We start from the raw sequence: 144,179 nt of genomic DNA on the forward strand, positions 1-144,179 counted from the left end.
TCAGAGGCAGACACTCCCCCGTTGTCAGGTAGGCTATTAGAGAAAAAGAAGCAATCTCTGCTGGAAGAAAGGGAAGGTAGCTCAATCAAGCTCCAAATGTGGTTTTATTGTACAGATTTGTACTGTTGAATACAGACTCTTAGCACAGATAAACCCAGAGAAAGTAGGAAAGTAACCCTGAGATCTTGTCTAGCAGAGAGGAGATGGAACTGACTAAGAAAGGAAAAAGGAAGCTTTGGGAATGAGCTAAGTTCGGAATGCTGGAGAAGGGCTTTGCACCCAAGAAAAGGGGCACATAGAAGCAGATACCAACTCTGGCTCTTGACTGACAAAAGTTGGAGGCTGGGGACTGACTCTGAAAAGGGATTCTTTTTTCCTTTTTTTTTTTTTTTTTTTTTTTGTAAAATTCTATCTAGCTCACTTGAGAAAGCCTCAGGAATTTTCAAATGTCAGGACTGATCCAGGGAAGGGTGGAGTTAAGACAAGTCTGACAGACAAAGTAACATGTCGAGTGAAGAAATAATTCCCTAAAGAGTGTACCTTCCCCAAGGAAAAGGGTGTGGGGTGGAGCCCAACTCAATTGGTGGCCTTCCTTCAGAGAATTCAGACCTAATGGCTGGGGATCAGAACAGCTTAAGCTTGCCTTCCACATCAGCCTCTGTCTAAAGCATACCCTTGGCAGGCTGAAAATTAAAGGCTTCATATCATTTTTTGCCAGTGGGGAGCTGAGGGCTGAAAAGTGCCACGTGCTGGGCAGGATAGGAAAAACACAGAGTTTAGAGGCTCCACAGGAAAGTCAGACAACCTACTTGGTCTCATTCTTAGGGTAAATTGCTACCTAATTATACCCTCTTCCTGAGACCTGGTCCTGCCTTGTCTGGAAAAAATCTGATTGGGGTCAAATAGATATGGTGAGGCCCTCCTCAAAAATGTTCAATATAAACAGGGCAAGAACAAGAAAAACAAGAGCTAAAAAATTCTGACCATTTAAGCAGAAGCAATGTTAGAGGTCTAGAATAAGTTGAATTGAATACCAAAAATCAGAAAGAGAATAAAGACAACCAATAAGAAAATCCTTGGTAAAAGAGTGAAAATGAATGCCAGAATAAACTAATCAAAGAAATCAGATGCCTAGACACCAGCAAAAATATTTCAATCATACTTGGAAAAGCAGATATATGGCCCAGAGAAGGCAACAAACTAACACTGATATATGAGTTGAAACAACTAATTATAGTTGTTCACACAACCTTGCTAACATAATTAAAAAGATCAAATCAACAAGTTAGGGAAGATATGAAATGAAATCAAAAGAAATGAAAGATATTAAGAAGACATTGGGTAAATACCAACAAGAACTTGAAAGCTTGAAAAATCAAATGACAAAACTTTTGGGAATGAAAGGCAGAATAGGAGAGTTGAAAAACACTTGTCTAAGGAGACTTAGAACAGCAGATTTGAAGAGGCAGAAGAAAAGATCAGCGAACTAGAGGACAGGATATTTGTTGTCTTATATAAAAAAGAACAGGTAGGGAAAATACGAACAGGGTCTCAAGGAAATGAATGATAACAATAGGCATGCAAATATGTGTTATGTGTGTCCAGGAGGAGAAGAAAATGGAAATGGGGTAGAAAGAATAATGGAGGAAATAAGCATTGAAAATTTCCCATCTTTTATGAAAGACATTAAATTACAGATCAAAGAAGTGCAGCATACCCCAAACAGAATAGATTTGAGTAGATCTACTCCAAGACAGTTATTAATCAAATTGTCAAATGTCAAAGACAATGATGGAATTCTGGAAGCAGCAAGAAAAAAGTAATTCATTACATGCAAGGGAACCTTAATAAGACTATTGCAGATTTCTCAGAAGAATTCATGTAGGCAAGAAAGCAGTGTTATAATATATTTAAGAAATTGAAAGAGAAAAACTGAAAACAAAGAATTCTGTATCCAGTGAAACTCTGTTTCAAAAATGAGAACAAGTTTATAATATTTTCAGACAAATAGACACTGAGAAAATGTGTGAACAAGAAACCTGCTCTATAAGAAGTACTAAAGGGAGCACTACAGGCAGATAGGGAGGAGCAGTCTGGAGAAGAGTGAAGAAATGGAGTTTATCAGTAAGGGTTAAAAGAGAAAAAATAAGATATGATATATCAGAATAAAGTCATGATGTATGTAACAGCATGAATGAAACTTGAGGACATTGTTGTGTGAAATTAGCCAGAAGCAAAAGGACAAATACTGTCTGGTCTCACAGAATATGAACTAACATTAATGAGTGTACTTGGAGAATTAAACTTGAGAACACAGGTTATCAGAAGAAAAAAAGAGTAGAGATTGGATATTTGATGCTGGAGAAATACAGAATGTTCAACAGAATTATTGTAAAAATCCAGAAATGGAAATCATAGTACTATCTGATGGTATCACAATATTGTAAGTACACTGAACAAAGCCGAGTGTGAGTATGATTGAAAGAGGAAGGCTAAGGGCATGTATGAAACCAGAAAGAAAGGTAGAAGAAAAAGACTAGGACGGTAAAACTTAGTGAAGCCTAGTGTGGACAGTGGTAATGATGAAATGTGCAAATATAAGAATGTTTTTACATGAGAGGAACAAATGAATGTCAACATTCAAGGTGTTGAAAATGCAGTGATATATGGGAAAAGAATGATCAATACTAACTAGGGTCTATAGTTAACAGTAACATTATAATACGTTTCCATTAATTGTAACAAGACAATATGCCAAAGTTAAACATTAATAAAAAAAGATATAAGGAAGGTGTATGAGACTCTTGGTATTGTTGTTGCTTCTTCTTTTCTTTGTTATTCTTCTTTTTTTTTTTTCTTCATCTTCTTTCTTTGCAGAAGAAGTGGAAATATCCTCATATAGATGGTGGTGAAGGTATCATTATAATTATACTGGGAACCATTGAATATTTACTTAGAATGGATTGTACAGTGTGTGAATAAAATTGCATAAAATAAACAGAAAGTTATAAATGATGGGGAAAATGTGGAGAGAGAGATGTACTACTCATTGTTGGTAGGGAAGTAGAATGGTGCAGCCCTTCTGGAGGGCAGTGTGGGGGTTTCATAGGAGGCTAAGTATAAGGTTGCCATATGATCCTGCAACTCCACTATTAGTTACATACTTGGAAGAAGTGAAAGCAGGAACACAAATGGACATTTGCACACTGGTGTTTATGGTGGCAATATTCACAATTTGCAATGGATGGAGGTGGCCTGAAGGCGAACTGTGGTGTATGCATATAATGAAATATTGAGTGGCTGCAAGAAGGAAGGAAGTTTTGAGGCATGCAAATGTGTGAATGAAACTTGATGACTGTATGTTGAGTGAAATAAACCAGAAACAGTTATTATAATACCTCACTAATATGGACTAACTATAATATGCAAACTCTGGGAATAGGATCCAAGAGCATAGGTTTTCAGTGGAAGTCTTACTGTAAAGATTCCAAGATTGTAAGCTCTTACAGCAGTTGCATCTATTCCTGAGTTGCAATTGTTATTTCTAAATTCTTAAATGCTGAGCTCTTTGTGTATAACCTGGCCATTCCTTGGAATTTCAGTATCTGTGTGACACCTAAAACTCAGAGCTAGAGTTCTGAATCTATGAAAGTCAGCATTAATCCATACAGCAAATGTTTTAAAAAGCTAAAATAGATATCAGACTTCAATTAGAGATATGAATGAAGCCAGTCTGGTTAGGACTTAGGTAAATTAGATTAAAGGGTAAAAGATGATATTGACTGTATTCTAAAACTTCAACTTCTGGGTGAGACCAAAGAAAGAGATGTTTATTTGGTGCGAAATCTGTATTTTCTTTAGTGCATTATGTAATTTAACATCTATGATCAGTTTATGCGAACACTATAAATACGTGGAAGCTTGAATAGGGAGTGAGCTCTTGCTTGTTTGTACAGGTTAGTGTGTAACCCAGAAATATCCCCTAGTGATCTGGGCAGAAGATAAAAAAGTTTTTATAAAGTCCTGTTGAGAGACTGAGGAAAAATGCAAAAAATATTGAACTTCTCCACCTGGGGAAGACATGATATTCTCGCAAACATTGGGCACTGCCAAATTAATGGGTAGGCCTTCAATTTGGGGGCTCGTCCTTATAAAACTTATTCCTGCAAATGAGAAGCTAAGACAACTTATAATTATGCCTAAGACTCCCCCTCAGAGGACCTCTTTTATTGCTCCAATGTGGCTTCTCTGGCAAGCCACTCACTCTCATTCCCCTCCCTCCTATGTGGGATATGATTCTGAGGGGTGTAAATCTCCCTGGCAATGTGGACCTGATTCCCAGCAGTGAGCCTGGCTCTGACATCATGAGATTGAGACTTCTTGACCAAAAGGGGAAGAGAAATGAGGCAAAATAAAGTTTCAGTGGCTAAGAGATTTCAAATAGAGTCAAGAGATCATTTTGGAGGTTATACTTATGCAATATGTAGATATCCCTTTTCAGTTTTGGTGTATTGGAGTAACTAGAGGGAAATGCCTGAAACTGAGCTGTCATCTAGTAGCCTTGATGCTTGAAGATGATTGTATGTTTGCTAAAGCTGCAAGAATGCAATATACCAGAAATGAATTGAGTTTTATAAACGGGATATATTAAATTATGAGCTACAGTTCTAAGGCTGTGAAAATGTTCAAATTAAGGCACCATCAAAGGGATAACCTATCTCAAGAAAAGCTGATCATGTCCTAGGTTTCTTTGTTATATGGGAAAGCATATGGTGACATCTGCTTTCCTTCTTTCCCAGCTTCTGGGTTCAAATGGCTCTCTAAGCTCCTTTTGTATATCCAGATGTTTGTATATAGTTTCATGTCTTTGCTCTCTGTCATTTCTGAGTTCTCTGCTTTCTGCCTTTGATTCTCTTCATAGAGGACTCCAGTTAAAGGATTAAGACTCACCTTGAATTCGGTAAGTCATATCTCTATGGAAACAATCTAATTAGAAGATCCCACCCACAATAAATCTATAGTCACAAGATTGGATTAGAAGATTGTGGCTTTTGTGAGGCATAAAATAGTTTCAAACCAGCACAACTATGTAGCTTTTATAGTGCGACCACATGATTGTGAAAACCTTGTGACTGATATTCCCTTTTACAGTATATGGATAGATGAGTAAGAAAATAAAGATAATAAATTTATTAATAATGGCAGGATGGGGTATAGGATATTTTGGTTGTTCTTTTTTCACTTTTATTTTTATTTTTATTCTTACTTTTATTGTTTTTAAGTACTGAAAATATTCAAAATCATTGATAATGGTGAATGTACAACTATGATGAAACTGAACCATTGATTGTATACTTTGAGATATGTGAATATATCTCAATAAAATTGCATTAAGAAAGAATGTAAATGCTTTTAAAGGGTTGATATAAAATAAACAACAATCTGCATCTTAAAAAAATTAAAAAGGACTTGGGAATACATTGATCCCATATGCATAATCTAGAATAAAGTAAGCTAATTAGTAAATTTAATTCCATCTCTAACCTTAATTACCATTTGCCATGTAAGATGACATCGAGCTTCTAGGTATTAGGATACGAACATCTTTGAGAGGACATCATTCTGCCTACCACAGTCCGTTCACACACGGGGCAATTCATTATTTTTAAAATCACAAAATCCTTCATTAAGAACCCTAGTAAGAAACCCCCAAAATTTCTGCAGTACACATCAGTTTAATTTTCTGATTTCCATTCTCTCTTGCCTAGTGTTCTAGTTTGCTGGCTCCCAGAATGCAATATACCAGAATTGGAAAGGCTTTTAAAAAGGGGAATTTAATAAGTGGCTAATTTACATTTCTAAGGCCAAGAAAATGTCCCAATTAAAACAAGTCTATAGAAATGTCCAATCAAAGGCATCCAGATAAAGATACCAAGGTTCAAGAAGGCCGATGAAGTTCAGGGTTTCTCTCTCAACTGAAAAGGTGCATGGTAAACACAGTCAGGGTTTCTCTCTCAGCTGAAATGGCACATGGCAAACACTGTGTCATCTGCTAGTTTTCTCTCCTGGCTTCCTGTTTCATGAAGCTCCCCGGGAGGTATTTTCCTTCTTCATCTCCAAAGGTTGCTGGCTGATGGACTCTCTGTTTCATGATGCTGCAGCATTCTCTGCTCTTTCTGAATTTCCTTCTTTCTCCAAAATGTTTCCTCTTTTATAGGATTCCAGTAAACTAATCAAGACCCAACTAGAGTGGGTGGAGACTTGATTGAGTCACGTCACCAGGGAGATGATCTAATTAAAATTTCAAACATACAGTGCTGAATAGGGATTAGAAGAAATGGCTACCTTTACAATATGGGATTAGGATTAAAACATGGCTTTTCTAGGGGACATACATCCTTTCAAACCAGCACACCTAGCTCAACAGAACAGTAAAACAGAGGTATTGACAAATGTAAAGAGGCAAAGAACTGAAGCTGCTTCGCATCCATTTTGAACACATTTGCAGTCACCTTGTATTATGCAGGAGGAGAGTAGTTAATGAATTTTCCATCTGTTCTTGTTTATCTTACCGATATATCTCCCATATATCCATGTCCTTAAAACAAAAATAGTCTCTTGCCAGAGGCAATAGTGTGTCTTTATAAAGCAGAGAATGATTTTGGTATGTTTTTGGTTCCGTTTGTAATGGTCCAGAAGTGTCTGGAGTGGCATCAGATTTCACATTCATCCTTCCTCGTTCACTCAGAAATGCATTTAGCTTGAAACAAAAGGGACATATTCTCTTTCACATTCCCGACACTCTCTATGAGCCAAATGATGAAGGATTCTACAATTGTCTGCCTTCAATTCCCCAAATCCCACATTTACACTGTGACTTTTTCATTGGAGAAGCATTGCTGTATTATAACAAAGCTACCTCAGTTTTATACTGACTTCCTGAGACCGGTTATTTAAGCTCACAAACAGGGCTCTATCACATTTTCTTTTCATCATTTTCAGCATTTGTCACAATTCCTCTTCTAAAAGAAAAAAAATGTAAATCTCCTAATATTTGATTGTTTCCTTATTAAAGCTTTCAACAACAGAAAAAGGTATAGGTGTTTCTAGGAACTCTTGTTTTGTCTCTTCTGTGCACTCTTCATTTGTTCTAGTCCCTGCTGCCTAATGCTTTATGTAGTTTTTGGTAATGGCCAAAGACATCTGTCACTTCAAATGCACTTACTAGAACCAGTATGAATCTAGATTTAAGGAAATATTAATATTTTGTCTGAGGAGTGAGCTTTCATCTTACCATCGTGAGACATTCAGATTTAACATGATGATTGACACCCAGGTACTAAAAGCAGCAATGGAGGAGTAGGTCAGTTAGAGGGGGACAAGGGCTGAATACTAGCTAGGCACATCTTCCAGAGAGGTGAGAAAGAAATTCCTAAAGCAGCAGAGGAATTACAGATGAGTGAGCTCCAAAATTCAGGAATGGAAAAGTGTAGCCTGACTTCCAGTTGAAATCCTGTACTTCAAATAAAGCGGATCCCTAAGGTTGGGTCTGGAGCAAAATGATATTAGAGTTCACTTGCCAGATTCTGTATTGGAAAACAGAAAAGTACCAAGCCTACTGCTGCCAGGAAAACAGAGCAGTGTAAAGGACTCAATGCCAAGTACCAAGGAAAAAATAGAAAATAAGCATATTACCCTCATCAAGGAATAGATACCAAAGGAGAGCCTGTGAGAATTCTAGGAATTTCTGTGAGAATTCTAGTGGTTTTGAGCATTTCCATGTTTTGCATTACCAAGCTGGATTTTTTGTATTTCCTCAAATTAACAGTCTCAAACCATGTGTATGTCCTCTTGGCTTCTTCATATTATCCTGTGTATAAAACTGAACTTGGTCTTAATGCAATGGTTTATAAAGCATAAGATTCAGAATATAGCACTCAGGTTCACTAAAATTTAGTTGGTTGATTATTTGGGGCTCATTTGCTTTTTATTAAAAAAAAAATTGGATATCCGACACTGTTGATTTCACATCGTTTTATTTAGTTTTTAGAAATATCTTATGAGAAGTACTACTCTGAGAGATGATATCAGGAAGAAAAAGTATATATATATACATATATATATAATTTCCTCTCAAATATTTTCTTACATCACCATGTCGAGATATGCTGATGTAGGTGTTTACTTGCCTAAAACTTAACTTCTTGCCGGCAAAGTGTTCATCAAAAAGCAGGTCCTCAGACCTAAATGATACAGATAGAAAATTTATTTTCAGATCCCTACGAAATGCTTTGCTCTTTTTCGCAGAGACCACCAGTCTCTAGAGCATCTTACTTCAGAGTCTCCCTGAAAACTTCTATATGAATATGTCTCTTCTCACCAGGTATGCTTCCAAACAAACGTGGAAATACCATTCTTTACTTTGGTTGTTGTGGTTGTTACAGATTAGAAATGAAGTAGATGTAAATAACATGAATAATTGATTTTCATAAAACTTTAAATTTTGAAATACAATTTTTGGAGTGTTCTAAAGTTAGACACATTATTTCTTAAACATGTTGAAAGTCTGGAAATGAACTTTTAGGTCATTGTAACAAATGGGAGGGGGCTGTGGGAAGAAGAGTCAGTTGAATCATAGTAAAGATTTTTTTCCTGATTTTTCAGAGGAAGTTAATGCTGTTTATCAATTATTAGGCAAAATAGTATAAGCATGAACTCCCATGTTTATATATAAGGATAAAATGATACAGAAACTATTCTTTCACCTAGAGAAAAACATATTTAAAATACAATATTAATAAATTAAGAAAACTAATGTAATTTATGAAGAAGACTAGATTAATGAATGAGGAAACTATAATATAAAGCTTATAGAATGAAAGAAAAGAAGATACAAAATACAGTATTTTATAGGATATATTATATTACATATCACAACCTTAAATCATCACAATAAGTATATTTTATAAATATACGTTAATAGAGCAAACTCTATTAAATTATCACAATAGTAAGGATGACAGATATTTAATTTTCATAATAAATTTTTGTTCAATTAATCTTACTATTTAAAAAGGAGATGCTCAAATTGGACAATAAGTGGAACCCATTTTCTGGAAAGCTATACATTAGTAATCAATTTGGACAATAAGTGGAACCCATTTTCTGGAAAGCTATACATTAGTAATCAATTATGAAGAATATAGAATAATACATATTGACCTGAAAAGTTATTCCAACCAATAGAAAAGGCAGCATGTCACAAAATAATAAGTGCAATAGGAACCTAATTGTAGAATAAATGTGTACATTGGTGTATGTTTGAACACAACATATAAAATATACCAAAATTTTCTCAAATAAATCATACTGCATTGCCATAATTATTGGGGGAACAGACTTTTTCTAAGCTCTAATAATGAACACCAGGTTTTATGTTACATACTTCTCTACTACTTGTACCTTTTAAAAATAGATAGCATTTCATGTGTAATATATGAAATTTAATTTAAAAAGCAAAACTTTTCCTGTTCCACCTGTAGTTAAAATAATTACATTTTAAAGAGAGAAATAAGAATTCTTTAGATTGGCAAAACTAACACTGTTTCCATACTGTCGTTACATTATCCAAAAAGTTTGCGTTACTTTTTTCCTTTCTGGAATTATCCATTATTTTAAGTTTTGATTGTTTATCACATTTATTTTTACTTTATACCTGTGTTCAACAGAATATCACACATACAGTTCTTGGGCCGTCTCTATCAGGATTTCTGAAACTTCTTAAGAGGCAGATTATTGTACCCCCGCCCCCCCGGCATCTACTGTATTGAAATCTCTGGAACCTGGCCCAGGCATATTAGTTTCTAACAATATCCTAAGTGGTCCTAATGCATATTAAATTTTGTGAAGTTTTTACAACCCTCAGCACAACCCACAGTACACTTCAGATTCTCTTGCTCACCACTACTAAATTCTACTACTATACTACTAATATATCTATGAATTTACCTTAGAAGCATGTTACAGGAACTGAGTATGTATATTTGTAAAGAGTTTCCCAAATTACTCTGTTTTTTACAATTTAGTGTATAGAACAGGGTGTGGAATCATTCGAAGCTGTCCAATTCTGAAACATATCTTTTAACAACTTGACAACTTTTTTTTAGTTTCCCACATTCTAAATTTCCCACATTTTAAACACCAGTATTTAAAACATCAATGACAAATAAACCCATATTTCCTGGGTACTCCTGTAATAGTGTTAAAACCTGTAGACTAAGTCCCCCCAATCAGACTTAATCATATAAAATGGAATAAGGAACTGAACATCATGTGTTGACGTCCTAGCTTGGAGAGGTGGTAAAGGGAGAGGCAGTCAATTTCTAGGAAAGTCAATAGTAGAAGTATTGTGTTTTCCAACTCAAAAAAATGGCAGAAACCCTAGATTCCAGTCCCAAGAGTTAGCCTGTCAAGCTACCAGAAGTTGTATCAGTGATGTCTTCAGTAAAAGAGAACCATGATCAAAATTCATGCTCTTGTCTGTGTTTTTGTATAGCTTACAAAGTATTTTTCTCTAGAACCTCCTGAAGATTCCAGGGACAGCTTATTCACTTTTAATTATTATCTTTTTTTTTTAACTAAAACTAGTTGGAATGGATTCAAAAATTTGTATTTGAGAAACAACTGAGAATAGAAAACACGTAATTTCATACTCTAACATGGGATTCTAATATTTTGTAGGATTTAGTTTAAGTAAACTTTACGCATTCAAAAGAGAGTTAAGGTGAGTGCAAGGGAAGTTCAGTGGTAGAATTCTTGCCTGCCATGTGGGAGGCCCAGACTCCATTCCTGGCCCATGCATTTCCCAAACAAACAAGCAAACAAACAACAAACAAACAAATATGCAAGAAAAAAATTCAACAAATGGTGCTACAATAAGGAGATACTCACATGGAAAAAATATGAGATGTGACCCTTATCATACAGCATACAAAAAAATAAAAATAACAGAGAGTTAGGGTGTGAAATCTTGGGTGAAAATTTCCATTTACACTTGCCCAGGATAGATAAGTAAGAACAGGATGTAAATATCACAATTACATACCAAATATTTTATTTAGAAAATATCTTAACAAGTAAGATATTCCAAATACAACTGCTATTACTTACAGTTGTCACATCCTATTACTGTGAGATATCATCCATGGGAGATGTAGGAAAGATATATTAAAAATGTAGGAATGTAGGAAAGACAGAAGTGGTTATTGAAGTCTGAGTTGCTTCTAGCTCCACTCCATGCCACAGCATATTTAATCTTCAGAATAATGAGTTATATGGGCACAGTTTATTGATATTCCCCATGTGTCACGCATGCCAGAGGCTAATAACCCTGGAGATATTATTGATTTAGACAGGGAAAAATATAAAATCTCCTGACTTCTGAGGTTTAATAGTAGTGTGCATCAGATGCTCCATGAACCTCAATACTAATATCCATTTCTCAAAAATGCTGGAATTCCCTACTCTAAAAGTAAAACTAAAATTTCCTTTAGGCTGTTTCTTTCAGGTTGATTATGAAACTACATTGCAAATATCTTCCTATTAAAGATAATTTCCATCAGAGTTAAATGCATGCATGTACCATTGATGAAATTAGAGGAAATATAAAAATTTATCTCTATGCTCCATTTTTACAGACATATAAAAGACAATTGGCAGGGCAGGCAACGGTGGCTCAGTGGCAGAGTTCTTGCCTGCCATGACGGAGACCCAAGTTCAATTCCCGGTGCATATTCATGAAAAAAAATAAATAAATAGCAATTGGTGGATGATTGTTGAAGATTGAATCATGTACGCCACAAAAGACATGCTCTTCTTGTGCTGCAATCCTGTGATTATGAACCCATTTGTAAAGAAGACCTTTGAAGATGTTATTTTTAGTTAAGGTGTAGCCAAATTGAACAATGATGGGCCTCAATCAAATATGACTCAAGTCTTTATGAGCAAAGGAAGCTGGATATGGCAGTAGAAGACAGAATCTAATAGAAGTCAGCAGAGACCTGCAGAAGAAAGAGAGGATTATCGGAATGCTACAGATTCTGGAAGAAAGCAAGGATACTTTGATATTGAACTTCCAGCCTCCAAAAGCATAAGCCAACAAAGTCTTGTTGCTTTACCCAACCCATTGTGTAGTTTTGCTCACATCAGCTCTAACAAACTAAGACAGTGATTTTCTTAGTTTTACTTTCTAATTATTTGAGACTAAGTTTGTAAATCATAAATATGTAAGTCATAAACATAATAAAATGTCATACAATATTAAATATTGTAATGAAGATAGTGAACTACACTGTAATGCTTTTCCTATATTTAATTAAAATCACAAAATTATTTTGGAAGAAACTGTTGAAGGAATGGTGAGCATGGAAATTGTATAAAAGCATATAAAAGCAAACTGAATATATAAAACAACTGACAATATTTGTACAAATATTTTAAATTATATTTTGAGTCATAAAAATACATTCTATATTAAATAAACTAAGTTAAGAAATAGTGGAGATTGTGGCAGGTATAATGTGCAATGGACATAGAATATCCATCTAGATACTGAAAAATGTGCTCTGTACCACTGCTCTGCCTTGACTTAGCCAGAACTGGAAATCAGCTCATCTAATTGAGAAAAAGGACTCTGTAAGTAAGATTTTTTTTCCACAAACCTACAGCTTCTCTAACAAAAAAATAAATTCAAAGAGTATATAAAGAAGACAAGTTCACCATAGTGTACAATCTCAATGATTTTTTTGGGTAGAATCTATTTTGTCTATTAGACTACTAAGAATTAGAAATCAACAAAATTTTAATTGGATTGAATTAACCTCTTAAATTATTTCATTTGATATACTCTGGTTTTCTTTCTATCTTTTCAGTTCCTGACAAGCTGAAAACATTTTTAATTTACTAGGCACTTACCTTTCATCTAGCCAAATCTGGCTGATCCTGCCAACACCCAAACTTCAAGGAGTTGTAAGGCCTACCCTTAGGCAAGATAGGTGATTATACATTGAGAAAATGATATAGAGTTTACAAATTTTATGGGTGATGAGATGGTTGACACTTCTGTTTCCAAAATTCTTGCAAAAATCATGAACATAAATGCACTCTTTCCTGCCGAATTTGGACTCAGCTACAGTTTACACAATGCATATCCTACACATTTGTACTAGGATTTCTCTTTTTTACCTGTATCTGTTGTGAACATTGTATACCATCTTTAGCTATTGGCAGTCTGTTCACTATATCTTCTGGAGACATTGAAATGTGTATAAAAAGTGTCAAAAATATACTATACATTTTAGAACATAGAGTCAGAGTAGAAGTTAAAATGGAGGGGTTTTGTGAAAATTAACGAATGGAGTATTAGGGTGAGTTGTTACAGTTCAGAAAGGAGATGTACAACTACGTGGTACTTGCATGAATGCTTAAAGAAATGTGTAATAAAACTGAGGAAAAGGAAAAAAAAACTATAAATATTATTGCTTGATAAACATAGGATCTGCTCTATGTGATGAATTTTATTAGGCACATACATGATCATAAGTTGTATCATTAATACTCTTATTAGTTATTATAATGTAATGCATTATATAATATTAATGTATTATATAATATTATACCTGATTAATATTATTCTGATATGGGGGTCAAAATGTTATGATGGAAATAAGATGGGCCTTAGATTTACACATTCATTCAACAAATATTTTTATGGCCATATTTTGATAGATATCATTTAAGTTCTTGGGTCACAGGTACAAAACGAACAAAAAGGCCAATAGGGAAAAATGAACTTTAAAAAATAAATATAACATACAATGTATGAGCCTTTTTTTTTGTTTTTACATAGCCAGTCACTGGGAAATAAACCCAGGTCACCAGTATGGCAGGCGAGAATTCTGCCACTGGGCCACTATCGCACCAGTATGAGATTTTGACAAGTGCTTTGGAAAAAACAGAAGAAAGGGGGAATTGGTAGTGGTGTTAATGTGGCATATTATTATTATTATTATTATTATTATTATTATTATTTTTATTAATTAACGGGAAAAAAGAAATTAACCCAACATTTAGAAATCATACCATTCTACATATGCAATCAGTAATTCTTAACATCATCACATAGATGCATGATCATCATTTCTTAGTACATTTGCATCGGTTTAGAAGAACTAGCAACACAACAGAAAAAGATATAGAATGTTATTATAGAGAAAAGAAATAAAAGTAATAATAATAGTAAAAAAAAAAACCTATAGCTCAGATGCAGCTTCATTCAGTGTTTTAACATAATTACTTTACAATTAGGTATTATTGTGCTGTCCACTTTTGAGTTTTTGTATCTAGTCCTGTTGCACAGTCTGTATCCCTTCAGCTCCAATTACCCATTGGTCCCACTGATGTGAACGGACATTCGAGAATAAACTTGGAATATGTCATTGGTAACAGAGTCCAGCAGGAGTTAGAAACAGGGTAAGATAATGCGTATTATTTTTTAAGCATAGTGTACTACATGATCTATTTGTCTGAAGTAACCATTTTCATATCCTCTTGTGCCTCTGTTCAACAGCATCTGGAAAGTTAAAATATACATTTCCCAAACACACTTGAATCTAAGGATTCAGAGGACAAAAATTCCAGTAATTTATTGCATTTGGGTAGGCTTCGAAAAGTAGACATGAGGTGGAGGCCATTTTCTCCTACTTCTACTCTTTTCTGCTGACAGCTATGATTTTGAAGCAGTTTTTTTCTATGCCTTGCAGTGGCACTGCAATCTAGGATCATTCCTGGAAGGACAAGCTAGAGCTTACTTCCCCAGTTGTTCTAATTCCTTCTTTCCTAAACTTAATTCTGTGTATTAAATCCTTTTTTGGCTTAAAATCTTTAGATCAGTTTGTTTTCTCCATGGAACCATGAATGGTACAGGACATCAAGAAAAACCCCACTGACAAGGTAAATTGTTGTCTTACTTTGCCAGGTTGCTATAACAAATACCTATCAATTCTTAGCTCAAATAAGTAGGATTTGTTGTCTAGTGATTTGGGAAACTAGAAGTCTGACATCAGGAATAATTGCTTTCTCCCAGATTCTGTAGCATTCTGGCAATCCCTCATCACCTGGTGAGCTCTCTCTTCTTGGGGTCCTTTCTCATATTTCTGCTAAATTCTGGGTATGCTTCTGATTTCTGGCTTCTACTGCCTTATTACAATTAAATTTCCTTATAAGGACTCCATTCATACAGATAAGGCCCACCCGGTTCAATTTGGCCTCATTTAAATAGGATCTTCGAAGATCCTATCCACAAATGAGTTCATACCTTAATCCATGACATCTTCAATGGTCCTATTTGCAAATGGCTACATACTCTCACGAATGAAGATTGACTTGAACATGTTTTATTGTGGGGGATATGATTCAATCTCCAACAGGCGGAAATCGATTGCTCCCTGTTGCCACCACCTTGGGCAATTTACTTAATTTCTATATACCCTAGTTTCATCATTTATAATAGCAACTACCTCATAGGGTTGTCATGAAGGGTAAGTACATAAAATATGTCAAACTCCTAGAGCATTTTTCTGGCACATAGTAAGGACTATATAGGTGATAGAGATTATGATTAGGAACTTGACTTTGAACACTAAAATCTTGAAATGTTTATCATACATACAAATGTGGATGTTTTACTATCAATTGGACATACAAGTCTAAAGTTTATGAGAGATAGAAATGATAACAATATAAAGTTGAGAATCAGTAATCTGAGATTATAAAGTTGGGATTTTCCTCCTATTTCCTTCTTTAGATACCATCTAATAAATGGTATTTTATCTACACAATCTAACCATGCTGCTTTGGTGCATGCTGATGTATCTTGATACCATTCATGATAATGTTAAAAACCTGGAAGAAATCATCAAGGGAATAATGGTAAATGGAAAGAAGTGTCCCAAGTACTGATTCCTATAGCACTACAATGTCAATAATACAAGGAGATGACAGGAAATAGAAAAATAAACCATGTAAAGATTGTTTGCCAATGACGGAGAAAAATCAAGAATGAATTGCACTGGAACTTAAGAAAGTATTTCAGTGAGATTTGAGCAATTAACTGCATCGTGTCTACAAACAAAATGTAGAGATCATTAGTGGCATTAACCATAACAATTTTAGTTGAATAATTCAGGTGCAGACAAAATCAAACTGATGGTGTGCAAGAGAGAATGGGAGGAAAAAAATTGGGGACAAATACTTTAAGGAATTTGGCCATAAAAGCAAGAAGAGACATGCATTGCTAGCCCAAGGAGGAGGTGGGGAATGCATTGTTGTTTTTAAGAAGGGAGAAATTACAGGATGTTTTCTTATGTGCAGAAAATACATAGTAGAAGAGATAAAGATCATTTCTGGAGCCTATCCTAAAGTAGGTGATTGAGGGTGAGCTTTTGTTCATTGAAGGCAGGATTAACACTAGTTAGGAAAACAGTGCAATGCTTATCATAGAAAGGGCAGAAATGAATATAAGTTGGTAGATGAATACTAGAGTTTTGAAAAGTTATTTTCTGTATGTCTCAGTAAGTTATGAGGCCAGTTCATCACATGTGAATAAAGATGAGGACATATGGGAAATTTAAGTAGAGATAGAAAGACATATTATAGTCTATTGGGAAAGTAGGAGAAAGAAAGTACAGGGAAAGCCTATAGTTGCTAGTCATGAAATATTTAATGTGAGCACTACCAACATATTCTTCTACATGAGTGCAAGTGCTGAGCAGGAAAAGCACTTGATTTGATCAGTGTTGTGACTTTATTAATGATAATGCTAAAGGAAGTTAGGGACAAGGAATGGAGTAAGTACAGGTGGGGATTATTGAATAAGAACCCATGCAAGATAATGAAGGATGTATAGACATGGAAGGAATGAAAGACACAGTAAACATATAATAATATTAATAGAGAAAGTGTTTTTGAACAGTCTAAACTATTTTTTTTTTTTTTGGATGTTGAAGTCCTGAGGGAGTGAAGAGGAAATATAAGAAGGTATCGGAGAATTGAATGCACAATTTTAACTGAGAGTTTGCTCAATATGGTGGGTGAAGTAGGGTGGAAGACAAATAATTGAAGAAGAGGAAATTATGGATCAGATATTGCTATTGATTCATGGAAACTGAAGGCTCCTAATTGCATTATAGGGATGGTATCAGAGGGAAGGAGTGAGAGATCAGAACATAGTCTTAAAGAAATAGAGAGGAGTGCCCAAGGATATGGAAGATGGCAGAAGAAGAGGTAGTGAAGTGAACGATCTAATTTGTGACATGAGATTTTAAATTCAGAAGATATAAGGAGAATGAAAGATTCGTTTACTAGTGACAAAGAAGTTTAAGGAACTTACCTACTCCTACTCTGAGCCTGGTATCATAGGAGAAAGCAGGCGTCACATGACACAGCTACTGTTATCACAGTATCTGTAGGAGAAAACTAGATTCCAGTCAAGCTAGAAGATAAAAAGAATGCTCAGAGAAGAGATTGGAGCTACAGGGGATGTGGGTGATGATGGAACTTGAGATCCAGGAGGCAGAGATAGTTTGTATAAATTGTGATACAAACCAACATATCTTTACTCTTACTCTAGTGCTATACGAGTTTTGGTTTATTCCTTATTATCCTAAATTAATCTGAGGTGTTTTGTTTTTATTTGTTTGTTTTATAAGTAATCCTTAAACAAACTTTTTCATTCATCCTTTTCATTATGTTCTAGTCATATAATTATAGTACTGAATACTTGGCTTAATCATCATAAAATAGTTCAAATGACATCAGTCTGTCAAATCTATTTAAAGCGTTGAAATTCTGAAAACTCATAAGGAAATGAAAAATGGAGAATAAAATATGAAAGCTTCATGCCAGGTGGCATGAAAGCTTACCCTTTTATGTTTACTTCAAGCTCTGGCAGTGTGAAAACACCTTGCCTCAGTAAAGTAAGGAGTCTGGTACCAGTGCCACCCTTTTTTGCTATAACTGACACATCCTGCTTACTTACAGTAATTGAGATATCAGGATGAATTCTCTCTATAAGCACTGCCAGGGAATCGCGCATCATGGAAATCTTGAAGACAGTCAATTCCTATCTCAGGAAGCATCACAGGCCCCCTATTTCCCAAGATAGAGTCATCAGCACCGACCTCGTCTCCTGACATCACATCTTGCACATCCAATCATTCACTTATTAATCCTTATTCATAAATATCTTTTGAATCTGGCTTTTACATTGCATTTCCACAGTCAGTGCCCTAGTTCAGGCCTTCATTATCTCTTTTCTGAAACTTTTCAGCATTCTCCTTTACAGGTAGATATCTTTTCAACTAATCTTTTCTTCAGTCCATTCTCCATGCAGCCCTAGAGTTATCTTCTAAGAATCTACCTCAGTGCATGCTGATGTCTGTTTTCTTGGAACTCAGAATTGTACAACTGAGGCTAATTGTTGAATATCAGATCTTGTTCCTGAATTCAGCTTTAAACATCTCAAAGGGGGCTTAGTTCACTTTTCTTTTTCTTTTCAGCTTTTCTCACACTGCCCAGTGAAATGACACAGAGTTGGTTGATTAATTACCTTATTATAGGCAAGGTTTCAGCATTTTGAGGGACCATCAGAATTATAGTTTTTGGCAGCCTTTTTCTAAACCTTCTTTGGCAAAAGTCATGTGCTTTTATTATTGTGAAGATCCCATAGACATTCTCAATTTCTTGCCAATATTTTTTATTTATATAATTTATGAGATAGAAATATGGAGCACTAGCTACCTTGAGAAATCCTGGAGGAGAATCTAGGTGCTTAAACTATAAATAACCAAATGGTACAGTTTAGTGATGTAATAAGTATTTAGATATATGTATATTAATGAAAAGGGTGTGGTCCAAAAACACATTTTATTTTCTGAAACTTGGGTAAGTATTAGCAGCTTGCCTGGCCCTTAAAATATTATTCAGTAAGAAGTAGTCATTGATTAAGACTTTAATAGATATATTGATTCAGAACTCTGAATAAGAGGTGTGCTGGTTTGAAAGGATGTATGTACCTAGAAAAGCCATGTTTTAATCTAAATCCTGTTTCATAAAGGCAGAACAATCCTTATTTACTACGGTATGTTTGAAACCGTAATCAGATCATCTTCCTGGAGATGTGATTTAATCAAGAGTGGTTGTTAAACTGGATTAGGTGACGACATGTCTCCACCCAATTGGGTGGGTCTTGATAAGTTTCTGAAGTCCTATAAAAGAGGTAGCATTTTGGAGAATGAAGGAGATTCAGAGAGAGCAGAGCAGAATGATGTAGCCACGAGAAGCAGTGTCCACCAGACAGCAACCTTTGGAGATGACAAAGGAACATGCCTCCCGGGGAGCTTCATCAAACGGGAAGCCAGGAGAGAAAGCTAGCAAATGTCGCTGTGTTCACCATGTGGCCCTCCAGATGAGAGAGAAGATCAGACTGTGTTTGCAATGTGCCCTTTCACTTGAGAGAGAAACCCTGGACTTAACTGGCCTTTTTGAACTGAGGTATCTTTCCCTGGATGCCCTAGATTGAACATTTCTATAGACTTGCTTTGATTGGGACAAATTCTTGGCCTTAGAACTACAAATTAGCAACTTATTGAATTCTCCTTTTTTGTGTGTGTGTGTGTGTGTTATGTGTTACATAAATTGTCACAATGAATACTCACAATGCTATGGGGTAGTGCTATGGTTTTTCAGTTGGGTAAATTAGAGAAACAAAGTGACTTGCTCAAAGATCCATGACCAGTCAAAGGATGATCCAAGTCAGACAAATGAGCCTTCACTATTAACAGCTAGACAAAGCAAGCAAACCATCAATGAATGCCAGCTTCTACGACCTTTTAATTTACTGCTTCTGTATTACTACGAAGATACAACTGTGTTATGGGCCCTGTGTCCTTCATTTTTCTTTTTCACCATTTTCCCACTTCTCCCTTTTAATTGGAGGGAATCTTCCCTATATTTTACCTCTCATGTCTAGTCTACCTTCTCTGTCAATTAGTGGAGAAGAAGAGGACCTTAAAGAGTGAAACATTCAAAATAGATTAGATGTGACACACTGTCATGCATTGTTCTTCCTTAATAAACTATTTGATCTGTGTGACCATTTTATATAAATGAAAAATCTTTATCATTTCTATTTTTCAATGTTCTTTTTTTCTTAAATGGAGGAGGGTTAGTGGCGTTCCAAGGAGCTCTGGAGCCTGGTTCCTTGGTCGTTTATTATTGTTCTTTATCCAAATGATTATAAGATGCTTTGTCAATAAACATTCTCAGGTAATGATCAACACATATCATTTTTTAATTTATTTTTATTTTTTCACTTTATATATATATATTTTTTTTTGGTTTTGCTTTTTATTTTTTTTATTTTTTTTAAATTTTTTATTTTTTTTTATTAACGGAAAGAAAAAAAAAGAAATTAACACAACATTTAGAAATCATACCGTTCTCAAAAATGGACAGCACAATAATACCTAATTGTAAAGTAATCATGTTAAAACACTGAATGAAGCTGCATCTGAGCTATGGGGTTTTTTTTGTTTTTGTTTGCTTGTTTGTTTGTTTGTTGTTGTTGTTGTTTTATTATTATTACTACTTTTATTTCTTTTCTTTATATTAACATTTTATATCTTTTTCTGTTGTGTTGCTAGTTCCTCTAAACCGATGCAAATGTACTAAGAAACAATGATCATGCATCTATGTGATGATGAATTCTCCTTTTAAAAACCATTCCGTTTCTGGCATATTACATTCTGGCAGCTAGCAAACTAGAACAAGAGGGTTTTACAGAACAACCTGTTTGCATTTATGTGAAATAACATTATATTTATAATATAAATAAATACATGTATAACATATATAAAATAATATTTTACAGAAGAAAGTCAAAATAATATGTGATGGTTTCAATAAATTTATAGTACATTCATATTACACATTAATGACCTACTGATCTATTCTGACAGGAGCTGCAGACTGATGATGGACTGAGCTTATCTTAAAGTAACCTTGGATACCAAGATAGAAAAAATAAACAAGTTATTTTTAAAATGACTTATTCTTCCCCAGAACTGGTTAGCTTTTGACATTTAAGTTTTAGTTAATTTCCATAACATGGCTTCAGATGATAAGAACAAGTTTCAATTAAATTAACTATCTACTTATTAAAAGAAAATGAAATTTTGAGACTCGCTAAGATTGAATCTTACATTCATTGTTTCTTTCATTATCTTAAATACCAGCAGGAATCAGTTTAATATCAACATGCTGCACATGAGTGTCATCAGGCATATCCATTACCATGGCAGGCAGAAGATCCTCCAGGCTGTGAATTTCAGAGCCCACATTCTCCTTTGACCCTCATGGTGAGTTGACAGAAAAGAAGAACAAATTACATTCATAAAAGAAAATAAAATGCAGGCATGGATTGTACTCAGATGGGTAAGCTTCCAGTCCGGACCTCTTTCCATATGATGGTTGCCAGGCTCTTAGCCCTTCTTGGAGAAACCAAAGTCCTACAGTGTGGTCTTGCTCACAAAGGCAGTGGACTTGCCTAGCATTGATGCAGGGGAGGCTGAGTTAGTCAGACACCAACTAGGAAAGGAGCTGTGGGTGTTTCTCCATTTCCTTGGGACTTGTGAAGAAGGGGTAGCTGCCCAACACCCCGCAGGCCACTTCCCTGATCAGCGCTGCCTTCTGCTCAGTACAAAAATACAACCACTGCTTCTGTTCAGCATGCAAATACAACCACTGCTTCTGCTCTGTCATCTGTACCAGCTGCTTCTGGGTCACCCGGAATTGGATTTCCTGGAGCAAAGCTTGAAACACACCATTTGGGATGTTGAGTTGGGCAGCTGGCAGGGTGGTTGGTGGTATGAGGTAAAGGCCCTGGGCTGGTCTCAGTCGTCAGCTTGCTGAAGTCACTCATGTTCTCCTTCATTCTGGTTGACATCAGGCTATAGGCACAGGCCAGAGCCACCTAGGCAGTGATGACCTTTGCTGTGGTGGTTGACCAGAGCGTCTTACCTATATTGAACTCCAGTGCCAATGGATCAGCTGGTTCCCTGACACTGCTATTGGAAGGCAGAGGTAGTTCAGGGAGGCTAGGAAGACCTTTTGATACTCCTTGAACCAATCCACCAAATTCTAAATGAAGATGTACAGCCAATGAAGGAGATACAAAATCATAAACTAGGGGTCACTCCAGTAGCCCTGTAGTCCATCAGTCATTGAATGGGAAACTAGTAATCCAACTCTTAATGTTCTCCTTGGAGGCTGGGATGTTGCATTCATATATAATTATACTCACGAAGTATAGCAGGGAGAAATGTAAAAATTATTCTAACATGTATACTCAATTTACTTTGTGGATTTTCTTACTTGCAGCAACTTGCTTCATCGATGCATTTTTAAAAATATCTTAAATGAGAAGTGCTAGAGAAGCATGGCTGGGATTCATTTTATGGATCCTTCTTCATAACTGTGACATGGTGGAGTAAAAAAAAGAAAAGACAAAATTAAACCATACCATTGGTTTAAATTTAGATGGCTCTGAATCATCTCTTCAAAATGAACCGTTTGTATAACATCCAGCAAGGTGACTTCTTCCTAAAATTAATTGTGACTATTGAGTTGTTATAATAAAATTTTGCTCTTTTGATAATATTCAGTTCTGCCAAAAGCAAAGAAAACTAGTTGCATAGATGGAATTTATAGGAAATATTAAACGTAGATGAGATGCAAACGCGGAGTTTATCATAGACTAAACTCATAGGATGTATTAAAAAGTATAAATAATGAACAATCAAGCAGCTTGAGATAAGGGGGGACACTTAATAGTGTCATGCATAAGTTAGTAATCAGCAAGACATACTAAAAGGAATAAATGTGAAGTACACTAGGACAAGCAAGTGAGTAAGTTTTTGATAGAGACAGACAAAATGCGCAAATTACAAGGTTCAATTATACCAATTCTTGGCTGCTAGCAATGTCATTCTTAAATAGGCCACCTACTGAGGACACCAGTATAGATTTATTTTGGCCCTAAATGCACTTTGCTCAGGAAACAAATAAACGAAACAAAAAACAACCCACAACTCCTTAGCAGGCTAATTGACAAGCTACAACTGTGGCCACAAATCTTTCCCACATAGTATCTTCTATTTCTGGGTCCCCATGTTGAAATCTCAATCATAACCTTATTAACCACATCAGCAGCAAAAAAATGTTGAAATATGATAGAGAGAAAGACAGTGCATAAGAAATTAGCAGAACCTTGGATCCCACGGTCCACATGTTTGGGCCCTATACGAAGTCTGTAAGTATACCACATCCAGTTCAAGGTTTGCTTGCTGTCTGTTTTATATTGAATTAATGAACCACGTACTTTGAGCATTTTACTTTGGAATGAGTTTTTCTGCTTGGTGAACTCTGAGATAGTTTGTGTGGAGGTCAACCATTGCATCAAAGTAATTTTCCTTCATAAAAATGCAGGAAAGTGTTATTGTACATAAAATGCCTAGCATGAATGGCCTACAGCTGAAACTTAATAAATGATTGGCCTTAGGATAATTCTCCAGATTTTGTATCTTAAATTCATACTGATCTATAGCAGTGATTCTTTACTTAAAGCAAATCTGCTGCCTAGGCGTATTTGGCAGCATTTGGAGTTTTTTTTTTTTTTGACTGTCACAGGTGAGGAGATGCTACTTGGCATCTAGTGGGTAGAGATGAAGGGCGCTGCTGAACATCCTATAATGCACAGTACAGTCCATTGGCACAAAGAATACAGAAGTCAAATTTGAATTTTGGCATGGTTCAGAAACTCTGATCTGGAATTATATTCAACCCCCAATGAAAAATTTGAAAACAATCTACACATAGAAATTCATATTTAGTTAATCATTTTATCTCAATAAAAGTATTTATTACCAAATTTTTCAAAATAATCTGCCTTAACAATTACTTACATCACAGTTTAATCTGGAATGATACTAAATAGCTGCTATAGTGAAACTACATCACAGAGATTTAAATTCAGTACTGAACACATTGTGAAAAACACAAGAAAACTGATTAGCCCTCTGCTCTCAACTTTTTCTCAAATATTGTGAGCTATGGCTCAGAAAAATCACTCTTATTTATCATACTTTAAAAACACCATAAATATTTCCTAAGAGTTAGCTAGAGGCTTTATAGCCTCTGGTAAAGCCAGAGATCTTCCAAGGTCAGCGGTTCAGCTGTTAAAAGTAATTGGCCAAAGGTAATCTAAAAAGCAAGATTTAGTAGAAACCTAAAAAAAAAAAGCTGGATTTAACTCAGCTTCAGATAAGATTTTTACTTTCATAACCAAATGTATCTTCCCAATAATTAAAGATAAAGAGCAGCATGAGGGAGAAAGTCTAATTGTTCCTTGATTGCTTAGTAGGATTAGACAATTTAAAAGGAGAGATTGCATCTCATCATTTTTTTAAATTTGATATTTCACATTGTATTTCCCATTTCTTTTATTATGATTGTGCTGCCCATTTAGAAAATCAACATCCTTTAGCAATAATGTGTATATTGGAGCAGGGGAGACAACCAAAAAATATAAAAATAAAGCCAGATTCTCAGATAGAAATGAGGAGGAAGTAATAGAGGTCATATAGCAAAATGGAAGGTCAGCTTTCCAGTTTCTCTTGCCTGGAAACCTGCCCCTGCTAGCACACAGAATGGGTTGATCGTTCAGTTGTCTATCATCCTGACAGAGAGGGACCACATGTGAAATAAGAAGTGCCACATAGAAGAGCTTGTGAAGGAGCAAGTGAGGAAAGAGACACCCATGCTCTCGCCTATGGCACATACTTCACACAACATGCCCATTATCCAGCTTTTCCTACATCTGATTATATAGTACACAAAGCAGCAACCAATATTTAATATAAGACAATGTTTTCTAGGGAAAAATAATGAGTGGAATTGATGACACTAATGCTAGTTAAAAATTAACATTGGCAAATTATCTATGTTTCAGAGACAAGGTAAAGAAAGGTCAGATGGACAAATAAGTTGTCTAAAGCCCTCTTCTAGTAAAGAACATAATTAGCATTTAAATCCTCTTTCTCCTACTCAGGAGGGAACCTACACCCACTTCATTATGGTAGTCCTACTCTCTGTGGAGGCTTTCCCCCACACTAGGACATGCTAAATCTCACTTCCATCTTATTGCCCTCTTCCCCCACTGTATCAGTTCTACTGAGCCATTAAGATGTAACTTAGGCAGTTCTGATGGTTACAGTATTGGTCATTCCAGACTAATTTCTGCCTTTACTGAATTAGGAAAGCATTCACATGAACACATATATATCATAAACATCTCTAAAAACTTCAAATAAACTATATTTATATCTTATTTCTTAATAAATTGCATACTTTCTGCCAAGAATCAGGCTTTATATTTTATAATGTCCAAATGTTTTAATTCTGGCCTTAAAGATTCTCTGCAATACAGTCCAACATACATTCCATCCAGGTTGTTCTGTGGATTAGCCAAGGCTAGCAGATGTGAATTTAATTATCCTGAGGTTTGTTCCATTGTTGGGTCAAAAATGGCTGACCAAAAGTGTATGAGAACACAAGAAATGTTCATTCGTCTGACTACGAGAGACAGAGATAGTAAGAGCAAGAGGAAAAGGTGAGACTTTGGGAGACATTTTTTTGGCAGGACTAGAGGGAAGGTGTAAGGGAGAGAAAGAGAAAGAGAGAGAGGTGGAGAGAGAAAGAGAGAGAGGTGGAGAGAGAGAGAAAGAGAGAGAATAATCTTGTTTACTATTCAATAGGGAAACATTTTTGTCCCTTTAGCCTGGAAAAGGGTATAAAAGCTAAGAGACCCTGATTACTTCTCCTCAGTCAAAAAAAAAGACTTTCCAAGTGATTTCCTTTTCACAAGGAAACAAAAGAACTTGTGGGTCTTTCTGCTTTTCTGGGCTCAGAGAAACTGCATCAAGTAAATGAGATACCAAGATGCTCACAATAGTAGCAGGAGATTTCAGTAAAAATCAGGAGAGAAAGTGGTGGCACAGAGAGCAGCAGTATTGTTGGCCCAAGGTGACTCAAATGGTGATTGCAATCATTAACTGTGCTGACAACTACAGAAAACGTTGGGTGTCTGCCAGGACTCTTGTAGGGAAAAATAATGGAACTCAGAGTAGCTTTGGTTTCAGCGAGTACTTGTATGTGTTTGGCCGAATAATACATCATTTAGGGATGACTCACATCGCATTGACTGTCCTTCTTCAGGCTGATAGCCAAGAAAGCATCTGCACTTTACGTAAGTTGGAGGTACACATTAATAATTATACCGAATTCTCATCTCCATATCTAGGTGGTTTGAAAGTTTCTCATGTGTTCTGCTGCCTATCCATTTTTTTTTCTTTTTCTTTTATTTTAAGCTTCTATGTCAGCATTCTAAGTGGTTTTTGGAAAAAAGAAAGGAATCTTCAACTCAGACTTCATTATCCATTTATTGCTTAATAATCAATGGCCTTAAGCCTTGATTATTAATCAGTATAAAGAAATATGCTCCTTTCACTGTTTTCTGCTGTTGTGGTGCTTAATAGAATTTAATTATTGTGTACAAGTAGGTGTAGGAAGATATAAAATCATCATTAAGCGTTCTTAATCTATTTTCCAACTTTCACTCAAGATTAGGATAGTTTAGCTCTCTGGAATATTGAGGTTCTATAGAAAAGCCATATAACGATGGATCACAGGTTTAGAAAAAAGTTGGGCTATATTTCAACATTCCATGAAAGTGTACATGGTGCTATATTCACGTGATGTTCCACTGAAAACCAGATCTGGAGAAAGCATATATAAGCTCTTAATAAATATTTGTTGAATTGAATGGAAGTTGAGTATGGATTTTAACTGTGACAAGAAGACATTACCTTAGATGAACAATTCCCAATAGATGAATGAACCAAGTCACAATATGTGATTCCTGTTTAATCTGGGTAACTGCTGTTGAGATAGCCTTAAGATCAACAGGCAATGTGACACTAATACAAGTAATGGCCTTGAGGACCATAAACATACTTGGTGTAAACCAGGTAAGTATGGCTTATCTATATATATATATCAATTTTAAATCAATTATTGCAAGCAAAACAGTACTTATAAGGCATATAATGTATAGAGAAAAACAATCAAATATGTATGCTTACAAGTATATTGAAATAGTATATTGATATTGAAATAGAACATTGCCATTACTTTGAGTACTTTATCTTCTTTTCCTATTTCAGAGCTATCATAACTTTGCTTTTATTTATAGGATCCCACACATGAATCATTAATCAATGCATTATGTAGAATTACTTATTCCTGAACTTATTATAAATGGAAATATATTGTGTAAATGAAACTTTTATTTATTTTATTCATTTCTCCTTTTTTTATGCTTAGCACATCACATCTGAGACCCCATCCATTGATTTAGTAACTGTAGTTTGATTATTAATTTCCTAGCTATTTGATATCTTATTTTATGAATGGTCTACAATTAATTTGTTCAATACAGAGACATGAGCTTGAGGCAACAGTGGAAAGGGGAACTAAAGACTCAACTCCAGCTCTTTTCCAGAAAAATTAGAGCTCAAGATATACAAAAGATCATAAGCAATAACTGCCACATTGTTGGACTGAGACTGTGGCTTTGGAAACAGTGACAGTAATACTGTCACTCATTCTTAAACTAAGAATGCTTAAAGTGTTCATGAAATATCTGGGGTAGGGACAATTGTTGTATGGGAACAAAAATGGGAACACAGGAGAGGCCTAAAAAAAAAACAGACTAGCCTTTACTTAAGAGTCCCTCAACCTGAGAATTCTACGAAAATATCAAGGGCAAGCCTTAATGATAAAGAGACTGGACTTTCTGCTGATCTAATAAAGGGGTTTGTGGATTATATTATGAGGCAGTAACCTCCATACTCTAAGGGTGATATTCCAGAAGCACATAAATATAGATATCATTGTATTGTATAACATCCCACATTATTCCTAAAACAGTTTAAGGTCATGATCTCAGAAGTACGATTTCAGGTGGTTCTTCTAAAGCTTTTCTATGAAGTATGTTTCAAATCATGAGTGCCAGTAAAGGAAGAGCAAGAGTAGAGGGAAATTGACTCCAATTTAGAGTTACAGAAAATAGGTATAAAACAAAAAAAAGAAAAGGGAGAGGGGGAAGGGGGAAAAGATCCAAAATGGCTTTACCCCAGGTGATAACTCTGATTGAATATAGCATTTATTTGCATGTTTCAAAACTGTTCATTTGCCTTTTTGTTCTCTGTGGTCCACATGAGGTCAGTTTTCCCTTTTATCAGAGCTGACATATTAATGACAAATCACTATCATTTCATATTTTTAAAACAGATAATAAATCAGTATTTATATTGGGAGTTTTCCTGATGTTTGGTTTCACATATTTAATCACCCACATTAATAGAACTCTAGTAATTTCTATAAAATAGTTTGGTTTGCTTTCAGGAATGTCTCTAATGTTAGGTGGGGAAACACTTCAAAGATGCATGCTATCTAACAAACTAAATTGCACTAAGTCATACAGATAACCTGTTGGTTGTATAGCACCCTTCCTGGAAGTCTCATATTTATATAACAACAGTGCACTTCTGAAGATTCTCTTGTATAAGTTCACTTTGACTCTCATCCCATGTGACTCCAGTCTGTTGGGTACAGTCAATTCATGAATGCATGTGAAAGCATCTGACACAGGGCCAAGCTTACAATCTGCTGAAATATAGCCCGTCAAATGGCTGGGTAGGAGATCTTTACCTAAATTTCATATACCTAACGATTTTCTAGCACATTTTATGTGCCAATAGCTATTCTAAGCCCTTACAGATGCTATCACTAATATTTATAACAAACTCACAAATTAGGTAATATTAGATTTCCCATTTTACAGACAATAAAATGATCAGAGTGATTTGGGTATTTTCTTAATAGCTTGTTAGGATCTGGGTTGGTAATCGACCTAAGTTGCTTAGCTGCATGAACCTAGTTTTTAACTACTGTGCTATAAAGGCTTTGCACTATGGTTAATGCACTAGGAATACAATTTTTCAGAAACCAATAACCTCCAGATGGGTCCCTGTACCCAGATAAGTCCTGAAATGCAGAAGAAGGGACAGCTTCTCCAGAACATCAACTAGTTGAATCCTCTATTCCAAATTATCAACAGCCCCTTTCAACATTAAAAAGTTAGAATAGGCAAAGCTCAAATACCCCTAAAGAGTGGAAGAAAGATCAAAGATTATGGTGGAGCTATACAGAGAAGATAGGGTTTAACTAACGAGTATGATTGCTGAATCATTATATTGATATTTCTTTTAGACTCCAGTGTGTTAGAGCAACTAGAAGTAAAGACCTAAAATTATGAAATTGTAACCTGTGCCAAACCCTATATTCTGTTCTACAACTAATTGTTGCTATATGCTTTGAAATTTATTGCTTTTATATATACATATACATGCTGTTTTTCACAAAAAAGAAAAAAATGCCAATTATGATGATAAATGCAAAAAAAAAGTATTAGCAAAAGAAAAAGAGTAGGGAGAAGGAAATCATTATTAATCAGATAGCATTATGGTAACAATTCTAGAGTGTCAATGTATCCATTCCACAAGATAGAACTTCCCATTTGAGTGTATGTGTACAACTTATACTTGAGAGACTGTTAAGAACAACCCTTGACTTTATTTGCTTCATAACTTTCCAAAATTGTTTAATGTAAACTAAAACTATTCTAAAACAGCCACCTGACTAGAGTTGTCAAAATTTTTAAAATCGTATTTTTTGCTTTACTGAAGTTCTCGTATCTACATTCAGTGGTTATGATGGGCTATGAATCTAGACCTATGAAAATCCATTATTTATGGAACTAAGTAATACATGTATGATATCACAATACTGAAAAGTAGTAAAGAAAATGTATTCTCAGATTATCCCCGAGCTTAGACCAAAAAGTGATTTTTTTGTATGCCTGTGATTGTGGGCAGAAGGAAACATAATGATTGGCATGACAAAATGTTGGAAGTACCCAGTCTCCTCTCCCTACACCCTACATCCAGAAAGCCTTAAATTAGAGTTACTTTTTTGTGTTGATGAAAAAACACAGTGGGAAGGAGTACTACTATGGAGAAAAAAAAAAAAGGACCAAAATAGATAGCTAAGTGTTCTCCTTACGCATTAGCTAGCATAGTATGATCACATTAATGTATATGCATTCTTAATTTATTTAGCAGAATTTTGAAAAAAAAAAAAACTTGTTTAAGTGATGAGGCTCTCTTTTTTAAAGAGCAATTGGAAAAATATCAGGAAACAAAGAATACAAGCATGATCTTCGAACATCTATCAGTTACTTATTGCTGGGTAACTATCTCAAAATTTAGTGACATAAAACAACAACCATTTTTGCTCTCTCACAACTCAAGACATCAAGTGTTCTACGAAGGAAGTGTCTTTGGTCTTTTATGCAGATTCAGAGAGATAACACCTGTGGATAGAATCATAGTATGGTGGGATGTTGGACTGCTGGTATTTCTTCCTCTCTCTGTGTGTAGCATCCGGGCCTCTCCACCTCATCCTGATAACTGACTGACTTATGTGGTAACACAGAGACCACAAGGGCAAGAAATGGGAGCGGCTAGGCTTTATTTGCATTCAGAAACAAGCCTGACACAGAGTCTTTATCAACATCTTCTATTAATTAAAGTAAATCACAGGGCCTTCAATTGTGGGTCATTGGGGGACATTTTGGGAACTAGCTACCATGTTAATTCTTCGAGACTCTTAATTTAATAGAGGCAGGATGAGATGGACAATAAATTGAAAGGAAAAGAAAAAAACAGCCTATGGATCAAGCAGGGATCATCAGCCGCACATATGGTGGATCATCAGCCACACATATGTGATTGTGTTGCCTATACAAAATCCATTCTTATTGCAGTCCAGTGTATTCTAATGTATCATGAAATATCATATGTTCCATGTCAAAGCAATTTTCCATTGACTTCCCCTGGTAATTGTTTTCATGGAAATATTGCTGCTGAACATATTCCCTCTTTCTGAGTCATGAAGCAAATGTGATAGAGAACATTGAAACTATCTTTCTTCTCTGACTAGTGTAATTGTGAACTTAAACATCTGGAAGTTATTTTCAAGACATTTATTGCTATATAGATCTCACCAAAGAGAAGTTATATCCTTAGCCTAAATTTAAAAAGTAGCACCACAGTCAATTGTCCAGCTGTACTATTGGAAATCACAGTCAGAAGTGATTTACATACATATGCAAAGAGCAAGATCAAGATTTTCTTCCACCACATGGTGAACAGTATTTTCAAAGGGGAACTTAGATATAGAGAAGCAACATGAAGGCATGAAAGAGGCATCCATCGTAAATGTGGTGGAAGAGGATGGTGTGAACTTGGTAAATATTTAGTAAACCACCCAAGAATACAGGAGATTAATGCCCTACTCTGTCTCTGGAATGATTCTGTGTGCATGCACACATGAGTGCATGTGTATATGTGTGTGTGTGTGTATGTGTGTAAGCAGCATTCCTACAAGGTCCATCATATGTCTTGTGTCACATGAGCAGGAGGGAGAGTAGTACAGCTGAAAGATTGCAAAATATTGGCATTTATGATGAAGTGTTTCAGTTTGTTCAATGAAGATTTCTACCATTCTCTTATTAGAGTAATGAATGTGCGTATACATGTGTGATTAGAAGAGTTGGTACGTGTTTAACTGCATTCTGAAAGTACTCTGGAGAGGGTAGAGGTTGCAGATTTTCCATCTAGGAAAGAGACCTTCATTGAATTTCTCAGTTTTCAGTTTCATGCCTCCTCTTAACCTCTGCTGGAATTGGCCTCTCTGATTCACTTTCTGCAGATAATTTGCCTTTAATCTTCAGGCTAGGAATGAAGAATGGGGTGAGAGGGTAAGAAATGCTTGCTTGGCTCCATGGGGTAGGGGAGCAGAGACTGGACTTTCCCTATGCTCTGTACAAAACCTTCAACAAATCTTTTTTTTTCAGGCCCTTGTTAAAACTCTGCCCTTTGTGGAAGCTTGGGTATAGATTTGAGAAATTCATCAAGAGGTTTTGAGGGTAATATTACATGGTTCAAATTGTTTTATTCTTCTGCAGTCAATTAATAAATTAAATTGTACCTTTTTTCTTTACACTGTCAATTATCATTCTTCTATCTGTATCATTTCTTCCAAAAATACATACTGCAAAAATAATTTATCTGTTCTTTTATTGCTGTTGGTGACTCATGCCTTTTTAATTTTTAAATACTAGTTCAGTGGGCTTTGGGGAGGGGTAAAAGATCAAAATTTGGCTTATGTGACAGTTTTTAGCTGCTACTGCCCCTTTTTCTTCTTTATGATACTAGGAGCTTTTGGTAAATTTGAGCAGTTAAATCTAGTATACTAAGAGAAAACTATTACTTTTTTACTAGTTGAATGTTCACTCAAACTTCTTTGGGAGCTTTCTTCTGAAAGTGTTTCTTTCATAAGTGGGAAGTCAGTTTTCCCACCTTTTTTATAGTATCTTCTATAAGGAACAGATAAAAGTGATTCAATATTGACCACTGTTCTATATTTTTCTTTATACTAAAAAAAAATACCAAGACCAATGTAAGAATTGTCACATAATTCTTTATGATACATCATCTTTTGAGTCCATGGAAAGTAAGATAGTGACCCAGGAACTATATCAGTAATGGTCTAAAGACTAATATCATAAAAAATACTACCAAGTAACATTTATGCTGGGATATAATCTGATAATTCTGACCTCTGTTCTTTTATATTTATTTTTTTAAAAATAACTTCTTTTAACTTCAGAAATCAGACTCGATTTCTAATATTTGCCATATTATATTATATAAAATTATGCTATTTTTTTCTCATGTTGGGATTTTGTTTCAGACATGGTCACACGAACAGCTAAAACAATTATTCCACCACAGTAAAAAAAAAAATAATTGAATATCAATGAACAAAACTGATGTTTCCTTATGTTGAAAAGAAAAATATTAAATATTTCTTTGTACAAGTTCAATTCCTTTATCTACTCAGTGTATGCCAACAACTAAACAACAGTAGCAACAAAAAAGGATCGATTCTTGAGTTCTTTACTGGACAAGGTAAATGAAGATACTGTGGTTACAGGCACTTGAACAGATACTTGAGCTGTTCTACAGTTTCCTCCCCATCCTCAAGAATTAGGAAACCAGCTCACATGTACTCAAATTTCTCACACATAATTAAACAAATCAAATTGCCTTTATTCTCATCTTAATTTTTGTAACAAACTATGACTTTTGCTGCCTTTTCTCTAGGCTTTTTAATCAAAGTCTAGTTATAAGTTGATTATTTGGAAATAAACAATATAATATAAAATAGTAAACCATGTGTCATACAACAAGAAATGATTAATTGTATCAAAAGTTGAAGATTTATTGATTGTGTGGGGACTAAGTAGCGCAAAAAATTCAATATGCAATAACTGCACACTGGGAAGGAAGAAAACAGAAGAATATAATTTATCCATTTATAAGTTAATGGATATTTGTATCCTTACTTTTTGGCTGTTTTTAATTCTGTCTATCCACTTAGTGAATATTACCATCTTAACAATATTAAGTCTTTCAATCCATGGTTATGAGCTGTATTTAATTAATTTGGAACTTCAATAATTTCTATCAACAACATTTTGTAATGTCCAGTGTACAAGTTTTAACACTTCTTTCCTTAAAATTATCCTAAATATTTCATTCTGTTTGATGTTGCAGAATGGAATTGTTTTCTAAATTTTATTTTTGAATTGTTTGGAAATACAATAAATTTAATTATGATGATCTTGTTTCTTGCAATTTTCTTGAATTTGCCAATTAATTTTGTTAGTATTTCATTAGAGGATTTCTTAGGGTATTCCATATTCAAATCATTTAATTTGTAAAGAGGAATAGTATTACTCTTACCTTTCCAGATGTATACCGTTTATTTCATTTTCTCACTGAAATTTGCCTAGATAGAACCTCCAGTACAATGCTTATACAAGTGATGAGACTGGACATATTTACCTTGATGTTGATCTTAGGAGAAAACATTCAGTGTTTCACCATTATGTATAATATTACCTGTAGCTTTGTTATAGATGCATTTTTCAGATCAAAGTTTACTTTTATCAATGTTTTGTTATGAAAGGTTTGTATTTGGTCAAATGCTTTTTCTATACATATTGAGATAATTGTGTGATTTTTGTTCTTTCTTCTAAGAATATAGTTTAATACATTAATTAATTTCATATGTTAAACCAACCATGTATATCTGGGTTAAACTCCATCTGTTTGTAATAGGTAATCCTTTTCCTTATGTATTGCTAGATTTGATTTTCTAGATTTTGCTGAGTTTGTTTTTCCCCCTTGTATTAGTTAGGGTTTTCTAGAGAAACAGAGTCAACAGGGAACACTTACAATTATAAAATTCATAAAAGTGTCTCACATGACCGCAGGAATGCAAAGTCCAAAATCTGCAGGGCAGGCTGTGAAGCCCACAACTCGGATGGAGAATCTGGAGAACTCCACAGGGGAGACTTGCCAGCCCAAGCAGAAGTAGAACCTGTCTCTTCTGAATCCTCCCTAAAAGGCTTCCAGTGATTAGATTAAGCATCACTCATTGCAGAAGATACCCCCCTTTGGCTGATTACAAATGGAATCTGCTGTGGATGCACCTGACGTGATCATGATCTAATTCTAAGAAATGTCCTCATTGCAACAGACAAGCCAGCACTTGTCCAACCAGACAAACAGGTACCACAACTTGGCCAAGTTGATACATGAACCTGACCATGACACCCCTTTATATCCAAAGGAGATATTTGGTCTTTGTTGCCTTTTTGTTTTGTTTTGTTTTTACCAAGCATACTGGCCTCATAGAATGAATTGTGAAGTATTTTCTATCCTTTGATTGTTTTGGATGAATTTCTGAGCGAATGTTACTGATTATTCTTCAAGGCTTGTTAGATTCACCAGTGAAGCCATCTGGAGATGGCTTTTCTTTGGGGGAGGATATATAATCATTAATTCAATCTTTTTACTTGTTATAGGCATGCTTAGGTTTCTTATTTACTCTTGAGATATGATTTTTGGTAACTTGTGTCTTTCTGGGAATTTGTCCATTTCCTCTCATTTGTTGGCATGTCGTTCTTCATAGTATCTTCATATAATCCCTTTTTATCTGCAAAATTGTTTGGGATGCCCTGCCTTCTATTCCTGCTTTTAGTAAGTTTGTCTCTTTCTCTCTTCTTCCTCGCCTCATAGTCTAGCTAAAATTCTGTCAATTTTGTTGACCTTTACAAATGATAAATGCAAAAGTTTACAGATGATTGTTTTTAAATTTCAGTGATTATCTTTATGTATTCTTTTCCTTTTCAATATATTCTACTATATTATTTCCTTCTTTTTGTTTTCTTTGGATTTGGTTTATTCTGTTTTTTCTAGCATCTGTAAGTGAATGGTTACATTACTGATATGAGGTAATTATTATTATTATTATTAGTGCATGGGCAAGCACTGGGAATAAAACTCAGGTTTCCAGCTTGGCAGGCGAGAATTCTACCTGCTGAGCCACCACGGCCTGCCCAAGTTCATTCTTTTTTAATGTGGGCATTTGCAGCTATAAACTTCCCTTAAATACTGCTTAACTACATCACACACATTTTGTATGCTATGTTTTCCCTTTCCTTCATCTCAAATTATTTTTCTAGTTCACTTTTTGGTTTCTTTTTATTCATCAATTATTTAGGAGTACATTATTTAATTTACGTATATTTGTGAATTTCCAAAATTTCGTTCTTCTGTTTCTTTCTAATCTAATTTCTTTTTAGTTTGTGTATATATATATATAGACACATATGGTATGAATTCAATCTTTTAAACTTTATTGAGGTTTGCTTTATGGGTCTAGTATATTGTTTATGCTGAAGAATGTTCTATGGATGATTGAGAAGAACGCATGTACTGTGTCTGTTGGGTCCAATGTTCTATAGATATTGATTATGTATTGTTTGTTTAGTGTTGTTTAAGTCTTTTATATCCTTGCCTAGATTTTGTATTCATTATTGAAAGTGGAATCTCATACTATTATGTTGGCTGTCTACTTCTCCCTTAAATCATTAATTTTGCTTCCTTATTTTGGGCTTTGTTGTTTTATGCATAATTAGTTATAGTTATTATATATTTCATGTGAATTTATCCTTTTTTTGTGGGGGGGTGCATGGTCTGGGAATCAAACCAGGGTATCCAGCATGAAAGGTGAATATTCTACCACTGAACCACCCATGCACCCCTTATCATTATTTTGAAATGTCTCTCTTTATCTGAAGTAGTATTTTTTATTTTAATATCAACTTTTCCTGAAAGTATGGCCAATACAGTTTTGTTATCATTGTTGACTGTTTGGTATATATTTTAACATTTTTACTTAAAATAGGACCTTTGAATCTTCTTTAGCTGGATCATGGCCTTTTATTCAACCTGACAATCTCTGCCTTTTGATTGGCTTGTTTAAAGGTGAACACCTTTCATGTTATTATTGACATGTTATATTTATAACTGTTATTTTGGTTTCTGTTTTCTACATCTTGTGTCTTGTGTCTTTTGTTTATTAACAGTGTTCCAGTGAAATATAGAAACTTTAACTCCTCAGTAGTTCTATTCTGTTCTCACATGTTTTGTGCTATTACTGTCATACATATTATGAAAATATATTACAAAGCCAACAAATCATCATTACACTTATTACTTCATATAATTGTACATATTTTAAAGAAACTAAGATAAGAAAGGAGAACAAACACAAATTTATAGTGTTTGTATGCTAACCCTCTCATTTACATTTTTCCATCCATTTCCTTTCTTTCTGTGGATTTTAGGTACCACCTAGCATCATTTTGACACTCCAATGTGGCATTGTTTCCACCAACCTCCTTTTTATATTTATTTTCACATCTATTTCATTTCTGAATGCTATAGGCAAATCATTACAATTATGCATATATTGTTTTATGCTATTTCTTTTTAAATCAGTCAAGAGTAGAAAGGAGAAAAACCATGTAATTACACTGTCTTATAATTATCTGCATAATTATCTTTACTGGAGCTCTTTGTTTCTTTCATGCAGATTTGAATTGCTATCTGGTTTCATTGGCTTTCATTCTTTAGAAGTTCCCTTAGTTTCTTGTAAGGCATAGTTGGTAGCAGTGTTTTCTAATCCTTGTTGTCTGAGAACATCTTTATTTTACCTTCATTTTTAAATGATACTTTTATTGTTTATAAAATTCCTGCTTGACAGTTTTTACTGTCATTACTTTAAAAATGTTACCCCACTGCCTTCTGACCTTTATTGCTTCTTTATTGCTGTGTAAATCTTATTGGTGCTCTCTTGTAATTGATGAAGATTTTCTCTTTGACTTTGACCTTCAACATTTTGATTGTGATGTGTATGGGTACACATCCCTTTGTATTTACTCTGCTTGGAGTATGTTGAGTACCTTGAATCGGTAGTTCTGTTTTTCTCCATACTTGGGAAATTTTCATCCATTATTTATTCAAATATTATGTTTTGCTCCTTTATATTCTCCTCTAATCATTATTTTTGTGCTTAATAGTAATTCATATTTCTTTTAGACCCTTTTATGGATCAAGTCATGCCACACACACAAATACACACACATTCAAACACACACAAATATACAGCTGCATATTACCTCATTTGGAAATAAGGTCTTTGTAGATGTTATTAGTTGAGATGAGACTAAACTGGATTAGGGCCAGCCCTTAAATCTGATGTGCTAGGTATCCTTAAAGCAGAGGAACTCTGAATATGGTCAGTAGGAGACTTAGTGAGAGATCACCATGTGATGGAGGCAGAAATTGTGTTACACTACCACAAGCCAAGAAATGCCATGGATTGTTTGCTACCCACGAGAATCCAGGAGAGACACAGGGCAAGGAATTTTCTCTGAAAGAGGAAGCACAGTCCTGCTGACATCTTGATTTTGGATGTCTGACCTGTAGAACTGTGAAACAATAAAATTCAATTTTCTAAGTCTACTAGTCTGTGGTATGTTGTTACCAGCTATGACAAGCTAAGACATGAGTGGATTGTTTTTCTTCATTGCTTGCTTTCTGCTCTTGAGGATGCATAATCTCTTTTGATCTATCATCAAGGATATCAAGTTTCTTCTTCTGCCATCTCAAATCTATTGTTTATTTCTTCTAGTGACATTTTTATTATGGCTATTTCAATTTGGAAATATATAATTTCCATTGACTTCTTTTTCAATAATTCCCATCTTCTCTTTATTGATATTTTATATTGCCATAAAACCTTCATTTAGTTGTTACATGTGGGTCCCTTTGTTTCTTTGAACATATATATATATAATGATTGCCTTGATGTCTTTGTATGCTAAGCCCACTATCCCGGTTTCTTCAAAGGCGGTTTCTATTGCCTATTTCTTTTTCCTGGGCATGGATCAAACACTCTTGTCTTGTTTGTTTGTTTGTTTTAAGTCTCATACTGATATGTTGAAAACTGGACATTTTAGGCTATAAATTGTAGCAACTCAGGGTACTGATCTGTTCACTGCGGTATTGCTGTTGTTGTTCACTGGTGATTTATTTGCTTAGTGACTTGGCTAAACTAATTGCCTAAAGTCTAATTCTCCCACAATGTCCAGTCTTTGCTGTGTCTGCCCACGTTTTTACCCCTGACTTTAATATTTTATCCTGGATAGCTAAGTGTAGCCTCTGAGTCACCACAGGCCACCCATTAGTCAAAGCTTGTGCTTAAGTACGCTTCCAGTAGGTTTGGCTCTTTTATGTCAGATATGTGACTTGGAGGCTGTCATCACAGCTTAGAGAATGCTAGAGTTTTTTTTATCCCACATTAATTTAGGGACCAGTGTCCTGGAGTTTCCCTTTTGGTGACCCCGAAGAGGATGCTGCTTTTGGTATGCTAACAGTCTTCCATACTGCAAATGTGCTGTGATTTTTTTAAAAGTCTGCTTCCCAATAATTGATTTTTGCTGAACATACTTATGATTTAGTCTTTGTCCAGAAGCCACTATGCCAGTGAATATTCAACCATGTGTTGTTGGGTCTTTGCATATTTTGTGGAATGCATCAAAATTTGATCCATGTCTTTCAGTGATTGCTCTTGAGTGGATGCAACCTAACCTATGTGCACAGAAATCTTGACTTCCAGAGGTGTCTTTGAAAACAGAAGGCTGCTCCTTGTCTCTGTATTTACTTTATTCTATTAAATTTCTGCATGGAACCACCATCTGACAAGTGAGTTGAGGCATGGGTGACCAGGTTTCCATTATTGTTAGCCTTCCATGCTTGGAATAGAGCTTCCACCCGATGGGTGAGGGCTGTGTTGGGGAATAAAGACTCAGTCATCAGGTGCTCTATTATGTACCTCCCTGGAAGAGAACTTTTGTATCTGCCTGGAGATATGGACAGTACCTATGAAATTACAAAAGCTGGGGTGAAAAGCCAACTTCAGACTGAGAGCTGGGGAGAAAGGAACCACACTTCATTCACTGTGCATGCCTCTGTTGCAGAGAAGAGAAATGGAGTGACGTTGGTCAAATACAACAGACTTCATTTTCTTTTTTTTTTTTTTTTTTTTGTCCATTTGAAGTATTCCCTTAGGAAAATTTCTGCAGGCTTTGAATTCATTTAAAAAAATAATTTTCAAGATTGAAAATTCTACTGTGGAGAGAGTTTGCTGAACAATTTACTCTTTCATTCCAGAATCCCATTCTCCATTGTTGTTCTTGTTCACTTTCATTATAGTTAAGATAATTTTTGTACAAAACTTGAGTGTTTACCTTAGAAAATGCAAAGGCAATTTTAAAATTTTATTTAGACAGAATAATAGCACCTCTATGACCATCCACATCCCAAACCCTGGAACCGGTGTATTTATTAGTTTACCTAGCAAAAGGAAATGAAGGTTGCAGATGAAATTAATGTTAATAATCAGCTACCCATAAAATATGGCGTTTATCCTGGATTACCTGGTTGTTCAAAATAATCACAATGGTCTTTATTTATAGGAAAAGGGAAGCAGAAGAGTCAGTGCTGGAGAGATGTGATATGAGAACCAGCCATTGTTAACTTTCAAGATGAAAGGGGGTCGTTGACCAAGGAATATAGGCAATTAGAAAAATCAAAAAAGATAAGAAAACATCTTATCCTCTAGAGACTCCAAAAAGGAATGCAGCCCCACCAAAACCTTGATTTTAGTGTCTTGCAACCCATTTCAAACTTTTGACTGCTAGAGCTGTAAGATGGTATACTTATGATGTATGAATGGTTATTTGTCCAGCAGCAAAAAAAATTAATATATATCTCCCATATCTTGCAAGCACCTATTCATTTTGTAAAGAAAAAAAATCCTGACAAATCAGAAATCTTAAAACAGAATGAACCAGTGCTTCAGAATTACGGTAAAATTCTGTGTAATAAGCTGCCATTTGTAAGATGAGTTGAATGTTGGGGCTAGGCATGCTCTTTATCCTTTCTATGCCTGCTTCTGGCTCACAGACCAAAATCTCGGCCAATTTATCTAATTTGGCCATATGGGGAAAGTAATGATCTTAAATGCCACAGCGTTAGCTGAATCCTTGAAAGAAGTATTTAGGTAGATCATTAACTATTCTTATTCTCGAATCTAATAAATATGCAAATGGATGACATAAAATGAAAACAATAAAGTTTAATATGTAAAGAGATAATAACAGGAAAGAAGCTAGAATTGAAGGAAACATACAGTCTGGTTTTTAAATATGTCTTGAAACAACATCTATATGAAATGTGAGAACTACTGATAAAAATGTTTTTATAACATTCTCAATAAATAAATTTTCATTTCATTACTATTTTTATAAAGGAAAAATTTTCATTTTCATAAAAAAATACAATTTTATATTTAAGGAAAACATTGTGATTTACATCATAGTCTTCAAATATACAAATTCTTCATAAATATATTAGATGTTGATGATGATTGCCAAGGTGAGATGACTTACCTGAAGAATGTGAACACAACATAGTTACATCAGTTGGAACCAGTGAACCCAAAAAAGTGACCTGATGCTAAACAGTCAGACACTTGACAATTTCCTTGCAAAATATAAGATATTTGGTTTTGAGGGGAGTAAAGAGCAACCCTCATTCAAATCAAAGTGCAAACATTTACAAGAATGGTCTTGTTACACATATCTATGGTCTTTTTACGTATATCTAATCACTGTCTACACTAAGGTTTGGTGTGGAATTTCTTCTTCGTACATTTACTATAGAATGCTGTTACAGAAAAGGTGATATGCTGATTAAGAATATAGCATTTGAAATTATATTTCATTTCACATATCTTCTTCTCAGTTTTGCTTAATAGAATCAATTTAGATCATGGCATTAGAGCTATAAGGTATGGTGGTGTTTGTTAAGCAATTATTCTCACCTCTGGGACTTGTTCTATTAATTTTCCATCATTCTTATTCAGGTAACAATAATGACAGATAGGCATATTATTATTTAATGGTTGTTTTGTCTTTCCTTTATCATTCATTAAATCTGGAATATTGTTCTGAGAAGTAGTTTTATTCCTTTTTGTGCAATGTATTTGCCTGACTTTGGATTAAAAAACCTTTTTTCTTATCCTTTAAGTTTTTGTAACCCTCAGTTCTTCTAAGACTTTTGCTTCTCATTTATATTTGTCTTTGGTTGCATGTTCTTATTTCCATCATTTATACATTTCGTTTATCTTTTTAAAAGTTGTACTTGTTGGAGAGCTCCCTGGTTTCTCATACCATTGCTTGAGGCATTTTCTTTTTTTTTCCATTATATATATATATATAATTGCATAAGGAGAAATGTATTTTTAAGAGCTCCCCATTTCTTTTGAGACATGTTCCCTCTTCCAATATCAAAATTTAAAATTGGCTCAATGCCATCCCTAAGTTTATGTTATGTGTCTTTCTTTCACTCGTTTTTAATGCAAATTTATTGAGGTATATTATATAGTCATATAACATATAATCATCCAAAATGCACAATCAGTGCATCACAGCATCATCATACAGCTTTGTATTCAACATCATGACTGATTTGTGAACGTTTTCTTTATTCCAAAATAAATAAAAATAAAAGTTAGAAAGAACACCTAAAATATCCCATACCCATACTGCCCTATTATTTATTTATTTTTTGTACTTTTTTTCTTATTCATCCAGTGTATGGAGAGATGAGAGTATTGGTCACAAGGTTTACACAATCACCCAGTCACACTGCAAAAGCTATATAATTATGCAATCATCTTCAAGTTTCAAGGCTATAGGATTACAGTTTAACAGTTTCAGATATTTTCCTCTATGTAGTCCAATGCATCAAAAAAACAACGAGAGATATTTCAATAATGTAAAAGAATAACCTCCATAAAGACCTCTTGATTCTATTTGAAATCTCTCAGGCACTGAAACTTTATTTTGTTTGATTTCTCTTTCCCCTTTTGGTCAAGAAAGCTTTGTCATTCCCATGATGCCAAGGCCAGGCTCTCCCCTGGAATCATGCCCCACATTGCCAGGGAGATTTACATCTTTGGCAAATCTCATTTCTTACATAGGGAGGGGGGCAGTGAGTTTACCTGTGGAGTTGGCTTAGAGGGAGAAACCACATCTGAGCAAAAAAAGAGATGCTATAGAGGCTACTCTTAGGCATAGTCTTAAGAAGTCTTGGCTATGCCTTTGCAGTAATACAGTTCATAAGGGAAAGCCCCAAGGCTTAGCCTATTAAATTGATATACCCCAATGCTGGTGAGACTATCAGGTCTTCCTCAGGTGAAGAAGTTTAATTTTGCACTAAATAAACATCTCTTCCTTTGATCTCACACAAACTTCTTTAAAGCTGAAGTTTTAAAATACAGTCAATATCATCCTTTACTTTTAGTCTGATTTACTTTATTCCTAACAAGATTGTCTTCATTTGTATCTCTAATTGAAGTCTGAAAACTTTCTCAGTGCTTATATCAGTTGCTGTTTGGGGTAATGCTGACTTTCATAGCTGCAAACTTCTAGCTCTGAGTATCAAGTGTCACACCAATATCCAAAGTTTCAAGGAATGACCAGATTACACACAAAGAACTCAGCATCTCAAAATTTAGAATTAACAATTACAACTCAGGAACAGATGTGACTGCTGTAAGAGCTTACAGTGTAGGAACCTTTACAATAGATCTTCCACTGATAATGTATGCTCTCAAATTCAATTCTCAGAGTTTGCACATTATGGTTAGAGGCATTATAATATTTGTCTTTTCACTTCTGGTTTATTTCATTCAGCATACTGTCTTCAAGTTTCATTTACCTAGTTGCATGACTAAAAATTTCATTCCCTCTTACAGCTGCTCAATAGTCCATTGTATGTATACACCACAGTTTCCCATTCCATTCCTAAATCAATTTACCCTTAGGCCACAGTCATCCAATGCAAATCAAAAACACTGCTGCCATAAGCACCAGTGTACAATTGTCCATTCCTGTCAGTGCTCTGCCATAAACACTAGTATGAAGATGTCTATCTGTTGCCCACTCTCAGTTCCTCCAAGCACACACCTAACTATGGGGTTGCAGGATCATATAGAAACCCCACCCTTAGCCTCCTGTGTAGCCACCACACTGCCCTACAGAGGGACTGCACCACTCTACTTCCCTACCAACAGTGAGTAGCTACATCTCTCTCAAGACATTTCCTCTAGCACTTGTATCTCTCTGTTTATTTGTAAACAGTTTTATTCACACAACATACAATTCAATCTAAATTAAAAAACCAATGGTTCCCTGTACACCTTTACCACCACAACCTATATGAGGACTATTTTGGTTTATTAAACCTGCTGGGGTACAATATTCCAAAAATGGACTGGCTTTTACAAAGGGGATTTATTAGTTACAAGTTACAATTCTAAGACATGGGAATTGTCCAAATTAAGGCTTCAACATCAGGATACTTTCACTCAAGCAAGATGGATCACATGCAGGGTCTCTCTGTCAGCTGAGAAGGTATAGGACTGCCATCTCCTCATCCTTCACTCCCAGGTTGCACTACTTTCAGCTTCTGATTCCTGTGGCTTTCTCCCAAAGTATCTATGGGTCCTCACTTATCTTCTCTCAGTTTAATTTCTTAACTTAGAATCTTGGTGTAATCCCTCTGTTCTCTGTTTTGGCTCTTTTAAGGACTCCAGTAAACAAATTATGGGTGGGGTCACATCCCCATCTAATGAAAATGTCCCACTCATCATGAGTGGGTTGCCTCTCCATGGAAAAAACCTAATCAAAAGGTCCCACCCAAGCAATAGGTCTTCTACCACAAGATTGGATTAGGATTAAAATAACACGGTTTTCCTGGGGTACATAACAGTTTCAAGCCAGCACATTCCACCCTTCAGACCCCTAAAATACATGTTCTTTCCATGTACAAAATGCATTCATTCCATCACAATATCACCAAGGCATTAAACCATTTCAGTAACAATACAAATACAGTATCAACTCAAAAATAGCACAAAATCTCATTATAGGCATTACAGGCAGGGTCTGTCCTAAGGCAAAATTCTCCTCTGGCTTATTTTGTGAAACTCAGAACAAGTTATCAGCTACCAATATATAAAGGAGGGAGAGTCATAGGATAAACATTTCCATTTCCATAGGATGAAATTGAAAGAAAAACAGGAATTGTGGGACCCAAACAGTTCTGAAAACCAGCAGGGCAAACTCCATTAGATTTTAAGGTCTGAGAATCATTTATCCTCTGGATTTGAGAGAGCTGCAGCCCCACACATTTCAGGGGTTTATGCTGTGGCCTTTCCCACACTTGGCTGAGTGTTTTAACATATCCAAACATCAGGAAGACCATCTTGTTCTCAGCTCTACACTATCCAAGTATTGAAGCAGAACCAGACTTTCTGCTCTTGGGTTACAAGCTCAACCCCTTCAGAACAGTGGGGGAATGTGATATGACCTCTCTGAGGCCTGTGGAAGAAAAACTTTTCCTGAACAATGAGACAGAAGACCTTCTCACTATTTCTGGGGCAAACTCACCCCTTCAATAAGCATAGGTAGATCTGCTCTCCTGGCCTGAGATTTCCTGGCTCCACACCTTAGCTTCCATGGTCCTGCTTTTGAAGTCATCTTTCCTTCAATTTGTCCTTTTCCTGTCCCTTTTAAGTCCAAGCAAGCAGCCGTTCCATTTATATAGACCCCACAACACTCTAGTTGGTTTTCCATGAAGTATTCAGGGGTCACAACCGTCAGACAATGGGACATTACACAAATCCTTTCTGCATAACTCCATTCCCAGTCTTGGCTTTTCCTGTAATGGCTGACTTGTTACATGTTTGGTTAAATCCTCACATGGTACAATATTCTCTGGAGTGTCATTTTCAAGAAGATAAGACTTTTCCAAACTATCATTTTCTGACTTCTTTGTGTCTAAGAGTTTAGTTCTCAGCTTATCCTTTCCCTGTAGCATTTACTATAACCTGGCATAAGAAGTCAGGCTGAATTTTTCATATTTAATTCGGAAAATTCCTCAGTTAGACATGCAAGATGATTGCTTTCAAGTTCTACCTTCAAGGATTCCATTTGTTAAATTCTCTGCCACTTTAAAACAAAGATCACTTTTCTTCCAGTTTGCAATGACACTTTCATTACTTCTGTCTAAGGCCTTTCTGGATGAACCTTTAGCATCCATATTTCTACCAACAGTATCTTTAAAGTAATCCAGACCTTTCCTATTCACTTCCTCACAATTCTTCCAGAACTTTCTCCTTATCCATGTAAAAAGCTTTTCCAACATGCTTGATAATTGCAAACCCAGCAGCATTCCACTTCTCTAGTACAAAAATCTGTTTTGATTTGCTAATGACACCCCAGAATTGGCTTACAAAACGAATTTATTAAGTTATAAGTTACAATTCTAAGGCCATGAAAATGTCCAAATTCAGGCATCCACAGAGGATATGTTCACTCAAGAAAGGCCAGTCATGTCCATGGCTTCTCTGTCAGCTGGGAAGCACTTGGTTGGCACCTCCTGATCCTTCAGTCCCAGGTTACTTTGCTTTCAGGTCTGATATCAGTGGGTTCCTCTCTAAGCATCTGTGAGTCCTTATTTAGCTTCTCTGGGGCAAGTTCAAGGTTTTGTCTCTGACTTTAGCATCTCCAAACGTCTGTGTCTTGGTGATAGCTTTCTGTTCTTTGTGTCAGCTCTCAGTTCTCTATGTCAGCTTTTTAAAGGAGTCCAGTAAACAAATTAAGGCCCACCTTGAATGGGCAGTGCCACATCTCCAAGTAATGAAAAGTTTCCACCCAAAATTGGGTGGGCCACATCTCCATGAAAACAAACATATCAAAAGGTCCCACCCAAGCTACCAGTAGGTCTGTCCTTACAAGATTGGATTAGGATTTATAGAACATGGCTTTTCTGGGGTGCATAACAGTTTTAAGCCAGAACAAGGGCACTTCCTTTTTTGTGAAAAGAATCCCATACCCTTCCCTAATATTCCTTTTTTATTAACATTTAGCTTTGACATAAATGCCTTTGTTACAGTCAATGGAAGCATATTACAATGTTACTGTTAACTATAGACACTGTTTGCATTGTTTCCCAAATAACATCCCATTTTCAACACCTTGCAGTGTTAACATTCACTTGTTCTCCCTCATGTAAAAACATTCATATATTTGTATATCTTATCACTGTCATTGTCCATTCTAGGCATTGATAAATTATACCATCCCAGTGTTTATATTCTATCTTTCCTTCTGGTGTCATATATGCCACTCGTCTTCTTCCCTCAAACATAGCCACACTCTGCTTTGTTCAATGCACTTACAATATTGTGCTACCATGAGCTAATATTGGGACATCCCCTTCTGAATCTTAACACTCTTGTGAAACATTCTCTACTCCTTCAGCATCAAAAGCCCTATCTCTATTCTTTTTCCATCTCCTGATAACCTGTGTTCTAATTTTAACTCTCAAATTTCTCTCATTAATATTAGTTCATACTAGTGAGACCATATGGTATTTGTCCATTTGTTTCTCACTAATTTCTCTGAGTGTAATGTTCTCGGAGTTCATCCACATTGCTAAACGCTTCATGGTTTTATACTGTCTTACAGCTGCATGATATTCCATCATATGTATATATCATAGGTTGTAGCCACTCATCCATTGATGGATATTTGGACTGTTTCCATCACTTAACAATCATGAATAATGCCACCACTAACATCTGTGTGAAAATGTCCATTCATATCCTTGCCTTCAGTTCCTCTGAATATATACCTAGTAATGGGATTGCTGAATCACATGACAATTCTATACTTAGCTTCCTATGGAATAATTTAACTGCCTTCTGGAGCAGTTGCACCATCCTACATTCCCACTAACAGAGAATAAGTGTGCCTTTTTCTCCGCATCCTCTGTGGCACTTGCAGTTTTATTTTTTCCTATATTTTTATGACAATGGCAATTCTAGTAGATGTGAGATGATATCTCATTGTGGTTTTGATTCTCATTTCCCTAATAACCAGTGAGCAGGAGCATCTTTTCATATGTTTTGAGTGATTTGTACCTCTTCCTAGGAAAAGTGTACATCTATGTCTTTTGCCCATTTTTAAATTGGAGTGTTTTGTCTTTTTATTGTTCAGTTGTAGAATCTCTTTATATATTCTGAATGTCAAACATTTATCTGATATTCAGTTTCCAAATGTTGCCTCCCACTCCATAGGCTGTCTTTTTACTTTACTGACAAGGTCTTTTTATGCACAATGATGTTTAATTTTGAAGAGATCCCATTTCGCTATTCCTTTTTTTATTGCTCAGGCTTGGGTATATGACTGAGGAAAGCACCTCCTACCACAAAGTCTGTAAGATATTTCCCTGCATTTTATTCTAAAAGTTTTTTGGTCTTAGCTTCATCATCTTTGATTTATTTTGAGTTAATTTTTGTATAGGATGTGAGATAGGGGTCCTCTTTCATTCTCTTTCCAGTTCACCAAACTCCATTTATTGAACAGGCTGCTCTGTCCCAGTTGAGTTGACTTGACTGTCTTATCAAATATCAATTGTCTGTAGATAAGTCTATTTCTGGACATTGAGTTTTATTCCAATCAATGGTCAGTATGTCTATCTTTATGCCATTACCATGCTGTTTTCACCACTGAAGCTTTACAATATACTTTAAAGTCAGGTAGTGTGAAATTGGTCTGTAATTTCTTTTTTAATGCATGGGCAGGCACAGAGAATTGAAGCTGGGTATTCAGCATGGCATGCATGCAAGAATTCTGCCACTGAGCTGGGGAGCAATGCAGTTGCATCTGCTATTCCTTTGCTCCGGGGCTCCACTGTTTTCAGCCGCTGTTTCCTATGCTTTCCTCTATACACATCTGTGGACCTTCACTTAGCTCTTCTGGAACACAGCATTTGTTCTTGTTTGCTTAGCATCTCATGGGAAGGTACATGGCAGCATTTGCTGGGCTGTGCATATCCAAAGGCTTAGATCTTGTGTTGGCTCTCCTGGCTCTGTTCTCCAAGTCTTGGTATCTGTGTCAGCTCTCAGCTGCCTCTCCAAAATAGTGTCTCTTTTTAAGGACTTCAGTAAGCTAATCAAGACCCACCTGGAATAAATGGAGTCATGTCTCCATCTAATAAAAATGTCACACCCATAATTGGGCATGCCACAAACCCTGAGGATTATGTACTCTAAAGTTTCCACCCTACAGCATTTAATCAGGACTAAAAGTAATATCTGCTCCCACAAGATTAGATCAGGATAAAAACATGGCTTTTCTTAGGTACTTAACAGTTTCAAACTGGCATATATGTCATATCTCTTTCTTTTTTTTTTTTTAATTTTTTACCTTTATTAATAGATTTCATTTCTACATTCTTCTCCATACCTCTCTCTCCTGCCTTGTCCAATCTGCCTGTAGTGCTCTCTTTGGTATCTTTTTTTTTTTTTTTTTGAGTATTTCCTTTATAGCCAGTCTCACTCACAAACTCTCTCAGTGACTGTTTGTCTGAAAGTATTTTAAACTCTCCTTCATTTTTGAAGGACAGTTTTGCTGGTAATAGAAATTTTGGTTGGCAGTTTTTCTCTTTCAGTACCTTAAATATATCATGGCCTTACTTTCTCATCTCTACGGTTTCTGCTGAGAAAACTACACACTGTCTCATCAAGATTCCCTTGTAAGTAATGGATTTTTATTCTCTTGCTACTTTCAAAATTATTTGTCTTTAACAATTGACAATCTGATTAGTATTTGGTTTGGAGTAGGTATATGAAGATCTATTTTGTTCAGGGTATGCTGTGCTTCTTGGATCCTTAATTCTATGTCTTTCATAAGAGATGAGAAATTTTCAGTGATTATGTCCCCTATTTTTCTTTCTGCCCATTTTCCTTTCTCTTCTCCTTCTGGGGAGAACATGTAAACATGTAAATCATGTGCAACATGTTGTCATTTAATTCTCTGAGATAATGCTTATATTTTTCCATTCTTATCCCTATCTGATCTTTTATATGTACTATTTCAGATGCTTTGTCCCCTAGTTCACTAATACTTTCTTCTGCTTCTTCATACCTGCTATTGTAACTCTCCATTACGTTTCTCATCTCTCCTATTGTGACTTTCATTCCCATAATTTTGCCTGTTTTTTTCTTCAAAATTTCAAGTTCTTCTTTATGGTCACCCAATGTCTTCTTTATATCCTTTATCTCTTTTGCCATATCTATCCTCAACTCATTGATTTGACCTTTGCATTGATTTAACATGTTTGTTTGGACATTAGTTAGCTGTTTCAACTTCTGTATCTCATTTAAAGTGTTAGCTGGGCCATATCTTCATTTTTCCTAATGTGTCTCATAATTTTTTGGTGGCATCGCAGCATCTTGTTTCCTCAATTGGTTTATTTTGGAGGTCATTTTCACTCTTTTACCAAGGGTTTTCTTGTTGAGTATCTTTTTTTTTTCTTCACTCAATTCAACTAATATAGACCTCTAGCATAGCTTCTATTTAAGTGTTCAGAACTTTTCAGCTCTTTTTTTCTGGTTCTTTCCTTTACTAAATAGAAACTCTTTTTAGAATGGTCTCCCCAGATATAATCAATCCCAATCAGATTTTCCCAGACAAGACAGAACCAGCTGTTGGAGGAGTGTGCAATCAGTATCAAGTTTCACTGGTGAGGAGACTCAGTACGTTGTCAGAAGTTCCTGTGTAGCGTCCAGTCTCTGTATTTTTTCCTATCTTTTCCAGGAGGTAGTGGTTTTCAGCCCACAGCTCCCCAACAGTGTAAAGTGATGTGGTACCTTTAATTCCAAGCAGGTCCTGTACCTGGGGCATGGTTGAGACAGAGGCTAGGGTAGAAGATAGGCTTAGGGCTTAGCCCCTGGGGGCTTTATTCTCTGAGTGAGGGTTGCCACTTGAGCTGGGCACCCCTCCGCTTCATGGTAGTTAAGTCTAGTAGTCAACTTGGCCAGGTAACGGTGCCTAGTTCTGTTGCTGTGGACTTGAATCATTAGCATGTGAAACTCATCTATGGCTGATTACATCTGCAGTCAGCTAAGGGGAGTAGCTTTCACAATGAGTGATGTTTAATTTAATTAGCTGGAGGCGTAAAAGAGAGAGGTCAGAAGAGAACTCAATGCAGCACATCCCAAGCAATTCAGCATATCTCATCTCCATACTCACAGCTCAGCCTTTGGAGATGCAGAAAGGAATTGCCCTGGGAAAGGCCATTTGAATGCAGAAGCAAGGAGAGAAGGCCAGCAGACATTGCCGTGTGTCTTCCCATGTAATAGAGAACTTTAGATGAAAGTTAGCTATCTTTCGTCTGAAGAACTATAAATATTTAACTATATAAATCCCTTTTTATTAAAAGCCAATCCATCTTCGGTGTGTTGCATTCTGGCAGCTTTGGCAAACTAAAACACCCCCCTCTTCTTGGGTAAAATAAGCCCTTTAGGGAAATTATGTCCTTCACGTGATTAGTCAGCCTCACCTCCTGTCTGCCAGGAGAAACCTCAAGATTCTTCTCCTGCTTGTTCTTGGTTTGTCTATGCTTGGAGATTTGATTCAGCATTCCAAATGTGTTAATTAAAACTGCAGTTGGAGTTGGCTGAGCTGCCCTCCCTTGCTTTTAACACAGACTGCTTCTTTGCCAACTGGACCTGCTGTTTCAGTGGTGGAGGAGTGGAGGCCTCTGGAGTCCAGGGGCTTTGCTTAAATTCCTGGGCCATGTTCTTGGCCCTTCCACTCATTCCAGACAGGAATACTATGTGTGTCCAGTCACAGAAATCCTCCAAAGATCTGTTGCACACACTTCCTGGCTATGTACTATTTGCTCTAGAGAACTAACTACATTCCATACCTCCTTATGCTGCCATCTTTGTCACTTTTTTTCTAATGATCACAATAAGTATGCATGTTTTCCATAGACACTTTCAAAAATCAATGGTGAACCTTAATTTTTCTAGGCTGAAATATCCTCTTTGTTCAATATATTATATTTCCCAGTTATGATCATCTTGATGAAAAATATTGTAAAACCAGGTGTTATTTTTGTATGGTTCCTTCCAGGGACTCTTCATCTACTCTTGATATTTAGAGAGTATAGAAAAACACTCATTGTGATTTTCCTTTTGTTGAAGCACCTAGCCTTAAGTCCAGAGTCTCTGTATTTTTTCCTATCTTTCCCAGGAAGTAGTGATTATCAGTCCACAGCCCCCCAACAGTGTAAAGTGATGTGGTACCATTAATTCTAAGCAGGTCCTGTACCTGGGGCATGGTTGAGACAAGGCTAGGGTAGAAGATAGGCTTAGGGCTTAGCCCCTGGGGGCTTAATTCTCTGAGTGAGGGTTGCCACTTGAGCTGGGCGCCCCTCTGCTTCATGGTAGTTAAGTCTGGTAGTCAACTTAGCCAAAATTAAGCCACACATTAGCTAGCATTCTCTGTAGAAGCAGAATCAGTAAGAGATATTCATAAATATAAAATTTATAAAAGTGTCTCATGTTAAATACTTTTACATTGTCACATCATCTTTTCTTTATGTTTTTGGTATCTCATGGACCAGTCTCAATCACTAACTAATATGGAAGCCATGGGCCTTATAGCTATAAGCTTATTACACACATATTTTGATCTCCCAACTTTCTGGGATTTTCCTATTCTCTTCCATTGTTCCATTTACAGATCATATTTCTTATTTCAGTAGTGTATGCTTTCCTTAGTTTCTTATTCTTTTCCATTACAGTTCTTGGTGGTGAATATGGGAAACATTGTTGGGAAATGACCCACCAGCTGGGACAAATAAGAAGTCTGATATTTGGATATCATGTGCACTTTTTCTTTTAAGCTATTAAACCCCAAGTTATATATCGCAAATAAAAGCCTAGGATTATAGAATTGGTAGAAATGGATACAAACACTGAAACTAGCACAGCCTGCATCAACAAATTCACATGATTTCTACCAGGGATAGTGCAAACCTAATTTAAGTATTATCTTCAAATGATTATGTGATATTCTATTTCTGTTATAAATATCTATGGCCTTATTATATAGTTGCTGTTTCTTTTATTCTGGGAGAGAAATTCTATGTATGTACACAGAATAAGTACATGTAAAGTTGTTTTGCACAAATCCTGATTTAACCTCAACTAAGATTGAGTTATTATGGACATTTTCACTCCTGACCATAAAAATTAATAATACATTTGTCACATTTATGCAAATTTCTGATAATGAAAACACAGTTATAAATCCACTCAAAGAATACTATTAAATTCCAAGGTTTCAGCTTCAAAGTTGTCATGTTTTATGAGTATAATTTTATTTTTCCATGAAAATTGCAACTTTAAATGGATTACATCTATGTGCCTTTTAATAAGCAAATATTGAGACTTTTAAAAGAATGAAAAACTTATTTATTCAGTCATTTGCATAACACCCTAGTAATTTATTATCATTCAATCTTTGTTCCTCTTCAACCTCTCCCCAAGTCTGAGTGTCAAATTACTTCATCCTTCAAATTTCTAATTAAGTTTCCCCCAGTGAGATCTTTCTTTATTATTCTAGATCTAATTATATCTTCTTGATATTCCATACTTCCACTAAATTCATTGCAAACAGCCACAGTTGCAGTTATCATATATATTGTAATTGCTGGGTTCTATGTCTGTAAGCACTTTGTAATTTGGAACTATGCCATTTCATCTTTATATTTCCTTAAACTGATACAACAGAAAGGACAAAATAACCAGTATAGAAATTAATGAGTGAGGCTTATAAATCAATTGAGTAGCATGAGGATAAAGTTTAATACAAAATGAAAGTACATATAAATTTTCTTCTTGTGTTTAGAAATTTGAACAGAAAATGCCATAAGACAACATACAAGAAAAATCAAGGGGGGCATACTTATCTACTGCATTCAAAGGCATCTACTTAACAAAGCCAGCTCGTACACAAAATAATTCCAGTGGAGAACTGGAAAGAAAATTGGTTTGACAACCTTGACATAAAAGTTACTTATTCTACGTGCCAAACTGGAATGGCAGGAAAATCCATAGCATGGCTTTTCAAAATGGATGTGAGCTATACAAGTCAAATACTACAGTGGAAACAGTATCACCAGTAGAATCTGTCTCAGGAATAGCACAAACAGAGCCAGATGAAATTAGTGGATTAATCAGCATCCAGTGTCTTACTGAAGGTTTAACCTTTCCGGTAAAACACTGGAAATTATTTTTCTTGCTTGACATGAAGACTTATGGCAGTCAGAAAAGTAGCTGTCTAGAAACAGAGTATCAGCACGTGTGGTCTGACTACCTAAGAACTTCAACTTCATATAGCAGGAAATTGAAGATGTCTAAATTATTCTATATTATTTCCTAGATGTCATTTGATATCTTAATAATAACACAGTGACATAAATTATTGATAATGATGGTTCTTCAATGCAAGTCAGTTACCTTAATTTTTGCCTGCTCCCTTTTTGTACATGATGCATAAAGGCTGAAATAGCAATAAAAGCTGTGGCTTCTGGTTTAAAGAAACAGACTTCATTCTTGGATTTCTAGGTCCTTAAAACAGACAACAATGGCAATCTAGGAGTAGTAAAGAAAATGTAAAAGACAATGCTCAAGGCTACATGGAGGAAGATTCCAAGAGAATAGCAATATTAACCTTTCAGATATATAAATTGTCCCACTCATCTGCAAAAGGAGACACTATTCTGTGCTCTGAATTAAGCAGCTAAGAATAATGGCTCTTAGAACAGAAAAAAAAATCAAGATATAACTCTATTTTTCTTTTCTCAGTGCAGTTGTTATTCATTGATCTCTGACCAATCAAAAGGCTGCAGTTCTGGTTCACATGCACTTACAATTTTACTCAAAATTATGGAAAGTTCTCACATTTTACAGTGATTTGTGAGCTCTGAATATTTTCACAAATTTATGTGAGGTTATCAAACTGGAAATGAGCAAGACTTTCTTTTTCCATTGATGTAATTTATTTCAGTGGGTTAGAATACAGAATTATTCTGTTGTCCAAGTTAATTCAGTATAAAACATTTGAAGACACCATTAATTTCCTTGTTTTAGCCAAGTAAAATTTCGTTATTTAAAAATATAAATCCATTCATCTAATGCACATATGAAAATAACTCATTGAGTTCTTCTAAGTCCCAGGCACCATGCCAAATATTTGCTTCCTAGCTTAATCTCTCCATCAATTATTTAAATACAGTATCATTACCACATGAAAGCTACTGAGGCTTTAAAAAATTAAATCGCTTGCCCCAGGTTGTACAGCTACTAAGTGTAAAACCTAGCATTTGCACATTTAATTGTCTTTAATGACAGCCTGAGCACTTAAGAAACACTCTATACTGCCAAGCCACATAAAAGTGTCAGCTCACTAAGAATTTCTATTTCAAAATTTATATCATTCAGAAGATAAGTGAAGCTTAATATTAATCCAAAGAGCAGCATTCTGTATATAAAAATAGATTTATAGAATTCATTCTTAAATCTACTCTCAATGTTCTGTAAAACATCATTTGCTAAAATAAGCTATAATTGTAAAATATAACTCAGGACTTTTTTGAGTATCTAATAGTTATAAAATATTCAATATACTCTCTTAATTCTAAACATTTGATTTCCTTGAATTGGTTGTTTTCATTCACTTACTAGAGAATATATTAAACCATGAAGTTAAAAAATAATACGGTCTGACCTGAAGAAAATAAGTAATTGAGATGAAGTACTGGGTTATTTCTAAACACTAGAAAGACTTTACAGCCTAAATTGGCTTTGCTTAATGCTGATAAGCTTTGTCCACAAATGTCTAAGGAAGATAAGAAAGAGCTAATAATCTTTAACTTTTTCTCTAACTTTCCTTCCTACTAGATTGAAGATACAATTGCACTGCAGATCTAAATATGAAAAGTTATTTTCATTGCCTGATTTTGCTGAGTCAGTGATTTTTCCATTCTCTCTGTTTCTTCTCTCCTGGAGAAACTTCTTAAATAGCTGCCTCTGTCTACAAACCACTATTCTCACTCTTTCTTAGGCCATTTCCTGTATGTTCAAGTTTGAGGTACATGGGTTGTTTTAAAGACTGCACAATCATAAGCTCTAACAACCAGAACTGTCTGGCAATAGAACCTCTAAAATGGTGAATAGATTTCTGTTTTGTCAATTTTCAATCAAACCCTCAGACATTTTTCATTTATAATTTTGAGTCTTGATGAAGAATTGTTTAATTTTTGTTTTTATGACTTAAATTTTTGCTCTTTGCCCAATTGTTGAGACTTTATTTTCCTGGAGTTTGCCACTATTTTAGGTTCTACCTTGAAGACATTTGAAACAAATGTTGATAATTGGATCCTTGATGCTAGGCAAATCCTGATAACTTCCACTTTTCCCTTCTTGAAGCCCTGAGTCACCATGTGAAGAATTCCATCTGGCTTGTTTGAGAGATCACATAGAGAAAGAGAAATTCCTGACTAGCCTCCAGCTGTTAAAGTCCTATCTTCTCAACTGCCAGACATGTTAGTGTAAGTATCATGTGTTTCTGGCCAGCTTCCACCTATCCCAAAAGCTGCCAGATGTGTGAATGGAGCCCCAGTTGAGCCTCCACATGATAGCTCTCACTCAAGTGAGAACAGCAGAGCTATCTTCCAGGTGAGCCCAGAGCAAATTTTTTATTTGCTTACTTATCTATTTTTTTATGGCATTAAGTTTTGGAATAATGTTGTATGCAACAATAGATGAATGGAGCAACCATATGTCCTTAGAGGATAATTGTTGAAGATGGTAATGCCTCCATCCACTTATATCCCTGAATGAGTTGGGTGATAAACACTAGCGAAATGCCAGCACTTGCTGACCTGGAAGCCCTCAGGACAGTAATGAGAGCAAGAAATTAAATTTTATCCTTTTATGCTATTCCATATCTAAGCATATTTTTCCCATAACATATCCTATTCTAAACATTGCAGCTTCCTGTAATAAATGGTCAGTCTGAGCTCAGAGACTCTGATTAACCATTGTCTATAACATTCCAATAGGCAGCTCATGTTTCATGATTTAAGACATCTGTATATGCTTGTCCTCTCCAAGAATAGAAGGTGGGGGAATTTGAAGAGCTTATCTTCTATTAAGGTTGTAAAGAAAGTCTTGCCTGTGACCAAAGTGGGACAAGTGGGATCATTGTGAATGTGCCCCCTTTACCTGGAACAGTGGTAGGACTTCATCCCTGCCACATCAGAATGGCACAGTGAACAGTTTGATTTTCTTTGACACAGAAGTATCAAAAAAAAATTTATAGAGGTAAAGCCAAATATAAATTCCAAACCTTTAATTTCCATGAGAATAAAATGCTCATAGAAATGCATTTTCCATGAGAATAAAAAGGTTTGAAAGATATAGTCAGGCAACTTTTTGTAAAAGGATACTTAATCATATTGCACATGATCATGAAATATTAAAAGTGAATGCCAGGAAATGGTCAAATCTATAGAGATTAGTTTATCATTAATGTAATATATCATTGTCGGAAGTGTATGCAGAAAAAAAAAAAACAAAATCTCCAAGGGATAATGGTGGAACATGATGTTAGATTGAAGCCATTATGTTGTCTTTGTAACAAAGCACTTTTCCTCACAGAGTGATAGAACTATGTAGTAGCAAACTTGGTGAAAAATCAAGCTGCAAGGTAGGAAATCAATGTAAATTTTCAGTAGTATGGAGTAAACCAGCTTGGAAATAGACAGGAACATACTCAAGAGTTAATATCTGTCAAATACCCAGTATAAAAACTCCATGAGAGGGGAGGTGATGGTGGTGCAGTGGCAGAGTTCTTGACTGCCATGCTGGAGATCTGGGTTCTATTCCCATGCCTGCCCATGCAAAAACAAACAAACAAACAAAACTCTATGAAAGCTGAGATATGTTATTTTATATTCAGTACTAAAACAGGGAAAGTTTATGGAAAACTGGGACAAGTTAGTTACCCTATGTTTGAAGGAATGAAGAAATGTACAAAAGAGTTTCTAGAGGCATCAATTAATGCAGCTACATTCATACATTGGACTCAGCCCTTGTCCAAAGGAATTTCCTGTCATGTAGGTAATGTTTTATAATCTGAGCTGTCCAAAACAGTACATGCTTGCCACAAGTGGCCATTGACCACTTGAAATGTGCAACTGTGAAACCGATTTGAAATTTCAATTCAATTAATACAAATATAAATTTAAATATTCACAGTGGATGTATGAGTAGAAGCTATTGGTATTACTTGGATAGGTGATGATCATAGAACTATTTAATTATGATTCCCATCTCATCAGGACCCAATAACTTTCATTTGAGGCAAAAGTGCTCTTTTAATTAGAATCAATACACTAATTTACTAAAAATTTATGGATCCCATCCATTTTGCCCAAGAGCATGGATGCAGAGAACCATCTGAAGCCTAATGAAATAGTAGATACTGGGATATAATTCTGCTTCAGGTTTTTTTCAATCCATTCAAGGTATCAGGATACAATCTTTGCCTATGTATTTACTATCATAATATTTTACAATTTGAGCTCAGTCTTTGATTCTGACTCTAATTATTCTGGCAAAATTTCTTATCCTGTAGGTAAATGTCCCTATTCTACATAGGAGTCCTTACAACAGCTATACCTAATCTACCTCGTTTTCTTCCTCTTCTTCTTCCTCTTCATCCTCCAGCTCTTCCTTCTTCTTCCTTTTCTGCTTCTCCTTCTCCTCCTTTTTATTCTCTTTCTTCTCCTTCTTCTTCTTCTGCTTCTACTTGAAAACTCTTATTTCCTATTTTAAACCAGCTAAAAATCATCTCCTCTATGCAATTTTTCTATCACCCTCCAAGCCCAGGTATGATTAAGAAAAATGATCATTTAACTTCCTTTCTAATTTCATGAGTTTTTGCACAATTATATTAAAACATTATCATAGAATTCCGGAGAAGATGGTGGCTTAGTAAGACACACGGATCTTAGTTCCTCCTCCAGAACAGCTACTAGGGGAGTAGAAATGATACAGAACAGCTCCCGGAGCCATGACAGAGATCAAGAAGACAGCGTACCCCATTCTGGAATGGCTGACTGGCTGGGAGAACTCGCTCCGGTGAGAATGCCGAGGGGCGCGGGCTTCCCCGGGCCGAGGCGGCAAGCTGCCGGAGTCCCTCCCTCCCTCCTTCCTGGGCCAGCTGGGAGAATTGGACAGGTGGTCCCCTCAAGCCACGGCAGCTGGTGCTCTCCGCACGTGTGGACCCCCGGGCCAGCTGGGAGAATTGGATCAGAGATCCCCAGGCCGTGGAGAACGGTGACAGAGGTCCCTTCCAAACATGTGGCTTCCCGGTCTGGCTGGGAAGGGTGCACTCCCCTGGGCTGCGGCGCCTGGTGCCCTCCCACCACGCTTGGCACCCTGGGCCAGCTAGGAGATTCGGACGGGCGCTCTCCTGGGCTGCGGCGGCCAGCGACCCTCCCCGCGTTCAGATCCCTGGGCCGTCTGGAAGATTCAGATTGGCACTCTTCCAAGCCGCTTCGGCTGGCAAACCTCCCCCACGGCGAGAGTTTTCCAAAGTTAAAGGACCCACAGCACTTTTACTGGTGGGACCCACAGACAAACGAGTGCCATGAGCGTCACTTACTGGGCAGGATCAGAAAAACAGAACCCAGAGATTTCACAGAAAAATCTTTCAACCTGTTGGGTCCAACACCCAGGGAAATCTGACTAAATACGCAGATGCCAGCAGAAGATAACGGATCACGCTCAGAAAATTGAAAATATGGCCCAGTCAAAGGAACAAACCAATAGTTGAAATGAGATACAGGAGCTGAGACAACTAATCCTGACTATACGAACAGAAATGGAAAACCTCTTCAAAAACAAAATCGATAAATTGAGGGAGGACATGAAGAAGACATGGGCTGAACAAAAAGAAGAAATAGAAAAACTGAAAAAACAAATCACAGAGCTTATGGAAGTGAAGGATAAAGTAGAAAAGATGGAAAAAACAATGGATACCTACAATGATAGATTTAAAGAGACAGAAGATAGAATTAGTGATTTGGAGGATGGAACATCTGAATTCCAAAAAGAAACAGAAACTATAGGGAAAAGAATGGAAAAAATTGAACAGGAGATCAGGGAACTGAAGGACAATATGAAGCGCACAAATATACGTGTTGTGGGTGTCCCAGAAGGAGAAGAGAAGGGAAAAGGAGGAGAAAAACTAATGGAAGAAATTATCACTGAAAATTTCCCAACTCTTATGAAAGACCTAAAATTACAGATCCAAGAAGTGCAGCGCACCCCAAAGAGAATAGACCCAAATAGGTGTTCTACAAGACACTTACTAGTTAGAATGTCAGAGGTCAAAGAGAAAGAGAGGATCTTGAAAGCAGCAAGAGAAAAACAATCCATCACATACAAGGGAAACCCAATAAGACTATGTGTAGATTTCTCAGCAGAAACCATGGAAGCTAGAAGAGAGTGGGATGATATATTTAAGTTACTAAAAGAGAAAAACTGCCAACCAAGACTTCTATATTCAGCAAAATTGTCCTTCAAAAATGAGGGATAAATTAAAACATTCTCAGACAAAAAGTCACTGAAAGAATTTGTGACCAAGAGACCAGCTCTGCAAGAAATACTAAAGGGAACACTAGAGTCAGATACAAAAAGACAGAAGAGAGAGGTATGGAGAAGAGTGTAGAAAGAAGGAAAATCAGATATGATGTACATAATACAAAAGGCAAAATGGTAGAGGAAAATATTATCCAAACAGTAATAACACTAAATGTTAATGGACTGAATTCCCCAATCAAAAGACATAGATTGGCAGAATGGATCAAAAAACAGGATCTTTCTATATGCTGTCTACAGGAAACAAATCTTAGACCCAAAGATAAACATAGGTTGAAAGTGAAAGGTTGGGAAAAGATATTTCATGCAAATAACAACCAGAAAAGAGCAGGAGTGGCTATACTAATATCCAACAAATTAGACTTCAAATATAAAACAGTTAAAAGAGACAAAGAAGGACACTGTATACTAATAAAAGGAACAATTAAGCAAGAAGACATAACAATCATAAATATTTATGCACTGAACTGGAATGCCCCTAAGTACATGAGGAATACACTGCAAACACTGAAAAGGGAAATAGACACATATACCATAATAGTTGGAGACTTCAGTTCACCACTCTCATCAATGGACAGAACATCTAGACAGAAGATCAATAAAGAAATACAGAATCTGAATATTACTATAAATGAGCTAGACTTAACAGACATTTATAGGACATTACATCCCACAACAGCAGGATACACCTTTTTCTCAAGTGCTCATGGATCATTCTCAAAGATAGACCATATGCTGGGTCACAAAGCAAGTCTTAACAAATTTAAAAAGATTGAAATCATACACAACACTTTCTCGTATCATAAAGGAATGAAGTTGGAAATCAATAATAGGCGGAGTGCAAGAAAATTCACAAATACATGGAGGCTCAACAACACACTCTTAAACAACAAGTGGGTCAAAGAAGAAATTGCAAGAGAAATTAGTAAATACCTCGAGGTGAATGAAAATGAAAACACAACATATCAAAACTTATGGGACGCAACAAAGGCAGTGCTAAGAGGGAAATTTATTGCCCTAAATGCCTATATCAGAAAATAAGAAAAGGCAAAAATGCAGGAATTAACTGTCCACTGGAGAAAGAACAGCAAACTAATCCCAAAGCAAGCAAAAGGAAAGAAATAACAAAGATTAGAGCAGAAATAAATGAAATTGAAAACATGAAAACAATAGAGAAAATCAATAAGACCAGAAGTTGGTTCTATGAGAAAATCAATAAGATTGATGGGCCCTTAGCAAGATTGACAAAAAGAAGAAGAGAGAGGATGCAAATAAATAAGATCAGAAATGGAAGAGGAGACATAAGTACTGACCTCACAGAAATAAAGGAAGTAATAACAGGATACTATGAACAACTTTATGCTAATAAATACAACAACTTAGATGAAATGAACGGGTTCCTGGAAAGACATGAACAACCAACTTTGACTCAAGAAGACATAGATGACCTCAACAAACCAATCACAAGTAAAGAGATTGAATTAGTCATTTAAAAGCTCCCTAAAAAGAAAAGTCCAGGACCAGATGGCTTCACATGTGAATTCTATCAAACATTCCAGAAAGAATTAGTACCAACTCTCCTCAAACTCTTCAAAATAATCGAAGTGGAGGGAAAACTACCTAATTCATTCTATGAAGCCAACATCACCCTCATACCAAAACCAGGCAAAGATATTACAAAAAAAGAAAACTACAGGCCAATCTCTCTAATGAATATAGATGCAAAAATCCTCAATAAAATTCTAGCAAATTGTATCCAACAACACATTAAAAGAATTATACATCATGACCAAGTAGGATTCATCCCAGGTATGCAAGGATGGTTCAACATAAGAAAATCAATTAATGTAATCCACCATATCAACAAATAAAAGCAGAAAAATCACATGATCTTCTCAATTAATGCAGAGAAGGCATTTGACAAGATTCGACATCCTTTCCTGTTGAAAACACTTCAAAAGATAGGAATACAAGGGAACCTCCTTAAAATGATAGAGGGAATATATGAAAAACCCACAGTTAATATCATCCTCAATGGGGAAAAATTGAAAACTTTCCCCCTAAGATCAGGAACAAGACAAGGATATCCACTATCACCACTATTATTAAACATTGTGTTGGAGGTTCTAACCAGAGCAATTAGACAAGAAAAAGAAATACAAGGCATCAAAATTGGAAAGGAAGAAGTAAAACTATCACTGTTTCCAGATGATATGATACTATAGGTCGAAAACCCGGAAAAATCCACAACAAAACTACTAGAGCTAATAAATGAGTACAGCAAAGTAGCAGGTTACAAGATCAACATTCAAAAATCTGTAGCATTTCTATGCACTAGTAATGAACAAGCTGAGGGGGAAATCAAGAAACGAATCCATTTACAATCCCAACTAAAAGAATAAAATACCTAGGAATAAGTTTAACTAAAGAGACAAAAAACCTATATAAAGAAAACTACAAAAAACTGCTAAAAGAAATCACAGAAGACCTAAATAGATGGAAGGGCATACCGTGTTCATGGATTGGAAGACTAAATATAGTTAAGATGTCAATCCTACCTAAATTGATTTACAGATTCAATGCAATACCAATCAAAATCCCAACAACTTATTTTTCAGAAATAGAAAAACCAATAAGCAAATTTATCTGGAAGGGCAGGGTGCCCCGAATTGCTAAAAACATCTTGAGGAAAAAAAACGAAGCTGTAGGTCTCACACTGCCTGACTTTAAGGCATATTATGAAGCCACAGTGGTCAAAACAGCATGGTATTGGCATAAAGATAGATATATTGACCAATGGAATCGAATAGAGTGCTCAGATATAGACCCTCTCATCTATGGACATTTGATCTTTGATAAGGCAGTCAAGCTAACTCACCTGGGACAGAACAGTCTCTTCAATAAATGGTGCCTAGAGAACTGGATATCCATATGCAAAAGAATGAAAGAAGACCCGTATCTCACACCCTATACAAAAGTTAACTCAACATGGATCAAAGATCTAAACATTAGGTCTAAGACCATAAAACAGTTAGAGGAAAATGTTGGGAGATATCTTATGAAACTTACAATTAGAGGTGGTTTTATGGACCTTAAACCTAAAGCAAGAGCACTGAAGAAGGAAATAAATAAATGGGAGCTCCTCAAAATTAAACACTTTTGTGCATCAAAGAACTTCATCAAGAAAATAGAAAGACAGCCTACACAATGGGAGACAATATTTGGAAATGACATATCAGATAAAGGTCTAGTATCCAGAATTTATAAAGAGATTGTCCAACTCAACAACAAAAAGACAGCCAACCCAATTACAAAATGGGAAAAAGACTTGAACAGACACCTACCAGAAGAGGAAATACAAATGGCCAAAAGGCACATGAAGAGATGCTCAATGTCCCTGGCCATTAGAGAAATGCAAATCAAAACCACAATGAGATATCATCTCACACCCACCAGAATGGCCATTATTAACAAAACAGAAAATGACAAGTGCTGGAGAGGATGCGGAGAAAGAGGCACACTTATCCACTGTTGGTGGGAATGTCAAATGGTGCAACCACTGTGGAAGGCAGTTTGGCGATTCCTCAAAAAGCTGAATATAGAATTGCCATATGACCCAGCAATACCATTGCTAGGTATCTATTCAAAGGACTTAAGGGCAAAGACACACACGGACATTTGCACACCAATGTTTATAGCAGCATTATTTACAATTGCAAAGAGATGGAAACAGCCAAAATGTCCATCAACAGATGAGTGGTTAAACAACCTGTGGTATATACATACGATGGAATATTATGCAGCTTTAAGACAGAATAAACTTATGTAGCATGTAATAACATGGATGGACCTAGAGAACATTATGCTGAGTGAGTCTAGCCAAAAACTAAAGGACAAATACTGTATGGTCCCACTGATGTGAACCGACATTCGAGAATAAACTTGGAATATGTCATTGGTAACAGAGTCCAGCAGGAGTTAGAAACAGGGTAAGATAATGGGTAATTGGAGCTGAAGGAATACATACTGTGCAACAGGACTAGATTCAAAAACTCAAAAATGGACAGCACAATAATACCTAGTTGTAAAGTAATCATGTTAAAAAAATTATCATAATAAAACTTAATGGCTCATACCTATTCATGAATGAATCTTTCCTCTGACCTGTGAGATCATTGAGGCTTAATTTAGTATCTTTCTCAAATGGATTTCTCTAAGAAAGCGGTAAAAGAATGGAACTAATATTTATTTGGTTAGTACTTTGTACCATATTTAATCCTTACAAAAATTATATTAAAAAAATATCTTTGTCCTTGTTCTCTGATGAGTGAACTAAGGCTCAAAGAAAATTAGTAAATTAATCAAGGGAACATAGCTACTAAATTTTGGATTTCCATTCAAGCATACTTTTCTGATAATAAAATCATCATTCCTATGCCTTGTTAAGAACACCAGGATACTTGCTTATAACCATTGCCCTTTAGAGAAGGGCATTCTGTTCCAGTGAAGCTTAGCATGGTTGATTTACTGCATCATTCCTGTCAACATATTCATAGATGAGGTTTTGCTCTGTCTCAATCATGACTTAGAGAACGAAATATTTATGGAGGTCTTCTAAATGAACCTTTACCTGTATTAAATTATTTTCTCATCCATAGTCAAGTCCACAAGTTCCATCTAGTCTTTATATATTTTTACAACCCATAATGAACAACTGGATTTGAATGCAAGAAACTTTCCCTTTCTCTGATTCCCTAGAGTGATACTGTCACTTAGTAAGTCAGGTGGGCAATGTGGCTCAGCAGGCAGTGTTCTTGCCTGCCATCCTGGAAGACCTGGGTTTGGTTCTCAATGCCTGCCCATTCAAAAAAAAAACAAAAAGAAATTCAGCATGTCTATGGAGACTCATGTCTTCTAGGCAGGAATTATGAAATGTGATTTCTTCCAAATCTTCCTGTCTGGTATCTATGCATTAGAAACCATAAATTATCAAGTTCTTTTAGGAAAGCTAGGGAATGCATGAATGTTTTCATCTTTCTTTTGTCTACAATATAATCCCATGAGACACCCAAACCCAAGCAAAAATCCAAAGTGCCTCCAGATTCCTATTTTCTAACATCAGGCAGCTCTACTAAGAAACAATGAAATATATTGGACTTATCTACCTTGAGTTAAGTATAACATTTGAGCAAAGGAACAAAAAAAAGCATATCCATGTAATTTTTTTTTCTATCTTTCAGCTCAGGTCAATTCAAATATGTATGATTTTAAGACCTCTGCCACCCTTACTGCTTCCCAAAAACTTAACACAAAAATATAACACCCATACTTTAAGGCATGAAAGTGGGAATTCTACAAGTGCTCACTCTTCTCTAACTCCTCCCTGATTAGAGAGAAACAACAAGTTCTGCCTTGTAAAGTGTTGTTTAACTTATGAAATCGGGAGACAATTCATGTGTAAACTAATTTGCTTTTGTGGCAGAGATTTAACCATGCCAAACACTTTTAGAGCAAAAAGTAGTTTAGTGTTTACTTCAATTGTTTTAAATAAGTTCTTACCAAGTGGTTCAGGAGTTCAGTGCTACAACAATAAACTTGTGAATCCTACAATTCTCAGTGTATACCTGTACCATCAAGCACAAACTGAGTTAGATCCTTAGTAGTATAACCCCAAATGTAATTTCTAAGTGACATTGATTCTAATGAAGAATATAGATAGCCATACTTACTATTCACATGTTTTTAGTAGATGGCATATTTACCATGTGGCTCTATTCTAAAAAATTGAGTTGGCCTGCAGAAAGAGAGGCTTTTCTCTATGTATGTCTTTCTCTTCTAAGCTCTGCCTGTTGGCAGGGGCAGCAGACCAGCCATGGCAGCCTGAAAAGGCAACTGCAAGAATGGCAGCAGACTCTCACTAAGTGCTAACGTGGAGCTTGTCCTCAATGCTGCAGATTATTTTTTGCACCCTATGTATATACAATCATATAACCAGAGGACGACATTTTTCTGACTGTTAGTCTACTGATTATAATAAATCTTTGTGTTTATACCCTTTATTTCTTCTTTGCATCACTGAGCTATTATTCTGCCTATGATCATTCATTGATGAAACATCCAGAGTTTGTACAGAATCAAGTTTATCAAGAGATTAAGTATTCTGTTCAGTCATTGTCATGGCTGAGCATAACCACTGTTAAATTATTCCATTTAGAAGTGAAAGGTTACAGCAAATTATATGAAGACATAGAGTTCCTGTTTGGTTGGTTTCAACTCATTGTCAGTGTGATATCCTTCCTCTTTTTCACTGACATTCTGAGCTACTGCATTCGTAGAGACCTACATCATAGGCTTTTCTATAAGAGTATACATAGAATTCTTCATATTTGCATTCACACTCCATTTAAAAGCCATGTATTTCATCCCTTCACTGGTTTCCTTCAGAGACTACTTTACCATACATACCCTCTTATCTTTCTTTTACATAAGGTGGTTTATTTGGATTTACACATTTTGGTCAATAACTGGTAAATTTCCTTTTATGATGATGATTTTAATATCCCCCAAGTCTTAAAACCATTTATTATTGGTCCAGCTTATCATAGAGACAACCACATGTTCTTTAATTATAACTGTGAACAGTACTTCACACTGTGGGTAGAACTGGAGATGTGTTCAAAAATCTTTTGACTGCTTAGCTAAATAAAGAAGGTGATAGAAGAAAAATACAACAGCAATGCAGGAAATGGTTGTAAAACTGAAAAAAAAAATTAAATGGAGAATTTTCAAGAATGAGTATATTATTATACAATTAATCTTAAATATTTTAATAAGGCAAAATAATATGCATACTGTCAATCACATAGCAAAAAAATGGTGTAATTTGAAAATCAGTATGTTAGGTATCACTGAGGAATGATACTAATGGTAGGTGAAGGTAAGATGCTAGGAGCACCAAAATTTTAACCTCATGTGTAAAATGCCAGGTATCAATAAAGTGGATGACTTGTGTTTTTCCAACCCACAGACCTGTAGTTCATATAGGTTCAATAGCAATTTTTACAAAGACAGAGAATAAATGATTCAGGGGACCAGGTTCTGTCCTTTTGCCATAATCCACCCACATTCATTAAGAAAAATTCATTGTGCTTACAAATACCATGACTAAGTACCATAATAAAGGAATACTAATATAAAGTGATTCCTTGTTTCAGAAATGGCTGTCTCCACTGATGGGAAGATAATGATGTTTCAAGTATGTATATCAGTGTGAAAAAATTCATATATATTAGTGGCTAAACAAATGACCAAATTAATAGCAAGCGTTATAAGATTACCATCTTCTTATGAATAAGCTCATTCTCTGAGGGTCAATGTCAAATATCACATTTTACTGATGAATAAATAAATTGGAATCTTTCAAAAATCAAGTCTACTATGTTTTTTGTTTGTTTGTTTGTTTGTTTGTGTTGACATGGGCAGTCTCCGGGAGTTGAACCTACATCTCCAGCATGACAGGTGAGAACTCTGCCACTGAGTCACTCTGTTGCCCACCCAGGTCTACCATAATGTAATTCAGATGTAGGACTGTTCAACTAAAGATGTTGGTAGTTATTATTTAAAACCAGTTATTTATTGGGTCCAAAAAATAAACAAATATGAATATATTTGAAAGGGAAACTTGACACCTGACTAAAATCTTAGGCACTATTGATTTTTTTAATTAAATCACTGCACTGAACTTTTGATATGTTTCAAGGTTATAAACCTGTAATTTTGTATGAAAAAAAATAATTGCCAAATTTTAAGGTCAATTAGTAAAAATTAGTTTTGAAGTCTTATCTTCCTTTTCTGTTTTCCCCACTTCCTCTGAAAATTATTTAGCAAATATTTTCATAAAGAAATGTCATGTGTTGTAACATAAATATATTGAAAAAAGGATTTGCAAAGACATTCTATAAAGCATTTATGTAAAATCGACAAAGGTTGATTATAACTGTTATTAAATTGTATCAGATAAATATGTGACAGCATAAATAATTCTTTGTGTGAATTTTGTTTGAATCTATACTCAGAGAATGAACAGCCAAGACTGTTTTAGATTGTCTCCAGATGCTTAGTGTCAAGGGGTAAAAAAGAGAAGAGGGTATCCCATTCATTTTATATTTTGCATGTTTATTGGATCTGAGATTCCTGGGAAGAGATCAGTCATAAAATGAAATGACTGGGATTCAGAAAAGTATGTTTATTCTCATTGAGTTATTGCTAGAATGTCATCTTACATAAATGTACCAATTTACCAATATATCATTTGATATTTTATAAATGGGAAATGCAGCCAAATGCTTCTCAATTATCCCCTCCTGCTCCTACTACCCTGGTACTCCACTTTGCCTAAGAAAAAGAAGGAAATTAAAGAGAAGTAAACTTTTTCTAAGCAACAAAAATATACATTAGAGGCATACAGCCTTTGATTTAAAAGGAAGGAGAAAGAATAAGTGAACCAGAAACCAGAGCAACTGAATTCAAATGCACAAAAGAAAAATATGGAAATTTTTGAATTGGATCTCAGGGAAATGATTGACAATGTGAAATGCACAAATATAAGAATCATTGGTGTTCTAGAAGGAGAAGAGATGAGTAATGGATTAAGATTTTGAATAGTTAATTGGAGTAAAATTCCTACCCCTTATAAAAGACATGAATAGGAAAATCTAAGAAAGCCAATGAACTATAAATAGACCCACTCCAGTGTGATATTTGACATTGACCCTCAGAGAATGAGCTTATTCATAAGAAGATGGTAATCTTATAACGCTTGCTATTAATTTGGTCATTTGTTTAGCCACTAATATATATGAATTTTTTTCACCCTGACATACATACTTGAAACATCATTATCTTCCCAACAGTGGAGACATACCAAACATACTTCCAAATGCTAAAGAGAAAGAGAGAGACCTGAAAGCAGCAAGAGAAAAGTGAATCACCACATACAAAGGAAACCACCTAAGACCAAGTACTGATTACTTATCAGCACAATGGAGACTAGAAGGTAGTATGGTAACATATATTTAAGATTCTGAGGAGGAACATCTGCCAGGCAAGAATTCTTTATTGAACAAAGCTAGCCTTCAAAATTTTCACAGATAAATGAATGCTGAGCAAATTTGTAAGCAAGAGACTGGACCTACAAGAAACACTAAAGTGAGTTCTGTTAGCTGAAAAAAAAAGAAAGCAGGTCTGGAGGAGGGCACTGATTTGACGAGTATTAGGAAGGGTAACTTAAAGTATAAAAACAGACAGAAAAAAATAGATCTGATGAATGAAAACCAAAGGATAAGATGGTTGAATCAAGAATGGACATTACAGTAATAAATTTGAATGTTAATGGATTAAATTCCCCAAATAAAATACATGGATTCACAGAATGGATTAAAAATATGCTCCATCTATATGTTATTTGCAGGAGACTCATCTTAGACCTCAAAGTACAAATAGGTTGAAAGTCAAAGGATGGAAAAAGATAGTCTATGCAAGTAGTAACTGAAAGAAAACTGGAGTAGCTATACCAATTTAAGGCAAATTCAACTTTAAGGGTAAAGATGCCATAAGAGACAAGAAATGACACTGTAAAAATGGACTATTCATCATAAAAATAACAAACATAAATGTTTATACACCCATTCAAGGAGCCCCAAAGCACATGAGGCAGCCACTGGGAAAACTGAAGGGAACAATAGATATTTCCACAATAATGATGGAAGACATCAGCACACAACTCTCTTCTGTAGATAGAAAAATCAGACAGAGGATAAAGAAAATAGAGAACATAATAAATACAATAAATGAATTAGACCAAATGTCTATATTGCTGCAAACCTAACTACCAGATATGCATTCTTCTAAGTGCTCAAGGAAAATTCTCCAAGATAGATCATATGCTGTGGCATAAAACACATATTAATAATTTTTAAAAGATTGAAATTTTTCAAGCATTTTTCTGATCATAATGGAATAAAGCTGGAAATCAATAACAACTGAAGAACCAGAACATTCACAAATATATGGAGATTAAAAACATACTTTCAAACAATAAATGAGTCAAAGAAGAAATTGTGAAAGAAATTAGTAAATATTTGGAGATGAATGAAAATGAGAATATAACATATCAAAACGTGTAGGGTATTTGAATATCATACTTATATGGAAACTTGAGAGAGAGAGAGAGAGAGAGAGAGAGAGAGAGAGAGAGAGAGAGAGAGAGAGAGAGAGAGAGAGAGAGAGAGAGAGAGAGAGAGAGAGACCTTATTGGCTTGTAAAGGTTGGAGGGATGTCCTAATACATCCCAGAGTAATCTGGGCAGAAGATTAAAAATATTTGCAAAGTCCATTTGAGGGACTGTGGAAAAAGATGGAAATATAAAACAGATGTTCTCACAATCATAGAGGACTGCCAATTTGATGGGCCAGGTCCTCTATCTTGGGGCTGGCTCTTAAGAAGCTCATTCTTGCAAAGGAGAAGCTAAGCCTAAATAATTTTGCCTAGGAGTCACCTCCAGAGGACTTCTGTTGTGGCTTAGATGTGGCCTCTCTCTCTAAGCCAACTCTGCAGGTGATCACAGTGTCCTCCCCCCTCACATAAGACATTACTCTCAAGGGTATAAATCCCCCTGGCTATGTGGGCCATGACCCCTGGGGATGAGTCTGACTCCTAGCATTATAGGATTGAGAAAGCCTTCTTGACCAAATGGGGGAAGAGAAATGAACAAAATAAACTTTCAGTAGCTGAAACATTTAAAGTAGAGCAAAGAGATCACTCTGGAAGTTATTCTTCTGCAGTATATAGATAACTCTTTCCAATTTTTGGTGTATTGGAGTAGCTAGAGGGAAATACCTAAAACTGTTGAACTGTAATCCAATAGTCTTGATTCTTGAAGATGATTGAATAACTGTAAAACTTTAAGGTATGATCATGTGATTTTGAAAACCTTGCCTCTCATACCCCCTTTATTTGATGTATTGACAGATGAGCAAGAAAAAAAAAACACAAAAATAAATAAAAAGAAGGGGTAAAGGGGGTGTATGGGATGTCTTGGATGTTCTTTTTCACTTTTGTTTTTACTTTTATTCTTTTTTTTGATTAATGAAAATGCTCAAAAATTTATTGTGATGATGAATACACAGCTCTATGATGATACTGTGAACCACTGACAGTACAATTTAGTTTATTAAATGGTATGTGAATTTATAATATATATCAATAAAGCTGCATTGAAAACCTATGGGATATGGTAAAGGTGGTACTGAGAGGGGAATTTAGACCTCTAAATGTCTACATTTGAAAACAAGAGCTAAAATCAAAGACTTAACTGACCAACTAAAGAAACTAGAGAAAAAGCAGCAAACTAATCCAAAAGCTAGTGGAACAAAAGATATAACACGATTAAACCAGAAATAAATAAATTGGAGGGAAAAAAAAAGCAACAGAATCCATCAAACCAAAAATTGGTTCTTTGAGAAGATCAACATTGACAAACCCTTTGTTAGACTAACAACGTCAAAAGGAAAGAAGATGCAGCTAAATAAAATCAGAAATGAGAGGGGAGATAGTTTCATCAATAAATGGGATGGAGAGAGCTGGATATCCATATGCAAAGCAATTAGAGAGGGCCCCTTCCTTCTATCTTATATGAAATTAGCTCAAAGTGGATAAAATACCTAAGTATAAGTGACAGTACCATAAAAGTGCTACAAGAAAATATAGAGAAATATCTTCAAGACCTAGTGATAAGAAGTAGTTTCTTAGACCTTACACCCAAACCACAAGGAGCAAGACAAAAAAATAGATACATGGGAAGTCCTCAAGAATGAACACTTTTGCGCTTCAAAGGATTTTGTCAAAAAGGTGAAGAGATAGCCAACTCAATGGGAGAGAATATTTGGTAATCATATATCTGATAATGGCTTGATATCAAGTATATATAAAGAAATCCTACAACTCAACAATAAAAGGACAAACAACCCAATTATAAAATGAGCAAAGATATGAATAGACTTTTTTCCAAAGAGGAAATACAAATGGCCATAAAGTACATGAAAAGATGTTCATCTTCATTCACTATTAGGGAAATAGTGCAGTATTATCTCACACTTATAAGAATGGTTGCCAATAAATAGACAAGAAATTAAAATTTTGACACATCATTTGCTTATATTAATTTATAGAATTAATAGAATAAGATGATTTTCCTTATATCTTATTACAAATCAAGGTTTAAAAGCAAGTGCTTCAAAAAATGATGCTGATATTCCATTGGTGGAAGGGTGAGATCAAAACTTTCTATTATTAATTCAAAAACATTCAAAAGAATGGCATTTATGATTAATTAGGGAGAGCATAAATGGCAAACCAAATGTTTTAAAGTCAGTTTTTAAAGTTTTGAATATTTACAATTAAACATCAAAAGATACAGTTACAAAAATTAGCCAAATCACAAGGAGCCAATTGCCTGTATAAATTTGATCTTGCAGATAAACTATTTTAACAGAAAACATTATAGACTTAATCCTAACCAGCAATTTAATAGCGCAGTTTACATTGAGAAATTTTTTTTTAATTTAAATAGTTTATTGCCAAAAGTGAAGAAATATCAGCACAAAGCAGCTTAGCTATTCTTCTCAGATGATAAAACAGATAATTTCTCATTCGATATTTTATGGCAATGATAAAAATGAAGTAGTGGTATGGAGTAAATACAAATATTGGTTTGATCAAAAGTCACAATATTTCAGGAAAAAAATAATTCATATGCCAGTAGTTCAAAGTTTTCTTTTCCATTTCCTTTTTTTAAAATTTATTAAATAACAAACTTAAAGGTATAATTCCTTTTCTTGGCAATATATGATAAGTTTCACCTCTAGCTTTCTAAGTGAAATAAGTAATGATGCACTAAAATGCCTACCAACTTTTATCAAAATGAAATATTGATAATTTACAAACTCATGTAATAAAAGGAATTTCAGTTTTGTTTTTTTTTCTGAACATAGTGCAAACCAAATTTAGCACCTGATATTTATTAAACACTGGACAAATTAAAATGATCACAAACATATACATACATTATTCTTTAAAACTTCTGAAATTCAAACACGACTGAATCATCTCAATTCTACCAAGTAAATAACAGATTTGAATTAGTTGCTTGGCAACATTGTGTTACGTTCTACACCTGGATTTCACATTGATGAATTATTTTTAAAGGAAAATCTATGATGCTATTGGACACTTGGGCAATTACAGTTAAATGCACACGTTCATATACCTTGAGTTCATTGTACCAAAAAGTTTTATTGATATGATTGGCATATGGTAAACACAATAAATTGTTGACAACTTGCCAATTTACATTTTGGTGATTATATTCTCTATGCTCTGGTATTTAAATTTTATTAACTTATTAAATCAATAATAGTGAAATCAAATTCCAGTTTGAAAATGAATTCTCTATGAAAATACTAAAAGAATGTAGCTTTCTCAAGATACATTTAAATATAGTTACAGGAGTAGTTTCATTCATTGTGATATAATTTTAAGGATTGTAAAAATGATCCCTTTCTCTCTAAAATCTCTTCTTCAGTTTCCTGATAAATTTCCTGGATTTTCACTATTAAAGCTTTAAATCTTTTATTATGAATTTGTGTTTTTAAAAAAATGACTCTAAATCAAAACACTAACCTGAAGACATGTTTCTAATACTTTGCAGAGTATTCACCATGTTACTTTATTATTATACAAAGAGACACAGGTCAAGAAGTAAGAGTACTGGAGTGGGTGGGGCAAGATGGTGACTTTAATGAGGTATGGAATTTAGTTTGTCCTCCAGAAGAGCAAGTAAATAGCCAGAAACAGTACAGAAAAACTTCTGGGGTTACATCAGTGACTGGACACATAGTATGCATTAATCTGGATCAGGTGGATGAGCTGAGACCCCACATAAAATTTTAAGTGTCCCAAGCCACAGAGGCTGATACCCCTCTCCCACATGGCAGGATGGTTCCCTGAGGGGAAAGGAAACAGACTTTACTAGCAGCAAGGGTTTAGCGCAACCAAGCTCCAGTTGAAGGATTAACAAATTCTGACTACTGAAAATAGGCCCCCCACACAGATAAACCCACATAAAGCATTAAAGGTACTAGGAGTTTTTGCCCCAGCAGAGAGGGGATAAGGATGAAGGGGGAAAAAAGAGACTTTTTGTGTCAGAAAGCACAAAACACTGGAAAAGGGCTGGGCCCTAAGAAAAGGGTACATAGACCCAGGAGAAACACAGAGCCACGTACACCAAACTTAAATTCTTGATTGACAAACATGAGGAGTTGGGAGTTCTGCTCTGAAAGGCTTTTTTTCTTGCTTTTTCTCTAGTCCTTAACAGTTCATTAGATACAACTGTGTAGCCTACTCTAGCACTGCAGCAGGCAAGGGCAGATTTAAGCTTGTTTGAGAGACAAAATACCTAGTCAGATGAAAGGGGTCAATTTCTTAATGGCTATACCTTCCCTAAGAGAAAGATTGGGCTCAGCTCAAATGGAATCTGTCCTTCAAGGAATTCAGGAGAATCCCTCTGTCTCAACCATACCCCTGGCAGGGAGAATCAGCTGAAAGTGAAAGCACCACATTACTTTTCACAGGTGGGAAGACACAGACAGGCAAGCACCACATGCTGGGCAGAATATGAAAATCACAGAATCTAGAGGCTTCATTGGAAAGACTGACAACCTTCTGGGTCACACCATAGGGAAAACAGATGCTGATCATGCTTTCCTCCTGAGAAGAAGCCAGTCCGTCTGGGAAAATCTGACTGGAGTCTATAATATCTGAGGAGGTCCTCCTTCTCCTCCTCAAAAAAAAAAAAAAAAAAAAAAAAAAAAAGGCTCCTAATAGGCAGGACAAGAAAAAGAAAAGCAAAAACTGAAAAAATCTGATCAGTTAAACAGAAACTATGCTAGAAGTTTAGAATAAGTTTAACTGAAAGTCAAAGAATAGATATAGAACAACTCCATCCAGCAAGAAAATCTTAGGTAGAAGAGTGAAAACAACCTCCACAATAAATGAATTAAAGAAATCAAATGCCTAGATGCCAGCAAAAAGTAATGAGTTATACCAGGAAAACTGAAGATATGGCTCAAAAGAACAAACCAACAATTCAAGTGAGATACAAGAGTTGAAACAATTAATTCAGGATGTTCAGACATGGAATAGCTCATTAAAAATCAAATCAATGATTTGAGGGAGGACATAAAAAAGAACAAAAAGAAGATATAAAAAATTTTTTTAAAAAACAAATCACAGAACTTATGGGAATGAAAGGCACAACAGAAGAGATGAATAAAAAAATGGAACCCTATAACAATAGATTTGAAGATGTAGAAGAAGGAATTAGTGAACTAGAGGACCGAATATCTGAAATCTGATACACAAAAGGAAATACAGGGAAAAGAATGGAAAAATATGAACAGGGTCTCAGGGAATTGAATGACAACATGAAATACATGAATATATCTGCTGTTGGTATCCAGAAGGAGAAGAGAAAGGAAAAAGAGGAGAAAGACTAATGGAGGAAATTATCACTGAAAATTTCCCATCACTTATGCAAGACATAAAATTTCAGGTCCAAAAGACATAAAATTACAGATCCAAGAAGTGCAGCATACCCCAAAAAGAACTGATCCAAATAAACATACTCCAAGATACTTACTAATCAGATTATCAGATGTAAAGGAGGAAGAGAGAATTCTGAAAGCAGCTAGAGAAAAGCAATCCATCACATACAAGGGAAGCCCAATAAGAATATGTGTGGATTTCTCAGCAGAAACCATGGAGATGAGAAGGCAGTGGTATGATATATTTAAGTTTCTAAAAGAGAAAACTGCCAAGCAAGAATTCTATATCCAGCAAAATTGTTCTTCAAAAATGAGGGGAGAGGGTGGTGCACCGGTGGCTCAGTGGAATGAAAAATAGAACCCATATGTATGCTGTCTACAGGAGACTCATTTTAGACCCAAGGACAAAAATAAGAAAATATATTTCATGTAACAACAATTAGAAAGGAGCAGGAGTAGTTAAAATATTCTAAAAATTAGACTTCAAATGTAAAACAATGAAAAGAGACAAAGAAGGACACTATATATTAATAAAAGGAAAAAAATCAATGAGAAGATATAGCAATCATAAGTATTTCTGCACTGAACAAGTATTTCTGCACTGAACAAGGGTGCTCCAAAGTACATAAGGCAAACACTACCACTGAAGGGAGACATAGACAACTCTATCATAATAGCTGGTGACTTAAATTCCCTACTCTCATCAATAGACAGGACATCTAGAAAGAGGAACAATAAAGAAACAGAAGATTTGAATAGCACAATAAATGAACTAGTCCTAACAGATATTTATAGAACATTACAACCCCCAACGGCAGGATACACATTTTTCTCAAGTGCTCATGGATCATTCTCAAGGATAGACTATATGCTGGGTCACAGAAAACCAAAAACAAATTTATTTGGAAGGGAAGGGTAGCCCAAATAGCTAAAAATATCTTGAAAAAGAAAAATGAAGTCAGAGTCTCATACTACCTGACTTTAAAGCGTATTATGAAGCTACCATGGTCAAAGCAGGATGGTACTGGAATAAAGATAAATATACTGACCAATGGAATCAAATAGACTGTTCAGATATAAACTTATCATCTATGGATGATTATCTTTCATAAGGCAGTCATGCCAACCCTCCTGGGAGAGAGCAGGCTCTTCAATAAATGGTGCTTGGGGAACTGGATATCCATATGCTAAAGAATGAAAGATGATCCATATCTCACACCCGGTACAAAAATTAACTCAAAATGGATCAAAGACTTCATGGGAACTTTGATGGAACTGTAAATGGGAACTCCTCAAAATTGGACACTTTTGTGCATCAAAGAATTTTGTCAAGAAAGTAAAAAGGTCCCTACACAATGGGATGCAGTATTTGGAAATCACGTATCAGATAAGGGTTTACTATACACAATATATAAAAAGATTCCTCAACTCAATGACAAAAAGACAAACAACCTAATTTAATAAAGGACAAAAGACATGAACAGACATGTCTAAGAAGAGAAATTCAAATGGCTAGCAGGCACATGAAAAGATGGACAACTTCACTGGCTATTAAAGAAATGCAGATCAAAACTACAGTGAGATATCATCTGATGCTCACCAGAATGGTCATTATCAAAAGAGAACAGCAATAACACCAAAATACCAACAGAAAACGGCAAGTGTTGGAGAGGATGTGGAGAAAGGGACACACTTATCTACTGTTGGTGGGAATGTAAAATGGTACAACCACTCTGGGAGGCAGTTTGGTGGTTCCTCGGGAAGCTAAATATAGTACTGGTATATGATCCAGCAATACCTTACTAGGTATATAGTCACAGTAAATGAGGGCAAGGAGACATACAGATATTTTCACACCAATGTTTATAGCAACATTATTTACAATTGCTAAGACATAGAAACAGCCCAAATGTCCATCAATGGTTGAGTGGCTAAACAAGCAATGGTATATTACATAAGATGGAATGTTGTGCAACTGTAAGGCAGAATAAAGTCATGAATCATATAACAACATGGATGGACCTCGAGGACATTATGCTGAGTGAGATGCAAAAGAACAAATAATGTATGGTCTCTCTAATATCTCATGAGAGATAATATGAGAGAGTATTTAGTTCAATAATACTAAAATTATTGAACTTGGAGAATTGAAGTTAAGAACACAGGTTATCAAGAAGATAGAAATAGAGTAGAGATTGGGCAATTGGTGCTGAAGGAATACAGATTGTGCAACAGGACTGACTGTAAAAATTCAGAAATCGATAGCATAATACTACCTGATTGTAGCACAATAATACAAGTACACTGAATGAAACTGAATGTGAGTATGATAGAGGGAGAAAGGCTGGGGGAACATATGAAATCAGAAGGAAAGTTAGAGGATAAAGACCGAGGCAGTATAATTTAGGAATGCCAAGAGTGTACAATGATGGTGATTAAATGTACAAATTAAAATGTTTTTTGCATGGGAGAGAACAAATGAATGTCAATATTACAGGGAGTTGAAAATAGATTGTATATGGAAAAAGTATAATCAATGAAAGCTAAGCTCTACAGTCCACAGTAACATTGTAATATGCTTCCACTGAATGCAACAGTCATTATGCCAGCAGGCGGGGGGCGGCATGGGGAAGGGGTATGGATTCTTTGTGGAAAAAAAGGAGATATCTTCAGATAAAATATGGTGGCAAATCCATGTCTACACACTTAGGTTGGATTGTATGATGTGTGAATAAAACTTTAAAAATGAACAGAGATAAGTCAGAGCTAGAGAAAATGTGGAGAAAGAGATGTACCTATTCACTCTCTGTAGGGAAACTGAGAGGTGCAGCTCTGCTGGAGTTCAGTGTGGTGGTTCCACAGGAGGCTAGAGGTGAGTGTGCCATATGATCCTGAAACCCCGTGGCTCAGTGTATACCTGGAGGAACTGAGTGTGGGGACAGGAGTGGACATTTGCATACTAGTTTTTATAGTGACAATGTTCCTGATCCACAATGAATGGAGGTGGCCTAAGGGTAGAAAGACAGAGAAATGGAAGAGGGAACATTGATGCATACATACAATGAAGGTACTACTGAGCAGACCTCCAGAAGGAATGAAGTTGTGACACAGGCAACTAGGTAAATGAACCTCAAGGACTGTATGTTGAATGAAATGCCATGCCTCATTCATAAGGACTAATTATAATATAAGAACTTGGTGAGCTAAAGTTGAGAGCATGGGTTATCACATTGGGGCTTATCGTAAAGGGTCCTAGATTGCAAGCTCCTAACACTAGTTACATTTATTTAAGACGTGCAACTTTATTTCTAAATACTGAGAGACTGAGCTGTTTGTATATGACATGGTCATTCCCAGAAACCTTGCGTATTTATGTGACACATGAGACTTAGAGTTAGAGCTCTGAAGTTATGAAAGTTAGTCGTACCCCATTCAAGGACTGTTTAAAAAGTTGAAAAGGTGATAAGAATTTGAGTAGAGCTATGAATAAAACTGATCTGGATAGGACTAAGGTATATCAGAGTACAGGATGAAGGGTGATATCTTCATATTTTAAACTTCAATTTCTGAATTATACTAAAGGAAGAGGTGTTTATTTGGTGCAAAATGTATATTCTAGGTACTGCATTTTCTAATTTAACTTGTATGATCAGTTTAGTTGAACACCATAAGTACATGGAATCTTGACTAGAGAGTGAGATTTTATTGGTTTTTCCAGATTAGTCTGAAGCTTGGATACATCCCAGAGTGATTTGGGGAATGAATAAAGAAGAATTTGCAAAGCCCCTTAGGAGACTGAGGAGAAATGAGTAAATATTCAACTTCCCCATTTGTAGAATTTCTGATATTCTTGCAAGCAGTGGGGACAACTGAATCAATAGCCCAAGCCCTTGATCTTAGGTTCACCCTTATGAAACTTATTCCCGCAAATTATAGGCTAAGCCTACTTAAAATTAGGCCTAAGGGTCACCCCGATAGAACCTCTTTTGTTTCTTAGATGTGGCCTCCTTCTTTAAACCACTCAGCCAGTGAACTCACTACCCTCCCTCACATGGGACATTACTCCCAGAAGTGTAAATATCCCTGGCAACATGAGACAGAACTCCAGGGATGAGTCAGGACCTGGCATCAAGGCATTGAGAAAGCCTTCTGGACCAAAATAGGGGAGAGAGAATGAGACCAAATAAAGTTTCAGTGACTGAGAGATTTCAAACAGAGTTGAGAGGTTATCCTGGAGGTTATTCTTATGCATTATATAGATGTCCTTTTTAGTTTATGGTATATTGGAATGGCTGGAGAGAATTGCCTGAAATTGTTGAGCTGTGTTCCAGTAGCCTTGATTGTTGAAGACAATTTTATAAAGATATGACATTTGCAAAGTGACTGTGTGATTGTGGAAACATAGATTGCATACTATGCATTCCAAAGAACAAAACAAATCAGATGTTGTGTCTGATGTTCATTTTACACTGGGTATGGACAGATGTGTAAAAAACAATATGACTAAAAATAAATAAATAGTAGAAGGGACAAAAGGTAAAATATTTGGGTAGATGGAAATACTAGTGGTCAATGAGAGGGAGGGTAAAGGTATCTGTCATGAGGTTTTTCTTTTTATTTCTTTTTCTGGAGTGATGCAAATGTTCTAAAAAATGATCACGGGGTTGAATACATAACTATGTGATAATATTGTGAGCCATTGACTGTACACCATGCATGGAATATATGTCTGTGAATATTTCTCAATAAGAAATATTAAAAATTAAAAAAAGAAATGAGTATAGAATGTGAGAAGGATGGATACATATTATATGCAAAGCTCTTGAAATTATAGAGATGGGGGGCCAGAAATTAAGGGACTCAGTATCTTCATTATATCAATGTTGAATAATCCTCTTGGTAGTTAAATCCAAGAGCTGAGAAAAGGAACTGATGAGAGAGGAGAGAAAATACAAAGGTTGTATAGTTGTAATTTTTTTTCTCTATGTTTTGTCACTAACACTAATATTGCACTACTTCCCAAGACTTCAAAACTTAGGTTATTCTTTGATTCTGTGTTTTTCTGTTGTGATAGACTAGAGTGAATTTTCAGTATTTATAATCTAAAGTCCCTTATCTCTGGGTGGCATTCAAGACATTCCTTCATATTGTCCTAAACTTTATTTCTGTCTGAGGGCTTTGCCAGAATCCAAGTTACGTATATGCATTTACTACATGCCCCATGAATTTTCCCAATGATATTTAACTGCAGATATTGTCCAGCACCTATCTCCATTAGCTCTTGAAGAGAAAGGAAAATTAACTATCATTTCCTCACTTTTCTTTATTTATTTTCCTCCCTATCAGAATACGTAGAATATTTTTAGTCCCAGCTCATTTTTGTTTTTTTCCTAAAGTGTAAGTCCTTTTTCTTATTATGTGAACCTCTATTTATCTTGCCATTTTTTATTTATTGTAGTAAAATGTTTATATATCTATTTTTGCCACTTGATTGTACATTCCACTACAGAAGGGATTCTGTCCTAGTCAATGTTCTTAATACAGAAACAAAATAAATCTATATTCCTTTCATATATAAGAATTTTCCTTCATTCACCACCATTTCTTAAAATGCCCTTTCTTCATAAGACAAATTTCTTCTCTTTTAATCTATATAAATTGTTAGTCTTTGAAAAACATAAATCACCATTTATTTGTATTAATAAAATTGGACCCTTGAAAATTTCGTTCTGCCAATCTTCTTGCATTTGAAGATGCAACACAAGCACATGATAATCTTGGTCAGATAATAATTTTTATTGTGTTACAAGAATGTTCTAAATTGGCATTGATTTTTAAAGTATATAATCAGTACAGATTGCATGCTATGTGTTACAAAGAACAAAACAAATCAGAGGTTATGCCATTGCTTTTTAGAATGTTATAATCCAGGGCAAGCAACAGTGACACCTTGGCAGAGTTTTCGCCTGTCATGCTGGAGAACTGGATTTGATTCTTGGTGCCTGCCCGTGCCAAAAAAAAAAAAGAAAAAAAAAAGAATATCATAAATATCATAATCCAAATTAGATAAACAGCACATACTGCCTGAAGCTATGATACAAAGTACTCTAGAGTTCAAGGATAGCGGAATGGCTGCCCACTCAAGTTCCTAAAATTCTTTGTTGACTGAAATCATACATTTCTGGACTCAGAAAGTCTGCATTTGTCCAAGTTTTTATTGGTGATCTATATTCCGAAATTGCTCCCCTACGTCAGAAAGGATAAGGAAGGACAGGGAAGAATTTATGATTTCTTACTTTCTCCTCTAGTTTTTGATTCAAGTTTAGATCTGGTGTTGGAAATACCTGGTTAAACTTTGTGATGGTTTACAGCTAAATGTATCCCAAAAGATCATGTCCTTTAAGTTAATCTATTCCTTTGGGTGTAGACCTATTATTGATGGGACCTTTTGATTAGGTTATTTTAGGTGAATTATGCCTCAGGTGGGTCTTAGTCCTCTTACTGGAGTCTTTTGTAAGATGAAATTCAAAAAAGGAAGATTAAAAAAGACAGAAAAGCTGAGAGAGGAAACCACTGAAGCCAGAAGCTGGAAACAGAACCTAGGAGATGAGGGAGAGACTAGCAGATGTCACCATGTGCTTTGAGTATTGTTGGTAGCTGGTCTTCAGGGAGAAGACATCCCCTGTGGATGCCTTGATTTGGATATTTTTAGGGCTTCAGAACAGTAACCTTGTAAGTTAACAAATCTCGTTTTTCAAAGCCCACACATTTCTGATATACTGCATTTCAGAAACTTTAGTAAACTAAAACAACCTCAAACTAGAAGATCAGACTCTATTTTTTAAAAAGCCCCTCTCAGGTGATAACTGTAGAATTATAGGAGATAGACATCTGTCTGGTGTCTTCTGAAACATCCTCCATAAAAAAATAAGTAAAGTTTTATACTTGCTGGGTCAGTAGTTCCTCTTAAACATAAAATCTGCTTGACTGCTAGAGGAGCACAGCATACAATGGCCCTTCTTACTACTTTTTCAGAGGTTTATAGAATTGCCTGAGATCTTCAGTTGCCTTTGAGAGAACCTATGTAATGTATCTATGATACTATAAAGTCTGAATTGGTGGATGAGAAGAATATAAAATTGATAAGAACAGATATAAAGCAAATAAAAAGCAGGGAGAAATGGAAGAGAAATCATATTTTGCCTGCAACCATGTTTCCATAACACCAGTATGTACAAGCTTCTAAACTCCCATTGATAACTTGCTAATGTCTCTTATTTGTGGGAGGTAAGGAACATGTTTCTGACAGCAGCATCTGGAGTCAAAAGAGATTAAGAAAGGAAAGTGTTCAAATGAGAGTTCTTACAGATATAACAAATAAATTAGCTGAAAGTCTCAAAGAGTTTCTTCTGTAAAGTTTGAACTAAAGGTGCCTACAAGATTACCAAGGAGACTGATTTTATCTGTACAAAATTTTCTAGCATTTTGGAGAATGAGGACAATTGAAGTCTACCGATAACAGACTGGCAAACACAAATGAGAATTGGACCTGAAGTCAAACTTCTTTTTTCTCAGTAACAAAAAAATAAAGAAAGAAAGCCCAGAAAGTTGCTCCTTTTTCTTTTCAGGTAATTGAATTCACACCTCTTAGTATGTTAGAGTGCTTTGTGATATTTAAGATGCTAGGAGTTCTTTCTACCACCCCTCTCTCCCCAGGAGCTTCCTACAAGTATGGATCATTTGTTTGGATTTTTATTCAGAGGGAATACTGTTAAGATAGGAGATAAAATGCCCAGTTCTATCCCTTGGGTTAACTGTTTGGGAGGAAGAGTTGAAATTTCTGCAGAAAGAAGAGAGAGGTGGCAGCAAAACATTTCTAAATGCAAGTCATGGCAACTAGGCCAGTATAGTACACCAGAGTAATAAATGCTGTGTTTATGACTTCTTTAACTTCTTATATTAACATCCATTAAACCAAATGAAACTACTAACATTAAAAATAATCTAGCAGAAGCAGGCCATCTCCTCAATGGACAATTCAGTAGAGCTTTTCTAAGGCCTTCCTTATAACATGGCTTCTCTCAGGTCCTGATGGTGTCTTCTTTTATCACGACATCACATTTTTATTGTCCTACTGATAACCTCCACCCATCACAACTATTACTGAAAACTCCAGAGGGCCACTCTAAACTTAGCTCCAAGATCTGTTTGAGAAGTTTTCTTTTATTAATGATTCAAAATGCTTTGCAACCCTGCCACTACTATCAATAGTCTCTCCAAATTGGAAAACTGATGTGTTCTAAAGTTACACTTTTAGAACTTTTCCTGCCTGGGAGGATGAAAGAAGATTGGAATATTTTTCCATAGCTCTAGTTATAGATCTATCTATCTATCTATATATATATATATATATTATAGATTGTTATAAATCATACTTTTTAGTATACTTTCATTCTTTCAGCTGCCCTTTCATCAGCTTCACTCCCTTTCTATTAACTTCAGCTGAACTCTATAGAGCTCTTACACAAGGATATATCTTTTGAGTGTTATAACACATACTCTTTTACTGCCTTCTATATCTTTCCACAAAGAGTTTTTAATGTTTGTATAATTTAAAACTTCCACAAACAGTATATGAGAGATTAAATTAGGGAGATTGTTCTCGTGGGCCTGACCTAATCTGGTGGGAGCCCTTCAAAAAGGAGGGATTTGAAGCTAAAGATGTTCTTATACTGGCCTGAAGACTCAAAATACTACATTATGGAAGGACAGTTTATGTGGCAAGAAGAAGGTGGCCTCTGGAAACTAACAGCCCACAGATGGTAGCCAGTAATTTAGTGGAGACCTCAGTTTTACTGATGTAATGAACTAAACTCTTCCATACAATCATAATTTCCTTGGAAAAGGGCCAGAATGCTAGATGAAAACTGTGCTCAGCTAACACCCTGATTTCAGCCTTGAGAACCTGAGTTGGGGTGCCCAGTTAATCTGTACCTAGACTCCTAACACATTAACACTATGAGATAATAAATGCTCTAATTTCCTAAGTTGATGTTACTTTGCGGGCAGCAAAAGAGAACTAATGTAATGTTTTCTGGCCAAATAAATTCTGTCTGCTGTGTTTTGAATGCTTGTCCTTTATATGTGGGAATTCTTTGTACATTTGCAATACTAAATATGCAATGAAAGAATCTCATAAATATAACATTGATCAACAAAATAAAACACAAAACAGCATATCCTACTTGATTCAGTGTAATAAAACTCGAAAAGAGGAGAGAAACTATTCTGTGCTGGAAATGAAAAGAGTGGCTAAACTTTGAGAATGGGCAGTGACTGGGATGGGACACAGGAGGAGAAGTATGCTCAGTTATTCCAGTATACTCTATGTCTTATGTCATAAGCGATTGCTAGTTTCACTGGTATTTTCAAATTATGAAAATTCACAAAAGTATTCAATGTGCTCTTACACTTGTCTGTGCTTATTTTTAATAGCAATATTTTTTTACTTCCCTGTGCCATAGAGCATTCCATTTTATGACTACACCATAAAATGTTTATGTAGTTTATTTTTATAGGCATTTAGTTTTTATTATTAGAATTATTAATGTTATGATCACTTTTATATACGTCTTTGGTATGGGTTTGTAAATATTTCTCCAATGTATATATTTAATGGTTTATTTACTGTTTGACGGTGTTTGCATTTCTTCAGCTTTGAGTGATGTTGGGAAAGAGTATTGCAAAGTGAAAAGACACATCCCAAGCAGCAACATATATTTAAAAAGTGAAAAGACACATCCCAGTCAGCAATACATGGAAGCTTCAGATGTTCCACATTTCACCAATAGGTAACTGTGTCAATCATTTTCATTTTAGCCATTGATGGAGTGCACAGTGGTTTTCCAGTGTAGTTGAAATTTACATTTCCCCAATGACATAGTAAGTTGAATAGCTTTTACTTTGACATTTGAGGACTTTCCCTCAAATGTCATGATATAGTTTATGATCAGTGTCATAAACTATAATTTACTATTATTGTTAGTGTTGTTGATTCCTAGGAGCTCTCTGTAATAAGTAAAATTCCTCTTGGATATTTGCTATGCAAATATCTTCTTTCACCCTATGGCTTGCTTTTTCACCCTGTTCATGTGTTTGTTTTTTTTTTTTTTCTTTTCTTCATGTTCTTTTGATAAGCAAAAGTTCTTAATTATAGTTTAGTTCACTGAATGTTAATTTTTCCTGGGGCGAGTTTGTGCCATTTGTCAAAATTTCATATCATTTTGAATAATACTGTATTTCTTATTATTTAATATGTGCTTTTAAAACAGAACATGACAGCATTGTGTTTGAGAGCAAGGGCTCAGGATTTTTCATTGTTTGCATATGAAGCTTGATTTTACTACTTGTCAGCTATATTCGCTTGGGGACAGTTTTAGTCTTTCAGTGTCTAAGTTCGCTTAGTTGAGAAAAATAGCCAAATATGTCCCATACAATAGTTATCAGAGTTAAATGGAATAATCTATGTGAAACCCACAGAACAATGCGTGGGATATAGAAATACTGCACAATAAATTTAATTGTTTATTAACAATTTGTTATGCATTATTTTAGTTGATTCCACGTCACCAGAATAACAAATAGATGATTATGAAAATTAATACTACTTTTTTGAAAAATGCCCATATAAATTTGACTTTATAACACTCATAGTATGTTAAGAATCTTTCTTATTGGATAACGTATAGATAAAGAGTAAGGAAGATCAATGTATTTATCAGTGCACTTAGAAGCAAAAGAAGCTTACTCTGAATGACTTAAGCAGACAGATAACTCATTAAAAGAATTTTGGTTAGTGTATATCAGTTGTTATATAAATTATCCAAAGATAGTCCCTGTATATTAGACCCTATATTCTTTTCTTATTCACAGCAGGCTGGGATCATTAGCCTAAAAGGCTTACCAGTGTGAAACTTAAATTCTTACACATGCAATTGTTTTAAATATAACCGAAATAAGCACGGTGTTAGTCATTCTGAGATTTTCTGTTTTGCATGCCATAAGAAAATGTACCTAACATCTGCTAGCCATAGATAAGACAAAATTTGTGGCTATAAAAAACTCCAAAATAGTGCTGCCCTTCAGAGTTCTCTAACCTAAAGAATGTACATCAGACTGCTGCATACTAGCACTTCACACCCTCTTCATTTCCTTTCTTCTCAGGGAGTGTATGGCCTAACACTATTGTTTCTAGAAGACACCCAACTGAGAGAGAGTCTCCTTCTCATGCAAACTCATACAAATATTATACAGATAAAGTCCTTCTTGAGTTACTACCACTTCAGCTTTTATTGATCAGAACCAAAATCCTTAAACTCAACTCATCAATACAGTTGAAAATATTGACTGAAATGACAGCCAATGCTATACTGCAGAATGCTCTGGTGAGAATTCTACTCTCATAGCTCTGCTTCCAAGAAGGAAAGGGAAGAATGCTGCTCACTGGCCATGCTCTGGAGAACTGAGTCTGTTAGTTTTTCTGGGGAGGAAGTTTTCTATAAGGCCTGCATCTTTGGATGTGCTTTTCCCACGTCAAAGCCTGACACCCTCCTTCTCTAGTTCCTCTCACTTCCTTGTTCTAAGGAAGCCCATTGATGAATTGTGAGCTACCTTATGTAGAAACCCATTTGGAAAGAAATTGAGGGTGAAACAGAGAGTGAGAAAGTGAAGCCCTCTATCCGACAATGTGCAGGCAACCAAACCGCACTGAAAAACACGTGAGCATGTTTCAAAACAGATCTTTTCCTAAGCAAGACTTGAGATGATTCCAGCCCTTGATGACAGTTTGATTACAATCTCATGACTGATGCTAAGTCAGAAGAACTAGGTCTTCAGTGTCTAGGGTCCTTCCATAGAAAAACTTTGAGATAATGAATATTGTTTTAAATGTTTAATTTTTGCTTCAAAGTTTTATGCAGTTGTAAGTAACAAATACAGTCTATCTATATTTCAAATGTTATCTGCCCATGAACATTAAAGTTACACAAAGCAGTAAAATCCAATTTGACTAGAATCCAATTAATCAGAATACTCAAATAAGTGGATTGATTTCTTTCCTGCAACTTTATAATTTCCTATAATGGAATTATTTTGAGAAAAATAAATAATATTGAAATATACAATTTCTGTATCAGTGCTAAAGCTTCTTTATTCATGTATATACACATTAACATTTACTATAAGAAAGATGATCTTAAAAGTCTTTTCAACCAAATAAAGAGCAAATTTATGATCAAGGTGTCACATATTGCTCAGGTGATAAGATATGTTAATAAATGTGTGTTGAATAATAGATGAATCATTTTTCAAAGAGCGATAGTATTTAAGGCAGAAAAAGATATATAAATTATAGAGTCATGGTAAAACTGTGGATCAATATTTTTTAATGAAATTTTATCTCCCCTTAAATACTCTGATATTATTCCTGGTTTTCAATTAAACTTCATTTTTAAGTGTTTATCATTCAATTTTTGGTTAGTTAGATAGACCAATAAAGACGGTACTTTCATTAGGACCCTACTGTAGTAATAAGAGACTCACAACACTACTTATCTGTCTTTCTGTCTTTCTGAGGGACTCTAAGTGAGGGGCTGACATTTTCAGCCACACAGGGATACTGGAAAATGAGATTTCCTATTGGACCTAAGGATTTGGAAATATTCCTCAGGCTTTGCAATATATTTGAATGAGATGAAAACATTTCTTGTAAATAGTTTAAATTGTGAAAGTATGTTTGCTTTAGTGTCTTAATCTCCAAATTGGAAACTTGGATATAGATAAACTACGAGACTACCAGATACCACCACCGCAAACCTACCAAGGAGCTTATTTCTATATTGTGGGACTGAAGTAATTGGAAACTATAGAATTTTATATTAGAATTTCAAGTAAAAATAATTATTCATTCCACTTTGTACTCAGCAGTTCCTTCCTCTCTTACAATGCTGCGCAGATTTTAGAGGCTGAATTAGTTAGAGTAAGCTGCATAGAGCAGATCAGAGTGTCAAAATTATTATTGCATTGCTTCATATATTAGTCTAATGGCTTAGAAGACACACTATAAAAGGAACTTATTTCAAATCTGAAAAATGTTCAATATGTTTATTTTAGGAAAGAGGCAAAGATAAACAATAACTGATAGGGAAGTCTTGAGATAATAGTAAAGTCAAAATTATTCTTTAATGATAAGACAATTTGGTTACTACAATTAACCCAAATAATCTTCTTTTCATATACTTCAAGTTTTATTATTTCCTAATTGACACATTATACTCATATTGTATTTGAAAGAGTTAAAAGTAACCAAAAAGTATGGAAAATAGCCAGCAAAATGGCTAGCATCTTTGTTTCTTTAAAAAGCTTTAAGCCCATTAAAGCATTTCCTTTTTTTTCATATTTTCTTCCAACATAAAGAAAACCACTTCAGACAATAGTCAGAGACATAAAGACAATTACTATTCAAAATTAACACTTACAACTTATAATACTGAAAAACTGACATTTATGAAATTTTAGAGTTGAATTTTTCACTCTTAGAGGTAATAAAATTCAAAGTAATAACACTTGAGGCAATGTTAACAGTAGTCACTGATACACAGGATAAACTGGCATGAAGTCTATTAAGACAAGGCTTAGTAAGAAAAAAAAAAACTATTGCTAAGTATTAAAAGTGTTTTTACTCTTAAATATGCAAATCAGAAAAATGTCTCCATCTGATTTAGTACTTTTATTCTATAAAAGATATTAGCTATTTCAAGTGGATGGTCTTTTTGTGTTTTTCATATCAATGGCATTAAGAACTCAACAGTGCCTCAAAAAACTTATAGAAGCCTTGATTTAAATAATGCATATTAGACTTGTATAGCCTAAATTCAGTACTTTTTGCAATATAACTTTGATCCATGTTCATAATGTTTAAGTTCTACCTTCCATCTGACATCAGGACACAATTTCACCAAGTCCTCTGCCTCCATATAATGAGGATCACTTTTCTTCTAATTTCCAATAATAGACTCATTATTGCAATCTAAGGCTTCATCAGAAGCACCTCTCCTGCACATATTTCTATAGACAGTCTCTTCAAAGTCATCTAAGTTTTTTTTTTCTATCAAACACCTCACTATTCTTTTAGCCTCTAACCATTACCCAGTTGCAAAGCAGTTTCCATATTTATAGGTATTTGTAATAACAGAAGCACACTTTCTGGTACTAAAAACAAATTCCATACATGGGTTTGCTTAAATAATGAGGACTTAGTAGCTCATGGTTTTGAGGCTACGTCCAATATCCATGCATCAGAAAGGCTACGCTTTTTTTTCCATTTTGGGGCTGGCTGCTGGTGATTCCTGGTCCTTGGGTTTTCAGTCCCATGGCAATGCACATGGCAGCCTCTCCTGGCTTCTCCTCCATATGCATTTCACTTTGCCTATAGAGGAATTCAGTCATCAAGATCAAAGCCCATCTTGATTCAGTGGCACCACGCCTTACCTGAAGTAGTATCTGAGCAGATATTACAATAAGCCCACACTCACCAGAATGCAGACTAATACCAAGAACATGTCCAAACTGGAGAACACGTTCAACCCACCACAATCGTATATAATATGATTCTTATGTTTGGCATTGAGATAGCCAGTTATGTTATTAACTTACAGAACAGAGAAATTCAGAGAATATACATCAGTATAATAAGTAAAAGTGATTTTTGACTTTTCAAATAGCTCATCATTTATTTATGTCAAATATGGTGCTAGTTTGAGATACACGCTGAGGTACAGAGAGAAATAAAGCATGGCCGGTAGTCTTAAATATATTATTTTAAGTCTATAGCATTTGGCAGCGTGTTAGCCAGCTTCCAAAATGGCCCTGACAATTATCTCAACCCCAGGCATTCACATTTCTGTTTTTGTTTGATCACTGTAACTAATAAACTATTGTGGAATATGACAGAGTATGACTTCCAAAATTAAGTCATAAAAGACATTGCAGCTTCCATTTTGCTCTATGGTATCACTCTAGGATAAACCAGCTGCCATGGTTGTGAGGTCCCTAAAACAGTCCTAATGAAAGGTTCACAACAGTCAGGAAGAATCTGAGGTTCTGGCACCTCTTAGTGAGCCACACTGGAAGCAGATAATCCTGCCCCAGTTGAAGCTGCAGTCCCAGCTGACAGCTAAGCCAGAACTAACCAGTTATGCTACTTCTGAATTCTTGAGATAGGGAAATTATGTGACATAAAACATTATAGTTGTATGAAGCTTCTAAGTTTTGGGTGTAAGTTTTGACGTGACATTAGATAACTTATATACACAGAATGGCATGTTAGAAAAAGAGTAACATCAGTGCCTTACTTAGCCCACCTACTGGGACAAATGCCACATAATAGGTTGGCTTAATAATAAGAAGCCAACCAATAATAGGAATTTATTGATTCAAGAGTTATTTGTTTAGAGACTAGCATGCTTGCTTCCTCCCAGTGTTGGTAGCACTCTGACTATCTTGGCTGGCTAGAATCCCTTGAATTCCTCGACTTTCCAATCACATAGCAATGTCCTCACATTTTTTTCCAGGTTCTGTTGACTTCCAGCTTCTTGGTCCTCTTCTTGGCTTTCTTAAGTGTTAGGATCAATACCCATACTCATCTAATTGGGTAATAGTTTAGCTAAAAATGACATCTTCAAAAGATCCTATTTGCAATGTGCTCACCCAGAGCAAAGGATTAAGATTAAACACATGTTGTTCCCCCACTACCCTCCCGTCCAGGATACATAACTCAATCTGGCACAATCAGAATCCATGTGTTATCATTAATATGTTGATGTGAAAATGTTTGTCTGTGTATGTGTGTGAGAGAATATGTACATATTCAAAGTGACACCAAGAGAGCACATATGAGAAAAATGTGTAGTGAGCATATCCTGTTTCCCAAGGAGAGAGCACAGTATGTGATATGTAGTTTCAAAGAAAAATGAATACAATAAATTCCTCTCGCTCACAATTCATCTTGCCAAGGACTGTTAAACATGGATTCTTGCTCATTGATGCACAACAGGATAAAAATTAGAGGATATTTAACCAGGTGTCTCCAGGGCTGTCCGCCATTGCTATCAACCAAAATGCTCCAAATGGCTCCTTTCAGACTGTTTGCACTAATGAATAGATGATGTCTAAAACCATATGGGAGTCTGTATTTGCCTTAATTAAAATTAATTGCCCCATGAATGATTAATGCTTATTCTGAATTTTTCATAGTTTCTATATTACTGAGATACCAAACAATGGAACTTAACTTATCTACATTTTATGTTACTCTTTCAGTTCCCATTAAAAAGTAATTAATTACTGCATCTCTTTTCCTTTACTAAATATGACTAATTGCTCATTTTTAAGCATTAAATATTTACTGAAGAAACTTACCTGAAGAAATTTCTGCCACCTCTAGTACTTGAAATTTTGCTTGGACTAGTAAATAATAGTAACTATTCATGGTACTATAGAAAAACCAAGCAAGTATTGGTTTGCTTTATCTGTCAATAGAAAAGGATATACACATTCTTTAATCAGTTTGGCATCATTAAAAAACCAAAAATATGAAAAACATGTAAATATCTCTGTAAAAGCAATGTCTTTAAGAGTGTTTTCCTCTTGCTATATAACTTTGGAAAATGATAATTTCTTTGTTTTTCTCATTAAATGGCAATTTTATAAAATTTTTAGAGTCATGCTCAAGATTTCCTGCCTTCCAAATTACTACAAATATTAAATAGAGAGGAAAAGAACCATCTTTTCTTAAATGCTTACAAAACAAGCACATAGTCTTACAAAGAGATGCTAAGGATTGCAAGATTTGTGATAGAACCTAGAAAAGGAATTACTTCTCTCAAGAAACATGGTCTCCTTTGGTATGGTGCTATTGTGACCATTAACACTTACAAAATACTAATCTGCTCTAGGAGGTAAATTTTTGGCTAATTGGGGTAAATGTCTTTTCAAATATATTTTAAGCAAATTGCAGTATTTAAGTAAACTAGTCAAACATACCGCCTTGTTCATTAGTGCAATGCTCCCAAACTCAGTCAACCAATTTAGATTATAGCTTATTTATAAGAAAGCAAATGAGACCAAGACTTGAGTCTTTGAGCATGTTAATTTTTTATAAAGATAAACTCAGTCCCCATCACTGAACTTTGCTAAAACAAACCAATTTCCATGAGCAACACAGATATCTGAGAAGAGGCACAGTGTAACCCACAATTTTCCAAGAGAAACCCCATGCTGTGCTTGCAGAATGGTTCATTAATTTAAAGAAACAATGGAGGGGGGAGTGGAGAATTAACACATTTTTAGGTATCTTCTGCTTTGATTAAAGTTTTTGTCACAGTAATACAAGCACTTAATCACAAAAATTAAAGGACTATAATTATAAGGCTTATAATGATAAAAAGTAGTCTTCTATTCCCAAATGCTTATCATTATTGCCCTACTCTCAAAAAATATATACTCCTAACTCATTTAGCCAATCTGTCTTATTATTTACCTACACATTTCGAAATGATTTGCTTTCATTTAAAGTATTCTGAAATTTAGATATTTATTGGCCTTTTACACAGAAAAGAGTGTTTTAGGTCTCCTACATTGCCCCCTTCCCAAACCATACAAATATATGCAAAAATTCATCTATCCATCCCTCCCAGCCTTTAAAGATTTATATATACCAACATTTAGTCAAATCAATATTCAGTGTTTAAATTATTATAATTATAAAGATGTCTCCCCATCCCCCTAAGATTCCTTTCCTTTTGTTATTCAGTCAAATACTAATCTAGCTACTGCAGGGAAAGAATTCTGCAAATAAAATTAAGATTACTAATCAGATGATGTTATTTCTACTAAAATAATGTAGAAATTATTTTAGATTAGCTGACTTACACCAATGTAATCATTTGAACCCTTAAAATCAGAAAATAAAGACAGAAAAAGCAACGAGTCATGGCATAAAGAAGGCACAAGTGGATGTCTGAGAGATTTGTAGCATGAGAAGGACTCAACCCATCACTGTTAACATCAAAGACAAAGAGAACTGCAAGCCAAGGAGCGCTGATGGCCTCTAGAGTGTGAGAATGGTCCCCTGGAAAAGCCAGAAAGCAAATGAGAACCTAAATTCTACAGCAACGTATGAATAAATTTTGCCAACAACCTGAGGGAACCTGCAAGCAAATTGTATCCTGGTGCCTAAAGATCCAGATCCCAGGCAGACCATCCACATGATTTTAATCCAGGCATACACCAAATCCTTCTGATCTATGAAGTAGTGAGAGCATCAGTGGGTGTTGGTTTACATCCCTAAATTTGTGTTAATGTAGCTAATTCACATTGACTGCATCTGTCATTGAGCTACATAATATAATGTGCTCACTTTTTTCTTTTAGTTCACCACTTGGACACAGCAATCTTCAGATCTGCCATACAGCAATCACTATGGCCATTTTCTTTTTCTGCTTCCCTCACTGGATCCACAGTTTCCCTGATTCCCAGAATGTTCTTTCCTGTTTTTACCCTTTCATTTTTGAGAAAAACATCTTTCAATAACATCTTGAGAGAGAATCTTGAAAGAACTTTTTGTTGAGACTTGCTTGTCAGAAAGTAATTTTGGCCAACCCTCAGAATTGATTGATAAATTGGATATAAAATTTTAGTTTAGAAATATTTTAACTTCAAGGTTTTGAAAGGCAGTCTTGCTCTTTAAAAGTTCCATGTCATCCCGATGCTTTCCTCTTCTTGTGTTTGGAAATGTCTTAAACTGTGACTTGATTTGTTTTCTTTTTCTTATTAATGTGATGAGTATGTGGTTAGCCCTTTTAATCTGGAAATGTATGTTTGTTCATTTTGGAAAAAAAATATATTGTTTTGTTTGTATCTTTCTCTCCTCCTTTTTGTCTGTTACCTTTTTGGAATTTCATTTAATCAGAAAATATATTTTCTAGTTTGATGCTCTAATGTATATATATATATATTTTTTTTAAATTTTCCTTCCTATTTTCTATGCTAGTATTTCTGCTTTCTGGAAGATTTTTTTTCAAGTCTATCTTAGAAACCCTCCTTTGTCCTCTATATTTCTGCTATCATATCATTAAGCTCTGGAAATTTCATGTGTCTATATCTCAAGGTTCTTATTTTATGAATGTTTCTTTTATATAGAATTCTATTCTTGTTTTTGGTAGAAAGATCATCTCCTATCTCTCTAAAGAGATGAACTGAATTTTTACTTTGTTTTCTTCAATTTCCCCTTCCTGTGGTAAAAAATATAGTGTAATTATATTTAGATAGCTTAAAAAATATTTACAGTTTTTGCTTTCATGTTTGATAGAAATTTAGTTTTTGATTATTCATAGTTGGAATGTATAAAACATGTATCTTTAGGTAGTCATGTTTGATGTTTATCAAACTAACAGGAATTTTTATATATTCTATTTGCCCTCTTTCTATCTTAAAAAGAGAAAATAGTTAACATAATTATTACTGCATTATCAAATATTTTACTGATGTGGGAGAACGCCATTATGACTTGACAGAAAGAAAAAGCAAATCGTTCACTTATATGTAATAACTAAAAACTATTTTCATATATCCATTATCAGTTTCAGACCTCTAAATCTGTCTTTCTCCTCCATTGCCCACATGCTTCTAATATTGGCACCACTGGAAATGTTTGGACTATGATACTACTTATGACTCTGCACCTTACTGCCATGCATGGCAAGTTAGCTTGTTGGGCAATACCACAATTCTTGGAAGCCACATCTACTTGGACAGTCAACAGTAACTTAACCATATACAGACATTACTATGGACCACTTACCTACAGTTTCACTAAAACCACATGAAATACATTCCTAAATCATTTCCCCTTGAGTTGGACCCAAAAAAGGAATTTAGATCCTTAAAGACCACACAATGGTAGGGGAATAGGAATAAAGGAAAATTCAGAGTGAAGAGATGTTAGAATCTTAATTACTTAGAGTTAACACACAACGTTGTAAATCTTACCAAAACATATATCAACATGAACACATTGCTGGGCTCCTCCAAAGGCCTTGAAAGGGGGCCATACAAACTAGGGGCCATGAAGTTTAAGCTTTGTTAGCTTTGTTACAAAACTACCTCTGCAAAAACTGTTCGGTGGGTATTCCAAGATGCTGATAGAAAGTGTGGATGTTGCCCTTAAAAGTATTAAAACTGGGTCAGGCTTGTGTATTAAATTAATCAATTTTGAGTCAATTTTGTATTACATATGCCATATCTATCCCGCCACATTATCCAACATAAGCAACCAAAGGTTAGTCAATGAGATAAAATGACAGTATTGTAGAAATGCCTTAAATTTGAATGTTAGCACACTCCTGTTTTGGAATGCATGGAAAAGATTTAAAAACAGAAATTAATCCCTTTTCAAACTGAAGTCTAAAAAATAAGTTTCTATAAATTAAAAATGTATCATCTTTTGGTTAATAGTAAAAAATCAAGAATACTAACTAAAGTTAAAATGCAATTCCCTATTTCTACTGAGTCTCATATAGAAGAGTTTTAAAAACCTTGGTGGAAATGATCATTCACTGGAATGGGAAGTCAGTACTGTGTTCATTCAAGGCATATTCTCTCAAGAATTTTGCTTTTAAATAGAAGAAACAGGTAACATGTCATAGAAAGTTATTAAAGTCCTAGCATTTACACAGTCTGTTTAGAAAACAAACTAATTTCCTGACTTGGGGCAGTTATACAAGCCAAAATTATATTTTGACAAGTCAATACTTAAGAGTTGCCAAAATGTGAAGCAAAGATTCAGGCATATTAGTGTGGGAAGGCAAAGAAAATTTCTATTTTGACTACAGCAGATACCAGTTGATGTATGTCAATTGCCCTGAGTCCAGGGCTTTCGACTTTAACTCAATTGTGGAATTTTTTTATGAAGAAGTCATTAAGAAAAATTTTATGTGCTATACCTTTGCACAGGGGAGTGAATAACCTACTTATAAAAATCATCTCCACTGTCAGAGGATGATACTTGAGATAGTACTGAGGTTTTGCCATGTTTAGAATGCTTTATTCATGGTAGCCCAGTCCTCAGCTCTTATTAGAGCTGTGATTCTTTGCCAACAGTCTGTTCAAAACTCATCATCCATTTTCCCCATGAGGTCCACATCTTTTGGAACTCCAGTGCTGCTTTTTATTTAGTGAGAATGGTCTTGTGGCTTAGCACTTACATTCTACTAGGTGAAAACATTTTTACTCGTGTGTCATGGTGCCTAATTCTACCACCTTTTGCCATGGAATGTATTGGCATGAAGAAAATCGAACATTGGGAAAGGTAATTAAAATTGAGAAGCCGATCTAAGGTTGATTCCCAGACTTAACCCTAACAAACGATCCCACTCTTCAGCATGCATGAAAATTACCACTTTGAAACAATTTAATAGCAAATATAATTCTGTAAATAATACATAGTCATATCTAATTTTGCCTCATTCTTGGCTAAAGTGCCAGGGAATACTGTATTTTTATCTCTCAAAAATAAGAGGAGAAAAACCTTTCATTCCCAATTTCTCTTCCCAACTCAGCACAATACCACCTTCCCTATCCTGGGGAGAAATGAGACAACAGATGCAGAGAGGTATTGCGTATTGTAGCAAAACTCTGTCACTAGGAAGGAACAATTGCAATGGTGAGAAAACAACAACCATCCTATAACTTTTTCTCAAATGCTGATAATTCATTCATATTTAAGAGGAAGGCGTATAAAAGGTGAACAAACACTCTAGGACAAAGTTGTTTTTCTTGTGCAGTGTCTCAGTCTGTTTTGGGGGGGATGCAAAAGCTGTCTTATATTTTGCTCTTTTTTCTTAGGCTAATCCATTTCTCCAGAATCTAGTCCTCAAATCTTCCATTTTGGATACAAACTTGTTTCATTGTTCTAGAATGTGAGAAGGACAAATGCAGTGGGGTTTGCATTATTCAGAAGACAATCCCCAATCTATCACGGCCATGCATTAATGACCTTCTTGGTGACGCCAGTGTCTCTAGCTTAAATGTACGTAGCACTAAGCATGCCACATCTCTTTAGAAGAGGGGTATGACCTTGACATCATGGGTAAGGAAAATGTTTTAGAGGTTAAATTATATCTCATATTTTGGTCAACACTTCCTTTTCACCATCTTGATACTACTGCACAGCCCCTGCTCATTTACTCTGTTCTTTTTTTGTGCGTGCATAGGCACACACCAGAAATCCAACTCAGGTCTCCTGCATGGCAGGCAAGAAATCTGCCACTGAGGCACCGTTGCCTCACCCTCATTTACTAGGTTCTTGAGTGCAACTTTAATTCAGCCCCACGTGGCGTGCTGTGTTGTCCTCCTGGGGATGAGAGGGCATCTGACCAATAAACACTGTCAGTCTCGCCTGCCCAGGTTCTGGTGTAGTATACTCAGTCACCTCGTATTTCTAGGGCAGCCCCGCTTCCTTACAAACAGGGTAAAGGGGAGATAAATAAATTACTCCTTTCTGCCCCCAAATCATCATAATCCCAATCTCTTTCAGCCTTAGGGCTCTATATCTTTCTTCTATTTTAACATTTGACTGCTTCTGCTTCCCTTCCTCAGTGCCATCCCCTCTTCTCGCCTGTGTGAGTCCCCAGAACAGCTCTACTAAAGTGATGGTGTCAGAGAAGTCGCACATAAAGGTACATGTTTTGAATTTCTTCTAAAGATTTTATTTTTGCATTTTATTTTGATCAAGCCAATGTTTATTATTTGAACCAAGTTTTAAAATGATGGATACTGGTATTTCTTTGGCAAATTGGTCAATCTGGCAAAATGAATTGGTCAGGTATGTACTAGAGATAGGTAGTACCACCTATTTTTTCTCTTTTTGGGTGGGGGAGGGGTGCATGGTCCAGGAATCGAACTCGGGTCTCCCGCCTGGAAGGTAAGCATTCTACCACTGAACCACCCTTGCACGCTATAGCGCCTACTTTTATTGGAATACAAGTTCTTCCCTCACACAACGAATGTGTGCATATTTATAGTCAGTTTGCTGCTCTCATTTACAGTGTCCTGTGGCATTCTTATATGCCTTTGATATTCAATAATAAAATTTTTACCAAGGTAGCAAGGCCACCATGGAGAACCGCACAATTTGGAACTATACAATGTTAGGTGATGTAATTCACAAATGTTGTCAAATGGAGGGAAATACCTAGGTTTGTTCACTGAATGACTAGCACAACCATAAGCAGTGAACTCTGGACTTGCTCATCTTCTGGCAATTGAGCTTTTACCCTTAAATACAAAAATCCATAAGGCAAAGGGACCCAAAATCCCATTTACATCCTTGGGAGTGGAGATGGGAAAAAGTACAAGGACAAGAAAATGCAATCTGCTATCTCAATAAATTACCCTATCACAGTAGTAAATAAGGGAGAATACAATCAAAATGTTATTCATGAGAATAAAATATTTAAGCATTGCAAGAGACTAAAAACAGGAATAAAATTATGAGAGCTAATTATGGAATTATCTAGACAGCTACGTTTTCTAAATAAAACGTAGAGAAATCACGATGTTTAAATGGAGTAAGAATGTAGGACAGAAAGTTTGGAGGCCAGAAGTCTAATCTTTAATCTTCTTAGGAGGTATTGCCCTTATCTATTCAAAGAGGGATTAAACAAAGTGATTATTAAGAACTTGTTTTATGTTTAGATTCTTTCATTATAATAAGTGGTACAAACTACTTCAAGTCCTAACTCTCAAAGAGTGTAACATTGACTAATATGCTTTTACGCTTTTTTTAAAAAGAACTTTCAGTAAAATGATGCTTAGGCTCAGAGCAATCTTATACGAACTTATTGTATGTGTAGTATGTAATTGTGATAGAAGAGGTTTGGTTTGATTTGTTTTTCTGGAAGTTGCTGCAGATTTCACTTCCTTTTAAGCAGTAGACTAATCACACACTCCCCTTTATCCCACCAGCTTTAACAGATTCAGAATTTTAATGGGGAAATCATTAAGTGCGGTTCGGAAAAACCAAAGAAGCTCCAGAAAAGAGCCTTGAATTTAGTAAAAGGGCAATAACAGCATGAATTCTATGGTTTAGCCATCAGGGAAAAGCAATTCCTTTGACATTCCAGCCTCCTTCTGGTCTTTGACTTTATTTCTTTCCCTTATCTTACCCTATTACTCTTAACTCTAGGAATCATAAAGAACTGCTGTCTTTTTTCCATCTAAGACTCTTCTTCAAATTAATTACTCTTTTTACAGATTGTTAATGCATTCTTTCAGAAAATATAACAATCTAAGAGTTTTCAGATATAAATTAAAATCATAATCATCCAACATAAACTAAATCCCATTTTTATGTGCTATACTTGGTAATTACCATTCAAATCTTCAATCCTTTACTTAGTACCTCTTAGAAAATCTGCAGTGACAGGCAAAAGAGGAAAAGGCACCATAAAACACAAGGCCAACTGAGATAATATGTTGGCAGAAAAAAGAATATCATATTGATGAAAACTTAATGAAGTCTTTGGATTGCATATTCTAGTAAAATAAAGAAGAGAAATAAAATAAGCTATGGCAGAGGTTTTATTCAAAAGTCATGGGCTCACAGAATCTTTGAACTCAGGTCTTATCTTAGTAGAATCAAAAGGAAAATCCACTTCACAATACTTTACTGTTACCAGTGCTAGATTCCTCACAAATTAAATGTTAAAGATTATAAAATAGCTCTTGATTTGATAGTTCAATAATTTCTTCTTCAACTTCAATTCTTAATTTCAAATACAATGTCATTATATCCAATTTGGGAATACTAACCAGTTATCATCTAACAGAAAGTAAAAAAAAAAAAAAAAACAAAGCAAAAAAAAAAAACCTTTTCATTTTATTAACCACATTAAGACCTTATTTTCCACAGAGAATTTAAGAGAGTACTATGCACTTTAGACTTACGTTTTCTGTAGGTCACCTGTTGCTACTTTTAAGTCTTTTTTTTTCTCCCTGTTTCTCCAATCTGGATGACTCCCTTACTCCAATGATTTTTCTCTCATTCTACGTAATTGCTATCCATTTTCAACTTGCCTGGTGTAAGAGTCCCATATATTCCAGAAAGTTTTTCTTTAATAAGAAGGCTCACTACAGTAATTGCATCTTGCTGTCTACTATACATATTATTATGTTCTATATGCTTGGCAAAGGCGTATTATACTGTATAAAGTCCCCAAACAGAAACTTCAGTAGAGAAGTTCAAGTTTCTACTTTTCCACCATTTAAAATTTCTTACGATAATCTTTTCCTTCTTTAAACTGACGAAGAATTCCTTTCTATCTCATGGATATTTTGAAAGCCAAATGAGGAATGAAGTATATTATGCATAACATGTTATGTGTATATGACTAGTCTTTACAAAAATCTAGTGTGTTCGTGTGTGTGAAATTTACCTTCACAAAATATCTATGGTCCCTCTGAAGATAGGGATGAGATTACTTGAAATTCTTCCTAGTGTTGGGCCTATAAAAACAAATATGGTTAGTTGAATCCTAGTACAAGTTATTAAAAAAATTCTTACTCTTTGTTAGTAATCATTTGATTTTTCCTTCTAACATATGTAATATTAAGGAGCTATTGATGGCAATTATAGGGAGCCAAATAGCCTTCTATTTTCCCTTGCAGTCTTTCTTTAGAAAATGCTGGCCTCTGTAAAATAGGGAGAGGTTTGTAGAAAGTAATTTCTTGTTTTTTTTATATAAGCTGGCAATTTTCTGCTTACTTTTGTGCAACTTAGTTCTATAGCAGAGAATCTATGCTTACCTATAGTCATACCTAAGAGTTACTTACAGAGGACTTCTTTTGTTGCTCAGATGTGGCCTCTCTTTCTCTAAGCCCAATTCTGCAGGTAAAATCATTGCCTTCTTCCTTACATGAGACATGATATCCAAGGGTAAAAGTCTCCCTGGCAATGTGTGATATGAATCCCAGAGATGAGCCTGGCCCTGGCACCATGGATTCAACAATGCCTGACCAGAAGGGAGGAAAGAATTGTAACAAAATATGGTTATCAGTGGCTGAGTAAGTTCAAATAGAGTTGACAGGCTATTGTGGAGACTATTCTTACAAAAGCTTGAGCTAAATATTGTTATTGACCATGGATTGCCAAACCCCAACCAAACCATTTGTGCTAACCCTAAAGAACACCTAGGCTGTATCTGAGATTCTACAACAGCTCCATGTACTATGATTACTTTCCAGATGGGCTCTTAGGCCAGATAAGACCTGAAACCCAGAGAGACCTCTCCATGAACACCAAATAGTTTCATCCCCCATCCCATATTATTGACAGCTCCTTACAGAATAAAAAATTTAGAATAGGCATAGCCAAAATATTCCTAAAGATTGGAAGAAGGAGGAGTTAAAACCGAAAGATAAGATTTAACAAATGAATATGACTGCTAAATCATTATATTGATATTTCTTTCAGTCTCCAGCGTCTTGGAGCAGCAAGAAAGAAAAATCTAAAGTTGTGGAACTGTAACCTATACCACACTCTGAAATCTGTTCTAAAACTACTTTTTACAATGTACTTTGAAATTTATTGCTTTCTTATATATATGTTATATTTCACAATTAAAAATATTTAAAAAAAGAAAGAGAGAATAAGTGCAGTTCAGTCACAGAAAATATAGTATGATATTAAGGTGGTTATATCTTGGTGTTAAATACATGATTAATTTTATAGTATCCTTTGTAACTTTCTGCAAGACTGAAATATTTCAAATAAAAAATATTTCTTTAAAATAAAAAAGTGAAACTTGCAAAGAGATTTTGCTACTCAGAAGAGAGGAAGACAGTGTGACCAGGGAGGCAGAAATTGAAGTGGTGCAGCCACAAGCCAAAGAATGCCAACAGCCACCAAGTAAGTGGAAGAAATCAAGCACAGATGCTCGCCCAGAGCCTCTGAAGGGAGTACAACCTTGCACTCCCATGGAAACTAATTCATACTTTGGAATGAATGATTGTGGGATATTAATTCCTTCTTGGGGCCTCCAGAAAAGTAAGTGAATACATTTTTTTTGTTGTTTCATGCCATCAAATTCGTCATAATCATTTTCAGTGGCAGTAGGAAACTAGTACAATAAGCAAAGATCTGAATCTAGTCCTTTTTAGTTGATAATTGCTTGATGTTCTTTAGAGTTTGTTTATCTTCTCATCACCCATTGGTGAGGGAGTGATTCACACTCTAGAGCTATGGAGATGGCTAAACATACAACACCCGACACTGTACAGATAATATTGATTGCAGTTTATTAGTCACATCTACTCCAAGCCCAGTGGAAGAGGACACTGCATGCCATGCAGAACCACATGAGGTTTCCACTCAAGAGGAGAATGACCGAGCGGGGCTATGGGAAGCAGACATTGTAGGAACAAGAGGATGGAATCTCTGGTTCCTACAGAAGGATATGCTTAGTTTGTCAAATAAATTATGCAGATCGGCTATAAAAAATTTCAAGTTAACATGAGGTGATGCTATCTGCCTCCCAAAATTTCAATTTCAGCAGGGTTGCTTTTTTTGTCCTTGTTCCTTTATTTAGTTGTTTAAATTTTATAGTATTTTTGTCATTATTTTCTCATAAAAATGCCATTGAAAAATGAAATTGGTAATGTCAACAATCATAGATCTGTGAATGACCCCTAGCCAAGTGGAGATCTCATTTGATAGAAGCCAGGTATAGTGTTCACATACTCTGTCTCAAATAGTAGTTGAAGCATGGACATGCAATCCACATAAATCCATGAGATGTGATGAGAAATCTCTTGAAGGACTGATAGAGACGCTTAAAAACAAGTATGAGGCACATACTTTCCTTTTGTTCCTGTCTTGGGAGTTATTTTCTATGAGGATTTGTTGGTTGGAACTGCTGCAGCTATTCGGTGACTGGGGAAGTTGCCAAGAAAGTCATGTAGGAGTCCATTGGGAGCCACGACACCCAGAGCTGATGAATAAAAAATCTTTAGGTTTGTCCTTATTCTTAATTTGTTACATAAATAGATGAAAACTTTCCTTACTCTTCATACTTCTTTTTATCAGGGTTTCTCTTGCTTACAGAAATAGTGGTCATGCAACTATAATTTAGACAAAAATGGAAATTACTAGACATGATAAAACTTGTTAAAATATATTTAAAATAAGACCATAACTGAGCTTTGTCTATCAATTATGTGTTTAAATATGAAGGAAAAGAACAAAGTAAAAGAACATGTATGTAATGTTAAAAATATAGGGCAGGCCACGGTGGCTCATCAGGCAGAGTTCTCACCTGCCAGGAGACCCGGTTCAATTCCCAGTGCATGTCCATGCAAAACAAAAAAACAGAAGCAGTGTTTGCATTTGAAATTTAAATATAATTAGGAATTTTCCACTTTTCCACATTTTTTTTTTTGGCATACGGAAACTGTTGGCTAATAAGTAAACATGTTTTTGACCTATATACTTTCCACATTCATAAATTATTGGAAATGCTTAATTGAGTGAAGGAGTCCATAATAAATTCTTTTAATATGAGTATATAGCTTTTATTTTCTGTTACTAGTCACATAAATATATATTATTTGATATATTAATATATTGATAAATATATATTCTTAATTCCTTCTGCTTCTAATCTTCTACCATAATTTGTCCAATGTTTATGAACTTTTCTAAGTAGTCATTTTGCTAGATTTCTCTGATATGAGATTATTTATGAGAAAAAAAATCCCTGTGGTATTCATAAAGTACATATTAATTTCAGATGATAACTATTTCTGAGAAAAGAAGTATTGCATTTTCTCTATAATGTTGTTAGAATGTGTAGGTTTCTAAGATCAAATTTGTAAAAAAAAATCACTAAGTTTGTCACAGAGTCAAAATATTCAGAATACTAAATCTGAATCAGCATGGATTTCCTTAAGCTATTTATTAAAGATGTGACTTTCAAATTCCTATGCATTTTTTGAGATGTATTTATAAGCAATTCACTTTATTATGTTGTTCTGGTATCTAATTTCTTTTATTTTTCTTTTTATTCATTCATTCTATTTCTTAACCTGTGGAGAGAAAAGTTTATGCTTTTCTCCGTCTCTCTGGTTTATGCTTACTGTTTAATAAGACCAGAAGTGAAGTTGCCTCCTTCATCTTATTCCCCTCAGGTGCTCCGATTCACAGTGTTCAAAGTCAGCTTGTCTGATTTTCCTTTGGGGATCTTAGTGCACTAACGAGCCCTCAGGTGTAATTCATTGGAAGAAGTTCTGCAGGTGGAAATTGTTATATATAGTGACAATAAGCACACTATACCAGTGCGAAATGATTTATTATACCTTTTTTCAATACAAACAAAATAATTCAACTTGCCAATTTTTGCTTTATGTGCAAAACTTCTAATTTTACAAAAGTCACTGTATGCTTGATAGTAATTATGATAGTACCTTCAAATAGTGAGTCCTAAAAAATTTGGGTGCTCCTTGAGATAACTTTTCTTGAGGCTGCATATCAATGGCATGAATATTTTGGTAGAAAACTTTAATGTATAATCATATTTACAAGCATCCCAGAATGTTCCATCCACTGGAATAGTTATTCCACTATTATTCCAACCACTAGATGAATAAAAATAATAGTTCCATCCACTAGAAATGATGGACCTTATAAATGTAGATTTGCAGACCTACTCAGTAAGAATTTATCACTTTTAATATCACCCTTTCTGGGGTGATGACTTTTCAGCCTGCCTAGCAACAGTCAATAGACCTACGTTTGAAAGCTGCAAGCCAAACAGGACAAACTATTCAATGGTATGGTTGCTTCACTACCATAAAAAAGTGGTGACAAGGCTGCCTATCTTGGAGATCATTCTAAGTAGGACATATTCATGTCTAATAAATAGAAGTAGTTCAGAGCTTTCATTGCACCATCCCATACTAGCTTTATAAGATATTTATGAGAATTAAATGAGAATGCCTTTATAAAATATCTCCACAGAGCCTCTTCTTCACATTTTTTGCCTGCTTTTTCTTAACGTATGCCTGCTCAGCAATGGAAAGGAACATTCCAATTTTAAGTCACATTATAATTTTCCTAAAGTTTAAACCTTCCCGATGCTGCAAGCCATGGATCAACATAATGTATTCTTATCTTTGAGCAAGCTTCTTAACTGCACTCCAAAATTACATCCAAAATAAGAGTAAATGAGCAAAGGAATGATTGAATGAATGAAAAGAAGAAACATTACCTATTCACTACTGTAACTATATATTAATAAGTGAATATGTTTCCATTTTAAATGAGAAGCTAAATAATTATTTTGCATTAAATTTTAATAATATTCTGTTATATATGTTTTAAAATGTTTATGACATTCTTATCAATTTTATTTAAAATTATTCACAGATAACATGAGATCTTGGAAGAAGGAAAAAATGTGAAGCAGAATTTTTAAAAATATCATCATGAATGAATTATAAGTTATGTAATCTTAGTTCCTCTGTAATTTGGCATCAAACTTTCTTAGCTTGCCATCAGGTATCTTTACTTATATCTGAAGTTTCTCATAGCATTAGGTTGAGGTTGTTTTTGCTATAATCACAAAAACTACAAAAGTTGTTCACATAATCGTATTGCAATTAAATTCCTATTTATATAAATTATAGTCTCTGGACTAAAGTGTTTTATTTCCATAAAACTTCAATATGCAGAATCTTGTTATCCGTATTACTACTCAAATGTTAAAAAGCTCAGGCTGTGAAAACATGGTTATATAGTAGATTTCCATTTAAGCAAAGAGCTTTAATAGAAGCATCAACTGTGCTATGTATTGCATTAGTAGCTTTGCAAGATTTCTTGAAAGCTTTCAGCTTCTGTTTTTATGATTATATTTACGACAACTGTAGAAGGGGTCACTCATTCTTAGATTGAAACTTCCTGCCAGCAACTCAACAGTTCCGCTCAAGTTGTGTTTTGAAAGGAAGGTGCTATGGTTGTGGGGAGTTGAGGAAGAGTTTTATATTCATTCTAGAAACTTCGGGGTTCCTCTCACAGTCTGAGCTGGACATGCATTTCAGGTACTTTAGGCCACAGATGCATGCACTTTTTCTCTCATTTTTCATCCCTGAATTCCATTTCATCAACATCTTCAGTAAAATTTGAAATTGTTTACAAATAAAAAGTAAGTTCTTCTTCAAATGACTTTATTTTTTGGTATTATTTGCAGCCGATGTAACACATGCCATTTTTATATATAAAGATATAATTGTGTATTAAAAAGCCTTGTTCGTTAGGATTTTTTTTTCATGTATGTGGGAGTGGTGAAATTACTTGGATTCACCCACACTCTTCCTTGTGTGTGCACACACAGAGAGAGAAAAACAGAGACAAAGAGAGACACAGAATGAAAGACAGACCAAGAAAGATTCTTTATGTGCCAGTTATGATATTAGGTTCTGAGGATGCTGAGATGATCCAACCCTTATTCCCTAGGAGATCACCAACTAGGCGGGAGACAGACACACGAACCAGAAACTACTGGACTGTTGATTTTATATTAGTCTACAAAAAGAGGATAATATAATGTGGTTTAGTGGTGCAGAGAAGGGCATGATAAATTATTCATAAAGATTAAGAAAGGCTTTACAAAAAGAGTGGCATTTAAATTTGAATTGATAAACTTATGGGTCTGGGAAGTTCATTGATATTCATGTGAAGAAAGGAAAATCCTTCTGTGAAATAACTCACACTAAGCTTGACATACCAAACCTTTGGTTGTAGGAGGGAAGTGGTATATTCAGAATAAAACATAGTCATTTGTTTCCTGCTCAAACCCATATTAATTTATCATCTGAGTCATCTGGGAATGTATGGGAGAAAAGGTAAATAAAAACTGAAACAAATATTTGAATAAAAACCAATAAGGCAATAGGGCCCTACATAAATAGTACTCTCTTAAGGGCTAACTCTTACAATGCCTTTTTTTCACTGCAAACTTATAAAACTAAAAGCTAAATTTTCTAGTGCTCTTGCAGTTAGGGATCTGAATGAGATTTAAACATAATTATGCAGGTCTTAATTTTCACACAAATCCCATGGGTAGAGAAGTAAGAACCAAACTGCCGATTAACCCAGAGTCTAAAATGGAGTCTTGCCAGAAGTTTATGTCTTAGTCTGTCGGGGTTGCTTTAACAAAAACAGCAGATTGATTGCTTATCAGGAATTTATTGACTCATAGTTTTTGAAGGCTAATATTACAATCTCTACGTGTCAGCAGGACACTTTCTACAAAGTCTGTAGAACTCTGCTGGTGGTTTTCCAGCAATCCTTAACTTGGTCTCTGCCTGGATTGTATGATCATCTGTTACTTTTTGTCTTCTCTACACTCCTAATGCTGGCTGTGTCTGATTTTCCTCTGTTTATAAGAGCTCTACTCATATTGGATTGAGACCCGCTTTGATTCAATTTTCCCTGCTCTTAGTAGGATCTTTGAAGAGCTTATTTACAAATGAGTTCACATCCACGGACCAGAACTTAAGACTTGAGAAAGTCTGTGAAAACGTGATTCAACGCACAACACCATGACGTGATGTCCCCATTTTGCAGCTCACATCAGGATGGTATGACTCTGGAATCAGCAGCTTAAGCAGTGACTTGTGTTTTCCATGATCTTAGCAGTTGAGGAATCTCCCTTGGGAGACCCATTTCAGAGATGACCTTCCAGAAGCCATTTCTAGGGCATATATCTAGGGTCAGTCTTTTTACAGTAAATGTTATCTATTAAAAAATTTTTAAAATATCTATTTAAAAAATTTAACCCACTGCTTTCACTGCTTTACATAGTTATATTCTTCAGCTAAAACCTGACTGATAAACTGCGATAACCTTCTATATGAAGATATTAAAAAAAATGAACTTGGACACATGAAATCTCTAGATAAATATATTTCACCTGAGAGCTTGTTAGAACTACAGAAACTCAGACTTCACCCTAGATCTACTGAATTAGGAAGTGCATTTTATAAGTTCCCTACTGAATCTCAAGTTTTGTTTCTTTGGAGAAGGAGAGAATACAAAGAATATAAAACAAGCAAATTTGGTGAAGGGTACCAATGAGGCAATGCAACACCATGATATATTTACTAAGTGATGGCAGCAGGATTGTGTTATGTCAAAAAATTTAGTTAAGGTAAGCCTAGAGGTTCTGACATTTGAGCTGAAACTGGAATGCCAATAAAGAACCAGGCAAGAGACTCAGACAGAAGCATATCAACTGCAAAGGCTCTGAGACAGGAATGGTTTGACATTTTCAGGAAACAGAAAGGTTGTCGTGACTTGAATATAGTGAGTAAAGAGAAAATGAATAAGCCAGTAAAGTAAGTAGCAGTCTGACAGGTAGGTAGGTCTGTCTCTGATTTGAAAAAGAAACAGTGGTTTCATATAAGCTGGAATGTAGTAAAACAAGTGATATGATATGACAATTTTTTAAAGGACGGATTTTAGGAAGGACTGAATAAATGAAAGCAGGGAGTCTATTTCAATACCCAGAGGGGAAATGAAAGCAGTTTGGACTATAGTAGTTGCTATAGAGATGGGGGAAGCTAGAAACATTAAAAATTCTGTACCTTATTGCAAGATGTGGTGAACTGAATATGAGACGAGGGAAGGAGATGAATCAAGGACAACTCTGAGATTTAGGGTTTAGTCAATTTGGAAGAAGATGCTAATATTCCTAAAAGAAGAAGGCAGGAATAAGAGTAAGTTTGGGTTTTGAATTATTAAAGATTTCACGTTTGCACATACAACGTTTGAGATATTCAGTAGAGCTCCAAATGAAGATGCGAAATAGGCATGAATGAAGTTCAATTTCAGGGATAAGTCATTGCTAATACTGAAATTAGATCGTCATCTGTAGAAGTACTGCATTCACAGCCGTAAGACTGGGTGAAACTCCCCAGGAATAATGTGTGTAGAGATAATAGATGAAGTTAAGACCAATCATTGAGGGTTCTCTTCTGGTCATGAGATAGGTAAATATAGAAGACACAGTAGCAATGGAGACTAAGAAGAGAGATCAGTAATGCAAGAGGAGAAGAAAACATGCATGATGTCTCATTTAAGACATGACAGTGTTTCAGTAGGTGGAGGGGCTTGGTCAACTCTGTCAAGAGCTGATAAAATTTCAGATAAGAAAATAATAATTCCCTTTACTTTGTCACAATGGAGATCAGTGATTACCTTGCCAAGGGCAGTTTTATGGCCTGGTAATTAATGGAAGCCATAGTAAAGTGGGAAAAACAAGGGCAAGCAGTAAGGCCAGATGAATATATTGAGAAATTTTACTAATATGGGAACAAGAGGTATGGAGTCTATTTCGACCAAGATGTTGGCTTAATGTTCAGAGTTCTGCTTAGATTTATTTTGTCTGATGGAAGATAAAAGAGAATGGTTGCATGCTGCTACAATATTGTGCAATAAGAAGAACATGTATTAATTCTAAACCAAAATCCCTGACCTGTTATAAGAGATGGGATCCAGAAACCAAGTGGAGGGACTTTTGTTTGGTAGAACATGTACTCCCAATGTTTATTATAAAAGAAAGAAATATAGAATATTAGAGCACAATTAGAAGTAAGGCTCTTAGATATGGTAATAGAAAGATGAGGAGTATCTAATTCTTTCGACAGACTGTCAAGAAGTAAATACCAAGAGTTTCTGAATAACCAGGTAATCTTGACGTTCCAATAGTGATTAAGGCAAACAGAAAAGTGAGACACAAAAGGATTGTTTCCGCTAGTCTTTTAAGGAAGATGGCCAAGTGGTCCATCCTAGAGTCCAGAATATTTAGCTCAAAGTTGTTGACATTTACATATTTCTTTTTACCTTAAATACAGCATGGTGGACATGAGAAATAAAGATGTGAAGACTTATTTGAATCTAGATGTGATTAAATGACCACTAGCAGTGAAATAAAAGTGAAATGCTATGTGGGATTTCTTGGAAATCAATTTAAAGAGGCTTATTCTAATGAGATGGGAATGCATTTGCTCTTCGATCTTTTGCATTTCTTTGGCCTTCACCTTGCATGTCTAGCGACCATCTTAGATGATATATTAGCCTTGAGGATGAAAATCATTGCTTACAAGAGGGCTCAGAAACTATGGATCATGAGCTCAATCTAGTCGGCCATCTGTTTATATAAAAAGTTTTCACGGAAGACAATCTTACCTATTCATTTTCATATTGTCTGTGACTTTTTTTGTACTCCAACAGTAAAGTTGAGTTTTTGTAATAGAAGCAGAGTTGAATAGTGGCAATGGAGACTAAAATATTTCCTATCTGTCCTCTTAAGAAAATGTTTACTTCCCCTGATCTAAAATGATGAAAGAGAAAAAGAGAATGAGTCTGTGTCCCTGATGATTGTGGAACTTCTATATAAACACTGAACTAACTATTTCCAGGATTTTTTAAGGTGAACAAGAAAACACACTTCCAACTTGTTCAAGTCATTATTAGTGATGAATTCTGTACTAGCAAAGATTGTATATTTAATACTAGCAATTATTTATACTAAAAATTAATACACAAATGTTTACATGTCAACATTTTATCATATGTCATTTTACTTTTACTGAGGTTTTAAGAAAATTTTTGCAATTCACATCGATGTCTCATTTTGTTAGCACTCATCAGAAAAGTGCTAATTAGAAGAAAAAAGTAAAAGTTAGAGAATTTTAAGATAACTTAATATTCTTCCATTTCCACTAACATCATTTTTTTTTATTTTCAATGAGCCAATATTTTCTGTAATCCAAAAGTATTCTGAAATGTAGTCATTACTGTAAATATACCTCAGCAAGATATAAATTCCACTAATTACCATATGTCAAGCTTTCTATCTCCCCACTTAGCAACAAGGTATAGGATTATTTATCAGTGCTTAATGCCAGAGATAATATTTTTCATAATAATACTATGCCTTCATTTAATGGAATATTCAGAATCATGTTGACTGAAGTTTCCAACATTTTATCTAAAATGGTATTAACATCTGGAGGGTTCTTCATTGATATTGCACAAATGCTACATTAAGTTTTAGTGTTATTAAATCTTACAGTGGATCAAATAACATCCAAATCTATATCAGGTGAATTCTATGGTTACAGGAATTTACAGTGGTATATCTGCAAAGTTCCATAATTACACATTTATTCAACCAATTAAGCATGAAAGTGGTATTATTGTCAGAAATATGATATATGACCTGGACATAACTTCGTTAATGAGGAACAAGAAATGCTTGCTAAATCAGGCAGGTATTCTGTCAGCAGAAAGTGCTAATTGCCCCTGACATATGTCAGATTGAATATTCTATTGCAAAAAGTGCTGAGTGAAGGTATCATTGGAAAATAACCCTCTTCTTTTTATTTATATAATGTTGATAAAAACTTAGCTCTAAAAAGTTAAAAAAAGTTTACCATAGACAATAGTTACAGATATTGTAAAATTCTCTTGTGCACTCAGTGATAAATAACTACTGCCATTTCAGGGTTTTGTCTGTTATGAACTCCAAGAGAAAAATCTTTACCCACAGTTTCTAATTATCTAGATTCCCAAATGTATCCACCTACAGAATCCCTTTGCTTAAGTTGGAGCCGAATCTTAACTCATAAAATCCATTTAACTCCTTCAGTTCTTTCTCTTTTGTTACAAATAAGAAAAACAATCAACATCTTACTAGAGAAAGAAACACGCTGAAGATAACAGATTATTAAACGTCTGTCATACAATTTCAGTGGAATTCTTTATTTCTGCTGGACAAAGAATTAGTGGTAACAAACACTCCAGTGAATGGGGATGTAGAGGGTTGAAAGAGATTTCCACTAGAAAATACCAAATATGATTTAAAAATGGAAATTATGAAATACCAAATATTCATCTATTTTGATGACAAATAATAAAAAAAATCACCAGGATAATTTGCTATGATTTCTAGAGCCTAGATAAGCAACCTGCATAACCAGCAATGACAATAAAAATACTGTGGAAATGAAACTGAATATTCAGCCCAGTTATTTATTTATTTATTTATTTTTACATTTTTAAAAATTTTTTTATTAATTTAAAAAAATTACAAGAAACTAAAACATTACCAACACATACACTCAGCAATTCACAATATCATCAAATAGTTGCATATTCATCATCATGATCATTTCCCAGAACATTAGCATCAATTCAGAAAAAGAAATAAAAAGACAACATAAAAATATAACAAAGAAAAATAATTTTACCGGCCATACCCCTTACTGATCCCTTTCATTGATCACTAGCATTTCAAACTAAATCTATTTTAACATTTATTCCCCCTATTATTTATTTTTATTCCATATGTTCCTCTCATCTGTTGACAAGGTAGATAAAAGGAGCATCAGACACAAGGTTTTCACAATCACACAGTCACATTGTGAAAGCTCTATCATTATACAATCATCATCAAGAAACATGGCTACTGGAACACAGCTCTACATTTTCAGGCAGTTCCCTCCAACCTCTCCATTACATCTTGGATAACAAGGTGATATCTATTTAATGCATAAGAATAACCTCCAGGATAACCTCTCTACTCTGTTTGGAATCTCTCAGCCATTGACACGTTGTCTCATTTCACTCTTGCCCCTTTTGGTTGAGAAGGTTTTCTCAATCCCTTGATGCTGGGTCTCAGCTCATTCTGGGATTTCTGTCCCACGCTGCCAGGAAGATCCACACCCCTGGTAGTCATGTCCCATGTAGACAGGGGGAGGGTGTTGAGTCTGCTTGCTGTGTTGTCAGCCCAGTTATTATCATATAAATGTGGTCTACCTGAAATACTAATTATGAACTCTTCAATATGAAATTCATTAATATGGCCATTTAAAAATGCTACATTAATGAAAGAGTACAGTATAAAGAGACTAGTATTTCAAAGTTCTTTTATTTTCCAATTTAAGCATATTGGTTCATTTCAATAACCTCTCAGAAACTTGTTTCATCTTTATGAAATTCTAAATAATACTATTCATCACATAAGAGTATCACATAAAAATTGTACTTAATTTTTATGTACACTTGTCTTCTCCTTATCTCTCTCACATACCCTCTCACTACTCCTATGCAAAAAATAAAAATAGTAAATGAAAACAAAATGCAGCTGTTCTGCAGAAGTAAAACTAAACTCTGCCTTACTTATGAAGGCAGAGGTTCTGGGCCAGATTTTGGCTCTTGATTCTTTGAAGAATATTCTGACACCATATAGCCTCATCAGCATAGTTAACAAGTTGATATGTTAATCTTAAATGTCCACTTGATTTATAATTTTATAACTGGCGTTTTTTTTTCTCCTTCTCATAGGTTGCCTTAAGTGATTTAAGGAAAGTTTTAAAACTAAAATCAAGCAAAGAAGTAATTTTGATATGTCACACTTGAGTGGAGAAGATACAATTTCTAGTGAAAAATCTCAAAACAACAGTAATCAGCACATGCACACATGCACATAAAGAATTTGAAATCCTTATTTATATGAACTGGTATATTATTTTCTTAAAGTATACAATTGACATTCTGTGACTTAATGGTTGTGACTTTCTCCTTATTTAATATAATAAACAAATATCCATGTACATTGTCATGGTCAACAATTACTATTGTACTATATTAGAAATTAAACTGGGAATTTTAGAAACATTTATTTGTTCTTATAAAATAAACAATAAATCTGTTTACATGAATACATGCTACAAAATCATATAATTTTATTAATTACTGTATTTTCTAAAACAAAAAAGTGAGAAAATTAGAATGAAATTTAAAAAAAAATTGATGTAATTGCTTTATTAATGGATTCTGGATTCTCCTACTTCATTCAGCATTCAACTCTTTTTTAATCTGTTGCTTTGATGAACCTGTACAAAGAAAATTTGGTCTCACACAGATACGTATTTAGAAATGAGAGCGGTACTTCATTGATACTATACCAAAGTTCTACAATTGATAGCTCCATAAAGATTAACTACAACATGGAATATAAGATCACTGAACTTTTTGCTCTGTTACATTAAAATCCATTTTCTATCTTGCACTTTGAATAGACTTTTTTATTCTTGAACAATTTTCAAATGACAAGTGTTGTTTGTAAAATATTCATTGCCTGAGATGCAGAGCTTTTAAATATGATGTATTTCAATATTAAAAATTCACATGCTTTCTTATCACTATGTATCATCAGAAAAGTCCTTATTATGTCTTGGGAAGTTGTTAAGTTCATGTTATTGGATACAAGTGTTCCAAATTTCACATTTTCACTCAAAAACACTGTTTTTATTACTGGCAACAAATACTATCAATTGCCATCTTTCAAATAATATGTTCCCATTCTTTCAGGTTTATGAAAATGCAAATATTCAGGTATCCTCTTATTGATGCCTTAATTTGGATATTTTCACAGTCTTAGAATTATAATGTGTAACTTAAATCCACTTTACAAAAGTCAATCGATTTCTGGTATACTGCATTCCAGCAGGTTTAGCAAACTGAAAAATCCACTGTTCCTTTTATACAACCAATGCAAATGTCAAAACATTTATTTGTGAAAAGAACACATATAATATTTCAGTATCATTATGAAAATAGTTTAGACCGTTTGGATATCTTGAAAAAATCCCTGGGACTCTAGAAGGTCCACAGAACACTCTGAGGACTGCTGCTTTATAACACGCAACTCAGTCTTACTGTCTCCTTTAATTTCCCCAAGATGCTCAAATATTCTCCATATTTGTCCTTCTTAGCTTTTATCTGTCTGTCATCTCCCTGATTTCTATCATAAAGTAGCAAGAGTTTCTGAATCCTTTCTATATCTCACTTGCAACAAACAATCCTAAGATCTATACTGTAGCGTAGTAATATTGGGGTGGGGAAGACAAAACAGTGAGTGCTATCGATTAACTGACAGTCAATTTTCCAATTGTTTCAAAGAAAAAGAAAGCAGTAAGGGAAATTTATAGTTTTTGTCTAAGATTTAAGCCATCATAGCTTCATTTTGATACATCCACTTAGTAAATTACACCCTGCTAAGGAAAAAAAATATCTGTCATGCGTGCATTTAGACAGTTTCAAGTATGTAATAGCATTGTCTTTCTGGTATTAACTTTGAGAAGGTTTTTCAGTAACATTACTTGGTGATTAAAATACTGTCTCTAAAAAATATAAAATATTGAATTTATAGGAAATGATTTATGCAGTGACTGCTAAGAAAATGCCATTTGTCAGACTCACATTTAGTTTAAAATTTAATTAAGGAAATGTTTTGGTAATGGATGATGGAGATGGCAGCACAACATTGTGAATCCTATTAACAGCACTGAAATATATATTTGAAAATGATTAAAATGGGAAATGTTAGTTGGCAACAAAATAAATTTTTAAAAAAATCCATGGAACTACACTACTACTAAACAGTGAGCCCCAAGTTACCAGTGGACTTTTTTAATAGTACAATTATAAAAATATGCTATCATCAATCACAACAAATATCTACACCAATGCATGATGTTGGTGGTGGAGTATATACAGGAATCCTGTATTTTATGTATGATTTTTTTGTAAACCCACAAATTCTCTCATTAAAAAAAATTAAAAGCAATAAAGTTATTTTGATACAAATAATATATTTCTTTAATTTTTTTAGTATTTAATATCTATTTTGATTATATATTGTTTTGTCTACATAAATAATTTTTTAAGTATTTGTAAAATTTTAAACATTATTTAAGTTTAAACTATATAATAATAAATGTGTCAAATATCTTTTTTTATTTGGTTCTTCATAATTAGCTTTTATCTCCACTAGTCTAAATCATTAAGCATAATCCAGCTCCTTTTCTTTCATATTCCCTAAAAATTATGCTAGGTAAATACAAAGAAATTAAAAATTTATTGTCATTGCTAGTCTTCTTATTTCATATACAAGTTGGAAATATCAAACACAATACTTCTTTGTAACATATAATGTAATTTTATATTGGCATATGCCATTAATATAGTGTACTAAAACTTCATCATTTATAATTGTTATACTTTATGAAAAATGTAGTGTGCTTATCTGGTAAGTAATAAAAGTGTCAAACTCTGATTTCTTAAATAAAAAAATCATCCCAATTTCCCATTTTTTCATGATAAATTAAGAAAATTTTGTTTTGAGTTCTTTCCATTTGCTGTTATCCAACCAGATTTTAAAAGACAATCTATGACTCAGATCTTGACACTATTTCTAATTGAGATAAGTTAATTCTAGCTAGTCTGAAAACAAATTCATAAGTCATATTTTTCTGACTTACATAAACTATAAATATTATGTGCATTTTTATGTGTTTTTACAGTTAGAAGTCAGGTTCTATTCAAACTTTTCCTATTTATTTCTTACTACTTTGCTATCAGATTCTTCAGCTGCAAGTAAACTAACATAACTCAATAATGGTGGGTTCTGATCATTCTTTCCTCCATTTTCAGCCTCAAACTTTTGCTTTGAATTCATTCTATAATTACCTATTTTAAGTCGCACTAACTCTTCAAGACCTTATGTTTCATTCACTTGGAAATCATTCCTGATTTCTTTATTGTATATCTCAATCCTCAATATCAATAGAACTTGGAATCTGCCTCATTAAATTAAGCAGTTGAGTTAATGAGTTATGTTTGGTTTGCTTCAGAAAACTTAGCTTTATCTCCTCAAATAGATGATGATTTTTAGAGGAACAAGAACAGTCTGATTTTCACTTCTATGTTCCAGTTAAAAAAAAAATCAGCCAAACATTATGATTTTTTGTTGTTGTTGTTAATTAGCTGACAGATGCTGTCTATATGTTCATTTAAGTCAATCACCCAAAAGGACCTTGGCCTGATCTCCTGACCTCAAATGCTTAACAGATTGGTGACTGTATTAGTTAGGGTTCTCTAGAGAAACAGAATCAACAGGGAACACTTGCAAATATAAAATTTATAAAAGTGTCTCACTTGACTGCAGGAACACAGAGTCCAAAATCCACAGGGCAGGCTGTGAAGCTGACGACTCCGATGGATGGTCTGGATGAACTCCACAGGAGAAGCTACCAACCAAAGCAGGAATGGAACCTGTCTCCTCTGAGTCCTCCTTAAAGGCTTCCTGTGATTAGATTTAGCATCATTAATTGAAGAAGACACTCCCCTTTGGTGATTACAAATGGAATCAGCTGTGGATGCAGCGGAGGTGATCATGACCTAATCCTATGAAATGTCCTCATTGCAACAGACAGGCCAGCACTTGCCCAATCAGATAAACATGTACCACAACTTGGCCAAGTTGACACATGTCCCTAATCATGACAGTGACTATTACTCTGGTCATTATTTTCTCTTCTTGCTTCTATTTGTTTTTAGATCTCTACTTCTCAGTATTCCTTTTAAACGCTAAAAGATTTTCTATAAATTAGATTTTCTGGTCTTTATTTGTAGCCTTTTAAGTGCTAATGTCTACACAAGGTACTACTGTTCATCTCTTCTCAGTCTTCCCTTCTTCACTCCCTCACTCACTTTCAAGAAATGTTTGATAAAAAGAGAGATTGGGATGACAATTTATCTTGTGGTAGCAGGAATGAAAAGACTGTTCATGATTTTTCATTCATTTCTAAATTTTAGGATGGGAGAAGCATAGAAATTTCTGAAAGAAAAGGGTACAAATGCATGTAAATGTAGATGCTTGCAAGAGATGCAGCAGTTATAAAATGAGGGATCTAAAATCAATTATTTTCTACAAAGCAAAAGGAAAGAGAGTCATCAAAGAACGTTATGGAAGGTATTGTAGGAATGCTGACAATTTTGAAGATTTTCCCTTATCACTGAGTGGACATTCATCCTTCAGAAAAAAAGTAATAATTAACTGGCAGTGATGGTGTCTTTATTAAAGTTTAGAATTTAATAAGTGGTTTGCATTAACACAAATATTCATCTGAAAAATGATATGATCTCTGTCCTATGATAGCTCAAAGCCTAGTTGGAGAGACAAGCACAGAAAATTGTTATAGATAGCAGACTCTGATAAATACCAAACTACAGAAAATAAGCTAGGAACTTTAAAGGACAGCACGTTTATTTCCTTCCAGCAAAATGTGGACAAATTTCTATATAAGCAGGAGTGTTTCCTGTCAAATATCTTGAGGACAAATATATATCCTGTCATAGAATTAAGAGCTAGGAACACCTGGGACTAGTTAACTTCCCTTTGACAATTAGGGACTTTTCAGAAGTTTTATTCATTCAGCGTCACACAACTATGAAGAGGTACAAAATTAAATTTGACAAAACTCCTACAATCGAAGAGTTCAAACTCTACCAAAAGAAAGAAGACATGTAAACAAATCACTATAATACAAAATTAAAGGTGATACATCTTAAATGATATGTGGGCATTCATATATGGGAGAGAACTTCTTACTGATCTGTTGCTGAATCACAATTCTCATTCAAAGATTGAATCTATGCTGCCAAAGTCTAAATATCTTAACTGTTAAAGTGAGCTATTTAAGATGATCTCTCCATTTAACCAGAAAACTTCTTTCCTATCTTTCTTAAAGAAAAAGAAGTGGTAAAAAAAAAAAAAATAGTGGCTAGGCTCAAATCACAGTTCCCTTTAATATCTGTCAATTTCTGACAAGATTGTAAATATGTTTGAGCTTCAGTTTTCTCTAAAGAATGTCGAACTTTACCTGAGTCCAATGAACCTGGAGAGGAGAAATGGTTAAGAAATCATCCCTCTTTTTATGCTGAAGGAAAAGAACCACTCTTTCCTATATGATTCAGATAACACTAAAGGATTTCTCAATTGTTTACCAATGGAGGGACAGACACAGACCCTCCACATGCCCATTTGCTAATAAATGATTAGCTGAGCTGATTTTTTTCTCACTGATCAATCAGAACAAAGCATTCATTCATCAAGCCTTGGTTAAGATTCTTTCCTCTTCCAGGCACTTGGACTTTTTTCTACTTTGAACATGAGACAGTATATAATATGTCCTTTCCTCCCTAGAAAATACTATCCTTGGAAAAAAAAATTCTTTGACCTACTATTTGATTATGGCTACCCCCATCTGCCCATCCTAATCATCCCATTCACCCCACTGTCCCACACCTGGCTCTTTCTAGCCTTGTACAAAGCTTCTGTCATGAAATTTGCTCGTGTTTCAACTTTAGCTACTGGGAAGGCCAGCAACCGTCCAGTGGCTAGATCTATGGCTGTAAAAGCACATTTTACACTTCCAGATAAGGAATAGGGTCCTATGTAATCTACCTTCCTCCTGGTGACCAGAATCTGCTCACAGCTGATGTGACTGAGTTGATGAGCAAGTAATCTTGGCTGTCACAGTGAAGAGGACGGGCACATAAGAGTAGCACGCCCTTACAGACCTTCTAGACATTACTCTGCTTAATTTATTTCGCCATTGAAAACTGACATCTACCGTTATTTATGCTGATGACTATACCCCAGAGGAAAGTATCTGAGACATCTGCTATAAAATGCTAACCATCCATCCCTGGGATGTGAATTCCTGATTAAAGCATTTCAAATGCTAACAATCTCTAGGTTGTTAAGTAGTGATAACTTGCATATAAATATATCCCACTGTTCCTAGCAAGGTATTGTTAAATGAGAAAATATTGCATTAATGTATTATGTTTTGTTTGCTTTGTTTATGCATTACATAATGAATTTGGATATAGTTAAAGTCTTAGTTTTACCATTACCTCTATAGATTTTTATGGTTCTGCATGGTAAATTTTCTTCTATAAGATATTCCCAATAATTTGAAGAGGTGAGATAGGCTTTAGAACCAGGGTTTAACTTTTTCTGAATATTTTATTGGTCAGCTCATTGTAACTAGCCTTTCACTGTTGGTATCCCCTTTAGTGCTGCTCCAAGTTATTTTCTCCATTGCATTATCCTATTTTAAGTATATGGCAAGGATTAAGACTTGGTAGGTGTGCAAGCTTGAATCTGTGATGTATCCCAGAAAAGCCACGTCCTTTAATTCTCATTCATTACTGCTGGGTGAAAACTTGATTATATTATCTATATGGAGATATGACTCACCCAATTGTGGACATTAACATTTCATTAGATGGAGTTGTGACTCTACCCATTCCAGGTGGGTCTTGATTAGTTCACTGGAATCCTTTAAAAGAGGAAGTATTTCAGAGAGAGTGAGAGATCAATGAGAACCATGAGAGCCCACACCCCAGAGACCTTTGGAGATAAAGAATGAGAATGCTTCTGAGGTTGCCTCGTGAAACAAGAGCCTGGAGAGAAAGTTAGATGTTGCCACTTTCTCCATGTGCCTTTCCAGTTGAGACAGAAACCCTGAACATCAACGTTTCTTGAGGAAGATACTCTTGTTGGTGCCTTAATTTGGGCATTTTTATAGACTTGCTTTAATTGGGATATTTTCATAGCCTTAGATCTGTAAACTTGCAACTTGATAAATTCCCCTTTTTAAAAGCTGTTCTAGTTCTGGTATATCACATTCTGGCAACTAGCAAACTAGTACAGTAGGAAAGCAAGTAAGGAACGGAGTAAACAAACTGTATTCTGTGAAATAAATAGACAAACAGAAAATGTACAACAGAAAGGAAAAGAAAAATGACTGGGGTATTAATCATAAAAATAAATTTAAATTAAACCATATTAAAATTTTAAAACCATATCAAATGCCAGAAATATAGAGATAGGAAAATAATGTTTTCTTCTGAAAGGATGAACTGCATTCTCATTTTGTAGAATGCTTGAAAGAACCAAGAAAACAATAAAATAAATATTTTTTTAAAGTACTGCATCAGGTCTTAAAAAGACAGTGTTAACATTTGGAAGTGTGAAAGAGAGATTCATTTTGGATTGCGAGACATAGATGTTAAAAAAAATAAATACTGTTTTTGGGGGGAAATTTAAAAAATAATGTTGCAGCATTATCACACACTTAGTAGTTCTCTTGAGGAAAGCAAACGAGAAACATTTGAATGTAACTGGTTGAACTATTATAAGCACCTTTTTTGAAAGGAAACTGAGAAAAAGTCAATTTTCAAAAGCACTAAGTAAACAAAATAATTAGGGAGGAATTAACATTTCTTGTTAAAAGTCGTTTTCAGATTGTTACCAGTCAAAGGTAATAGATTCTTTTGCCCAATGCACTCAAATGACTAATTCCCGAGTCACTAGGGTTTCAAAGAGAGAAAAAGCTTATTACTAGGCATGTAGCTGGAGATCAGATGGCCTATCAGTCCAAAATCTATCTCCCCAAACTGCAATAATTCTGATAGTTTTATAGGATTAAAAGATGGGTTTCAGGATAATGAGCACAGATGATGTAATTAGAAGTAATGTGATTAAGGTGATCTAATTATTAAGCATGCACAGATTGATTACATGCTTAGTCACAGAACATATGCAAAAAGTGGTGGCCTTATTATGATAAGGGCATGATTTATAGTATTTTAATGAGGTACAGGTGACTTGTAGGTTAAAGACTAAGCTACTGCTTAGACTATGTCAAGTGGGTCGATTTTCGTTAGATCCATCTCAGTTATCAAGTTAATTTTGGACTTGGGGTGGGTTAATTCTGGGCTGACCCAAGACCCTTCATTAATAAACATCAGGGGCTATCTTTAGTAATTACAAGACTCTAAAGTTGAAAAACTGGATAAATGGGTACAAGTGAAGGTTAGTCACAAGGTTTTTACAATTACAAGGGCACAAGATAAGGGCTGAACAATAATTTTCAGAGATCGATGCAGCTGGATTACAATTTAGGGGTTGCAAGTATTTCCCTCTGTCTACTCCAGTATACCAGAAAGCAATAAGGCTATCTATATAATGATTTAGTAATCAAAATCATACCTTCAATCCTAATTTCTTGGTTACAAAATTGCTTTACATTTATTTTATCCCATTATTCAAATTTTTTTTTTTTCATTTTGTCTTACAAAGCTAGGCTAGTGATTTAGAGAGGCTGCCTAGAACTCTAACCATGGTGGAAACTTCTAAGCATGTTAATGAGTTCAGACATGGTGAGAGGAGATGAGGACAAGATTTCATGTACTGTTACTTATTTTCTCCAAAGTACTATTGGATCCTGGCAGCCCAGATCTGGGACACTTCCTAAATGGGAATAAAATCCCAAGCACACAAGAGCCTATTTAACCAGGACAAAGGTCAAGAGAAAAAGGAATCTCTCTGGTGGAATAAGAATGTAATCATGGATGTAAAACAGCACTGATTGAAACTGAGTCTTAACCATTAATCTTAGCAAAACATCAGGTGTTAGGCCAATTTAGTAATAATACTAAAAGCCCAAAGTCTTCATACTATATGGAATGTCTTTGTTCTAAAATCATATACATATGGCCCCCTTGCACTCCTGCCCCTTTGTGTAACACTACCCCTCTGAACAACTGCCACCGGAGACTCTCTTGTTTGTAAGTCCTAATAAATCTATGTCTGATTCTGTGCCTCATGTAGTTTATAGTCTTAGGGCAGCACTAGCTCATGCTCTTCATGCACTCAGTCTGGGCCCAAACAACTATTTTATTGACCCTGAAATGCCCATAATTTTAATAAATATGTCTCTAGAAAGACTTATTAGGAAATGTTCAGGTATGTATGTGCCTGTTCTAAAGAAACACTATTTTGCGGTCAATAGACTTAAATACTATACAAATAAAACTATATATATTTCGATATATAGTACTTTATCTAGGGACAGTGAAAGTGTCATTAGTGACAGCTGTTATTTTTGCTTCCAAATACCCATTCCTTCTTCTTCTTCTACAAACAACATTGCATTTTTTTTTTTTTTTTGAGGAACAAATTTCCCCAGATTTAGGTTCTTGTGTTTTAAGATGAATTTGCTTCACCCCTCTGGTTCTAAGGGAGGACTCAATTTCCAGTCCTGCCTATTCTTAGTTCCATCACCTTGCCCACGCATTTTAAGTTAATGGCCAAGTGATCCTGGTTTATTCAAAGAAATAATCCATAATAATCATCAGGTCTCTTAGTATTCTAGATTCCATAAGCTGATTGGAAGTGAGACTGGGGTAATTAGTAGCCATTTTGGAATGAAAACATGAGAGAGTTCATGAGAATGAATATAACAGAGGAAAACAGAGGTAAGACTGCAGAGGAAAAGACAAAATAATAGTCCTGATGGAATGGTTTCAATACATGGTTCCAGTCATGTAAATTCAATTTTTAGAAATTTAATTTAAATGAACTAATAGTATTCTTTATTTGCTTAAGAGAATTTGAGGTGAAATCATATCACCTAAAATGAAGGATTTTGGTTTATATAAAGAGAGTGACTCAGTTGAGTAAGCCATGCCCTCCTTCAGGAACTTAGTTAGCCACAGGTTTTACTAGGACAATTCATATGGTCTTTATAACCCTCAGCATTTCCATTTATGTAGTGATGTGATAGCTACATCTTTTATTTGTTTTACTGTGTTTTGTCACTACTGCCTCTGCTTTTTACAATTCCTAAATTATATAAGGACAGGAGATATTCAACAAGTTCTTTGTATGTGATTTATTGGATATGTCATCACCGTGGTCTAGAAGCATAAACAGACGGTCCAACTTTGCTTTCAGTGCCTGCATACCCTAGTGATTGAAACTGAGCTGCTTGAAAGTAGAGTCATTAATCACAACTTCTACATCTACCACCTCTACAGGGGGCTAGCGTTCTGTGTGAGGATGGCTAACGTGAACATAGATTTGTCATTGAAGATGTAGAACTAGAAGAAACGAGGTAAAAACTGAGCATCTATGAGGCCCAGAGACAAGAACTGTTGAGGATAGACATGGCCTTGCTGGAAGACAGATGAACTCCACGCATATATCACTGGTCCTGTCCATACCAGGCTGTCCATACCAAAGTTAGTGCCTTCAATATTGGTGGGAACAGAACTGTATAAGAAGCTGCTCTCCACAGAAGAGGCTACAAGGAGACCCCTCCACTGGGCAGACCATTTTTGTTTTCTGGCCTCTGTAGAAGGGCCTCATCCCCAGAGACAATGGTCTACATATTCTGTGTACCCAGCTGCCCACAGATGGCATCATGGACACCAGCAAGATCCACAATGTCCCCTGGATATCATCTGTGCCAGAGGCAACTTGGATGAGAGGAAGAGCAATGTCCTGTAAGTAACCAGAGACAATGCCAAGGTATACTATGATGATAACATTCAGGAGAAGTTCCGCTAGTTTCAGCAGTGGTACTGGCCTGGCAAATTGGAAAATTCACTGAACTGAACCTGCTGACACTCTAGGAGAACGCTATTCTAGCCCTGCAGGAGAAGTTCTACACCAACATCCAAGCAGATGAGTCCTTCAAGAAGACCCTGTCTGAATTCTCCATTGGGAGTTTCAAGGCCCCTATAGTGAGAATGTGGGAGCATATCAACCCTTCATACTTCAAGGAAGTAAAGGAAGGTGCTGTCCAGGCAATTGGAAGATGGACAAGGTCCCTTGAGAGCTCAAAATCCTCATAACCATCTGTAGTAGTCAAGGTTCTCCAGGGAAATGGCACTGAAAGGATGTAGGTATATAGTAAACGCTATGAGATTTATTATTGTAATTGATTCATGTGACTGTAAGACAAGGCAAGTACAAATTCTATAACACAGGCAGCAAGCTAGGAACTCCAGCTTCTTGTTTCCTTGTAGCTTTCTCACTTTCTGTCTGAATTTCATTCTGCTTCTAAAGTACTCCAGTAATGGATTAAGGAACATTCTGGTCTACACCATTACTGAAATAACTATATCCAAATGCTCTACTTACAGAGGGCTCACATCCACAGGAATGGATTAAGTTTTAGAAGATGTTTTTCTGGGATAATTACATCTCAAAAACATCACATCTGCTTTTAATGGAATACAGCCATGCCCATTTGCTTACATGTCTGTGGCTGCTTTTGAACTGCAATGGCAGAGCTAAGCAGTTAAGACAGATCATCTGACCCACAAAGTCTGAACTATTTTCAGACAATAGTTTTTCAACTCTTGGTCTATAATGAATGTTTTAACAATCTTACCATGAATATTGAATATTTACATTAACAAAATAATATTGTAACCATCTTTAAGAATAGTATAAGAATTTCTAGAACACAAGTCCTGACTCTTCCCAATTTATATTTTATATTTCCCCAATTTTTATTTTTCTCTTTTTTCAAACAAATAAGTAAACTATCATTACTATTATTATTGATAATTGTCATCTGCATTTAATTCATACTTTTCATTTAATTTGCTTACCATTCCATTTCATCTTAGATTTCATTTGCACTCTATTTCCTTCTTCTTAAAGTTCATATTTTTTTAAATTCCTTTAGTTTAGATGTCTTAGTGGTAAACTTTATTATTTTTTGTTTATTCATGAATGTCTTTATTTCACCTGATTTTGTTATTGATATTATTGACATTTAAATAGTTTGGTTGGTCAGTTACTTTCTCTTAAACTTTGCAGATATTTCTCCACTCCTTTCTGGTTTCCATTGTTATTGTCAAGGAGTCCATTGTCTAGCTAGAGAATATTTATTTTTAAGAAATCTGTTTTCTTTTCACATTTTCTTTGTCTTTAGTGTTCTACAGCCTTACTGTAATTCATGTAGCTGTAGAGACTGCTTTGCCTTTATCCCTTTTTAGATTCATTGTGTTTTTGGCATGATTTCTGGGAAGTGTTAACCCAAAATTTTTGAAATATGTCTCCTGAAATGTCAATTGGATGTTTTCGATGTATCCTTAATATTTTTAAAGAAAATTTTCATATTTACGTCTCCAAGTTTTTCTGTGTTGCATTATAGATAGATTCTTTGGGTGAATATCCATTTAAGTAGTTGTTAGGCTGGGTCTAATATGCTGTAATACAATTTAAGCATTATTCCAATTATATAACCCAACCACATATTTTTAGGTTAGTTTCGGGCATAGGAGAAAGTGGAAGCATATGAATAGGTTTTATTCTAATTAGAATAATCAGACACAAATGGAGACATCAGGTGGTTTCAGGAGATGTTTGATATTGATTGGAATAGAATACACCGAATAAATAAAATATTGTATACTAGCGAATGTGTGTAGGCATGTATGGGTATAAGTTGTAATGTATTCATAAATGCTGTTACCCATTTATCTTCCTAGCAATTGTTAACCATAGAGATTAGTTATTTTTACATTTATTATCATATATGCTTTTATTTTTAAAATATGAAAAATTTAAACCAATGAATATATTGATTTTCTATTGTGGCATAAAACATTACCTCAAAACTTAGTAACTTTATAGTAAAGTCTTTCACAGGTTGTATGGTCAGCAATTGGGGAGCAGTTGACTGGCTCTTCTGACTCTGGACTCTCATGAGGTTGTAGTCAGATGTGAGCTGGAGCTGCAGTCATCCAAAGTCTTTCCTGAGGCTGGAAATCAGCTTCCAATGTGGCTCACACAAATTACTGGCAAGTATTGCTGACTGCTGATGGAAAGCCTCAATTGCTTTTCCTTATGGCCTTGCTATGGGATTGCTTATGTACCCTCACGGCATGGCAGCTGAGTTCCTCCAGAATGAACAACTCAAGAAGAGAAGTGAAAGCTGCAAAACATTTAATGACTGCTCCTTGGGAGTCACACATCATCACTATCAAAATATTCGATCGAGCACACGGGTTGGCACTAATTAATTGTAGGATGACTTTAATGAATGGTTTGACTACTCAAAAGCAAAGACCCTGAAGAGTCATGTTGCAGGCTGGCTACCTAAATGAGAAATCAATTAAGGGATTAATTATATTATCAGTCAAATCTAAAGTTATTTGAATTTTTACACCTCTATAATTTGTTTTTATCATTGGGTATTCACAAATATATATGTTGAATGTCAGTGGTATTTACTTGCTGTTTGTTTTAGGGGGAGAGGAGTTAATAACTTTTAGTAAATTTATATGAAAGTTTCCCATTTAAACTAAAAATACATTGTATCATCGTGTTTCATACTGATAAAGAAACTCAGGAGACATCTTGACAAATGCTGTATAGTTAGGCATTAGTGATGCTGGGAACAGAACCAGGATTTTATAAATTGTGGACTTCTAACTTCTTGCCCTGGTCAGCTTTTTTTGCATAAAAGAAACATGTTGATTAAAAATCTACATTTTTGAAGAGTCATAAAAATATGACTATTTTCTATCACGTCCTCCCTTTTCCTTCTTGTATCAATATTTCTCTTCTTTGTTGTTATTCAAGCATAAATTCACTAAAAACTTCATTCATCTATTAAATAAAATGTGAACCACAAATAGATGTCAATAAATGCATAAAATATACATTTAAAAACATATACTATATTAAAGTCTCAGTTTTAGCACTTTAAGAAATATAAGAAATGCATAAAATAGAGCATTTCCCTTAAAATACTTTTATGTTGGCTGCAGATATAAGGACATAGATGCAGAAAACAAAAGTAAAACAATCTAATAAATCTTTACGATAACAGGATATACAAGTAATATAAAAATAAGTTCTTAATCTCACTTTTTTCATAATTAAAATAGTTTTAATATTGACCTTTCTTAGATAGCTACTAAAAAATAGCAAGATCAACTAATTTACAATACTTTCCCCTTCCCCAGCATCTAGGAGAGAGCACAAAAAGTTGTAACATTAAAAAAGATGCCATGTTAAAAAAGATGAAACATATGGGGAACTAATTCTTCAATTATATTCTCAATCACCAACACTAGAATTTCACTTGGAAGTGTTCTCTTCAATATTTAAAGAGGGAGGACTTAGAAGGGGGAAACAGTACATAGCCAGCTTTAATAAAATTGATTAAAGTCCCCCTTCATTTAAACCTAATGGACCCTCTATTTTTATAGGTTATTCCTGTTATATTTGCTTTTCCCCTGAGGACTTTTGACAAGGTAAGAACAGAGGACCCATATGGAAGGGAAAATTGAAGAAATTTAAATTACAGGTGTTGGGGAAAGATGCTAGAGAGCAAAATCAGATAAAGGATTGGAGACAGTGTGTAAGAGAAAAGGAAAAACAGAAGCATGGCAAGAGAATGAAATTGGTCAAAGGAAAGAAATGTAAAGCTATAACCTACTTTGGAAAATGAGGACGTTCTGAAAACAGCACGTGAAAAAGTATAACACAAAGTATTTACTGGTTAGAATGAAACAATCACCCCGGGGGTAAGCGGGTGGTAGGAGAAATGTCAAAAGAAGGTAAAAAACAGTAGGAGAATGAGAACTAGCGCACTATTTTGAATGAAACTTACGATATGGAGAAGAGCTGAAATATTTGGGAGATACTTTGGAATCATAAATCTAATACAAGGTTTGATAAAGTTTGCAAACACATGTACCATAAACTTTTCTCCTAAACCACCCGAATTGCCAGTAGAGTTTTAGATTTGAGACTTGATTTTCAAGCATTTATTTTTATTTTCTTTTTAAATTTACTCACCGCCTTGGACTGAGCATGAACTCCTTAGGCTACCTCAAATCTCTCGTCTGCTATCCTAGAGAAGAAAAACATCTTCTCATCTTCATGCAGTTTAATACTTCAGCGTAAAAAATATATGACTGTAGTAAGGAGTGGCATAGTTGGAAAAAAATGATGAAATTGTGAATTTGCTTTGGGAGGATATTTTATAGCTTCTCACATGTTCTTTTTTTTTTTGTCCCGGACCTATGGTTGGTGTGTCTCTTCTGGTACAAAAGATAGTGGAATCCAAGTACACCAGTAAAAAGTGATGTACGACCAGCTAACTGGCTGCCTGAAGTTTCAAAACTGCACATGCACATTTTAAACATTTATGAGAATTGTGTTGCTTCATGTTTCTGTTTATTCTTTCAATATTGGATGAATTTCAGGATACAATGAGTTTATGTTTTAGAATAACTCATAAACTACAAGTAGGAATACCATCAGGAATTATTCATCTCAAGTCATTCTACAAACCAGACCAAGAATTTCATGTCTGGCAAGAAAAAGCATTACAATTAGTAGCCATTTATTTTTTTCTCAAAGTTTTAATTCTCAATAATAAATGCATGTTGTGTCCTGACTTTTTAAAATTTTGTTACTTCATGAGTTTAAAGTACAGTTTATTATGCCATATTACATATGAGAAATCAATTTCATACTTATTTTTACTTTTATTCAACAAGGATCTGTGAAATGTCTATTATGCTTAAATTTTTGATAATTTAAATTCCTGAAACTATAGGGAAACCTAATATCTGGTTCACATCTATCAGAATTTATGACATAGGTAGTGATGGGGAAAGACAATGGGGGGTAGAATGTGTATTGTTAAATACAATATGTGTTAATTTTATTATAGGATTATTTAATACTTAAATAGTTAAATTAAACCAATATTTAAATAAGTATAAGCACAAATTATACCAGTAATAAAGGCCAAGAAACTGTTCTATGAAGAAACAAGATTTTAGTTCATTCTTGGAGGATAAGTAGAACTGAAGAGAAGGTGTTTTGTAATGTAAGAAAAACATATAATCTGAAGAATGAAGATAATAAATACTAAACACACATATAATCAGGACATAGTTGTTTGAAAATTACATTTCTGGAGCAGATGGTCCATGCAATGAAATAGTGAAAGACTTGTGTATATATGGTACAGAAGAAATGCTGAGGCCAAAGTAGTTATTTTTATCCAGTAGCTAATTAGCAGATATGATGGATTTAAATAGCTTTGTAATGGCATTCAGTTTAAAGACCTGCTTTCATGCTGGTGTGCCGAAGGAAATAATTCTATTTATCATAAAATATAACATATTGGCAGCTACCTTTGTGGCTTTCAACTTAATATAAATATTCCTATGGATTTTGAAATTCCTTGGCACTTTGTCAAACGTTGAAAACACTCTGAAATGTTTAACAAGATGAAAATGCACATTGCCCAGAGAATTTTTCAAAAGTTTCTCTTCAATTTTCTATTCTTATGATAGATGGACAGCATCAACTTTTGAATCAAAAACTAGGATTGCATCAGTGGACCATTTGATCCAATGTCTTATTTTACAGATAAAGAAAATGAGAGGCTAGAAGTCATGGTTTTAACAATTAGGCTATTACTCTTCCCACTTTGCCATACATTCTAAAGTAAAGCAATTAACTTTGTCCAACCTAATAATCAAATCTCTTCTTCTATCTTCTTTAAGAATCAAAAGAAACAGATTTGATGAAAGACTTTTAAGGAGCAACTGCAACAGATAGCATTTATTTATTCTTTAAATGATTGAGTTGAGTATATAATACTAAAATCAACTTGAATTAAATTGGATTTCCTAATGAGTCCATAAATGGAAATGGAATTTATTAACTTATGTGTTTCTTAATGTAACAGTGATAAGTTTTCTTAAAAAATTAATAAGAATCAATTAATGATGATTGTGACCATAGAAAAAGGCCAATCACGTGGGCTCAAAAAATCTTTAGCCATATCATAAATTTTAACTGTTTGCATTTTTAAAGTGTCAATATAAAATTAAAATAATAATATTAATATTGATCATGAATATTCATTTAGAACCTTCTTTGTCTTATAAAATTCATCTTCATTAACATGCATCTTTGTGAAAACCTTGCATGTTTACAACAAGTAATTCCATTTTGCCAATGGAAAATTTGGATTTAGGAAATAAAATAACTGAGATTTGAATTCAAGCCTCTTTGATTCCAAGGTTGTCGCGTTCCTCTTATCATATATTTTGTTTCTCCCTAAAATTAATTTTTGTATCCCTTTTATTTAAGTTTAATATTATTATATTATACAATGTTATTGTATTATTATAATAGTAAAGGTTAATAAATGATACCACATCTTTCCATCTTGAATTCAGAAACATATGAACAATGAGGAATAGAATAGAAGAAACTTTGGATGAGTTTCAAACTATTAAATATCTGACTTCTATTTTAGATAAGAATTAGAATATCATATTCCAGGAATTAAAACCAAAAACAACAGCAAAAAGCTGTTGATATATGATATAGGCAAGTGGAAATCAAGGTGCAGGATTGTGTCTATGTGGTGAAAAGGCTCCTTCAAACTTCAACTTGAAATACAGAGTTTCTCATACTCAACCAGAGATAGAACTAGGTAACTATACCTTTTCAGGGAGAGTGCTTCCTGCTACACCTGTCTATTCAGGTCTATTAGAGCTGAATAGGCTAGCATCCATGCAAGTAGACTGACCTGACCAATGAGGTGAGGAAGGAGGTTTGCCTCATTTTCTTCTCCCAAATGCATCTATCAAGCAAGTCATCTTTCCTCCCCTGGAGCAGAGTTTGTGAGATGTGAGAGAGAAGCCAGGAGTGACCCCCTTACCTAGAAACAGGATTACCCTTGTTTGACTAGAAATGATCATATAGTTAAAAAAATGGTCAAGAGAAGAATCCAGTTCTTAAAAACATCCGAATAACTACATTGTAATATAAAATAATCAGAATGATTGGCATTAATTTAATTTAGCCATCATTGAAATTACTACACTTTGGAATATATTCTGATACCTTGCTTTTTGCTGTTGTTTTTGGTTTTAATTCCTGGAATATGATATTCTAATTCTTATCTAAAATAGAAGTCAGATATTTAATAGTTTGAAACTCATCCAAAGTTTCTTGGAAACATTTTCAGTGACTTGAAAGTCAATGCTAATTTCTAAACCACATATGTCACAAGGGATGGATGACCTAATTTAGATGAATTGTGATTCAAATATTCATCTAAAATTCAAGGTTGACCTAAATCAAATGTGAGAGTCTTAAACTTTGGTTAACTTTATTCATTACTTTCTCTCTTTCCATGTTTTTGTACTTCCTGTTTTCTGGCTCGGATTAGAAGCAGAACTGCCAGCAGTGTTAGAAAAGCTGTTTCTATCTAACTGCAACATAAAACGTGCAATTCTCTACAAAAATTTGTGGCCAGTTTTTCAGCCTACAGAGGTTTCAAATTTGGGGAGGATTTTCATGTATGCCTTCCTTTTCCTCAATTGTGTGATTATGTCACTATTCTTATTGATACGATTTAGATATTTTCATAAATTTCTTATATTCTAATTTGTGCAAATTTTTAGAAACAAATTCTTATTTAAACACATTTTTCCAAACATTTAAAATTTTATAAATATGAACTATACTTTATATTTATTTTCAAACATCCACATCAGATTTAGCAATTTGCTTATACCAAAAATTATGTGTAAATTTTACATAGGTAAAAAAAAATTCGGATAGATTTTTCACATAGTTGATATTTTAGTTTACTTGACTGCTCAATAAAATAGCTTGAATGGATTGACTTAAAGAATGGGATTTACTGGCTCATGGTTTAAGGCTTTGGAATTAAGAAATTCCAAAATTGAGTCTTCAGTAAGGTGATGCTTTCTTCCTCAAACTGGTGTTATGATGCTGGCTGCTGGTGATCCTTAGTCTTGAGCGTCTTTGTCACATGGCATTGCACCGGACCTCTCCTGGCCTTTCTCTTTTTTTTTCTGGGTTCCTCTAATGTTTATTTGCTATCTGCTACCTCTGTGACTTTCTTTCTCATTCTGTGTCTGAATTTCATTCTGCTTATAAAGGGCTCCAGCAATGGGATTAATACCCATCCTGATTGAATTGGGCCACACCTGAATTGTATTAACTTCGTTGAAAAGTCCTACTTAAAACAGGTTCACACCCACAGAAATGGGTTAAGTTTAAAAAACAGTTTTCCTGGGGTACATAGCTCCAAATCACCAAAACTTGCTATTTCTTATTTTTTATGCAGCTCAGCTAAAATGAGTATTTACTAACATGAAAAAAAGACCTTGAGTGATTATCTAAATAAAATAGTTTCAATTGCTATCACAATGATTTAGTTAATTCTGGAACTGACAGGAACTCAGTGTACTTGACATGGAGTAAAGCTAAAGAACATAAGGTTTGATAGACACCTTTAATTAAAAAGCTATTTATGTTATTTAACATACATCTACATCAAATAGTATAGTTCATATAAGAAAAGGTATCTCAATTGCTGTGCTGGTTTGAAAGGAAGTATGCCCCCTAAGAAAAGCCATGTTTTAATATAAATCCCATTTCATAAAGGTAGAATAATCTCTATTCAATACTGTATGTTTGAAACTGTAATGAGATTATCTCCCTGGATGATGTGATTTAGTCAGGAGTGGTTGTTAAACTGGATTAGGGGATGACATGTCTCCACCCATTTGAGTGGGTCTTAATTAGTTTCTGAAGTCCTATAAAAGAGGAAACATTTTGGAGATTCAGAGACAGCAACACTACAAAGCAGAGAGTCCACCAGCCAGCGACCTTTGGAGATGAAGAAGGAAGACGCCTCCTGGGGAACTTCATGAAACAGGAAGCCAGGAGAGAAAGCTAGCAGATGACGCCGTATTTGCCATGTGCCCTTCCAGCTGAGAGAGAAGCCCCGACTGTGTTCGCCATGTGCCTTCTCACTTGAGAGAGAAACCCTGAACTTCATCGGCCTTCTTGAACCAAGGTATCTTTCCCTAGATGCCTTTGATTGGACATTTCTTTAGACTTGTTTTAATTGGGAAATTTTCTCGACCTTAGAACTGTAAACTAGCAACTCATTAAATTCACCTTTTTAAAAGCCATTCTGTTTCTGGTATATTGCATTCCAGCAGCTAGCAAACTAGAACAATTGCCAAACAGCTAACATGAAAAAATATATTAATTGCAATATGTATATGAATGCCTCTATTTCATTCAATATAATATGCTAGACTTATGTAACATTTACCAAAGCCTTTAAACAAGCATCATGATAAAAGGCCTATAGAAATAAGTTAGCTAGTTGTAGAAAGGGAATGTAATTGGTATTACTGAAAAACAAAATGTAAAGCAGAGTGCTGGAATATGTGGCTGCAGATGAAGGTAAGAACCCACCATGAAGCATCTCATGTAATGTGATACTAAACATTAAACTTTTGATTCCAAGGAAGGAATCTCTTGGAAATGGTTCCCAGCTCAAATTTAAAACAAATGTGCTTGTTCTCATGTATAAACTGATGGTGTGAATTTCTAATAGCCTAGTATTTGAGGGAAGAGCTTAGACCCAGCATTGTCTTCTCAGCTTTCTTTACCATATTTGGCAGTCCATTGAGTATGTTCCTGGCCAAAGCTGTGTGGGTTATGACTCAAAATGTACTTCAGGTAGAGTAAATAATGAAAGCTCAAATTCAATTGTACTTCACCACATTGTATAAAAGCATATACAAAAAGTGATTTACTCACTTACGTAATATTGGTTAAACATCTACTATATATGAGACACTATTGTAGGCACTTGTAATAAATGATTGAATAAAATGAACAGAAATTCTTGCACTTGTGGCACCAAATAGACGTGATAATATGCAACAGAAAAATGAAAAATCCTACCATCATCTCTCTCAGTCATGGGAGTGGAATACTCCTTCAACTGACTCTTATTTTTGTGATAGATTCCTATAATTCTGATAATCATGAAATCCTGTAGAAGCCTTAGTGAGAAGGAGCTGATGCTATACTCGAAAGCTATTTATCTCTGATGGGGTTTCCTTTCAGCTTCTGAGTTTTATGATGAATGTGGCTAAGTTCAGTTGCCTATAGACAGGATTATTTTGAGCCTAACATATATGAAATATATGAACATTTACTCTTTAACTAATCAGGAAATCACCTTTAGACTTTTCTGTTTGTAAGCTTCATGAACCCTAATTTGTCTGTTGGGTTCTCTTGGAAGCAGATATCAAGACAAAGTCACAAGTGCAAAACTCACCTATGAAAGATAAAAAAAAGAGAGACCAAGAATAGGCAGGATATATCTGCAGATCACAATGGAGGTCTGACATCTGTAAAGGAAGGTGGGAGGAAGAAAGATAGAAATGTATCAGCAGCCACCTTACCTAATAGTGGATTGAGTTTTACCCTTCAGGTTCAAATACCCCATCCTAAATACAGGATGTGTTTGTGGGTCCAGGAGAAAGGAAAGATAGAAAAAGTCTCAGACTACAATGTCTTGACCCATAAGAAGTCTTGACCAGCCCAACAGGAAGTTTCCATATAAAAACTACCATTGGGGTAAGTCTCACATTGGAGAAAAATGCCCAAACTCCAGTACCATCATCTTGCTCAGCCTTGGGGCTGCATTGGAAGAGCATGGCCTCATTTTAAATACTGCAGTGGATTCCAAAAGTTCTAAAGTTGAAGGCTGTCAGCTAAATGCTCTCCTCACAGTTTGTCTGTAAATTCTTTCTTGAAGGGAGATCCCAATGGTGCACATCCCTGGTGCCACCCCTAGCATATTTATCTTATGTCCTTAAGTTTTCTTGATATTCTTTACTGAAGCAAGTTTCAGGACCTTGATCTACTTTTCTTCTTTATAAAGTACTGAAAGCACATATCTTATCCATAGCATTTCGCGTATTTTTTTCTCTCAAACCATATAAGACTAGGTATAGAGTGGTATATACTTGCCTTAAGTTTTGCTTTCTTACTGTACTGAAAAAAAGTATTCATGTCAGTTTGTTTATGTGAGGTTTCTTTTCTCACTTTCAGAATTTCCCTGTTTTATTAGTACAAACATGCATTAACAACAATAACAAATAGAAGCCACAGAAGTTTTCAGATCTTCTAATAATCTGAGAAGGGGAATCAATGGCTTATAATGTCTAATAATCTTTTAAATTAGAAATTCCTTTTGTTGTTGTTATTCTATGTCTCCTCCCCTACTTTGGGGTAGGCTGACTTTATGTCCTTATCACTGTTAGTCCTATTTGTTTGGAGAACTGTGGCAGGGGACAATTCTTGTGCAGCTTACTGCCTTTCCTCTGGAGCCACAAATACATGCTGTGCTTAGGACTGTCAGCTTGAAGGGTTAAAACTCAATCCTCTCATAGATCAGGGGGCCACTGGTACATTCTTTTGTTTATAGTCCTGAGGATATGCAAATGTTCATTGAAGTCAGTCTGATTCTGCTGGGCATTTTTTATGACATTAGCTCACATCTTGGTGATATAATTATATTTGGCTGGGAGGAAATAGGTTCCTCCACTATGGCATAGTAACGCAAAGGAAGGGTACTGTGTGTAGAACATCTCCTTGCTTCAGCCATGGATTAAGACCAGCTAGCTCTGGGGAACAAACACCCACTAGGGAAGTTGATCTTGCTTCATCTCTTCTCTATGTGAGTAAAACTTTGTTCCATCCAGTGTTGTATTGTGAGTCATATTTCTGATGATAACCCTGACACCTGTATTGGGGTTGGTTGTCATCTCCTTTGGTCTTTTTGACAGACAAAACCCGTTTTTTTTCTATATGGAACTCTGCTTTTAGATATAGGCTTAAAGTTTCATTCATGAAGAGAAATGAGTACTTTCAGGTGTGTGTTATTTACTGTCTCCTGACAAGATGGTACCATCATTCTACCATGCAATTGACTTTTTAGACTGTTGAACAAATGAATTCTTCTCTATCTAATTTCTTCAATTTCTGAAATTCTACTGTTTCAACGTTGATGCATGTTTTACAAACTCATATGAACCAGCCCTTTCTTTTTCTGTTATTAGCAAGTATTTGAGAGTTCTTGTTTTTCAGTCTGAATTCCATTATCTATCTCTAGAAAAGCCTCCTGGATTGTTTCCTAGTGTCTATCATTTTTTATATTTTCATGGGATTTTCTTCATCCTTATATGTCACTTATGGATTATTATGCAATTGCCTTTTTTCTTATGCTAATTTGATTATGGATATCTGAGTTTCCTAAGGTGAACATGAATAAAAATATGTCAGAGTTATGTGCTAGTTATTGTGTTTATCCTGTGTGTAATTTTAACTTCAGAATTAAATATTTGCTAAGGGCTCAGAAATGATAGTGTACTTGGGTATAATGTTTATTTAGAACTGTCTTAGATATGTCTGAGTATTAACCTATCAAATCTTAAATGAAATATGTAGTTATTTACTGGTGCTTCTTGCTTGTCTCATGCATTCTATCACCCTTTTAGTAAATGGGCAATGTGTTGAAGTTTTCTGAATTTGCAAAATATAAAATTGTTTCCTAGTAAGAAGGGATTAAAATAGATACCTTGCAGACATAAAACCAGCCTAACTGAAATAGGCAAGATATATGGGTGAGTAGGGAATATTAATGACTATTTCTTGGTGTTGAAGGTCAGAGATCTTGACAGAGCACCAGTGAAGTAATCAATTTATTAGATAAGTGATAGATAAATCACAAAATATGCATTGGGTCCAGATAAGGTTGTGATTAACAATGACATGTTGACAGATGTAGCTATGCCAATAAATGTCTTAATCTCTGCCAGGGGAGGATCTGGGGCATTTTAAAATTACTATTTTTATAGAGATGCATACAGTTCAATCTGAGAGTCCCCTAAATCAAAACTAATTAGAGAAGTCAAAAGTGGTCAAACTGAGGTATGATACTACTACAGCAAACATATTAACAGTCTGGAAATAAAATAGAGAGTGGAAATACAAGGTTTTTATTATGACCAAATCATTATGTGCTTTTGTACTTTTATACTATTTCAGCATTATTTCATTAGAGATATTAATGAAAAGTAAACAAAGACTTGAGCAGAAACAAAAATTAATTAAAGCTGAATACCAGCAGATTTGAAAAGCGTGGTCATTTAATGGAAAGAGCCTTTGCTATCAGTAAGGCTTTTGTTCAAATTTTGACTAAAAATAGTTATTTGGCCTCTTGAAACACTTTTAATTAGAATATCAATAATTGCATCAAATTTATAAGAATTTTGTAAGGATGAATCTCTACAATAAATAGCTGGAGAATATTAAGTTTTCGATGACAGAATACTAAATAATAATAATAAAACGTAATAGCATCATAAATGCTCTAGATTATGCCATCATAAGAAATGTTATGACATATTTATTACATTGTCAACATTTATAATTATTAAAATATAACATAAATTGCAATTATCATTTAGTGTTCCTATTAATCTTTTTTTGGATATAAAAATAAACTTGCATAAAAAGTCTTATCATTCCCTATTTCCATCCAAAAAACATTTGATACAATATTAATGTTATATAAGACTCAGTTAAGAGCTGAGCCTAAACCAGGACATTCCCTGGTAACTTTTAATTTAGTTTGTGTCTCTGACACTTCCTTCTTTATTCTTCTCAGGATGAACAGCTGTATCTGAATATCTCTGCCTAAGCTAATGGACATGCTGAAGTCCTGAATATTGATGGTAATTTAAAAAATGAAATAAATCATCTATGTTACATGGTATATGTTGTTTACTTAAAAAAGCAGAAAAAACTCTAGATGAATATGAAAGTGCATGCTGCATGTTGTTACTTTGACAGACTGTTTCCCAAGATAGTTCTTTAGAGTTCTCTGCTGTGATTCACTTACTTGTTATGTGACGTGCATGGTGAGTGCACTGAATCACCTATGAGTCAGCAGTCTGAGTGCTGCTATTTAAAATACTATAGAACATCCAGCTATCTTAGCAGACATGATGATGTACCAAAGGCAGAATACTAACAAAAAGTCAAGAAGTCTCCTTGGCCTTGCAATGTCATCAGCATGCTACCCAAGAGTACTTGACTCGAAGGTCAAAGACTGGTAAACAAGAACAGAAGTTAGGAGTAGAATGAGGGGAACAGCGTGCTTTGTCTCTTTCTGCATTAACTGAAGTGATAGCACATCCTTAGATACTTAGGAAGAAAAAAAAGCTTCTCTAAAAACTCCTAGACATTGAATGGTGACTAATCATGTTATTATTCAAAAAGCAGGGACATGTCAATGATTACATCCTTAAAATTACGTTTCACACAAACCGTTGTGTTTAATAACTTTAATGAGAAAAAATCTACTTGAAACCATAACAAAATGGGGATGAAAAGCAATCAGACACCATAATGAAATAGTAACTGATTTTTAAAAATTTATAAGTGAATTTGTCTTTAAAACAAACTAACCAAACTTAGTTCCCTTTGCATTTGAACATATATTCTCTCAAAGATATTTAAAAATACAGATGATGAATAATTGTTACACAGTGCTACCAATTAGTGGCTAGGAACAGAACATATGAACTTTATAATATCAATTTCAAATGACTCTACTTAACGTAGCTTCAACAAATTAATAAGAAAACAGAGCTAATGGTTGTGGAGATAGGTTCATAATGATATTATGTCAAACTCACCAAATTACACATTTTAATTGTATGTAGATTATTGTACCTATAGCAATTCACTCAAACTATTTGAAAGTGATTATACATTTATCACCTTTTTGAACAGCAAATTAGAGCAAACAGTTGCTTTTGTTTTCTTTTAAAGTATGTGAACATGTTAAATAAGAAGAAAAAATTATATATAGTATTGATTGCTTTTTGTTTACACTTTTGGAAAAACAGTTACCTACTATTCACTGGAATCATATGAGATAGGAAAGCAGATTTGAAAGACGCAAAAACTAAAAATCAGAAAATTTAACGGTTTGTAAAATCAAATTTTCATGTAATTCAGCGAGTCATTATTACATTCCAGAAGCTGAATATTGTCAAAATGCATAATTCACCTCTATAGATTTTTTTTTCTGGTGTACATGACATTGCTAAATATTCTGCCGTAAAAATACATAGGGGATTCATAGCATTGCATGGAAAAATGTAGAAAATATATTGTAATTGTATGCCAAAAAGAGCACAGCACAGAATGATAGAGTGCTATATTATATTTATGAAATACTAAAGACCAAAAGTTTGTCTTCTGTCCATCTTTTCTCTCACCCTTTCCCCTCCCTCCCCGACTTCCCTTCTTCCTTTCTTTCTTCTTTCTTTTCTCCCTTTCTTTCTATTTTTCTTCTTTTCTTAAAAAATAAAACGTAACTGTTCTGTTGAAGTCCTTTATATATGTATATTATATCACCCATTATATTTCTAAATACATGTTTTTTGCTAATAGTCACCTTGCACTTTTGCATTCTTTGCGTACACATTTAGTTTTATTTTAACAAAGCAACCTGTACACTTTTAAAACTAAGCGTCATCTTTCCTTTCTAGTGAAACAAAAAGAAAATTTAAACATATCAAAGGAGAAACCATGTTGTCACAATGCCCACTTAACCCATCCAAACATCTCAACCCCCCTCCTTTGCTGACCTTCTATAACCCTGTTTGTTTTACATTTTTTCTTCCTTTTTTTTAAACAAGAGAAAGTAGACAGATACATGTTGGTAAATGCCAGCTGTCCACATTCACATGGAGACAAGGTATAATCCCTGAGTCCCGTATTCAGAGAAAGGAGAGAAATAGCTAGAATTCTGTGCACTACTATACAGGGGCTTAACACCCTCCAGCTTCCAGCAGAGCAAAGGGGACCAGGAGGGTTTTCTTTTTCTCCCACAGAGCACTGTGGTGTGTTGAGCGCATAAAGTTATTTGTTGAGACTGGAAGGGGTAAAATGAATTTGAAACAGAAACAGGTAGAGATTCTTTTCCCACTGTATTCTGTGCAAGCTATTTCCCCCAGAATAAGTTGAAAACCATGGTGAAAAGGAGAGAAAAGAGACTTCAAAAACAGGGTGATTGGGCACAAGAGGAAAAGAAAAAAAAAAAAAAAAAAAAAACTGCAGTTGTTCCCAGGAACTGAAGAGAATTAAAAAGGGAAGGTTGAATCCATCACTGTTCTATTAGTCATCCTCTCCTTCATCCTCCTCTCTTTCCTCTCCCTTGTCATCATCTTCAGCTTCTTCCTTTTCATCCTCATCCCCTTCTTTATCAATATCTTCCAATCTTTCTTCTTCATTATCATCATCATCACCATCTTCTTCTCCTCCCCCTTCTTCATTATCCATATCAGGAACCAAATAGTACTGCAATGGATTTGGCCAAATATGTTTGATGAGCTCTCCTAACTCATCTGCACCTGCATCAGGATGGTCAGTAAACCAGGTAAAGAGGCTCTCTGGTTCTTCATGCAAAGGTCCTGCTGCCTTTATTCTGTGTTTGACTTGAACATTTCATCAAACCCTTTCCAGGTTTCCATTCAATTTCAGTCAACTTTGAGGATGGATCACCACTCTCATTCAGATGAAATTCTTTGGAAAGAACTTTATTTTCATCAAAATAAAAATCTATTCGGTAGCCTGATTTAATATTTTCAAAGTTTGTCACTTCAAGTCTTGTCAAATAATGCAGTGCCTCTTCACACTTCCGCCCAGGCAATGCAGACACTTGTGGATGGTTGACAAATGTTTTTTTCCCAAAAGTTGGGGATGCAGGCAATCAATTCTGACCTCTTCTAAAAGAATGTTTGGCAGAGTTTACTGTATTTCTGTTTTACTTTCAAAAGCTCCTCAGTGGCTGGTTCATTAAGTTTGCCTATTTCATTTTGTCCTTCATCAATACGTTCAATTGCTTCCTGCTGCTCTTTTCCTCTTTTTGGCAAGTCCAAGAGCAGCCGTTGTTTCCTCTGGCCTGGGAGCAGGAAGCAGCTTTTACCTTCTTCATTTGAGGCAAGAGTGAAGACTGGTGTTTGGGGACCATGCTGTTAAGTCCAACAACCAGAGCGAAAGAGTGTGTTTGCCAGGAAGAAGCTCAGAGAACTCTCATCTTGCACTTTTAATATGAGTTATAGAATCAGGTCACCTGGTTTTATCAAAGTGGGTTTCTAGACTGATTTGAAGAGAACTGAAATCTTTAACAAAATTGAATCACTTTATTTACAATCTTAATACAACTCTTACTCTATTCATTTATTTTGTTCTTGAATAATATTCTAAATTTTCTCAGTAAAGTACTTACATATTTTTTCTTAAATATAGCATGCAATTTATTTTTTCATTATAATTTCTAGTTGGTTATCAAGGACATATGTAAATGCTATTGGGTTTTAACTCTTTTTGAACCCAACATTACTGAAATGCCTTTCTTATGCTAGCTATTTTTCTGTGAATTCTTTTTGATGAACTATATTATTATTCATTTAACCTGAAAAAATTATAACTGTGGCCCATCTTACTAAGTCCTGCACATCTATTCATGTCTTATTGCAATGACCACAATTTCTATGATAATGTGAAATAGAAACAATGATAATGCATATTACTGTCTTATCCCTGAATTTAATGTAAGTACTTGCAAAACTGCACCATTTGATATGACGTTTGGTTAGGTTTTACTTGAATTAAGATTTCCTCCAATGCATACATTGTGAAAATTTGTTTATTGTGAACTAACATTACATTTTATGAAATAAGTTTCAGCAATTATGAAAATGATCACATATTTACTCTCTGTAATATTGTATCTCCAGTAATGTATTTTTACTTTAAAAATCTCTTACTAAATTCTTCATATTTTTCTCATATTCTTGGTTTAAATTCCACTAGTGTGTGTGTGAAGCTTCATAGATGCACATAATTTTTTTTTGTATGCTATATGGTGGGTTGCATTTCATTTTCTTCCATGTGAGTATCCTCTTATTGTAGCACCATTGTTGAATTTTTGTTTGTTTGTTTTGCTTGTTTGCTTGATTTTTGGGAAATGCATAGACCAGAAATCCAACCCGGGTCTCTCGCATAACAGGTGAGAATTCTACCACTGAACTAAATTTAATGTGTACGTTTATATATGCTACTATATATAATACATACATAATATATATATTATATATTATATCATAGTGTAAATATTATATATGTATTGTAATTATATATGTATGTTAAT

At 34.9% G+C, this 144,179-nt stretch overlaps 1 long non-coding RNA gene and 2 pseudogenes across 1 annotated transcript; 2 read left to right on the forward strand and 1 right to left on the reverse strand.

Annotated features, from left to right (window-relative positions):
- The first annotated feature begins 34,951 nt into the window (after window positions 1-34,951).
- On the forward strand, window positions 34,952-83,758 carry LOC143663544 (uncharacterized). The gene is made up of 3 exons (XR_013166023.1): window positions 34,952-34,997; window positions 56,263-56,384; window positions 83,645-83,758. It is a non-coding gene; the product is annotated as an uncharacterized LOC143663544 (long non-coding RNA).
- LOC143663714 (lathosterol oxidase pseudogene) lies at window positions 56,444-67,319 on the forward strand (annotated as a pseudogene).
- Window positions 83,759-142,141: 58,383 nt separating the features above from the next.
- On the reverse strand, window positions 142,142-142,997 carry LOC143663545 (protein SET-like; annotated as a pseudogene).
- Window positions 142,998-144,179: the final 1,182 nt, after the last annotated feature.

Source organism: Tamandua tetradactyla, chromosome 19 (assembly GCF_023851605.1).
Source record: "Tamandua tetradactyla isolate mTamTet1 chromosome 19, mTamTet1.pri, whole genome shotgun sequence".
Classification (NCBI taxonomy): domain Eukaryota; kingdom Metazoa; phylum Chordata; class Mammalia; order Pilosa; family Myrmecophagidae; genus Tamandua; species Tamandua tetradactyla.